At 50.9% G+C, this 133511-nt stretch overlaps 2 protein-coding genes and 1 non-coding gene across 3 annotated transcripts in view; all 3 read right to left on the reverse strand.

The window, feature by feature from the left end:
* Nucleotides 1-33848: 33848 nt before the first annotated feature.
* INTS1 (integrator complex subunit 1) lies at nt 33849-109258 on the reverse strand. Its single transcript, XM_015421145.1, is given in 49 exon segments — nt 33849-34403; nt 38563-38672; nt 39683-39774; nt 41302-41372; nt 41827-41940; nt 42311-42423; nt 43968-44095; nt 45805-45997; nt 48834-48967; nt 51579-51702; nt 54925-55154; nt 56450-56537; nt 58015-58145; nt 59567-59690; nt 60351-60531; nt 61476-61616; nt 61996-62155; nt 63763-64017; nt 65909-66033; nt 67109-67207; nt 69509-69655; nt 70951-71112; nt 72830-72941; nt 73039-73206; nt 76603-76707; nt 76828-77007; nt 78580-78729; nt 78817-78904; nt 78906-78985; nt 81552-81681; nt 81849-82046; nt 83533-83593; nt 84560-84651; nt 86296-86392; nt 87560-87717; nt 88189-88266; nt 89121-89241; nt 89662-89770; nt 92178-92354; nt 95275-95416; nt 95652-95685; nt 95688-95796; nt 97951-98137; nt 98720-98825; nt 100818-100980; nt 101962-102099; nt 104445-104641; nt 105953-106243; nt 109065-109258. Coding segments are annotated over 49 exon segments (6567 nt in total). The 5' UTR covers nt 109123-109258; the 3' UTR covers nt 33849-34287.
* On the reverse strand, nt 45063-45134 carry TRNAS-GGA. The gene has a single exon. It is a non-coding gene; the product is annotated as a tRNA-Ser (tRNA).
* A 10012-nt stretch (nt 109259-119270) lies between the features above and the next one.
* The window catches only part of LOC107118778 (lysosomal alpha-glucosidase-like), a 41397-nt gene continuing 27156 nt past the window's right edge, over nt 119271-133511 (reverse strand). The window contains 12 exon segments of the mRNA XM_015421141.1: nt 119271-120075; nt 122697-122843; nt 123465-123629; nt 125104-125202; nt 126751-126892; nt 127429-127577; nt 127920-128071; nt 128496-128629; nt 129611-129728; nt 130588-130672; nt 132845-132958; nt 133130-133240. Of these exon segments, the coding sequence (XP_015276627.1) occupies nt 120013-120075; nt 122697-122843; nt 123465-123629; nt 125104-125202; nt 126751-126892; nt 127429-127577; nt 127920-128071; nt 128496-128629; nt 129611-129728; nt 130588-130672; nt 132845-132958; nt 133130-133240 (1479 nt within the window). The 3' untranslated portion in view covers nt 119271-120012.

Consider the following 133511-nt stretch of genomic DNA (forward strand, 5'->3'; position numbering starts at 1 on the left):
CCCCCCCCCGAAAAAAAAATACTAAACTTCACGTGTGCAATCTTCGACACGTGAGCCAGTCGCGGGAGGGAGGAGACTAAACAGAACCGACCCCCGGACCAGATCCCGCTAGCCTGCACTGTCCTCCCAAACAAATGGACCCAAATCAGTGTTCCCTCTAAGCTGGGTTAGTGTGAGCTGGCTCACAGTTTTTTAGCCTCCGGAACACACATTTTTGTCTTAGCTCAGGAAGGACGGCTCCAGAGGAAAGTAATTTATGCAGTAGCCAAATCGCTCGCTCACAATTTTCATGCCAGTAGCTCACAAAGTAGAATGTTTGCTTACAAGACTCTGCAGCTTAGAGGGAGGATTGACCAGAATAGCTGTTCCTTATAAAAAGCCTTCCATTTAGTCTGAAGGCTTTTGGACAAAGTTTGAGTCCAGTGGAACTTTGTTGGTCTTAAAAGTGCCACTGGACTCGGACTTTTGTTCAAAACCTTCAAGTGTTGGTTTTCAAATGTTCACTGGTTGGATCTACTTAGAATCATAAGAGTTGGAAGGGAACTCCAGGGTCATCTAGTCCAACCCTCTGCAGGGAATTCATAACTACCTCCCTCCCAACACCCCCAGTGACCCCTGCTCCTTGCCCAGAAGATGGCAAAAAAAAAAAAAAACCCGTCCAAGATCCCCGGCCAAACTGACCTGGAGAAAATTCCTTCCAGACCCCAAAGTAGCGATGGGCATCTCCCTGGGCATGTAGGAAAGGGTTGCGAGAACTAAGCACTGAGGCAACCCTTCCTGCCCTCCCTCTCATGATCTGCCCAAGTTCACAGGATCAGCATGGCTATCGGATGGCCATCTAGTTTGAAAACCTCCGAAGAAGGAGAGCCCACCACTTCCCGAGGAAGCCTACTCCACTGAGGAACCACTGTGACCGTCAGGAAGTTCTTCCTAATGTTTAGACGAAAACTCTTCTGATTTAATTTCAACCTGTTGGTTCTGGTCTGACCTTCTGTGGCAACAGAAAACAACTCCGCGCCATCCTCTATATGACAATCCTTCAAGTACTTGAAGTTGTTTATCATATCATCTGTTAGGAAGTTCTTCCTAATGTTTAGACGAAAACTCTTCTGATTTAATTTCAACCTGTTGGTTCTGGTCTGACCTTCTGTGGCAACAGAAAACAACTCCGTACCATCCTCCATATGACAGCCCTTCAAGTACTTGAAGATGGTTATCATATCACCTCTCAATTATCTCCAGGCTAAACATACCCAGCTCCTTCAACCTTTCCTCATAGGACTTGGTCTCCAGACCCCTCACCATCTTCGTTGCCCTCCTCTGGACACATTCCAGCTTCTCTATATCCTTCTGAAATTGTGGTGCCCAAAACTGAACACGATACTCTAGGTGAGGTCTAACCAGAGCAGAGTAAAGTTATACCAAAGCAGAGTAAAGTGATACCAAAGCAGAGTAAAGCGATACTTGCAATGCAGATTTTTTTTTTCATTTTTAAAAATGCGTATCGTGTTTCGACCGCAGAGGAAGCCATTTCCCAAATAATGAAGTGTCATAAAACAGCAACAGCCATATAATGCCCATAGAACAGTAAGTGTTAAAACAAACACCACCAAAATACCTCCAGGGAACCAACAAAAAGAGTTCTGCAGGAGTTGGGGATTAATTTCCAAAGGCCTATTGGACTAGAATGGCCTTTGAGAAATTTCCTAAATCTAATCGTCCAATATGGGTTTGGAGTCTGAAGATCAGTTGTGATTCTACGAGCACTCCAGACCCTCCATGGAGGTTGGAAACCTTGTTCCTAAACTCTTCTTTAATTTACAAAAATAAAGACACAGGGAAAACATTGTAGAGCGTAAAATGCATTCTCAGATTATAGATACACAATCTCAATTTTTAAAAAGCAGCAGACTTCTGAACAAAATGAATCCACTGTTCACTAATCCTATCCAAGATTCAGGTGGGCCGCCGTGTTGGTCTGAAGCAACAGAACAAAGTTTGAGTCTGGTGGCACCTTTAAGACCAACAAAGTTTAGTCAAGTCAGTCGGTCAGTCAATGTTTACTACGGTCAAAAAACGGCATAAAATCAAAACATCTCTTAAAACCATCTAATAATCTGGCTATTTTGGATAGGGATAGAACAAAGTTTGGGTCCAGTGGCACCTTTAAGACCAACAAAGCTTAATTCCGGGTAAAAGCTTTCATGTGCATGCACACGTCTTCTGATATAGGAAGAGATGTTGCATGCAAACGAAAGCTTATACCCAGAATTAAACTTTGTTGGTCTTAAAGGTGCCACTGAACCCAAACTTTGTTCTAATCCTATCCAAAATAGCCAGATTATTAATTCTTCCCCATTTCCCCCCTTTATTCTGCTTGGATGTGAAAGTTGGACAGTGAAGAAAGCGGGCAGGAAGAAAGTTGGTTTGAAATGTGGCGTTGGGAGGAGAGTTTTACGGATACCGTGGGTGGCCAAAAAAGACCAATCCATGGGTTCTAGATCAAATCAAGTCTGACTTCTCTTTAGCTTTTGGCAGGTTTCCCAGTACCAGATTGTAACAATTTCATGTTTAACTGTGTGTGTGTGACTTTAAAAGTTTGGATGCATGGCTGTATGATAGTCTAGAGTAGTGGAAACAAGCAAGTGGTGTGATTGGTGAGTGACAGAGAGGGGGAGGGGTTTTGGAAATTATTCTGTGTGGATGAGCAGATATGTCAGTCAAGAGGGTCAGTTAGTGATGACAGTTGAAGAAGACAGAGAGTTAGTTAGTTCTGAAGTCTGAGAGAGAGACAAATCCCTGTGTGGGATAATTTGGTTCTGTGTAGTAAAAGAGTTAAGCAGTTTGTTCGTTTTAAGGTCTGAGAGAGAGAAGTCTTGTGTGTGTTATGAAAAGTTGAAGTATAAAGAAACAGTAACCGTATATGGCCTAAAGGGAAAAAAGTGTTACAGAGTTACATGCCTAGATCCCTGACAGTGGGAGAGAAAAGTGTGTGAAATATCAATAAATCTACTTTTATTTAAGATACCAGTTCTGAAAGAAATTCTTCCCAGGAAACACATAGACCCTCGTGAACGCCTAAACCCTCGACTTACCTACCCAGTGACAGAAATATTATATTATAGAGGTTTGGAAAGCCTTAAATTTCCTGGTGGCAGCCGGAATATCCAGTAGAATAAAATATAAAGAACACTTTTAAAGTAAAACCAGACCTCCCCAGATAAGGGGGCGTCACACAGATGCTCTGTCTTACAAAGGAAATATATTGTTTTGAGAACACTGAAAATCTGTTCACCACATAACTTCCAGTGTTAGGTGTTCTTGTAGTTTCCAAATATGCATTCCATTCTATTGCATCCTAATTCCATCCAGAGAGGCCCCTAATAATACTTCTGCTTAATATAACTTCTTATACAGAAAAATACAATCATAAAATACAGAGGTCGGTTCGGGGGGAACGCGGGGGATCGCTGTTCCCCCGGGTGAGGTGTGGGGCGGGGCATACGATGAAGCCCCGCCCCCTGCTTCTAGCCCTCATTCAGCCAGGAGGAGGCAGGAGAAGAGGGAGGGTAAGTTGCTTCCTCCCCACCTCTCCCCACCCTTGCCTGCCTGGGGCTAGGGAGGGCCTTGGCGGGGCTTCCTCGCACTCCCGCCGGCCTTGCAGGTCCACCGCCGGGCCCCCAACACTTCCGGTGATGTCAGGGGGTGTGGCCTTATGACACACTTCCAGTGATGTCAGGGGGTGTGGCATATGCTAATGAGCTATGCTAATAAGTTCCCCTAGCTCATTTTCTATTAAACGACCACTGATAAAATATATATGTTCTACTATAGATTTTTTCCATCTGGGCTAAATACCAAAATCTGAATATACTATGATTAAACTCTTATTAAGGCACGGTGACAGCTGTCAATATATGTCAAAGGAGATATCAGAAATCACGTTCATTTTTCCCTTGTCCTACAAAGCTAAAAATGACAAAACAGGCTATTGTACTTTAGTCACATTATGAGAAGACAAGAGTCACTGGAAAAGACAATAATTCTAGGAAAAGCTGAAGCCAGCAGGAAAAGAGGAAGACACAACGTGAGATAGATTGACTCAATACAGGAAGCCACGGCCCTCCGTCTGCAAGATATAAGGAAGGCTGTCAATGATAGGACATTTTGGAGGTCATCAATTCATTGGATCACCTTAAGTTGAAAGCGACTTCACGGCATTCGACACACATATTCATTCTTCCAAATTTCACACCAGTAAACAAATGGCTTTCGGCCTTTATGATAGTTAATTCTGCACAATCTAAAACTCATTTCCAATGGGAATCTAACTTAGTCACATCTTCATTATTTAGCAGAGCCGTTAACTCGCATTACAATACAGAAATCGCTTTTTGTAAAAAATGCTTTCCTACTAGGAATTTCCTTTTCTTTCCATAGTTTGGCAAAAGACTAATGGTTGCTGTCACAACAAATGACAGTCGCACAGAACTGTTTTGGAACAGATGCACCACAGTTTACTAAAAATAGTTCTGATGTAGGTACAAGCTTATATTCAGTGTGGGGGGAAATGCATTTTTTTTTCTTTGGAGGTTTGAAATGAACAAAACCTTCACTCTGAGTTTTTTTTAAAAAAAAATTTTGGGGCAGAGAACAGGCAGAAAGAGGAGGAAGTCAGTTCAATTGCTCTCCAGACTTACCTCAGTCCACCTACATAGAAAAGCTTATAGGTCTAGACAATGGGATGGCCAAGTTCTCCCTCCCCCTTTCAAGCAGGGAACAGAGATTTGAAGATGTTGAACACTAGAGAGACTTCAGGAAAGAAATTCTGGAGACTTCTGGAAAAGCTTCTCTGACCTGGCCTGATCTGGTCAGTGGGTGGGGAAAGGAGAAGTAATAAAACTCAGAGGAGCAAAGGGGAAGGTCTCTTTTGTATGAATTCCATCAGAACAGACAGAACTCTTAACTGAGATCTGGAGGAGGCATCCATTGACCATGTGTTGGCCTGGACAGCTGAAGGAAGCTTCAAGGTAGTGATCACGCTGTAGAGATCTAAAACTTCCTAAGCTAAGGAGCCTGTCCTATATTTCAACATCTGATAGGGCATGTATAGAGAGAGGAATTGCATTTCACCCATTTCTTTTGAATCCCTTGCTCAGTCTGGTGCTTTGCTAAATGTATGCTTGTGAACATTTTATTTTTAATAAATATTTTATAACTTTGGATGCTGGTAGTGGTTCTCTGTACCACATAGACTTCCACCATCTCAGTTACACCATTTTAAAAGGAGTGCCAGGGGCAAGTGGCTATTCCTCCAGGGGCGCTCAAGGCCGTAAATGGTCACCATGGCAACCAGGTGCTGGGCAGCAGGAGACACAGAGGCAAGGCCTCAGAACATGGAAGGGAAGCTGAGAGTCCTGCCCCACTCAGTGGGCAATTCCTACAAAGGTCGGGTGGTGGTGGTGGTGGTGGTGGGTTACCGGAGAGAGAGGAAAGACTCTCCAGCGGTTGGGAAAACCTTGGAGGGCACGATGGAACAGGACCTGCAGGCCCGTTCCACCACATTCTGTATAGGGTTGGCGACCACCATTTGGGTCTGGAGATCTCCCAGAATTTCAGTTGATCTCCCGATGTCAGAGGTCAGTTTCCCTGGAGAAAACGTAGAAAAGAGCAAGAGTGGAGAAGCACTTTTATCATTGTTGGTGGTCTTGTCCCCAGATAAAATCTTTTTGGTTGCAAGTAGTAAATGAAATCTCCAAAATCACATCCCAACAACTTCCATTAGATCCCGCAACAATCTTATTACATTTAGTGGATGAGGACTCTCAGGAAGCCATCCTATCCAATCTTACCTCTACCTTACTAGCAACAGCCAGATTGACGCTCGCAGCCTCCTGGAAATCTCCAACCCCACCTTCCATTCAGATGCGGAGAGAAAAGTGCTGGGAACACTTTGTAATGGAAAAGATTGCCAATACCTTTGAAGAACGTCAACGCAAAAAATCAAATACACACTCCAAATTCGTTAGAACATGGTTCCCTCTGATCCAGTATATGGCAGAACACAACCTGATACCTTCCAACCCTGCATATATTGAATGGCTTCGCTTTTAATTGCCTCTTTGGCTTAGTCTGAGCGCATACCACTCACCACACACATGATGCATGCTTAATATACACAGAGTAGTCCTTTAAGGTGATGAAATGTGTTTGATCTGAATGTCACTAGTTTTTATACAAGTGTAATATTACTTACTCCATAACTACACCATGTTATACCAAAAAAGTTGATAATTGTTGTATGAACTGTTTGTTTTATCATCAATAAAAAATTTACTTTAAAAAAAAAGGCTAACAAAAATTGTGGCAGGGCTTTCTTGAGTCACGGCTCACTTCAAATATGGGAGAAAATGGCCGCTTTGGAGGGCTCACTTCAGATATGGGAGAAAATGGCCGCTTTGGAGGGTGAACTCTGCGGCGCTATACCCCACTGAGGCCCCTCCCCAAACCCCACTGGCCCTAAGCTCCGCACCCAGATCTCCAGGACCTCCCCAACTCGGAGTCGGCAACCTTTGTCCAGTATCATGAGATGGTAGTATGACAACCATTTTCTGGAATTCCTCTGCTGTAGCACATTTCCACCACTGGCAACTCTGCTAGTTTTAGTGAATGGCCTCTGCTTGAGTGTAGACAAACTCTGTGCCACACTGTTCCTCTTACTGATCTTCAGGCTTCGTTTTAGTAGAGCATGCCATCGTGTCGAGGTGCCTGGAGGCAGAAGTAGGTATCCGGGGATGCGCGCTGAACTGGTTCCAATCATTCCTCACAGATCGGATCAACAGGTTGCTATTGGAAACCGGTGTGGGGCCTATCTTGTGGGGTTCCACAGGGTGCAGTTATATCCCCCATGCCTTTCAATCTCTACATGAAGCCGCCGCCACCAGCATTCGTAATTTGGGGGTTGGTGGTCATTCATAGGCTGATGATATTCATTTCTGTATATCCTTATCCAAATCTCCTGGTGGTGCGGCGGAGGTCCTGAATCACTGCCTGGCCACAGTGGTTAACGTCAGAAGAGCCCTCTTGGATCAGATCAGTGGTCCACCTAGTCCAGCATCTTGTCTCACAACTTACAGGTCACCAAAAGGAATGTTAAAAAGTGGCATTTACCATTGGGCGAGAAAGTTAATGTGGGACCTCCAGAAGAACTGGTTGCCCAACACTAACTTCCTAGCGCAATGGTTAATGCCATTTTTTAAAACATTCCTTTTGGTGACCCATAAGTTGTCTGCAACTATACGTTTTTGCCATAAAGTTGCAGCCAATGTATGGGGATCCCATAGGTTTTTCAAGGCAGGGAGATGTTCAGAGGTGGTTTGCCATTGCCCACCTCTGCGTAGCAACCCTGGACTTATTTCTCCCATCCAAACACTAACCAGGGCCAACCTAACTTAGCTCCCGAGATCTGATGAGATCAGGCTAGCCTGGGCCATCCAGGTCACGCCAGAGATGAACAGAAGTGGTTTGCCATTGCCTGCCTCTGCATAGCAACCCTGGATTACCTGGGCAGTCTCCCATCCAAGTTGAAGTGTAGTGGGTTAGACACATGTAGAAACTACTAATACAGATGTAGTTTCCAAGAGCTTCCGAGCATGGTTTACTGTGGTACACAATAAAGACAAAGACTACTGGCCAGCTGGCCAACTATATACACACCTGGGGACACTCCCCTAGGTCCCGTTGGTGGGTTTAAATCTCCCGCAATGGTCCTATTGGTTCCTCAGTGGAGAGACTAGGAGCCTAGTCCCCATTGTTCCTTCAGAGTCAAGCTCAGGGGTATTCCCTGGCCCCTGGTGGCAGTCAGCGGACATAACACAAGTCCTATCCAGGGCTGGCCCTGCTTACCTTCCAAGGTCTTATGAGATCAGGCTAGCCTGGGCCATCCAGCTCAGGACAGTCCTCAAGTTGGCAGTGCTGGAAAGTGTTGTCAAGTCACAGCCTACGTATGGTGATCTCGTAGGGTTTTCAAGGCCAGACTTCTTCTTCTTCACCTTCTTTTGAATCTTCTTCCGAGTCTTCTTCACTTTCTTCTGAGTCATCTTTTTCTAAGCCTTCTGAGTCTTCTTCTCCTGAGTCTTCCTCTTCTGTCTTCTTCTCCTGAGTCTTCCGAGTCTTCTTCTCCTGAGTCGTCTTCTTCTGAGTCTTCTTCTTCTGAGTCTTCTTTTTTCTTCTTCTGTCTTCTGAGTCTTTTTCTTCTTGAGTCTTCTTCTCCTGAGTCATCTTCTTCCAAGTTTCTTCTGAGTCTTCTTCTGTCTTCTTCTTTTTCTTCTTCTCTTCTTCTGAATCTCCCCATCAGAAACCCTAACTGACCTCTTTGAGCAGATTCACAGGCCTGTTTAACATTCCTTGTGGTGTTACTCTATATGTGAAAATGAAACGCCCCAGATGAATCACTCCAGGTGGAATTTACTTATCCCTCGACAGCAAGTCAGTGGAGATGAAGTAACACACTCAGATGAGAATTAGTGTTCAAGTAATCATCTCCCAAGAGAAGATATGATCTTGCCTCATGTTCAGCTGAGTGGGCCATGGCTCAGCAGCAGAGCCTCTGCTTGGCAAGCAAAAGGTTCCACGTTCCATCCCTGGCATCTCCAGATAAAAGGAGCAGATAAGAGGTGGACTTATGAAGCTGCCTAATACTGAATCAGACTTTTGGTCCATCAAGGTCAGTATTGTCTACTTAGAATGGTAGCCACTCTCTGGGGTCTCGGGGAGAGGTTTTTCCCATCAACTGCCGCCTGGACCTTTTTAACTGGGACTGAACCTGGGACCTTCTGCATGCCAAGCAGAAGCTCTTCCACTGAGCCACAGCCCCTCTTTACAGCTCTCCAGGGTCTCAAGCGGAGGTCTTTCCCATCACCTCCTGCCTGGTCCTTTTTAACTGGAGATGCCGCGGATTGAATCTGGGGCCTTCTGCATGCCAAGCAGAGGCTCTACCACTGAGCCACAGCCCCTCTTTACAGCTCTCCAGGGTCTCAGGCGGAGGTCTTTCCCATCACCTCCTACCTGGTCCTTTTAGCTGGAGATGCCAGGGATTGAACGTGGGACCTTCTGCATGCCAAGCAGAGGCTCTTCCACTGAGCCGCAGCCCCTCTTTACAGCTCTCCAGGGTCTCAGGCAGAGGTCTTTTCCATCACCTACTGGCTGGACCTTTTTAACTGGAGATGCCTCTGGGGACTGAACCTGAGGCCTTTCGCATGCGAAGCAGAGGCTCTACCCCCTGAGCCACATATATATGTGTGTGTGAACTTCCCTGATGTGACTGTGGCATTTTTAGCCACATGAAACTATCCACGGACAGATATCACGGACATGTTTTTATCCTCCCAGTGTGGCTTGAGCAGCAATGGCTGCTTTTACAAGACCATTTCACGGGGCCGGAAAATCCCGGTTTGCCCAATCTGCAGGGAACGGGATGCTAGGAATTGGAAATATGCTTCATTTCTGGCAGGACTTAAACTATTTCAAAAGAAATGCTGGCCTCCAGGATTTCGAAACAGCATCCTGACACTCTTTCGCTGTGAATTTAGACATGAGATGAGAATGTCGGGCCTAAAATCATGGAAGATCGTGTTTTAGGAGCCATAGGAATGGTTACCAGATTCAGTTTCGGTCCTTTCCGGATCCTCGTGTGGGAACCATCTGTGATCCTGTGATGTCCTCTTATTTTTTTTCCAGGAATCTCTTACTATGCTTGCCCATTTTAAAAATAATCTTGTCCATTGTTTTCTTTTACACTCTGAAAGACAAGCCCCCCCCCATGAACTCATGAAACTGCCTTATACTGAATCAGACCCTTCATCTATCAAGGACAGAAATGCCTACTCAGACTGGCAGCGGCTCTCCAGGGTCTCAGGCGGAGGTCTTTCCCATCACCTCCTGCCTGATCCTTTTTAACTGGAGATGCCAGGGATTGAATCTGGGACCTCCTGCATGCCAAGCAGATGCTCTTCCACTGGGCCACAGCCCCTCTTTCCAGCTCTCTAGGGTCTCAGGCAGAGGTCTTTCCCATCACCTACTGCCTGATCCTTTTAACTAGAGATGCCGGGGATTGAACCTGGAACTTTCTTCATGCCGAGCAGAGGCTCTTCCACTGAGCCACAGCCCCTCTTTGTGGCTCTCTGAAAAGTACTGAGACTTACTAGTGATTTCAGCTCTCATACTTTATTTCAGCTCAGAACAAGATGAGAGTACCCAGCTCGCAGGCTGGTTTATATGTGCACAAACCCCGCTCCCCAAACACACCCACACACAAGTGATTGGCTATTTACAGTGGCCGAGAGTTCCATAGGCTCTCGGCCAGGAGCCTAGCCTGCCGATAGGGGCCGGCTAGGATCTGCTTGTCCCATTGTTACTGAGAGCAAAGCTCGGTCGCTTTGCCTGACTGCGTGGTGAAATGGCCGCGCACGCGGTCTGAGATGGATACATTACACTCTCCAAGGTCTCAGGTGGAGGTTTTTCACATCGCCTCCTGCCTGGTGTTTTTTTAACTGGCGTTGCTGGGAATTGAATCTGGGACCTTCTGCATGCCAAGCAGATGCTCTCCTGCTGAGCCACGGCCCTTCTTTACAGCTCTCCAGGGTTTCAGGTTGAGGTCTTTCCCATCACCTCCTGCCTGGTCCTTTTTAGCTGGAGATGCCGGGGATTGAACCTGGGACCTTCTGGATGCCAAGCAGATGCTCTTCCACTGAGCCACAGCCCCTCTTTATAGTTCTCCGAGGTCTCAGGTGGAGGTCTTTCCCATCACCTCCTGCCTGGTCCTTTTTTAACTGGAGTTGCTGGGGATGTAACCTGGGGCCTTCTGCATGCCAAGCAGAGGCTCTCCTGCTGTGCTACAGACAGCTGCAGCTACGGACTTGTGCTTTGCTGAATCTCAACCCAGCCTCCAATGTTGCATCTTCCTCACCATCCGGGTGATCCGCCGATTAATTCCTAGCGCCGATCTAAAGAGAAGCAGATGTCCAAGCTGTGCGGCTTTCTCTGGAGAAAGCAAAGTTTCCACTGTGTAATATATTTCCCATCAGCAGCCAACATCCTATTTATTATCCCGGTTGTAGCACGACATATGCTAAACCCTTATTACAAGGGATTCCTATAAACAGCGTCTAGGATTAATAATGCATTTATCACACAACTTTGCTTTAGCATGAAATGATCTATAAATGTGTAATAAATGTTTTATAATGTTTTTGTAGCCTGTTATAAATGATGAATGGGGTGGGGAGGGGGGGCAGAGAGAGAAATGCTATAGATGCCGCATCAAATATTCATGCGGCATTGTTTGCGCCGTTACTGTTGGGGAGCGCATTAATAATCAATCGGACGGAGAGGTACAGTACGGCAGACATGGGCCGGCGAGCCCATTTGTAACGCCATCTATAATCCTTACCATAAAGTAAATACATTGGCCGGTGACCGCTGACGAGACAGCGAGAAAGGCGGTGAATTATTTGTAAGGGTGGTTATATATTAATGTATGTTATCCATATCGGGCCCGTACAACTGTCATTAATATATTATACGATATGTATTATTAATCCTTTCCACCCAATTTATAGGCCTCCGCGCTCGAAGGGGAAAAGCCTTACCTCGGCCGTTTTCCGTGAGCTCGGCCACTGGGGTTCCGTTTCCCATCGAGTGTGCCGGGCTTTCCTGTCGATTGGCACCGAGGGTCACCCCCTCTCTCTCCCATTTTGGCTTACGGTAGCTCCATTCAGATCACAGAGTGCCATTTGGCACACGCCGGCCCAACACATCAAACCTGCACCCCCCTCGCCCGGCCAGAATATTAACGTTTATAATTTATACGCAGCCATCAACGCCTTGGAACGTCACAGAGGAACATCAAATGTAGGGTGGTCGGGGGTTGGATAAGGTGTGGAAGTGTCTCTTTGTGCTCGGTTTTCGGATGCAAGCGTCGGCTTTTAAGATGTTTTAGTGTGGATACGGTGGTGTCCTTTGGAGGCTGCTTTGGAGGGTGGACTCTACGGCATTATACCTGGCTGAGGTCCCTTCCCCCAAAAAACCTCACCTTCCCCAGGCTCCACCCACCCAAATCTCCAGGAATTTCCCACCACAGAGCTGGCAGACTGACCACCACACCATGCTGGATATGAAAATCTGCTGCAGGAACCTGGGAGTTTGGAAACCAGTATGCAAAACAACTTGGGAATCAGCTGCTCACAGAGGAAGGCCCAACATCCCACTGGGAAAAAACACACCTCTACACGTGTTGGAGGTAGAAGAGAAGAAGAGAGAAGAGACTGGATTTATACTCCGCCCTTCACTACCCGAAGGAGTCTCAGAGCGGCTTACAAACTCCTTTCCCTTCCCCTCCCCACAACAGACACCCTGTGAGCAACGCTCCCTCTGAGATGTGGAGCCTCGTGAGCAAAAATTCCACTTTGTGAGCTACCGGCATTAAAGTTGTGAGCGAGCGATTTGGTTATTGCATAAATTACTTTGCTCCGGAGCCATCCTTTCTGAGCGAAGGAAAAACGTGTGAGTCGGAGGCTAAAAAAACCCTGTGAGCTAGCTCACACTAACTCAGCTTAGAGGGAACTCTGCCTGGGAGGTAGGCGGGGCTGAGAGAGCTCTCTCGAGGACTGCCCTTGAGAGGACAGCTCTGACAGAACTTGTGACTGACCCAAGGTCACACCAGCAGCTGCATGGGGAGGAGTGGGGGAATCAAACCCGGTTCTCTCAGATTAGAGCCCGTGCCCTTAACCACTACACCAAACTGGCTGCCAGTCTCCAGGGGTGGGCCTGGTGATCTCCTCAAATTACAACTGACCTCCAGGCTACGGAGATCCATCAGCCTTGATAAAATGGCAGCTCCAGAGGTGGACTCTATGGCATTAGGGCCCACTGAGGTCCTTTCCCTCCTCAAACTCTACCTTCCCCTGGCTCCATCCCCAAATCTCCGAACGTTTCCCAGAGCTGGCAGGAAGATGGAGGAGGAGGAGATTGGATTTATACCCCTACCTTCACTCGGAGTCTCAGAGCGCCTTACCATCTCCTTTCCCTTCCCCTCCCTGCAACAGACACCCAGTAAGGTAGGCGGGGTTGAGAGAGCTCTGACAGAACTGCCCTTGAGACAGCTCTGACAGAACTGTGGCTTGCCCAAGGTCACACTAGCAGCTGCAAGTGGAGGAGTGGGGAATCAAACCTGGTTCTCCCAGATTAGAGTCTGCACACTTAACCACTACACCAAACTGGACTTCAGCGGGGTATAATGCCACAGAGTCCACCCTCCAAAGTAGCCATTTTCTCCAGGGGGAACTGATCTCTGTTGTCTGGAGATGTTTTGTCATTCTGGCAGATGGTCAGGCCCCACTTGGAGGCTGGTAATCCACACGCAGCATGGCTCGCAAGGTCACGTTTACGTCGGGTTCTCTCCAAAAGCGAAACAACACCCGGGGACATATCTTTATTCCTATCAATTCCCAGAAGCAATTCGAGCCAAGCTCCGGTGATATCAGGGGACAGAGTCTGGATAAAACGAGATAACCCTGCCGTAGGGACGGGTCTCCCTCCCTGATTGACTCGGCTTCGGAAACAGAAATCAGGTTTTGCTGCGCCCACAATTAAGAGGGGGGAAAAAAGGATGATTAACGCCCCCTCCCCAGAAGCTGATAAGAGTTATTTAGCGATAACCGACAAATAGGTATTTAGCGGCCACGCTGGGCCGAATCCTCTCGCAAATGTGAACCAATTAACCTCCCCACCCTGGCGAGGACGGCAAATTAATACGACGAACGCGGGCCTAGTGGTTGGTGCTGTGTTACCAAAGGACGGGTGCATGTATGGTTGCCAATCTCCAGGTGGTGACTGGAGATCTCATGGGATTACAACTGATCTCCGGGCGACGGAGATAATTTCTCCTGGAGGGAATGGCTGCTTTGGAAGGTGGAGTCTATGGCATTGTGCCCCATTGAAGCCCCTCCCAGCCCCAAACCCTGCCCTCCTCAGGCCCCACTCCCAAAATCTCTAGGAATTTCCCACTCCAAAGCAGCTAATCCTAACCACAGGGAAATGAATGGGCCCTGTGGTTTTGTTCCTGGAAGGGCATCGCCATACAGGGCCAGGAGTTTGATTCACAGGCTATTATTACAAATGGAATTGTTTTTGTCGCTCCGCTGTGACCTCCCTGGCACAGCTAAGACAGTGAGTGAACTTCATGTCTTCTGGTCAGGTTATGGGTCATTTTAGTCTGCTCAGCCTAGAAGAAGTCAACATACTGCTCCTAACTGTATGCCCCACCATGTGTTACCTTGATCCGTGCCCTTCGTGGCTAATTAAAGCTGGCCGTGAAGAAGAAGAGAAGAAGAGATTGAATTTATACCCCGCCCTTCACTCAGAGTCTCAGAGCGGCTTTCAAATGCCTTTCCCTTCCCCTCCCCACAACAGACACCCTGTGAGGTAGGTGGGGCTGAGAGAGCTCTTGACAGGAGCTGCTCTTTTTCAAGGACAGCTCTGCCAGAACTATGGCTTGCCCAAGGTCATCCTGCAGGTGCAAGTGGAGGAGTGGGGAATCAAACCCGGTTCTCCCAGATTAGAGTCCGCGCACTTAACCACGACACTAAACTGGCTATCGTGATTCCAGCATAGCTCTTTTTATTCAGCTGCAACTTTATACACAAACCCCAGCCCCAAGACACACCCACAAATACAGTTGCACCAATAGAAACATAGGCGCTAGGAGCCCTCATTTGCATGGTCTCGTTTTACACTTCTGTTACCTGATTGGCCGGCTCGGCAAGGGCAGCCAATCTGAATGTAGCTGCAAGGAACCTCTCCAACAATGAGTGTTCACTTGGACATAAGAAGCAGTGTGATGTAGTGGTTAGAGCGTCAGACTAGAATCAGGGACACCCACGTTCGAATTCCATGACGTTTGTCATGGAAGCTCAACGGGCTGACTTGGACCATTCAGATATACTCAGCCCGGCCTCCCTTACAGGGTTGTTGGGAGGATAAAAATGGAGGAAGGAAGAACGGGGCCGTGAGCCACTCGGGGTCTCCATTGGAAAGAAAAGTTGACTATCGAGATCAGAATAAAGAAATAAAAAGTTTCTGGCCTTATTTCCCTCCCCCCCAAAAAACCTCCCCACTCTATGCTGTGGATGCTAGCCAGTCATAGCTATTGAAATATATGCAGGCTACCCCAATGCTCCCTCTAAGCTGTGGAGTCTCGTGAGCAGGGGTCATTTAGTAGAAAAAGAGGTGCAGGAGCTCATTAGCATAACTCATTAGCATAACTTATTTGCATATGCCACACCCCCTGACATCATCGGAAGTGTGTCAGAAGGCAACACCCACCGCTCAGGCTCCACTGGACTGTTTTGGATTGCTAGCTATTGGGGGGGGGGAACGTGTAGATCTGTCTTTGCAGAGGAGGGAGAGCTTGTACCTGAATAAAACCTGGTCTTAAAGGTGCCACTGGACTGTTTTGGATTGCTAGCTCTTGCTCCTCGTGGTCCGACTGAGGGTTGCTGTGAGCAGGGGCTGGGGCCTATTGCATGTGCCCACCCCCTGGGCTCCTTACTGCCGGAGCTCCGCTCCTATGTGCTCCCGCAGGAAATGACCCCTGCTCGTAAGCAAAAATTCTACATTGTGAGCCGCTGGCATTAAAGTTGTGAGCTACTGCAGTTTGGCTACTGCATAAATTAGTTTGCTCTGGAGCCATCCTTCCTGAGCTAAGAAAACAATGTGTGCGCCGGAAGCTAAAAAAACTGTGAGCTAGCTCACACTAACTCAGCTTAGAGGGAACACTGGGCTGTACATATTGCTGCTGGTAAACACAGAATCCTGGATCCCCCTCCCCAATTCATTTTTGCTCAAAGCCCCACTGCGAACTATGGCTGCCTCATCTACAGAGTTGCCAACCTCCAGGGAAGGCCTGAATATCTCCCTAAATTGCAACTGATCTCCAGACAAAGGAGTTACCCCAGGGAAAATGACAGCTTCGGAGGGTGTGTGGCCTTCTACCCCACCAAGCTCCCTCCTCTCCCCCAAACCTCACCCTCCCCAGGCTCCAGCCCCCAAATCTCTGGGATTTTCCCGATCCGGAGTTGAAAACCCTATGCCACCTACCCCAAAAGCATAGCTAAGGCATCATCTTATCGTAAGTCTAACAGTGGCTACTAGTCATGGTGACTGAGGGGAACCTCCACGTTCAGAGGCACTAAGCCTCTGAATCCCAGAGTCAGGAGGCAACATCGGAGAAGGCCTTGGCCTCTATGGCCAGTTGTTGGCCCTTCAGAGAGACTAGGGCTGCCAAGTGGGGGCGAGAGGCGGGTAAACCCCTGCTTTGGAGGCCCGATTTCCGCCACCACGGAATCGGGCCCCGGGGGGAACTCCACCCCCCGAAGCGCAGCGTGGCTGCGTCACCAGAGGTGACGCAACCACGTCGCTCACGTTGGGGGCGTGGCCCCGATCGACGGAGGGGAAACTATGGGGGCGTGGCCCCGATCGTCGGAGGGAAAACATAGAGTTTTCCCCTCAGGTGGCTGTGGCCCCGCCCCCAGCGTGCCCGGCGTCATCACGTCACCTCCGGCCTCCAAAGCGGGGGGTTACCTGCCCCCCGGGGGGACTTGGCAGCCCTAAGCCTCGGAACTGGATGGCCACTGTGTGAGACAGGATGCTAGACTAGATCGACCACTGGTCTGACCCAGCAGGGCTCTTCTGATGTTCTTGTGTTCTTATCTTACAGAGCCTGCTGGAAAGGTTCCCTTGAAGTTGTCAACCAGAATCACGCTGTTTCCTAGCAGGCCTTGGGATCAAAAAGGCAGACACACCCTCTTTTGCCTTGCTAAGCAGGGCGGGAGAGGAGACTCGAGAGCAAATTGATACAGGAAGGACACTTGAATCAGCAATGGGCCTTTGGCTCAGCCGGCGGCGGGAGGAATTAGGTCAGGCCATGCCACCCAAGCAACTGCAGGAGCTCAGCTAGGGTTACCAGCAGCGTTCCCTCTAAGCTGAGTTACTGTGAGCTAGCTCACGGTTTTTCAGCCTCCGGCTCACACATTTTTGTCTTCACCTCAGGAAGGATGGCTCCAGAGCAAACTAATTTCCGCAGCAGCCAAATGGCTCGCTCACCACTTTCATGGCAGTTGCTCACAAAGTAGAATTCTTGCTCACAAGACTCCACAGCTTCGAGGGAGAGCGTTGGTTACCAACCTCCAGGCAGGTCCTGGAATTCTGCCAGGATGACAACTGATCTCCACAGAACAGCGATCAGCTCCCCTGGAGAAAATGGCTGCTTTAGAAGGTGGACGGTTGGCGTTTTCTAGTACTCTGTTTACACTGGGCCACTCTGTGAGACAGGATGCTGGACTACGTCCAGAGGCAGTCAACCACTGAATACCAGTGTCAGGAGGCAACACAGTGGAAGGAAGGCCTTGGCCTCTATGCCCTGTTGTTGGCCCTCCAGAGAAGGACAAAATGCCATGGCAGGTGCTCCACAAGGGCCAAGCCAGCCACCCTAGAGCAGGAGTGTCAAACGTGTGGCCCGGGGGCCAGATCAGGCCCCCCAGAGGGATTCCATCAGGCCCGCAGTGGAACTGGCCCATCTCCTGCTTCCAGTTCTGCCGCTGCTGCTGCATCATAGCTTGCTTCTCCAGATTCTCTTGCTCAACCATTTCAGGTTTTAACCGGGGTCCCAGACTCAGAACTCTGAGCACAAGATGTATGTGGTGAATGTCGATAAATCAAAAGTAGGTTTGCAGCTTACAGAGCTAATATTTTAAAGCATGTTTTTATTTTAAGTTAAAAAAAACAACTTTGTGTTTGTGTCCTTTATAAAGTTTATATCTCCGCTACCTGGCATTACATTTTATGACACACATGATCCCAACAAGATCTCATAACAAATGAGTTCGACACCCCTGGGTTAGAGAATGCCCTGCAATGTCTAGGGTTGTCAGCTCCGAGCTGGGAAGTTCCTGGAGATTTTGGGGTGGAGCTGGACTGGGGTCGAATCCCCCCTACTCTGCTATGGCGGCTTGCTGTGTGACCTCGACCCAGTCCCATACTTTCAGTCTGACCCACCTTGCAGGGTTGTTGTGAGGATAAAAGAAAGGAAGAATGTTGTGAGCCATTTGGTGACCCTGTTGGGGGGAAAATGTGGGCTATAGCTGAAGGAAGAGGTTAACTCTCATCAAAGCCTAATAAATATTTTTGTTTGAATTGCCAAACAAAATTCTAGTTTGCCTCTTTTCTAGAATATACCTTTTGTCTCTCTTCCCATCGCGTCCGCTCTGCCCTCTGCTTCCCCTCCCTCGAACGTCTCCTTTACAGGAACCGGCGACTGAACTGGGGGGGGGGGGGACCCTAGCAACAATTAAGAATTTCATTATGATACAATAGGACAGTTATGGCAGCGGCGTAATTATTAAGCTATAATTGCTAATTGTCTTATTAGCATTTAACAATTATGCAAATAATGGCAAACAGCCTGTAATGGCAATAAAATTACTCTCTTTTATTTTTTACACTAATAAAGAGATTGCAGATTGCGAGGACGGCGATTTTCGTCTCCAGAGTTTATAGGGAATTGCGAGCCGAAAGGAGACCCCGTTAGTGCTGGCTTTTGTCTCTCTCTCTCTCTCTCTCTCTCTCTCTGTGCCCTCATGGGGAGGGGGAGAGGAAGAGATTGTCTTTGTTCAAATTGAACTAATGAATTTAGGTTAAAGGCCTAGTCTGGGCAGGTTATCCAGAGTCCCCCGTGCTAATTCCCGCGCAGGAAGTGATTGAAAGAGGCAATTGCCCGTGCAGCAGCCAAATCACCTGACCTCTAGCGGGATCAGAGCAGTATATCACGCAGAGAAACAGTGGGCAGCCTCCTTGGGGAGAGGGGGAACTTTGGGCTCGCCGGCACCATTCGTCGTTTAATTATTTTTGCGTGGCGCGACAGCAATTCTCTCCCGCTTAAGGAGGTGGGATTAGCTGTTCAGGCTTGGACCATGGGCTCATCGGGTCCTGTTACCTGTCGGTACCTTTCCAGAGGGAAGGAGTCTTCACTCAGTGTGACAACGGTTGCATTCACACATGCAAGGTCTCTGCTTCAGTCCCCAGCTTCTTTAGCTAGCCGGATATGAGGTAAAAAGGACAGGACTACAAGACCTGGGTCAAGACAGAGTGGATGACCATGGGGTAGATCAGTTGTCTTCATCCCACGGATTGTGGCCTTCAGGTGGGTAGCAGCTTCGCCTCAGTAAATACCAGGAGATTTCAGGGTGGTGCCAGGGGAGGTGGAGTTTAGGTAGGATGTGATGTCACTTCCAGGTGACCCCAGAGGAATTTCCCATAATCTTTATCGTATAAACGATAGAGACACGGATAACTTTCTGGAGTGTCACTATGGAGGCAATTTTCTGATCCTGCTCCAGCCAGTTTGGTGTCGGGGTTAAGTGCGTGGACTCTAATCTGGGAGAACCGGGTTTGATTCCCCACTCCTCCACTCACAGCTGCTGGATGACCTTGGGCAAGCCATAGTTCTCTCAGAGCTGTCCTTGAAAAAGAGCAGTTTGTGTCGGAGTTCTCTCAGCCCCGCCTACCTCACAGGGTGTCTGTTGTGGGGAGGGGAAGGGAAAGGAGATTGTGAGCCGCTCTGAGACTCTGAGTGAAGGGTGGGGTATAAATCCAATCTCTTCTTCCTCAGTTTCTCAAAGGCGGGGGGATTGGGGCTGAGATTGGGGGTTGACCTGCTATGGACTAGCGCAAACGGCAAAGGTAAATACAGCCCCCCATTTTTGTGTGTCACTTTTTAGAACGATGTGCACACGCGTAGGGAACAGGTTACACTACACCCATGGGTTTTTTAAAATGCTGTTAAATTACCTCCGTGCCTGAGAGGAGATGAATGGTGAGTCTCAGTTTACTTCCCAGGATTAGAAAAGATGCCTTTACACATTTATCCCCTATTTTGACATATTTATTGCTTTCTCCCCCCCTTAATTAAATCAAAACAACTGTTGACGTTATAACTTTAGCTTGTTATTCAGTTTTGGTTTTGCACAACTTGCTTGCACTCTTTGTTGCTTGCACAACTTAAAACATCTTCATCAGGGGTCATTTCCTGCGGGAGTGCACAGGAGCGGAGCTCCGGCAGTAAAGAGCCCAGGGGGCGGGCACATGCAACAAGCCCCGCCCCTGCTCTCAGCAGCCCTCAGTCAGAGCAAGAAGCAGCCAGGTAAGCTGCAGAGCCCCCCCCGGCCCCCCGATCCAAAACAGTCGAGTGGCACCTTTAAGACCAAGTTTTATTCAGGTACAAGCTCTCCCTCCTCTACGAGGACAGATCTGCACGTGTCCCCCCCCCCCATAGCTAGCAATCCAAAACAGTCCAGTGGAGCCTGAGTGGTGGGTGTTGCCTTCTGACACACTTCCGGTGATGTCAGAGGGTGTAGCATATGCAAATAAGTTATGTTAATGAGTTATGCTAATGAGCTCCTGCACCTCTTTTTCTACGAAATGACCCCTGATTCTTCATCATGTTACGTGCTCGTTTGCTGTTCAGCCTGTCTATAAGTTTGAACTGTACCTTCCATTCCAGGGTATTTGGAAAAGTGTGCCTGCATTCGAAAGCTCATACCTTGAATAGACAAAGGTCTCAAAGCTGCCACTGGACTCTAAATTTGTTCTTCAGGTACACAATAAGGTGAACTCATGGATTCCTCTTTAGTAGAGCCAGATGCAATAAACAGGTTTTGGTCAGTCATTTTGACAGTGGGAAACAAAATGTCCGTTTTGAATAGAATTATACCCACATTTGCTCAGCAACGGGGCACACGTCCTATTTCATTTTTGCAGAATGCATTTCTGCTACATGAAAAGCAGCGAGGGTCCACACCCAACCGTGTTCCTAGTCCCTACGAAGTACATCTCGTTTTCGTCTCCCTCACAAGGCGACTAAGGGGGAAGGAAGGAGCGGAATTTGCACAGTTCCTTTCCGCCAGGGCCGGGAATCCGCCACACAGCTACTTCGGGTCAAGTCGCTGATACAGCGAGAAGTAAAAACCATCCGCCGGGCCGGCGCGTTAGATTCATCATTCTTAAGCTGCCCGGGGAAACACCTCCAGAATTAGCCTCGAATTTCATTTTAGGCCCGCTGTGGGCACTAAAGCCGTATGCCGAAACGGCCACGGTCGAATATAAACGGTTAGCTTTTCTCCAGAGGTTGCAGCAATCTCTTGTTATCCCCCGCCGCGGCTTGGCAGCCCTAGTAGCCATGTTAGTCTGCCGGTAGCATCAGGAAAGAGCAAGAGTCCAGTAGCACCTTAAAGACTAACAAAATATGTGGCAGGGGAGGAGCTTTTGGGAGTCACTGCTCACTTCTTCTTCATGAGCAGTGACTTATGAAAGCTCAAACCCTTGGGAGGATTATATTAGTATTTAAGATGCTACTGGACTCTTGCTCTTTTCTACTGCACTGAAGACTTCCATAGCAAATTTTCTTGCTAATTCACTCTGTGTAACTGTCCATTGTTGACCATAGCACACTCTGCTAATTCACTCTGTGTAACTGTCATTGTTGACCATAGCACAAATATGTCCAAGGACACAGGGCTAAAATTGGTGGGTTGTGAGCTGTAAAAATTGGCCTCAGCAGTATCACTACAGTGGAGTTTCTCCCCACCTTTTCTTTTAAAGAACAGGAGCCTGGCGTACACAATATATCAGCTGTTCCTGAACCACGGTTAAATGACTGGGGGGGAAACACCATGGGATCGATCTCACGCTGTCTTTCCAGCATCTTCATTCTCACACATAATGTGAAATCATAATTAAAAGATGGAAATCTATACCTAGGATTAATCATGTTTTGCTAGTGTTTGAAAACAGGGACATTCCAGGGGTAGGGCTAACCACAGTTGACTTCACTGCAAATGAGATTCTGAAACATAGTTAATGAAGGCAAACAACAAGAAAGACCGGGGGTGGCTGGAGAAAAAGCACTCCCCTCCACGGAAAAGACAGGTAAGAACAAGGGCAAAGGAAGACATGCATGGCAAAAAGTGAATTGTGGGCCCCGCATTACAAGCAAGAAATAAATTAGGAAGTCTTGCAGTTTTTTTGGAAGGCTACGAGAGGAGCTAGTCCATAAGGCACTCTGAGGGTGCGTGCTGAGAGCGGGTTAAACTGCTCCGGTTCTAACCGGATTATATTTGATCTGGATAATCGCGATCACACTTACCTCCCTTATCCCACCTCACCGCGCACTCACATCGCTCCCCGGCATCTACCTTACTGACGTGCGAGAGTGTGTGTCGGCGGTTTTTTTTAAAAAATTCCTCAGTTTGCGCATGCGCATAGGTGCCCCTCTGTAGAAGGGGGGGGAAAGTATCATGGCGCATGTGCAGAACGTGTGAGGTAACTGCGCTAGATAATATTTCAATAATAATCACAAAATTGTACAAAAATGTGAGCAGAAAATTATATAAATATACAAGACAACAAATGATGTGTTGACGATGGTCTTCCTTGCCCTAGGAACATTCTGTCAGAGAAACTCTTGCCATTAAGTCATGATACATCGGTGAATATTATGGATTTTTGATACCTACTAGTTGAAAAGACAGACCAAGAGTCGCTGTTTTCATTCATTCTCGGAAGAAGAATAGTATCGAAACAATAGAGCATTCCGGAGACCATCGTCAACACATCATTTATTGTCTTGTATATTTATATAATTTTCTGCACACATTTTTGTACAATTTTGTGATTATTATTGAAATATTATCTAGCGCAGTTACCTCACAGTTTCTTTCTTCTTTTTGCGGTCTGTTCTATGACTGTGACCATCATTTTTGAGCCGCATGTGCAGAACCACCAGGGCGAATGAATCCAACCGCTCCAACAAAAGACTTCCCTTTAAACGTTTGACCCGAAAATGGCCTCCGTGAGATCCTGAACTCATCTAAACGCTAAAACAAGTGACCGTTTAAATGTCGGTTTTCTAAACGTGGTGGCAGAGCTCTGCCTATGCGCGCACCGCCAACGCATTAAAAAAAATGGTGGACATTGACCATCTCATTAGCCAAAAGCAGGCCCATAGTTCCCATTGAAATACTGGTAAATTTGTTGATTTAACTTTACTTGTTCTTCATTTTAAATATTGTATTTGTTCCCGTTTTGTTTTTTTGCTTCAAAATAAGATATGTGCAGTGTGCATAGGAATTTGTTCATAGTTTTTTAAAAAACTATAGTCCGGCCCTCCAACGGTCTGAGGGACAGTGAACTGGCCCCCTGTTTAAAAAGTTTGAGGACCCCTGCCATAGACGGACACAATGTTAATTTCTTGGAGGATAGATTTGACATGACCCCCAACTCTCCACGGCCAAACGGTTTCCCGAAGCAGCCAGCCTGATGGATCTGGAAGCTTTATGAAGAGAATGAAGTGCCGAGTTCGTCTTCTGTTGTTTGTCCCCACCACAGGGAGACTGCCACTGAACACGGAGGCTCTTCTGTGGCTCTCACAGCTACTACCGACAATTTCGAAGCCTGTTTTCTCTGGGATTCCTCCCCCATTTCAAAGCTGACATTTTGACCACCCCCACTTGGCTTTAAGCAAGTCCTGAAGCTTATACACCAGAACCTTGCATTGGACTCCCCAAAAGCACAGGTACACACAAACCTGGCTAGAGCTGCCTTCTACTCAGTAAGAACCTCGGTCCATCAAGGTCAGTATTGTCTACTCGGACCAGGAGTGACTCTCCAGGCTCTCAGGCAGAGGTCTTTCACACAACCTACTCCCTGATCCTTTCAACCGGAGATGCCGGGGACTGAACTCTGGATCTTTTGCACGCAAGACAGATGCTCTGCCGCTGAGCCACAGCCCTCATCTCCCTATATTCACTGGGGTGCGGGTTGCGACATTCTGCACTAGTTTTGTGGATGAATTATCTGCCCTCACAGAGGAGGGAGAGCTTGTACCTGAATAAACCTTGGCCTTAAAGGTGCCACTGGACTGTTTTGGATTGCTGTGGGGGGGCCCCTGCAACTTACCCGACTGCTTCTTGCTCTGACTGAGGGCTGCTGGGAGCAGGGGGCGGAGCTTGTTGCATGTGCCCGCCCCCTGGGCTCTTTACTGCCGGAGCTCCGTTCCCATGCACTCCTGCAGGAAATGACCCCTGGCTTTGAAAGCCTATGACAGAAAAGCAGAAAAACATTTTTGAACAATCAAAAGGTAAATTATACACAGTGCAAAGAAGCCCTTGCTTGGGTCTCTGGTTGCCAGCTCTGGAGTAGAAATTCCTGGAGATTTTGAGGGGCGGAGCTTGGGGAGGGTGGGGTTTGGGGAGCGGAGGGACATCAGACTCCACCGGAGCAGCCATTTTCTCTGGGGGAACTGATTCTGGGAGATCTCCAGGCCCCACCTGGAGGTTAGCAACAAAAGCAAGATACACAGATGAAGTGAATACAAAAAATAGGGAAAATCCTCCATATAATTAAACCTCCAAAAATACTCAAAGACACTGAATATAATGCTTACAAATCATTTACACCGTCAGCAATAACACACGAAACCATCTCAATAGAAATCTTTCAATTCACATAAATAAATTGTGCAAATAGGGCAAGATTGAGAGGGAAAGATTGAGGGAAAGAAAGGGCAGGTTTAGTTCCAGGTCAATGTAAAGATGGAGCTGACGTTTACAACCATTTGGAGGAACGCAGTGACCTGAAATGTTTCATTATGCAGCAATTCTGGTCCTTGGTCATGTTGTTACACTTCCATCTTGGATAAAGCTTTGGCGAAACGAGGTGCCGCAGCACCGGTTCGCCCCGTCAGCTGGAACTAAACTTGCAGGGCTACTATAGGAACAGAACTTTAACTCCTCGGGAACAGAGTATTTTACTCACCTGAAGTACTATTGGTGTATAGAGTGGACTTTTGAATTTGCAGTTTGCATTCGAATCCTCTGTTCAGTGACTCATGAACTTGCATCTTTTCCCCCTTTGCACAATTAGTTTATATAAATTTCAAGATTTGCACTGAGAATGTCTTGTGTGTTATTGCCAATGATGTAAATAATGTGTAAGCATGATCTTTAGTGTCTTTTGAGTATTTTTGGAGGTTTAATTATACAGAGGATTCTTCCTTTTTTTGTACCCACCTGGAGGTCAGCAACTCTACTTGGGTCACAGGAGGAGGAGGAGATTGGATGTATACCCTGCCCTTCACTACCCAAAGGAGAGTGGCTTACAAACTCCTTTCCCCTCCCCTCCCCCCAACAGACACCCTGGGAGGTGGGTGGGGCTGAGAGAGCACTTTCGAGGACTGTCCTTGAGAGAACAGCTCTGACAGAACTATGGCTTGTCCAAGGTCATCCAGCAGCTGCGAGTGGAGGAGTGGGGAATCAAACCCGGTTCTCCCAGATTAGAGTCCATGCACTTAACCATGACACCAAACTTAGGACCGAACATTTGGGACAGAACAATTGCCTGCCGATCCCCACAAAGCACAGGGCCGAATATCCAGTTTACTTCATGTATACCCTTCTTTTCTCCTGAATGGGGATCCAAAGCAACCGTCCCATATTCTCCTGTCCCCCAGTTTGTCCCCACAACAACCCTGAGAGGTAGGTCAGGCTGAGAGCACGTGACTGCCCCAAGGTCATGCGCTGAGTTTCCGTGGCAGGGTGGGGATTCAACCTTGGCTCTCCCTGATCTTAGTCCAGTGCTCTAACTCCTATGCAAAACCGTCTCCCTGTCTCTGTATAAATGAATCATCAGCTGTGCTTTTATCAATGTGGCAAAATTGACTTATTTTCTTTTGGATAACTTGGCAGATTCGTCTTTTTTTTCTCACTTTCCAGGGAAGCCCCCAAAGTACACATACTGCCCCAGCCTTCATCTGCATTTTGTGGTTTTTGTGACTGGCTGTAAGATGCAAGAATCCTGTTGATTTTACTGTGTATACTTGGATCTGTTTAGATCAGTTCAGCCAACCACGTTTGCAATGGATAGAATCATAGACTTGAAAGGGTCCTCCAGGGTCATCTAGTCCAACCCCCTGCACAATGCATGAAATTCACAAATACTTCCCACACACACACACACACAGCCAGTGACCAGTGTTCCCTTTAAGCAGAGTTAGTGTGAGCTAGCTCACAGTTTTTTAGCCTCTGGCTCACACATTTTTGTCTTAGCTCGGGAAGGAGGGCTCCAAAGCAAACTGATTCATGCAGCAGCCAAATCGCTCGCTCACAACTTTAATGCCAGTAGCTCGCAAAGTAGAATTTTTTCTCACAAGACTCCACAGCTTAGAGGGAGCATTGCCAGTGACCCCTGCTCCATGCCCAGAAGATGGAAAAAAACCTGCAGGATCCCCTGACTTCAAAGTGGCGATCAGCATTTCCCTAGGTGTAAATGCAGAACTTTACATTTATCCCTGTTAAAATTCATTCTGTTTGTTTTAGCCCAGTTTTCCAGCCTGTCAGGATCATCCTGTATCCTGACTCTGTCTTCTACTGTATTCGCTACCCCTCCCTCCCAATTTAGTATCATCTGCAAATAGACACAGTCCCATTTGGTAGCCCAGACCACAATTCTCCTCCCACACTGCTTTGCACTCACCACTTTTTAAAACATTATGCCAGGTCCTGTCCTACATTGGTGGTCGCCGCAAAAAAAAAAGAAAAAAAAAAGGGATTCTGCATTATCTCAAAAGGCCTGTAAAGAAGCTGAACTGCGGGAGTCACATGGATCTCGTGGTTTATTAATAAAATTGCCCAGCAATAGGAAATGTCACCAGGAGTTTAGCTTCCTGAAGAAAACATTCTGGATTTTTCAAAGTGATTTCAGTGCTGCGGCACTTGAAAAAGGCATGCAGAGGAAGCATAATTAGCATCATGAAATTATGGTGGCATGAGATTTGGACCCGGAAGATGGGAATTAAAAAAAAACAACCTCTCATAGTTTGGTGTAGTGTTTAGGAGCACGGACTCTAATCTGGGATAACCGGGTTTGGTTCCCCACTCCTCCTCTACATGCAGCTGCTGGTGTAACCTTGGGTCAGTCACAAGCAATGTTCCCTCTAAGCTGTGGAGCCTTGTGAGCAACAATCCTACTTTGTGAGCTACTGGCATTAAAGTTGTGAGCAAGCGATTTGGCTGCTGCATAAATTAGTCTGCTCTGGAGCCCTCCTTCCTGAGATAAGACAAAAATGTGTGAGCCGGGGGCTAAAAAACCGTGAGCTAGCTCACGCTAACTCATCTTAGAGGGAACACTGGTCACAAGTTGTCTTAGAGCTGTCCTCTCAGGAGCAGTCCTCAAAAGAGCTCTCTCAGCCCCCACCTACCTCACAGGGTGTCTGTTGTGGGGAGGGGAAGGGAAACGAAATTGTAAGCTGCTCTGAGACTCCGGGTGAAGGGTGGGGTATAAATCCAATCTCCTCCTCCTCCTCCTTCATAGTTATTTCCTCCAAGGCTCACTGGTAAGAGAACTGCCAGCACTTTGTGGAAAAACAAAGCTGCTCTTGAGCCCGCTTTCCACTCAAAAGAAGCTTCCTGCCACATCTCTGTATGACTCCCTGTTTGAGGATTCCTGATTTCCAATGAGTTCCTGACAGGGAGTGGGTGACTCTGTTGTCTCTCCACATTAGGTGCGGTTCATTCAGTCGTTTCTGATCCAGAGAAGCAGCAGGTTTACTAAGGCCCCTCCAAAGAGGCTGGCTGTCGGCCCTCTGCACGGCTTTGTTGTCAGCATGCCTTCGTACCAGAAAGAGGTGGGCTTTTTGTGGGATGGGTAAATCTTACTCCCGTACACTTGGAAGGTATACCTTTTTGGATGCGACATGGGCCTTTTGTTTTTAACAAAATAGCGTGCCGTGGCTACTAGATGTTTGGAAAGGTGGGCTGATTTTTTTAGAACCAAACCCCTGAATTTTGCACTCATAGAATCATAGAGTTGGAAGGGACCTCCAGGGCCATCTAGTCCAACCCCCTGCACAAGGCAGGAAATTCAAAAATCCCCCCCCCATGACCCCTGTTCCACCAGGGAATTCAAAACTACCCCCCCCCCATGACCCCTGTTCCAATCCCAGAAGATGACAAAAAACCTCCAGGATCCCTGGCCAAACTGGCCTGGAGAAAAACTGCTTCCTGACCCCAAAGTAGCAACCAGCATTTCCCTGGGCGTGTGAGAAAGGGCCACGAGAACTAAGCACTGAGGCAACCCTTCCTGCCCTCCCTGTGATGATCTGCCTAAGTTCACAGAATCCATATTGCTGTCCGATGGCCATCCAGCCTCTGGTTGAAAACCTCTAAAGGAGGAGAGCCCACCACCTCCTGAGGAAGCCTCTTCCACTGAGGAACTGCTCTAACTGTCAGGAAGTTCTTCCTAACGTTTAGCTGAAAACTCTTCTGATTTCATTTGAATCCGTTGGTTCTGGTCCGACCTTCTGGGGCAACAGAAAACAGCTCCTTTCCTTCTATGGAATGGTGGCGACAAGCACTTCTCTTTGTAGGCATCCCGTGTCTTTTAGATACCAGCTCTCTGGGTCCATCCATTTCCTCCGAACTGCCCCAAGGAGAATTGTACTTACAAGGCTGGGAGGATGCTGTTGGATTAGTGTGGACGGGTTGATCAAAAGCGGAAAGCAAACAGGCTTGTCTGGACGGAGACGAGATGCGGTGACGAAGACGGACCGCTGTCACTGCTTTAAGGAACACCTGCCGCTGTGAAGGATGACGGCTCTCCTTTCCCTGATGCTGAGAGACAGTAGATTGCCCCCGGCCACCCGGAACTGGCCTTCAGCCAGCTCAGATTCTCGGTCTATCAAGGGCCGCCTCGTCTCTTTGGACAGGCAGCGGCTTTCCGAGGTCTCGAGCGGAGGCCTTAAGAATCGCCTCGATCCGAATATCTTTCATTGGAGATGCTGAGGACTGAACTGGGGGTGTTCTGCATCAGGGGTCCCCAACGTGGTGCCTGCCGCAGGGCTCTTTTTGTAGCAGGAACTCGTTTGCATATTAGGCAACACACCCCTAATGCAGCCCATCCTCCAAGAGCTTACAGAGCTCTTCTTACAGGAGTGAATGTAAGCTCTTGGAGGACTGGCTACCTTAGGGGTGTGTCGCCTAATATGCAAAGGAGTTCCTGCTACAGAAAGAGCCTGCCGTGGATCCAGGTGGGGTTTTGGCCCAGTAAGGCTCCCGTATTGGCCATTGGAGATCTGATTAGCTGTGCAGAGTTTTAAGGCTGTTGCCTCAACAGCAGCTGCCACCACAATACAAGGTTCTCCGCTGTGCGAAGGACGGTAAGCAGCAGCAGCTATTTTGTGGCTGGCTCCACCTCCTCTGGAAGCCATTTTGTGGCTGCACCCATACTGGGTCAGAATTCCGCACCTGGATGCAGGCTCACAAAGTCTCACATGCTAAGCAGAGATGATGCTACTGAGATAAGGGGTACCAGGAACCTTCCTCGCTCTCTGGTCATCCTCTGAGCGACGGCGCAGAAAGACAAGGTGACCCAGACCACCTTCAAATCAATGTTTCCAGGCACATTAATTGTTGAGCCTGATCTTCTAGCTCAGTTGCATTTCTTGTGACTGGCTGCAGTACTTTTAAGGAGTCTATCCTAAAACCTGCCACTGGAGGGGGGGCATGGCTCAGTGGTAGAGCATCCACTTGGCATGCAGAAGGTCATAAGAACGTCAGAAGAGCCCTGCTGGATCAGACCAATAGTCCATCTAGTTATCCCATCTCACACAGAGGCCAACTAGTTCCTCTGGAGAGACAACAACAGGGCATAGAGGCTGAGGCCCTCCCCTGAGAAGAACATCAGAAGAGCCCTGCTGGATCAGACCAGGGAGGGTCCATCTAGTCCAGCATCCCCTCTCACACGGTGGCCAACCTGGAGGGGTCCAGCAACAGGGCAGAGAGGCTGAAGCCTTCCCCTGATGTCTTCTCCTGGCTCTGGGATTCAGAGGATTAGTGCCTCTGAATGTGGAAGTTCCCCTCAGTCACCATGGCTAGTAGCCATTGATCGAGTTATCCTCCATGAATCTGTCCAATCCCTGTTTAAAGCTGTTTATTCCCATGGCCATCACTACATCCTCTGGCACTGAATTCCACATTTTAATCGCTCTCTGTGTAAAGGAGTATTTCCTTTTGTCTGTCCTGAACCTACTGCCCACCAGCTTCATTGGATGCCCTTGGGTTCCAGTATTTGGAGAGAGGGAGAAAATTTGTCTTGGCATACTCTCTCCACCCCATGTATAATTTCACAAGCCTCCGGGTCCCAGGTTCAATCTCCATTTCAAAGGACCAGGTAGGAGGTGATGTGAAAGAACTCTGCCTGAGACCCTGGAGAACTATGAGGAGGGGCTGTGGCTCAGTGGTAGAGCATCTGCTTGGCATGCAGAAGGCCCCAGGTTCAGTCCCCGGCATCTCCAGCTAAAAAGACCAGGCAGGAGGTGATGGGAAAGACCTCCACCCAAGACCCTGGAGAGCTGTAAAGGGAGGCTGTGGTTCAGTGTTAGAGCATCTGTTTGGCATGCAGAAGGTCCCAGGTTCAGTCCCCGCCATCTCCAGGTAAAACGGACCAGGCAGTGGGTGATGGGAAAGACCTCCGCCTGAGACCCTGGAGAGCTGTCAAGAGGGGCTGTGGCTCAGTGGGAGAGCCTCTGCTTGGCATGCAGAAGGGCCCAGGTTCAATCCCCGGCATCTCGAGTTGAAAGGACCAGGTAGTAGACGATGGGAAAGACCTCTGCCTGAGACCCTGGAGAGATGCTGCCAGTCTGAGTAGACAAGACTGACCAGGATAGACCAACGACCTGATTTCAATATTTATTTGTTTCATTAAATTTTTACCCCGCCCTCCCAGCAAAGCCGGCTCAGCTTCGTGTGAGATCCTTTGAAAGCAGGCCCTTCCACCAACAATCTTCTGCTCCTAGAAACCCTGCTCACGGGTCTCCTTCTACATGAAGGACAGCCCGTTAAAATCTGAAGTGTAACTAAGAAGCACCGAAGGCCTCTGGCTGAACTGTATTCTAAGCCACGGACCTTCGTGCCGGACAAATGCTCCTCCCTGAGACGGGCCAAAGCAGAGAAGACAGGCGCTATCCGTCTCCCCTCAAAACAGCTCTGGAGACGATCAATCCCTGCCGCCCAATGCCTCGGGAGGGCTACCGTCTCGCCTCGCAACTCCTTCCTACTGGGTCTTCATTTATATCCGCTTGTCTCCTGCAGCCGCTCAGTCTCGCACGGGAAAACGGAAGAGGCTTCTCTGACTGCTCGCCATCTTTTAGGGAGAGGCACCTCGATGCATGAGGGCCGTTGGCTTCCAAACGGTCGGTGGGGCCTTCGGAAATCGCTAAGGCCTGTTCCTCCGGGTGGTTCTGCCTTCCATTTTTATCAGTTTCAAGCGGTGAGAAGGGGAAGGACACTTGTCCCCTGCTAGAGGTGCCAAGATGGGGTGTCCCCAGCCTTTTCGAGCCCATGGGACACCTCTGGAATTTTAACACAGTGTGGTGGGCGCAGCCACAAAATGGCTGCCGGAGGAGGCAGAACCGGCCACAAAATGGCTGCCAGAGGAGGCGGAACAAGCCACAAAATGGCTGCCGGAGGAGGCAGAACCAGCCACAAAATGGCTGCCACATTGAAGGTCCATCCACAGCGCTGGTAGCTACAGCCAAAGAAACGTTTTTTAAAGATCACCATGTCCAATCAAATCTCTGGTGGGCACTCTAATGTCTTGCTGGGCAAAAAGAAGAAGAGACTGGATTTATACCCCACCCTTCACTACCCAAGGGAGGCTCAGAGCGGCTTACAATCTTCTTTCCCTTCCCCTCCCCACAACAGACACCCTGCTGTGAGGTAGGTGGGGCTGAGAGAGCTCTGACAGAACCTGCTCTTTTTCAAGGACAGCTCTGACAGAACTGTGGTTTGCCCAAGGTCACACCAGCAGCTGCACGTGGAGAAGTGGGGAATCAAACCCGGTCCACGCACTTAACCACTACACCCACCTGGCTCTGCCCGCTTTCTAAAAACACTTGGCGGGGGCAGTGAAACGTGATCGGGGACCTGTCTGCTCAGAAGTGCCAAGATGAGCAGGAAAAGGGGCTTGAAATGCAGTCGTTATTTCCAGAATCCAAAGTGGAATCTATGCAGAACCCGCTGGTGCCAGATGGTAGAAATTTAGAAGCTATCTTGGTCCACATCAGCTGCTCCGACCGGCAATCTTTCTGAGTGGAGACTGTGGTGGTCTTCTGCCCGCAAAGCCCCCACAACCACTGGGCTATCCTTTCCCTTCCCGGATGCATGGGTAAGAAGGAAAAACAACGCACAAGGATCCAAGTGAACAGCAGAAGCCCTGTGGGATCAGGCCAATGGCTCATCCAGTCCAACACTCTGTGTCACACAGTGGCCAAAACCCAGGGGCCATCAGGAGGTCCACCAGCAGGGCCAGAACTCCTGAAGCCCTCCCACTGTTGCTCCCCAAAGTGCCAAGAATACAGAGCATCACTGCCCCAGACATAAGAACGTAAGAGAAGCCATGTCGGATCAGGCCAATGGCCTCTCCAGTCCTACTCTCTGTGTCACACAGGGGCCAAAACACAGGTGCCATCAGGAGGTCCACCAGTGTGGCCAGAACTCCAGAAGCCCTCCCACTGTTGCTCCCCTAAGCGCCAAGAATACAGAGCATCTCTGCCCTAGACAGTGTTCCATCAATACATTGTGACTAACAGCCACCGATGGACCTCTGCTCCAGATGTTTCTCCAATCCCCTCTTGTCTATGCTTGTAGCTGCCACCACTTCCTGCGGCTGTGAATTCCACGTGTGAATGACTCTTTGGGTGAAGGACTGCCTTTGATCTATTCAAAGCCAACTGCTCATTCAATTCCTTGAGTGCCCACGAGTTGTGCGAAAGAAGAAAGGAACATCTTTCTCTGCCTTCTTCTACCTACCCTGCTAGAATGTTTTGTCAAGTGTGCCTCCGTAACCACGGAAATGTGATAGATTTGCATGCAGACCCCGTGACACCCAACTATGGACCCTCTCGTTGTGCGGAGTCAAAAACCCTGGGCCACCCCTCCCCGAAGGCACCTAATATGCTCTACTGATGCTATGTTCCTTTAAATAAGAGGGGAAAAAATGAAAAAGCAATTTTTAATTTTTTAAAATGAGACTCCGTGTGGTGTAGTGGTTAAAGCGGGGAACTGGGAAGCCCAGGTTTGAATCCCCACTCGTGCCATGGAAGCTCTGCTGGGTGCTATACCTCGGGCAAGTCACACACTCTCAGCCTAACCTACCTCGCAGGGTTGTTGTGAGGATAAAACTGAGGAGAAAGTACAATGACATAAGTCACTTTGGATCTCCACTGGGGACAAGAAGAAGAGATTGGATTTCTACCCGGCCCTTCACTACCCGAAGGAGTCTCAGGGTGGCTTACAATCTCCTTTCCTTTCCCCTCCCCACAACAGACACCCTGGGAGGGAGGTGGGAGAGCTCTTTCGAGGACTGGTCTTGAGAGAACAGCTCTGAAAGAACTTGTAATGGACCCAAGGTCACACCAGCAGCTGCATGTGGAGGCGTGGGGAATCAAACCCGGTCCTCCCATATTGGAGTCCGCGCTCCTAACCGCTGCACCAAAGTTGTGATATAAATAAACTAAATAAAATTTAAAATTAAGAAAAGGATCGTACACCCCACCAGCGGCAACATGGACTCTGCGCGCAGCGTGAAAATAAAAAGGGAAATGGAACCGAGAGGTATAAATTAAACTATTAACAGAAGTAACTTGTTTTATTTTCTTTTTTAAAAAGGAACAAACGTTTTGGGGTTTTGTAAGATGCAGCACTGGCTGTGCTCCCGTTTCGGGAGAGGTGGTCGGGAACAGAAACATTCAGGGGAAGTCAACACACAACGCCAAAGAGGGGTGCCCCGCCTCGGTTACCATCTCAGCTCCCCCACTTGACAACAGGTTAAAAAAAATATATCAAAATCCTGTTTTCCGGCCTCCGAATCTGTCCGACTTCCACGTAAGGGACGTTCAGAGCAGGATGAGGGCCAGCATCCTCCACGTCCGCGCCGACGTTGCCTTCAGTCAACGCTTTCTCGTGGATTCGAGGTCTCCTTCGCCCCGCTTTGGAGCGTGAGACGGATCGCAAAGTGTTTTCTCTGAGGCTGTCCCTACCGGCAGCGTCGCGACGCTGGGGAGAGGGAGGCGGGCCTTGGCGTTGCCTCCTTCCGCGTTTTGGGTCCTCTGCTCTGATCCCTGCCTCATACCGTTGCTTCCATGTGCAGAATCTTCAAGGCCTCCGAAATTTGGGAGCTGGTGTCGATCTGCCCGTACATCCCAACCAGGAAGGCCCGGTGCAGCAACACGGCTGCGTGCTCTGGGAGGAGGGAAACCACACGTTAGGAACACAAGAGAGGCCAGTGTTGGATCAGGCCCATGGCCCATCCAGTCCAACACTCTGGGTCACACAGTGGCCAAAAATACCAGGTGCCATCAGGAGGTCCACCAGTGGGGCCACGACACTAGAAGCCCTCCCACTGTTGCCCCCCACCCCAGCACCAAGAATACAGAGCATCCCTTGCCCCAGCCTGAGAGTTCCTATCTATACCTGGTGGCTAATAGCCACCGATGGACCTCTGCTCCATATACTTATCTAATTCCCTCTTGAGGCGTCCGTGCTTGTAGCCGCCGCCACCTCCTGTGGCAGTAAATTCCATGTGTTCATCACTCTTTGGGTGAAGAAGGATTTCCTTTTATCCATTCTAACCCGACTGCTCAGCAATTTCAGCGCGTGCCCACAAGTTCTTGTATTGTAAGGGAGAAAAGTACTTCTTTCTTGACCTGCTCTTTCCCATGCATAATCTTATAAACCTCAATCATGTCACCCCTCAGCCGTCGTTTCTCCAAGCTAAAGAGCCCCAAGCGCTTGAACCTTTCTTCACTGGGAAAGTGTCCCAACCCTTTCATCATTCTAATTGCCCTTTTCTGCACTTTTCCCAATGCTATAATATCCTTTTTGAGGTGTGGTGACCAGAACTGTACACAGTACTGCAAATGAGGTCGCACCATTGATTTATACAAGGGCATTATGATACTGTATACAGAAGATCCCTCTGAAGTAGAATGCCCTGCCCTGCATGCTGCCCGGCATTCAGACAGACTGCCTCTGAACACGGAGTCTCTATTTAAGATCTCCTGGCTAACATTGACAGACCTTTCCTTGCTGAATTTGCCTAAACCACCAGTCCCGGCAGGGGTAGTGGGACGGGAGTTGTCAACATCAGAGAACGGCTCTCGGCTTCTTCCAGACTTTCCTGGGAATACCTGCCTGGCCGCACCGGGCAATTTTGGATTTTTCTGCCAGACCGTAACCTGAGCTGGCCCCAATCTGTGGATTTTTTTATCCGCCCAGAGGCCGGCCTTAGGCTATTAACTATAAGGGACATGGGGGGACAGGACTGAAGTATCTGAAGGGAGCTGTTCCTGTTGGCAGCAGAGGAGAGGACTCTCAATCAATGTTCCCACTAAGCTGAGTTAGTGTGAGCTAGCTCACAGTTTTTTAGCCTCCCGGCGACACGTTTTTGCCTTCGCTCAGGAAGGATATGGCTCCAGGACAAACTAATTTATGCAGTAGCCAAATCGCTTGCTCGCAACTTTGATGCGAGTAGCTCACAAAGCAGAATTTTTGCTCACAAGACTCCACACCTTAGAGGAAGCATTGCTCTCAATAATGGATTTAAATTAAGGGCGGGAAGGTATATGGTTGGTTAGGAGGAAAAACTCTTTGACAGTCAGAGTTGTGCCACAGTGGAATGGGCTGCCTCGGGAGGTGGTGAGTTCCCCCTCCCTGGCAGTCTTGAAGCTGTTGTACATATTCCCATTCATACTACAAGGCAGTGGCTGGACAAACACTGGCCAGTGATCCTCTAGGGCTGATCCTGCATTGAGCAGGGGGTTGGACCAGATGGCCTGTCTGGTCCCTCCCAACTCTGTGACTCTATGATTCTATAGTCATTCCATCACAACTGCCTCATTCACCAAAGGGATTCAGAGGGATATCAGAACTGGGCACATAGCTTTATTCCCTTCGCCCATTATTTACCCTGTTGTGGATTGTTTGTGTCTGACAGCAAGGGAGGAGTTCAAGGTCATCCAGTGAGATCTAACACCTGTGGGGGAACCCTAACCCTAACTCAGCCCCCCCCCCCCCCCCCACACAAATCAGCCCCGACGTTTTAGCCACTGCTACCCTGCTGGTTCTCCGGTGACCTGGATTCACCGATAAGTCACACTCAGCAGAGGCGCAATCTACTGAACAGACACCTTCTTTAATTTCTGGGGCTGCTCTCGTCCTGCTGGGGCGACGGCTGCGGAATTTCCCCTTGTACTGTTCAAAGGTTCATTTTTATTTTTATTTTAAATCTATCAGGAAGGACAGAGAACGAGTTGAGACACGCTCCACCGGGGCTGCCAAATATCAGAATCATCTCGGCCCGATGGGAACCTCTGCCAATATTTGCCAGGGATCAAAGGAAAGGTTGCCAGCTGACATTTGGACCAAAACACACAGCCTGTGATGCCCCTGCCCCCCTGCCAGGCACGCTCGGCAAGCATTTGTCAGGAAGGAGAGCTGCAAACCAGATTCAAAGTCCGCACCCAACCTCTGAAGCGCTGCGGGGAAAAGGCACTTCTGGCCCTCTGGGGCTTTTTGGCACCTAAATGTCACCTGCCTTTTAGAAAAAAACTTAGGACATCGGAAAAGCCAGTCTGTAAGAGCATTGGGGGGGGGGCCCCCACGGGGAAATCAAGCATGGAAAGTAAACTACAAGGTGGATCCACGTAGAAAACATAACAACATAGGAAGAGCCCTGCTGGATCAGACCAATAGTCCATCTACTCCAGCATCCTGTCTCCTCTGGAAGGCCAACGACAGGGCATGGAGGCTGAGGCCTTCCCAAGAAGAGCATCAGAAGAGCTCTGCTGGATCAGACCACTAAGGGTCCATCCAGTCCAGCATCCTGTCTCACGCAGGGGCCAACCAGTTCCTCTGGAGGGCCAACAACAGGGCAGATAGGCCGAGGCCTTCCCCTGATTAGAATATCAGAAGAGCCTTGCTGGATCAGAGCAGTGGTCCATCTAGTCCAGCATCCCGTCTCAAACAGGGGCAAACCAGTTCCTCTGGAGGTCCAGCAACAGGGCACAGAGGCTGAGGCCTTCTCCTGATAAGATCATCAGAAGAATCCTGCTGGATCATACCAGTGAGGGTCCATCTAGTCCAGCATCCCGTCTCACACAGTGGCCAGCCAGTTCCTCTAGAGGGCCAACAACAGGGCAGAGAGGCCGAGACCTCCCCCTGAAAGGAACCTCAGAAGAGTCCTGCTGGATCAGAGCAGTGGTCCATCTAGTCCAGCATCCTGTCTCACACAGGGGCCAACCAGTTCCTCTGTACAGTCAACAGCAGGGCACAGAGGCTGAGGCCTTCCCCGGATGTTGCCTCCTGGCACTGGGATTCAGAGGATTAGTGCCTCTGAATGTGGAGGTTCCCCTCAGCCACCATTGCTAGCAGCCATTGAGAGACTTATCCTCTATGAATCTATCTCATCCCCTTTTGAAGCTCTTTTATTCCTGTGGCCATCACTACATCCTCTGGCACTGAATTCCACATTTTAATCCCTCTCTGCGTAAAGTTGTATTTCCTTTTGTCCGTCCTGAACCTACTGCCCATCAACTTCATCGGATGCCCTTGAATTTTCTTCTTTTGGGAGAGGGAGAAAAAGTTCTCTTTGTCAACTCTCTCCACCCCGTGCCTAATTTTATAAACGTTTTAGATTTTCTTGGGGCAGAGAGGGGGGGAAAGAGGCTGACAAAAAGACAAAAGGAACCGGTTTAGCGACCAAGGGTGGCCCCAGAAAACATCTCGTAAAGCGCAATCAATCTGCAGGTGGTAGCGGATAGCAACACTCTGGGGGATGCCTCTGAGCGATGGGGGTGGGTGGGTGGGTTTGGTGTCAGCCAAGATCTCAATATACCGTGTCCAAAATTCAATAATACCATTGCTCTTATCCCCCCCCCCCTTAGCTGGCTCTTGAGTGCCAGCATCGCAGTCAGTGGGTTGGACTCAGATCTGGGAGACCGAGTTCGAATCCCCACTCATGCCATGGAACCTTGCTGGGTAACCCTGGGCCGGATATGCACTCACCCTAACCAATGCTCCCTCTAAGCTGCGGAGTCCTCTGAGCAAAAATTCTGCTTTGTGAGCTACTGGCATTAAAGTGGTGAGCGAGCAATTTGGCTTCTGCATAAATTAGTTTGCTCTGGAGCCCACCCTTCTTGAGCGGAGACAAAATGTGTGAGCCGGAGGCTAGAAAAACTGTGGGCTCGCTCACACTAACTTGGCTTAGAGGGAACACTGATCCCTAACCTACCTCACAGGGTTGTTGTGAGGATAACACGGAGGAAAGAATGACGTAAGGTGCTTTGGGTCCCTTTTGGGGAGGAAGGCAGGGTATAAATGAAGCGTTATCGGTCTAACTCACCTTGGCAAAGGAGGGTATATTCCGGCAGGTTCCTCAGGGCCGTCTGAACGACCTCGAAGTCACGGCAGCCGAGGCAGTACATGAAGGTGGGAAGGAAGTCGGCCGCGATGCTGGAAACCCAAAACGGACAAATGCTGAAAAGGCGTCTGGGAGGGACTTGACCTCACTGTCGTGGTCTCGGGCCAGACCGGAGCATTCCGGGACATAGGCAGGGGCCTGCAGTTCTGACAGGCTACGAGGCGGAGGCCTTCCTCACCGCCTCTGGGCTGGTTACAAGTTTATAAAAAGGGGCACCATCGTGGCTGGCGCTCCCTCCTCCTCCCCCCTCTCCAACTATGCTCCCACCTACCCTCCCCCATGAGAAGAGGACAAAGTTGAAATTAGATGCCCCAACGCCATCTGAATGCTGCTAGATGTGAAACTGTTTTAATTAGTTTTTAAACTGCTGGAATTGTTCTGAAGATACATTTTGTATTGTCGTTGCTCATCGCTCAGCGCCCTGAGTGCTCAGGGACCGAGCGATTTAGAAATCTAGATGATAAATGATATATGCTTAAAAGAACATCTGCACGAACTTTTATCATTTACTACATTGGTTCATTCAGCGCCTCATTTAAAATAATTTTTTTTAAACTGCAAAATGTCGTAAAACTACTCCGGAATAATAGGAGGGAGGGGCGGAAGGGATACAACTGTCAGACAATCAGCAGCGTGCACAGCCAGCCATCGACCAATCAGCGATGAGCACAGCCAGCTGTCGGCCAATCAGTGATGTGTGCAGACAGCCGCTGGCCAATCGGCAACGTGCGCAGCCCCTGTGTTCCTTGCTAAGGGGGCTAAAACAGGAGCACCAGTGATGCTTTCAACTCTCTCCAGGCACCAAGTTTCGTGTCTTACGAATGTGGGTCAAAGCTCCCCCCTCCCACTTTAGAAAGCAGAAATAGGGAAGAAACTTTGGAGGCATGTTTTCACCCAAGGAGATCCTCCGTGATGGCAGACGGGGAGGAATATACGGGCGGCACACTCTTCCTGAAAGAAGATTTCTAAATCCTCAAAGGGAGTATATTGTCACACCTGTTCTCATCCCTTTCCCGCCCACTGCGCCACCTTCGCCTCTTACCTGGGGTTGTTCTGGATGGAGCGGAGGGCGAGGCAAAAGGCCAGCTTCCGGCAGGTCTCCTCGGGAGAGCTCATCAGCCTTTGCAGGTGAGTCTGGGGGGGGGGGTAGGTGGCAGGAGAAACAGAGGCACTTAGAGAGGACCTTCCCGAAACACAAAATGTGGCACCACTTGGGGTGGTGTAGCGGGTAGAGGAACGGACTAGGATCCGGGAGACCCGGGTTCGAATCCTTACGCTGCCACGGAGGCTCACTGGGTAACCTTTGGCCGGTCAGTCTTTCCCAACCGAACTGACCTCACGTGACTCCAGGAGGACCAATAAGGTCCCAATTGGTTCAATGAACATTTCCAGTTGCGGTTCCTAACTGAGAGCAGACTGAGGTGTTCTTTGCTCCCCTCCGGGCATGCAGATCCTCCCAGAGTCTCACATTCCCAAATGTTATCAAAACCATTCGCTTCCTGCTACATGCATCCCTCTCCGCTAGAGATCGATCTCGGGCCCTTCTGCGTAGGGCTGCTGTTCTCAGCCTAACCTACCACATAGAGAAGAAGAAGAGGAGATTGGATTTATAGCCCACCCTTCACTCGCAGTCTCAGAGTGGTTTACAATCTCCTTCCCCTTCCCCTCCCCACAACAGGCACCCTGTGAGGTAGGTGGGGCTGAGAGAGCTCTCTCGAGGACTGCCCTTGAGAGAACAGCTCTGAGAGAACTTGTCACTGACCCAAGGTCACACCAATAGCTGCATGTGGAGGAGTAGGGAATCAAACACGGTTCTCCCAGATTAGAGTCCGCGCACTTAACCACTACATCAAACTGGCTCTCCTAAAAGTTGTTGTGGGGATAAATAGGAGAAGACGGGAACGATGTAAGCCCCCGGGGGTCCCCACTGGGGGAAAAGGCAGGGTATAAATCAGTAAATAAAACAAAATAAATCTTCCTAGAAGGTGGGCTTGTGTGTCTCTCAGTTTATCTACTTGAAGAAGAAGAGATTGGATTTATACCCCGCCCCTCACTACCCGAAGGAGTCTCAGAGTGGCTCACAATCTCTTTTCCCTTTCCCTCCCCACAACAGACACCCTGTGAGGTAGGTGGGGCTGAGAGAGCGCTCTTTCGAGGACTGTTCCTGAGAGAACAGCTCGGAGAGAACTTGTGACTGACCCAACATCACACCAGCAGCAGCATGTGGAGGAGGAGTGGGGACTCAAACCCGGTTCACCACACCAAACTTGGCTCTCTTGCAGGGACACGTCAGGTGCCCTGCACTCCTAGCAGCTACCAGGCAAGAAAAGCGGGAAAATAAGCTGACCGCTGAGAGCAGTCTACTAAAGTTCCCAGCCCACAAAACATGACTAGTCTGTACCCCAACCTGTCTATGTCACACAATGGAAGAAGCAGCCAGCCAAATCTCTTCCCCCGCTGAAAAAGCTTCCCTAATCGCTTATGGGAAAACCTTTGTTCGCCACAGGCGATCTATTGTTTTGGTCAAAGGGGTTAGCAGCGTGGTAAACCCTCCCCCTAAAAGACTGCCAAAATGCCCCAGCCCGGGGAGATCCAAAGGGAGGGATGTAAATCAGATTCAAACATGAAAAAAGCCATGCACAGGGAACAGCGACTACGTACGGGAAAGAAGGAGAGGATTTCAGGCCTCCGCCGGGACATCTCGTCGATGTCGGTCAGCACCTCCAGGATATCTGGGACGCGGGAGAAAAAAGGAGGAAACCAGACAGCTGTCAATTTCGTCTGCAAAACCTGGAGAAACTGATAGACCTCCTCGGAATTTCGGCCCGTTCCGACTTCTACGAAACCGGACTGGTTCGCTGCAAGACTACGGGAAGTCCTGAAATCGGTGCTCGTGGGTGCCGCTCAGAACGGAGCCGATTGGCAGGTTAAATAGTGGCTGGGAGATTCCTCCAAAGCAACCTCCCCCATGCAAGAATCCCCCGTGTGTGTGTGTGTTTGTGTGTGTGTGTGTGAAGGAGTAAATAATCCAATGCTTCTACCAGGGGCATCGGTCTGAACTGCTATCAGGTGTGCAAACATCAGCATTTGGAACATTTATCGCTCCCCTCAACTGCCATTGTGCAGGGCGGCTTGAAGCAGAACCTTCCCTGCGTGCAAAAAGAGACGGCGGCCCGTTGCCCGTACCTTCCACGGTCTGCCCTCTGGAGAGCCTCTTCATATAGGGGGCCATTTCTGCCGGGGTGAGCAGGGTGAACAGCGAGACGCTGACCAGGGGCAGAGATCCCGCTGCGGCCTCATCTAGACAACGAAAGGAAGGTTATTTTTGTCGGGGCGCACGACTGCACTCTAGCGCCACCTCCGCAGGTGGCCGAAAGGCGGGACTGCAGCCACCGACTTGGCAGGTGTCACGTGACCCCAGGAGGGCCAATAGGGTTCCGCCTGGCCCGATAAACGTTCCCACTTGTGGTTCCTAAGTGTGAGCCAGACAGAGGGGGTTCTCTGTGCCCCTATGGGTGCTCAGACCCTCCTGAAGTCCCACACTCCCAAATGTTATTAAAACCATTTGCTGCCTGCTACATGGGTCACTCTCCGCTAGAGATCGATCTCGGGCCCTTCTGCACGGAGCTACCCCCTGAACCCGAACTCAGCCAGCGACCACGAGACTCACCGTCTTTTTCACTGTCGGCTCCCCGGTCGGCAGCGCCGTTCGTGGTGGGCAGGCTCAGCCCCGCCAGGAGGGACTTCAGCATCGCAAGATCGTTGTTATCCGATGAGAGGTCACTGGGGAGAAAGGGCATGACGGAATAAGAACAGAAGTTCCAAGCGTCGCGCAGAAATCCTAAGTCAGCGTTCTTATCTCCGTATTGCAGATGGGGGGGGGGGGAAGAGGGGGTTGAGAAACCGTAGCATGGCCGATCCTCTCCGCCCCAGAGTTCACTGGCAGGCTGCACATTCGAACCCATAACTTCCCGGCTCACAGTCCACTCTCTTCACACTCATTTGCTTCATTTATACCCCACTGTCTCTCCCCACAGTGGTGACCCAAATCGCCTTACATAGTCCTCCCCCCCTCTGTTTCACCCCCACAACAACCCTGTGAGGTAGGTCAGGTCAAGATTATCTGTTACCAGATTCATCCTGCACTCTGAGCTTGAGGGGCCCTTCTTTCTCAAAGGCACAAACAAAAACGGGTACTATTCGATTTCAGCAGCGGTGAGTCACGTTACCTATAAGCTGCGGGGAGCGTTGCGATCAGTGTTCCCTCTAAGCTGAGTTAGCGTGAGCCAGCTCACAGTTTTTTAGCCTCCGGCTCACACGTTTTCGCCTTCGCTCAGGAAGGAGGGCTCCACAGCAAACTAACTGATGCAGAAGCAAAACTGCTCGCTCATAACTTTAATGCCAGCAACTCACAAAGTTGAATTCTTGCTTGCAAGAAGAACAGGAGGAGGAGGAGATTGGATTTATACCCCGCCCTTCACTACCCAAAGGTGTCTCAAAACAGTTTACAAACTCCCTTCCCCTCCCCACAACAGTCGCTCTGAGACTCTGAGTGAAGGGCGGGGTATAAATCCAATCTCTCCTCTTCTTCAGGGAAATGCCAATTGCCACTTTGGGGTCAGGAAGCAATTTTTCTCCAGGCCAGTTTGGCTGGGGATCCTAGAGGTTTTTTCCCCATCTTCTGGGCATGGAGCAGGGGTCACTGAAGGTGTGTGTTTGTGAATTTCCTGCATGGTGCAGGGGGTTGGACTAGATGACCCTGGAGGTCCCTTCCAACTCTATGATTCCACGATTCTAAAACCAGACAGCCCAAACAGCTGTCCTAGCTCTCTAGGAACAGTCCTGACTTCTCCTCGGGAGAGCCAGCATCATCATCGCTGGAGAGGATGAATGTGAGAGGTCTGTGTTCAAATCCTATCACCAGGTTTTTGGGGTCAGGGGCAAGAAGTTCTGGACTTTCTCTCCCAGCCGAGGTTACTGGGAGGTCGAAAGAACCATCCGACTTCTGAAATTTGGTTCTATTACCCACCCTAAGACCACTGGCAGGAGTCAAGACCCTCCCTGCGTTCGGCAACACAACTGCAGAACGGAATTCCAACAGTGCCGTTTGTGGAACAGAAAAGGGGTCCCGGGTTGGGGGAAGACCAGAAGGGCCCCCCCGAATCCGAAACGTTTGCGGACTGCTGGATTCGCCACTCAACCGGGGCATTCCACTTCCGCAGCCTCCCGATGTCCTTCGGCACCCTCCCGCCCCCGATTTCCAAATTGCACACCCGAAAGCAGAGTTGGGGTACCGACAAAGAGGGCCCCCCGGACGGGGTACGTACTGGAGAGGGTCCGAATGCTTCTGCAGGAACAAGATGGCTGCCTGGGCGTTGGAGGTGACGTACTTGTGGATGAACTGCACGAACTTGGAGATGAAGGCTGCCAGATGGCGGGAGGATTTCCGGTAGCTCTGGAACGGAACGGGGAAGGGAGGGATTCCAGAAGCTCCCCAGTCTTCCCCCCCCCCCCCCCCCCCTCCCCCCCCCCCCCACGCCTCCCAAACGCACATGGAAATCGGGCTAGCTCACTGCGAGCTACGCTCTCCCAAACTGCAGCTGTGAGGCTGGGGAGGTGCAGACTGCTCGCATACTCCCTACACAAGCTACCAGCCTTCTAATGCCGCCGTACCGTACGAATTGGCAAGATTTGAACTCAGGGCACCCCCCCACCGATGTGTTCGTCCCCTCCACAGCAATGGCACGGTCCCCCCTGCTCTTCCCTCGCCCACTCTCCAAGCCAGACGGGAAGAGAAGCGTTTTTCTGGGTGGGTTGGGAGGCGCTTTGGCATTAAGCAGATGAGATGGGAAAGACGGATCAGGGAATCCCTGCTTCAGTCTGGAGGTTGCATAATTTGCTGTTCTTCCGTACCAAAAAATAAATAAATAAAATTCGTCTGCAGAGAGGAAGGCAGGGGCAAGGGTTCAAATTCTGCCCCCCTTGAAAACACGACGTTTCCACATGCAGGGGAATTTAAACCCATTGCATTCCACAAACCAACCCTCGGGGGGGGGGGTGTCTGGATACACAGGCGCATGGGCACAAAGTCCCAGCCGGTTACCAGAGGTCTGCTTCCCCTGCCTGATGTCTGCTATAGGGCATCCGTCATGCTTTGGGAACCTAGGGCCGCCAAGGAGCAGCTAAGGCTCAGTGCATCTGCTTCGCATGTGGATGATCCCAGGTTCGATCCCCGGCATCTCCAGTTAAAAGGACCAGATGAGAGTTGATGGGAAAGACCCCGTTGATCTCAGACCTTACATATGAACATATGACGCTGCTTTGGTCCATCTAGGTCAGTACTGTCAACTTAGACTGGCATCTGCTCTCCAGGGTCTCAGGCGGAGGTCTTTCCCATCACCTCCTGCCTGGTCCTTTTTAACTGGAGATGCCGGGGACTGAACCTGGGACCCTCTGCATTCCAAGCAGAAGCTCTTCCACTGAGCCACAGCCCCTCTTTACAGCTCTCCAGGGTCTCAGGCGGAGGTCTTTCCCATCACCTCCTGCCTGGTCCTTTTAACTGGAGATGCCGGGGATTGAACCTGGGACCTTCTGCATGCCAAGCAGACGCTCTACCACGGAGCCACAGCCCCTCTTCACAGCTCTCCAGACTCACAGGTGGAAGTATTTTCCCATTATCTCCTGCCTGGTCCTTTTAACTGGAGATGCTGGGGATTGAATTTGGGACCTCCTGCCTGCCAAGCAGAGACTCTTCCACTGAGCCACAGCCCCTCTTTACAGCTCTCCAGGGTCTCAGGCGGAGGTCTTTCCCATCACCTACTGCCTGGATTTTTTTAACTGGAGATGCTGGGGATTGAACCTGGCACCTTCTGCATGCCAAGCAGAGGCTCTTCCATTGAGCCACAGCCCCTCTTTACAGCTCTCCAGGGTCTCAGGCGGAGGTCTTTCCCATCACCTACTGCCTGGACCTTTTTAAACGGAAGATGCTGGGGACTGAACCTGGGACCTCCTGCATGCCAAGCAGAGGCTCTACCGCTGAGCCACTGAGCCCTCCCCTTGGAAAGCTACTGCCCGTCTGAGTAGGCAATACCGGCGGTGATGGACCCAGGGTCTGACCCAAGAGGAGGCAGCCTCCTGCGCGTTCCAGAGAGCGCTCTTTCTCACCAGAAGCAGGTGGATGAAGGAGAGCAGACAGTCCCACAGCGCCCCCTGGTGCTCGCTCTGGAAGACCTGCGGCTGGAGGAGCTCCAGGATCCCCAGGACGTGGCTGAAGAAGGCGAGGTGGTTCTGCTGGCGGAACTCCTGGAAGTTGAGGTGGACCCGGCCGTGGAGGAGGGCCGCGATCATCGGCAAGTGCCTGGGAAGACGGACGGGAGAAGAAAACGAACATCTAAACAAAGATCCTCCTCGGGACGCCCCAGCGACAGGTAAATGGCCACAGCTAGGATCCCCCAGCCCTTTTGAGCCTCCAGGCGCCTTTGGAATTCTGACACAGCGTGGTGGGCTCCGGCACAAAATGGCCGCCACAGGAGGCGGGGCCAGTCGCAAGATGGCCACCACAGGAGGCGGGGCCAGCTTGCCTTCAGTCTATTTTGCCTTCTGCTTTCATGTTTATTATTTGTGATTTTAATTAGAACATAGAACATAAGAGACGCCAATGTTGGATCAGGCCAAAGGCCCATCCAGTCCAACACTCTGTCACGCAGTGTCCAAAAATACCAGTGGGGCCAGGACACCAGAAGCCCTCCCACTGTTGCCCCCCCAGGCACCAAGATGACAGAGCATCACCTGCCCCAGAGTCCCTATCTATACCTTGTGGCGAATAGCTACTGATGGACCTCTGCTCCATATGCTTATCTAATTCCCTTTTGAAGTGGATCAACTGTGAATATATCAACTGTATTTATTACTGTTTATAGTGTTGTAAATCACCCAGCGCTTGCCCTGCGGGGTGGGCTATTCATAAGTTTAATAAAATGAAATAAAAATAAATAAGTCACGCAGTGAACATCCTTGTGCTGTGGTGGCGGCTGCTGTCAAAGCAACCTTTTCAAAAACCTGCGCCGCCAATCAGCTCTCCAGTAGCCAATCAGAAGACTTGCGGAGCAAAAGTCCCACCTGGCCCTACCCACTTGGGCACCAGGAAAGGTGTCGGCGGGCACCAGGGTGCCCACGGGGACCATCCCCAGGCATTGACCGAGGCAGCAGGCGCAGACACGGGTCAAGCTTCTGCCCATGGTGCTGGTTCTCCGGAGCCGGATATTAGGGGGAACGGGAAGCATGAGACGGCCGCTCTGCCCCCCAGTCCCCATGCCAGTCCTTGCCGTGTGATGCAACATCTTCTGGAACTGGGGGAGGGGGACCAGGGGGCCCTTCCAACACAAGGAGTATCCTCAAATGACAAGTAACCGAGTAAGTGAGGATTAACCCTGACGGTGCTGTGAGCCTTAAGAGGCCCGACAAAACTGAGACTCTCTGGGCATCTTGGAAAATAACACAGCTCCTGTAAGCTTTGGCAGGCTAGAGTCTACTCTGTTAGGTTAAGGAAGAGGTAGCTGGAATGGGCCTGTACATTTAAATGTGGGTGGAAAAGGGGGAAGAGAACGATACATGGTTAAGGATAGGATAAAATTGTTTAACAGAACCCCTAGGTTGGTGTAGTGGTTAAGTGCGCGGACACGATCTGGGAGAACCGTGTTTGATTCCCCATTCCACCATGTGCAGCTGCTGGTGTGACCTTGGGCCAGTCACAAGTTCTCTCAGAGTGGTTCTCTCAAGCGCAGTCCTCAAAAGAGCTCTCTCAGCCCCACCCACCTCACAGGGTGCCTGTTGTGGGAAGGGGAAGGGAAAGGAGATTGCAAGCCGCTCTGAGACCGCGAGGGAAGGGCGGGGTATAAATCCAATCTCATCTTCTTCTTCTCCGTGGTTGGGGCGGCAAGGGAAAGCAACGAGGAGTGGGGAGCGCCGCATCCTTCCAGTTCCTGGAAACCAGGAGGCCGGATTAGGATAAACCCATCTTCATTCGTTTGTGTTCCTCTTACCGATGCTTCTAAAGACTGCAGGGGTGGAGAGGACTTCGGTGTGTTTCTTTTCCCTTCTCCATACCCACTCAGTGCCTCTCACTGTCCAAGTCTCTTCCCCCTCCCCCACAAAAATTCTAATACCAAACAAGTGTTCAAATCAAGCAAGGCACAGCCCCGCCCCAAATGGAGAGTTTTGTTCCACAACTCATTCTTTGCAGCCGATTCTAGACAGATATCTTTTCTAGAAGAGGATGAACTAAAAATGATGGAAGGGTCGGGAAGCGCTTATTCATTAAGAAGAAGAAGAGGAGGAGGAGAAGGAGATTGGATTTATACCCCGCCCTTCACTGGGAGTCTTAGAGTGGCTTACAAACTCCTTTCCCTTCCCCTCCCCACAACAGACACCCTGTGGGGTAGGTGGGGCTGAGAGAGCTCTCTCGAGAACTGGCCTTGACAGAACAGCTCTGAGAGAACTTGTGACTGACCCAAGGTCACTCAGCTGGCTGCATGTGGAGGAGTGGGGAATCAGAAGAAGAGATTGGATTTATACCCCGCCCTTCATTCAGAGTGGCTTACAAACTCCTTTCCCTTCCCCTCCCCACAACAGACACCCTTTGAGGTAGGTGGTGCTGAGAGAGCTCTCTCGAGAACTGGCCTTGACAGAACAGCTCTGAGAGAACTTGTGACTGACCCAAGGTTACTCAGCTGGCTGCATGTGGAGGAGTGGGGAATCAGAAGAAGAGATTGGATTTATACCCCGCCCTTCATTCAGAGTGGCTTACAAACTCCTTTCTCTTCCCCTCCCCACAACAGACACCCTGTGAGGTCGGTGGTGCTGAGAGAGCTCTGAGAGAACTGTGACTGACCCAAGGTCACACCAGCAGCTGCATGTGGACGAGATTAGAGTCCCAGGTTAGAGTCCATGCTCCTAACCACTACCCCAAACTGGCGCTAAGTGCAGGAAGGGATCATGTGCAGGAGGAAAGAGCGAGGAAGAGGGGTCGGTGAAGGTTTTTGGAATCCCAGAAGTGTGTCATTTTCAAAGGAAAGGGAGGAGATTCTCCCATTTCTGTTGGGCCTCGCTGCTTGGGCTTGCCTTTCTTTGGGCTCTTGAGAGCGCCTCAAATGAACGTGAAGAGGATCCCAAAGGGAGTCGAGAGAGAGACGAACCTGAGCAGGAGGATGGGGTGCGCCACGGCCAGTTTCCGGCAGGCCATGTTGGCATCCCACAGGCGGCTCTCGCTGGCTTTCGAATCGGTGGAATCGGAGAGGAGGGCGATGAACCGGTGGATGAGGGCATCCAGCTGCGGGGAGAATTGCAACAAGGTAAGAGAAAAAGAAGAAGAAGAAGAAGAGATTGGATTTATACCCCGCCCTTCACTCGGAGTCTCAGAGCAGCTTACAAACTCCTTTCCCTTCCCCTCCCCACAACAGATACCCTGTGAGGTAGGTGGGGCTGAGAGAGCTCTTTTGAGAACTGCCCTTGAGAGAACAGCTCTGAGAGAACTACGGCTTGCCCGAGGTCATCCAGGAGCTGCAAGTGGAGGAGTGGGGAATCAAACCCGGTTCTCCCAGATTAGAGTCCGCACACTTAACCACGACACCATACTGGCAGTAGGGGATGGACCCTGCCTCGCTTAATAAACCTTCGCAGTCCTGGCCCTGATCTGGTGGAACTCCCTGCGGAACACCGTCAGGGTCCTGTGGGATTTAATGCAATTCCGCAGGGCCTGTAAGGCAGAGATGTTCCACCGGGATTTGGTTGAGGACGGGGATGGTGTGACCATCGCTGGCACCCTCCCTCCTTCTCCTTGCTTTCATCTGTTTTCCTCCTCCTGTCCTGCCCACAGAGCGGTGGCGCACTCCCGTATGGGAATAAGATTTATTAGAAGAAGAAGCAGAGAAGAGATTGGATTGGATTTATACCCTGCCGTTCACTACCCAAAGGAGTCTCAGAGCGGCTTACAAACTCCTTTCCCTTCCCCTCCCCACAACAGACACCCTGTGAGGTAGGCGGGGCTGGGAGAGCTCTGACAGAAACTGCTCTTTTTCAAGAATCAGACCTATGGCTTGCCCAAGGCCATCCAGCAGCTGAAAGTGGAGGAGTGGGGGAATCAAACCCGGTTCTCCCAGATTAGAGTCCGCGCACTTAACCACTACACAAAACTGGCTATTGTACTTTGGTCACACTATGTGAAGGCAAGCGTCACTGGAACAGTGGACAAGGTGGACCACTGTTAAAGTTGCTGACTCCATGCTGGGAAATTCCTGGAGATTTTGGAGTTGGGGGCAAGGGAAGGTGGGGCTTGGGGAATGGACTCAGCCAGGCATAATGCCGCAGAGTCCACCCTCCAAAGCAGCCATTTTCTCCAGGGGACCTGGTTTTGGTAGCCTGGAGATCAATTGTGATTGTGTGCGATCTCCAGGTGCCACCTGGAGGGTGGCAACCCTAGCCTCTGGTCTGACCCAACAGGCCTCTTCTGATGTTCTTATCCACAGCACTGCACAGAGAAGCAATGAGTGTGCTCGCTTCGGCAGCACATATACTAAAATTCCAGAAGCAATGAGCTTGTGAACTGGGAGTCGAGAAGGCGGTGGTGTACAGCCACAGAACGCCACGCCACCGACACTTGGGAGGACTGCCATTCTAAGCAGAATTACCCCCTTCCAAATCCACTTGAAACCAAGAGTTTCCAAAGGTGCAAGAACCTCTGCTTAAGACGGCACTGTGAGGCCGGTTGCATCTTGGGGAGCGGCCCCAGCTTGGTGGTAAGAATGTACTGGAGGTTCCCGGCGTCTGGACCCAGGACCTCTGATTATTTTACCATTTCAGCTTTGTGGACCAGTGCACCAAAAAGCACAGGAGATGGAAATCCTTTGCCCTGATACGGATGGCCCAGGCTAGCCAGATCTCACCAGATCTCAGGATCAGGAGAGAATAAATAGTTTTTCTACACCTTGTTTTTCTTTTCTGCTCCTTCGATGAGTGACCACCATCGAGGAAGTCCAAGGTTGCTACGCAGAGGCAGGCAATGGCCAACCCACCTGTGAACATCTCTTGCCCTGACCCGGATGGCCCAGGCTAGCCCGGATCTCGGAAACTAAGCAGGGTCAGCCCTGGTTAGTACTTGGATGGGAGACCACCAAGGAAGCCCAGGGTCGCTACGCAGAGGCAGGCGATGGCAAAACCACCTATGAACGTCTCTTGCATTGACCTGGACAGACCAGGGTACCCCGATCTCATCCGATCATGGAAGCTAAGCAGGGTCGGCCCTGGTCAGTCAGTACCGCCAAGGGAGCCCAGGGCTGCTACGCAGAGGCAGGCCATAGCAAGCCACCTCTGTCCATCTCTTTCCTTGAAAACCCTACAGGGTCAGGACTTGGATGGAGGACCACCAAGGAAGACTCTGCGGAGGCAGGCAATGGCAAGAAAGAGAGGAGATTGCATTTATACCCCGCCCTTCAGTTGGAGTCTCAAAGGGGCTTACAATCTCCTTTCCCTTCCCCTCCCCACAACAGACACCCTATGAGGTCGGTGGGGCGGAGAGAGCTCTGAGAGAACTTGTGACTGACCCAAGGTCACGCCAGCAGCTGCATGTGGAGGAGGAGTGGGGAATCGAACTCGGTTCTCCCAGATTACAGTCTGCACTCCTCAACCACTACACCTAACTGGCTCATCTCTGTCCGTCTCTTGATTTGACAACCCCACCGGGTCGCCACAACTTGCGACTTGACGGCACGCTTTCCACTGCCATTGATTCCTTGGTTGTTGGACGTCAGCAAGAGAAACAGCTCTGGGATTCTTAAGATTCGAGGTCCGTGAGCACACTGAACTAAAACCCAAAGGCTTCTGCAGTGCGGACGTGCAGCCCCGGACTCTAATGCCACTCCCCCCAAATCGGCCCCGAGCCTTACTTTGCAGGTGCTGCTATCGGTGGCCCCTTCGCTGGACAGCAGAGTCTCCGGCACGGGCACGAGGATCTCGGGCAATTGGAGGTAGATCTGAAGCAGAAGATCCTGGCAGTGTCTTCCCGTCGAGCTAAAACCCAAAAAGAGGACGGGATGTGAAACTGCCCAGCAGACACGTGTGTGTGTGTGGGGAGCCGGGTAGCAAGTCCGCCTCAACCCTGCTGATGAGACTGCTTTTGTTTCTCTTTATCTGAAAATCCAAGGTGCTAGTCCTCATTGGTACGAGGCACAAACAAGACAGCAGCATCAACCCACTGGGGAGGGAGATGTTAACTGGTGCCACACAGTGTTCCCTCTAAACTGAGTGAGTGTGAGCTAGCTCACAGCTTTTTAGCTTCTGGCTCACTCCTTTTTTGTCTTAGCTCAGGGAGAATGGCTCCAGAGCAAACTGATTTATGCAGTAGCCTAATTGCTGGGTCACAACTTTAATGCCAGCAGCTCACAAAGTAAAATCGTTGCTCACAGGAAGACACAAAGCTGCCCAATACTGAATCAGACCTTTTGGTCCGTGAAGTTCAGTATTGTCTACTCAGACTGGCAGTGGCTCTCTAGGGTCCATCCCATCAACTACTGCCTAGTCCTATTTAACTGCAGATGCTGGGGATTGAACCTGGGACCTTCTGCATGCCAAGGAGAGGCTCTTCCACTGAGCCACAGCCCCTCTTTACAGCTCTCCAGGGACTCAGGCGGAGGTCTTCCCCGTCACCTCCTGCCTGGTCCTTTTTAGCTGGAGATGCCGGGGATTGAACCGGGGACCTTCTGCATGCCAAGCAGAGGCTCTTCCACTGAGCCACGGCCCCTCTTGACAGCTCTCCAGGGTCTCAAGCGGAGGTCTTTCCCATCACCTCCTGCCTGGTCCTTTTAACTGGAGATGCCGGGGATTGAACCTGGGAAACTTCTTAATACAAAGCTCTTCAACTGAGCCAGAGCCCCTCCGCATAAAATTCAACCATTGTGTTTGAAGCCTATCAATGGTACTAAAAATTAATTTTTAAAACATTGTTTAATATGACATAAGCAATCATACACAGATGGAGTAATTTATCTGCTTGTTACCAGAAATAATATCTCCTTTCTATATTATAACGTTCAGTATAGACAGCCAAGGGACAGAACTCAGAGCCTCGAATTTCATGATGTACGTAGGATGTATCCAAAATCAGAGAAAAGCATTTCTTAACTCAACTAAATATGGTTTCAATAAATACACAGGTTGGATCAAAATCACAGAAGAAGAGGAGGAGGAGGAGGAGGAGGAGGAGGAGATGATTGGATTTATACCCCGCCCTTCACTCGGAGTCTCAGAGTGGCTTGCAAACTCCTTTCCCTTCCCCTCCCCACAACAGATGGTGGGGCTGAGAGGGCTCTGAGAGAAACTGCTCTTTTTTAAGAACAGCTCTGACAGAACTATGGCTTGCCCAAGGTCATCCAGCAGCTGCAGGTGGAGGAGTGGGGAATCAAACCCGGTTCTCCCAGATTAGAGTCCGCGCACTCAACCACTACATCAAACTGGCTCTACAGGTAGAACGAGGATTAGCAAGTGGGGCATCTTCTCACTTCTCTCCAGTTGATACCCCCAAGTCCTCCCAAATTCTATCACTGGGTCCTCAGGGACAGGGTGGGGGGCAAAGTTGGGGGTCAAAAGCGGGGAGAGGAATCAGCAAAAACCGGCTTTCCCTCCATCCTGCCGCTAGAAGGGCTATCCTCACAGGGAAACAGCATCTTTGGATTCGGACCAATATTATTTATTAGATCAAAGATATATGATTATTAACAAAAGTTGTTTCTCGAAAGAGAGAGGATTTAAATTTTTCTTTTTAAGCAGGCTACATCCTCACAGAAAGTGCCAGTTCGAGATTACAACTAAACATCAAGAGGCCAAGAGAAATGACTACTGGAGAATCACACAGCTTTAAGGCTGACAGTGAAGAAACTGTTCAAGGTGTTCTGCTCCTTGACTCCGCCATCAACCGAGAGGGAGACGGCAACCAAGAAGTCAGAAGGCGACTGAGACTGGGAAGAGCAGCTACGATGGAGCCAGAAGAGATTCTTAAGGGTCAGGAAGTCAATGCTCCCTCTAAGATGTGGAGTCTTGTGAACAAAAATTCTACTTTGTGAGCTACGGGCATTCAAGTTGTGAGCGAGTGATTTGGCTACTGCATAAAGTAGTTTGCTCCGGAGCCATCCTCCCCGAGCTGAGACAAAAATGGGTGAGCCGGAGGCTAAAAAACTGTGAGCTAGCTCATAGTAACTCAATTCTACTGCTTCAGGCCAACACAATTGACCATCTGGATCCATCCGCTTAGAGGGAACACTGGTAAGGTTGTGTCTCTGGTGACCAAGATCAACATAATTCATGCCACGGTATTCCCTGTTACTATCTATGGGTGTGGAAGTTGGACAAAAAAAGACGGCTGATGGGAAGAAGGTTGATTAATTTGAAATGTGGTGTTGAAGGAGAGTTTCACGGATGCCCTGGACTGCCAAAAAGACAGATCAGTGGGTTCTAGACTTCCTCTAAGCTGTGGAGTCTTGTGAACAAAAATTCTACACTGCGAGCGACTAGCATTAAAGTTGTGAGCGAGCGATTTGGCTGCTGCATAAATTGGTTTGCTCTGGAGCCATCCTTCCTGAGCGGAGACAAAAATGTGTGAGCCGAAGGCTAAAAAACTGTGAGCTGACTCACACTCACTCAGCGGGAATACTGGTTCTAGATCAAATCCAGCCCAAACTCTCCCTAGAAGCTAAAAGGACTCAACTGAAGAAGAGGAGATTGGATTTATACCCCGCCCTTCACTCGGAGTCTCAGAGCGGCTTACAAACTCCTTTCCCTTCCCCTCCCCACACCCTGTGAGGTAGGTGGGGCTGAGAGAGCTCTGACAGAAACTGCTCTTTTTCAAGGACAGCTCTTGTCAGAACTATGGCTTGCCCAAGGTCATCCAGCGGCTGCGAGTGGAGGAGTGGGGGAATCAAACCCGGTTCTCCCAGATTAGAGTCCGTGCACTTAACCACTACACCAAACTGGCTATCGTACTTTGGTCACACTATGTGAAGGCAAGCGTCATCGGAAAAGACAATAATGCTAGGAAAAGTGGAAGGCGGCAGGAACAGAGGAAGACCCAAGAGGAGGTTGGGCTGACTTGATCAAGGAAGCCACAAGGGCCCTCTGTTCGCAAGACAGAGGCTGTGAATGGCGGGGCGTTTTGGAAGTCATGAATTCATAGGGGTGCCACAACTCAGAAGCGACTCGACACGACTCGACAGCTCTCAACAGACCCCTACACATCCTCACCTGCTCCCCCACTGCTGGGTGCAGCCCGTCAAGTACTCCACGACTTTCTTGATGCTGTCGACGTCTCCGTGGCAGCAGCTCAGCAATAGCGGCAGCCGGGACTGGGTCACCGAGCAGGCCGCCTCCTCGGGCGTCGTCAGGCTCCTGGTCTCCGACTCCGCCAGGATCAGCTCCACCAGGCTGATCAGCTCGGGCGCCTTCAGACGGAGCACGAACTCCTCCCGCCGTTTCTGGAAGGAACGTTCCGGAGACGGTTGGAAAGGGATAACAAAATTGAGGGATGCAAGACGAGAGAGAATGGGGTTTATCGGAGGGTCTTCTCATACTGGGCCGTTAATGTGAGGAGGAGGAGGAAGAGGAGGAGGAGGAGATTGGATTTATACCCCGCCCTTCACTCTGAGTTTCAGAGCGGCTTGCAATCTCCTTTCCCTTCCCCTCCCCACAACAGACACCCTGTGAGGTAGGTAGGGCTGAGAGAGCTCTTTCAAGGACTGCTCTTTTGAGGACGGCTCTGAAAGAGCTTGTAACTGACCCAAGGTTACACCAGCTGCCACACATGAAGGAATGGGGAATCGACCCCGGTTCTCCCAGATCAGAGTCCGTGCTCCTAACCACTACAAAAAACTGGTGTTGTGGGGTATAAAGGTAAAATAAATGAATAAAGCTAACTGTGAGATCTCCTCCACACCAGACCTAGCTACCATATTGCTCAGAATATAACTCTTGGAAACATTTTAGTGGGCTTCCAGCTCTTAATCTTTTATACACCGTGACTGGGCTCCCAGAATCTTCTTCTTTTTCTTTTTTTTTTAACCCCCGAAGGGATATTTTTTATTGCATTTTCTAAAAACTACAAAGAAACAAGGGGGGGGGGTGTCCTTACAAACTATGGGAGAAAGGAAAGAAAACATGCGGATAAACAAATGAGGAACCCCTTCTTGAAGGATTTGGGCCTGTCCACTGACGGAAGCGGGATACTAGGCTTGATGGTGTGGTCCAGCTGGGCTCTTCTTACGCTCTAGCCCAGAGGTGTCGAACTCAGTTGTTACGAGGGCCGGATGTGACACAAAGTGCCACTTTGTCGGGCCAGGCCATGCGTGCCATAAAACGTTATGCCAGGTACCGGAGATAGAAACTGTACAAAGGACGGCAGCTGGTAAGCTCCGGGTTGGTGTGTCCTCGTTGCAAGGCCTCACGGGCTGGGAGGGGGGTGCAAAGGACTGGGCGGACTGGAAAGGCAGCGGTGCAGCACTGGGCAGACGCTCCCACGCTGCTTGACTGCTGCAGACGAGGTTGTTCCGCCGTGCTGAAGCCACAATCGGGGTGGCTTCGCCCACTCCCCCCGAGCGGTCTCCTATTCCTTCCCTTGCACTAGTTGTTCGCGGGCCATATAAGAGCCCTGGACGGGCTGCTTCCGGCCCCCGGGCCTTAGGTTTGACACCCCTGCTCTGCCCCTTCAAATGGGTGACATAACAAATGCTGCCCCCTCCCTCCCAAGCCGCGTGGCGGAGGTCAAGCCCATTACCTGGGGTACCCGCTGGTCTCTGCCTTGCCAAATCCGAGGGATATGAATACAGGCCCACAGAAAATCGAGGGATGCCGCTGGGTCAAACCTGGCAGGAGATTACAGAAATTGGTTTGTGGGTGTATGTGTGTGTGGAAAGCCTAAATTAGTTAGAAGGTCGAATCCCCTCAAACTGCAGACGCCCCTCCCCAGAGGCCTCATCTGCAACTTGTCACCCAATCTTTCCATTTTATCTGGCAAAAATCAGTGTCGCCAAATTCCTCTTCCTGACAACCAACACCTACTGCAGATAATTCCTTTTTCTGGAATACATAATTAGTGAGGCTACAAAGGAGAGAAGGAGGGCTTGGCGGGGGGGATAAACACTACCAAAGTGCGTTTCCTGATGCCTGCCTGCCAGCCCACACATTTCCTGACGCCTGTCTGACGGTCCATGCATTTCCTGATGCCTGCCTGCCGGTCTGTGTGCGCAAACACTCCTCGGCCTGCCCAAACACGTGCCTGGGCTTTAAATACCAGAACCAGGAGCGTCCTTTCAACCTTTAAGCCATTTGTAGCTCTGCTGGCAACAAAAAGGTTAAGAATGGAGATCTGAAAGAGACCGACTGTCGTGGGCCAGCCTGACCAGTATGGCTGAAGACTCTTCAGGAGTGGAGGAGCCACATGCAGCCAGCTCTGAACCACCTAAAATTAGTGAATTAGAGATCCAGGAGCCTCAAGATTCATTTGCCGGCAGCTGACCCTGACCCACCCAGGCACAGCTCTGAAGAAGCCATCCAAGCACAGCTGCAGGCTCCCCAGCTCCCTGTTAATTGAACACTGAAGGGAAAAGCTCCGGTAAGACTTAAGGACATGCAGACGGAGTGCTCGCCTCTTGGCTGTTTATTGATAGCAGTTCTGAGAAAGCGCAGGAGCACGTCCAAGCAGATGGCTGCAAATCAGGCTTGTTAAGGAATGCCCATATAAATCAGACCTGGAGAACGGCAGATGGTGGAAGCAACATGTCACAACCCTGTGAACTTCGTGACTACAGCTGCAGACTCTGCCCGCCTCCTGCAACCTTCGGACTGACCCTCAACTTTGCGTTTTGGACCTGCTTGGCCCTTGCTGATCAACGACCTCAGGCTGCCTTGACTCTGCTTTCCTGAACAACACACGGACTCCGACTGCCGCTAAACCGGTATCTGATCTCTGGACTGGACTCTTGACCATGATCTAGCTTGGTGGCCTCGCTCTGCGGCCTAGTTCTGTTGCCTTGCTCTGCCTGTATTCCAGGACACCAACGTTCGATACCCCAAACTTCCAAGTCTGTGATGGCTTTGCGAGAGCTGTGCGGCTCTTGGCAGTGAAACGCCCAATTCTCTGCTTTTGTTTTTTAAAGCACTTCAGGTTTAGTCCCAAAGTAGCACTTGCAAGGCCACGGATTCCCCTCCCCTTGCTCTCTGCCAGAAAGCTTTTCCAAGGTCCTTCCGCTGGCAGTAACTGCCCGTACACGCAAGCGGATTTTTCGCTCGCGCATCAGAGAGTCTTTGTGAACCCTTGCAACTGGCTCGGAGAAGGCGTACCTTTGCTCTCGGTGTTTGCACAGGAGGATCTGGATGCAACGGTGGAGGGTGGTCCAGCTGGACTGGTGCGTCAGGAGCGCCAGAAGGTACGGGCGGAAAGAGGGCAGCTCCGATTCCAATGAACTTTTATCCTGGCAAGGGTGTGGGGGGAAGAAAGGCATGGATTATTATGGAGAATTGGCAGTGGGGACAGGAATGTCTCATCACGAGACGCCAACCAGGGGAAAGGCAGGGAAGGCGAGGATTCTAGGATTTCCCCGGAGGGATCGTGCCGCCCGCCAACTGATGGAGCCAAAGTATCCCCTTGGAAGGGTGAAACGAGGGAGGAAGCTTGAGCCCCCCACAGCTCCACATCCTAGGCTAACGGGGGAGACTGTATACCTGGAAGCCACAGCGCCCTACAGCAGTCAAAAGACACAAGTCAGAAAATGTAGATGCTTTTGCTTCTAATGTTGGAGTGAGCGACGCAGCATGCCTGGACACTGGGGGGCGCTACATCACTCTTAAGTGTGTATAGGTCTTAGCTCCTTGAATGGGATAACTCTCTTTGTCAGCTTGGTGTAGTGGTTAGGAGCGCAGAATCTAATCTGGGAGAACCGGGCTTGATTCCCCACTTCTCCACATGCAGCTGCTGGGTGACCTTGGACAAGCCACGGTTCTTTCAGAGCTGTTCTCTCAAGAGCAGTTCTCTCAGAGCTCTCTCGGCCCCACCTACCTCGCAGGGTGTCTGTTGTGGGGAGGGGAAGGGAAAGGGAAAGGAGACTCTGAGTGAAGGGCGGGGTATAAATTCAATCTCTTATTCTTCTTCTTAACCTGGGAGCTGCCTTCCGACCCCTCCTCTCTCTGTGCGTACTTTGTTCTTTCCCATCATCCACATGGCTTTTCAGGGAGTCACACATCTCTACAGTTTCTCCTGTAGAAACAATGCCCTCCTACTTCCACACACATGATGCTGGATTTAGGTGACCACTTGTGATAGGGAAAGTACTCTTTAGATAAAGCTTCTTTTGACTGCAACCTGAACTGGATCTACTTGAATAAATATAAGTTATTACTTTTTGGGAAATTTCTTCTTGGGAACTTCTTGGGAAATTTATTTACTGTGCTCAGTATCAGGCTTCTACGACTGGGCAAACACTGCTATATTAACCAAATGTCCCAATATCCTCAACCAAAAGTTACCATTTCAGCTTTGCCTGGGTGCTCGCCACCAGTGTTCCCTCTAAGCTGAGTTAGTGTGAGCCAGTTCACAGCTTTTTAGCCTCCGGCTCACACGTTTTTGTTTTCGCTCAGGAAGGAGGGCTCCACAGCAAACTTATTTATGCCGCAGCCAAATCGCTCGCTCACAACTTTAATGCCAGTAAGCTCACAAAGCAGAATTCTTGCTCACAAGACTCCACAGCTTAGAGGGAGCATTGCTCTCCACACCGCCTTCTGGAGCCAGGTAGCTTCATGTGAAGCTTCCGCTTGCTAGTTTCAGCACCGGAGCGAAGGACACCACCCGATTTCCAGCTCCTGTCGTTGTCCCATTTCACGAACCGCCCCCCCTCACCTTGTTCCACGAGAAGAGCAGCCGTTGTTGGAGATCCGGGCAACTGCTTATCACCTCAGGATCCAGCATCTCCAGCCAGTCAATGAAAAGGCCGAAGGAGGGGCCCAGCCGGGCCATTTCGGCGCTGCAGGGATGAAATCAGTCATGTGGGGGTAAACCAAAGTGTTATACAAATAAATTCCCAATCAAGGAGGAGGAAGGTCTTAGTGTTTAATGGCAATCAATCACTAGGAAACAGTTAGGCCAAACCAGCCTATCAAAAATTGACTGCTTTCTGAGCACAATCAGGAAATACATGAAGTTTTATACTTTAAATGACATCATCATGAAAATAACATCCAAAAAGCATAATTGGTTACAAAGAGTTATACATCATTTGAATAAAAAAATCCCTTATTGGTCAAATGTAATGAAAGATGGGGTTACATAACATCTAAATGTTTACTTAAACTAACCTGAATAATATTTGCCGAGGATTCTCTATACCCCAAACAAAGGTGTTTCCCCCCCCCCCCCCCCGATACAAAGCTAAAGTTCTTCTTGACCCAGACACGGCAAAGTTTCCCCCTAAACAATTGAAAACCATGAACTTTATACCAAAAGAATTGTTATCGTCTTGTCTGCGAACATTAGCTAGAAAATTAATCTAACCTACAAAAGGAAGGTCTGAAATTTAATAGGCCTTCATTACATCCTTAGAAAAATCTTACTGAGGAGAAAAATCTATAAAACCAGGAAAATATGAATAATCAGAAGAGAGAAAAACCACCCCCTCCCGGCCCACCTGCATGCCTCTGCTTCTTTCTTCATGGCGGTCTCATTTTGGTCTTGGAGCAGCAGTGAGCTCACCACAGCGATGGGGCCCGTGGCAGGAAAGCGGGACGAGGTCTCGTTAGTGACCGAGAAGAGGGCGGCCAGGAGCTCCTCCAGGTAGGGTGAACGTGTTTCCGTCAGGCCCTGAAGGACTAGGGGGAAGAGAGACGGGGGGGCAGGGGAGAAAAGAAAGGATCCTGAGGCACTTCACGAGAACGCAAAATTCACCGTAGCTCTTGCCGAAAGTGCCAAAATTAACCATGACGCAAAGGAAACCGCAGAGCGGGATACCTGAAGGTTGTGGTCAAGTGACTATTGCGAAACAGTAGGCTTACTGGACAAATTTATCTATTTGTTGTCGAAGGCCTTCATGGCCGGAGTTCATTAGTTGTTGTAGATTTTCCAGGCTGTATGGCTGTGGTCTTGGCATTGTAGGACCTGACGTCCTACAATGGTCTACATCTTACAACAGCACTACAGATAAGATTAGAATTTCAACAGCCAATCCATATGCAAAAGAACCTCCTCAGGAAAGCTCCTCCATTAGCATGTTCACAGCCTGGGGAACTCCTATAAGATAATGACTCAGCCCTACCCCACCTTCCTGGGCAGATATCAATTACCTCTACAATGCCAAGACCACAGCCATACAGCCCGGAAAATCTACAACTAAATTTATCTATTTGTTTTTATTTACAGAATTTACGTCCCACCTTTCTGCTCTCACGAGGCCGCCCAGGACGCTAATGATTTAAAACATACATGAATAAAATTTCACTGTGAGTTCTTCAAGGCTCTACGCAGAGTGATTCCTTTTTCACATATCGAGAGAGTCATCGTAATTACTCCGGGTAACAGAGGGTAAGAAACGAGAGAGCCCAAAGCCTGCACCTTGCGCTAGAGGGACCGATAAAAATGACTCGGGTATATCACAATGCAGCTTAAACTCGCTAGTTTCACCAGGCCAAACTTGCTCTTGTTCAGAAAAAGGCTACTCCCGGCAAGGGGGCTCGTACTCCCTGAGCAGTCAGCCCATCACAGGGAACGAACTTATCCTGCTTCCCCCCCCGATACTGATACCTTAGCAGGCCCCCACCTTTGCTGACGAGCTCAGGTTCCACGTTGTATTTTTCACTAGACTTCAGGGTAGCTACGATGGCCTGCACGGTGGAGCCGATCATGTCAGTGTCGCGGCGGAAAGCCAGCGCGTCCGCCAGGTGGAGGAACCCCCCTCGAACTGTGGGGGAAAAACGGGAGGGAAGGAATGAAGTGTGACTCACAAACTCACACTTGGTTTTGCCAGCCTTGGTCCTTCTTGTTTGATTCAAGGCCTGGAACTCCCAGCAAGGACGCAAAACAGGCCACACAGAAAGGTTTTGTGGTTATGGGGGGGGGGGGGGTGTCTTCAAGAGAGGACATTCAATATATGTGGGTAAAAAGGTTTTTGACAGAGACGGGAGGAAGGGGTTTGGGAGCCTGGTGTGAAAATGGGATTTTGGGACTGCTTGACGGTATGCTCACAACCCCAATTAAAAAAATACAATCAGCCAAAACACCTTTAAGCAAAAGTTTGACTGTTCAATGACATTCCCCACATGGGACAGCGCCCGCTTTACCATCGTTGATCCTGTGCTTGGATGAATACTGGACGGCGAAGGACTTGAGCTGCGTCCGGAGAGGTCCTTCTTCCACAGCTGGATTCTCCAGCCACTTCAACATCTGCATGAGGACTTTGAAGAACAGTGAGGAGAAGGTCGTGTCCTGGGGGACGAGGCGCTGAAAAGAGGGGGGGTGGTTTAACAAAGAGAAAAGTTACCTATGCGGTTTCCTCCAAAGGCTGGATAACAACAGCATCGCAGTACGGCCCCAAAGCCCACGGAACCGAAAGAGTGAGTGAAATTCTGGATACCAGAGCAGACTTTAATTTTGCACCCCCTGGTATGAGCAGAGATGGGAAGCCACTGAATAACATATTTGCCAAGGTAGATCCAGGTGGGTTGCTGTGTTGTTTTGAAGCAGTAGAACAAAGTTCGAGTCCAGCGGCACCTTTAAGACCAGCAAAGTTTTATTCGAGGTACAAGCTTTCATGTTCAGGCACACTTCTCTCCAGCGTGATAGCAGGGTCTCGGTTGATTGCTCTTAGCACTCCACAACGACGAAGGTTACATTTACACATCTATCTCCAATTGTGGCATATTTATTTGCCTCACTGTTTTTCCTCGGAATTCAATCCAAACAGTGATGACCTGACAAACTTAGCTTGTTATTCCTGTTTCCCTCTGTTAAAACATTTCATTATATAGTTATAAGCTCCTCTATTAGCATGTTTCACAGCCTGGGGAACTCCTACAAGATAATGACTCAGCCCTGCCCCACCTTCCTGAGTAGATATAAATTACCTGCCTACCCTTTTTCTTCTCACCTTGACACAGAGAGTACTCCATCTTTCTGTGTTATACCTCTGAGGATTCCAGTCGCAGCTCCTGGCGAAACGTCAGGTTCTACAATGCCAAGACCATGGCCACACAACCCGGAAAATCTACAGCAACTAACTTATGATGACTCCAACAAGAGGCTCTCAAGGCAAGTGAGAAGCAGAGGTGGTTGGCCATGACCTTCCTCTGCAGAGTCTTCCTTGGTGGTCTCCCTTCCAAGTACCGACCCCACTTAGCTTCCAAGATCTGATCAGAGGTCTATAGCAAACCCAGCAACGGGTCATTTTATTCTCAGTCCCTTTCGTAAGAATCCCTAACATAGGAAAGAAGAAAGTTTAAAAATAAATAGGGCATGGTTTCCTGTCCTGAAAAACACAAAATGTTCTACATCTTACAACAGCACTACAGATAAGATTAGAATTTCAACAGCCAATCCACATACAAAAGAACCTCCTCAGGAAAGCTCCTCCATTAGCGTGTTTCACAGCCTAGGGAACTCCTGCAAGATAATGACTCAGCCTTACCCCAACTTCCTGAGTAGATATAAATTACCTGTCTACCATTTTTCTTCTCACCTTGACACAAGAGAACACTCCATCTTTCTGTGTTATACCTCTGAGGATGCCAGTCACAGCTGCTGGCGAAATGTCAGGTCCTACAACGCCAAGACCACGGCCATACAGCCCGGAAAATCTAAAACAGCTAATTTCATTATATTGTGTACTAATTGTTCACGGGATGGGCGGGATATAAATGCGAAAAACAAACAAATAAATAAATAAGTTGCTGTTCAACCTCTGCCTTATATGTACGGACTGGTAAGTTCCATTTCACTGTGTCTGATAAAGTGTGCCTTGCACACGAAAGCTCCTACCTTGAATAAAACTTTGTGGGTCTTAAAGGCGCCCCCACTGGACTCGACATTTGCCGAGACGGAAACCTCCTCACCTGGTACTGGTAGAGCAAGCGCATCAGTGGGCAGGACACGGCGTGGTTTCTATGCATCATCACCACCAGCGCCCGGCCGTGGGGGGAGTTCAACAGTGCTCCCAACGCCTGGAGGAGACGCGCCGCTGTTCCCGGGGCCGGGGGGCTCCCCTGGCGAAGCTGAGCCAGCTCTTGGCCCAGGGCTTGCTGCAGAGCCAGGGAAAGGGGACGGGGGTTCAAGTTCTGCCAGCGGGGATCTGGGTTCAGTGGAAACAGCTGGGAAAGATGGAAAAGATGTACTGTTAGTAACTCTGTGTTAAAATTTAAAAAACAACAACAACCCAATTAAGAACACCAGAAGAGCCCTGCTGGACCAGAGCAGTGGTCCATCTAGTCCAGCATCCTGTCTCACGCAGTGGCCAACCAGTTCCTCTGGAGGTCCAACAAGAGGGCATAGAGGCCGAGGCCTTCCCTTGAAAAGAACACCAGAAGAGCCCTGCTGGACTAGAGCAGTGGTCCATCTAGTCCAGCATCCTGTCTCACGCAGTGGCCAACCAGTTCCTCTGGAGGTCCAACAAATAGGACATGGAGGTCTTGTCATGAGGCTGCCTCCTGGCACTGGGATTCAGCGGCCAACTGCCTCTGAACACAGAGGTCCCCTTTTTCACTACAGTTAGTAGCCCCTGATAGATCTACCTTCACAAGTCTGCCTAATCTCTTTTTAAAACCGCCTATGCCTGTGGTCATCACCACGTCCTCTGGCAGCAAACTGAATGTTGTAATCATTTGGTGCGAAAAGAGTTATTTCCTTTCGTCCGTCCCAAATCTACTGCCCATCGTCTTTGTTGGATGTACTCAAGGTCTAGGACTTTGGGATGGGGCGAAACAGTTGTCTCTATCCACTCTTTCTACCCTGCGCATAATTTATAAACATCTATCGCAGGGGTGTCAAACTCATTAGAGAGCCAGTTTGGTGTAGGGGTTAAGTGCGCAGACTCTAATCTGGGAGAACCGGGTTTGATTCCCCACTCCTCCACTTGCATCTGCCTGGATGACCTTGGGCAAGCCACAGTTCTGGCACAGCTGTCCTTAAAAAAGAGCAGTTTCTGTCAAGAGCTCTCTCAGCCCCACTGACCTCACAGGGTGTCTGTTGTGGGCAGGGGAAGGGAAAGGATTTTGTAAGGTGCTTTGAGACACCTTTGTGTAGTGAAGGGCGGGGTATCAATCCAATCTCTTCTTCTTCTTCATTTATTATGAGGGCTGGATCTGACATAAATGACACCTTGTTGGGCCGGGCCATGTGTGTCCTAAAAGTGTAATGCCAGGTAGTGGAGATATAAACTTTATAAAGAACACAAGCACAAGGTTTATTTTACTTAAAATAAAAACATGCTTAAAACATCAGCACTCTTGCAATATTTTGTTTATTTAACAGAGTCTGATAACGGACACCTCTTGCTCTGAATTACTGCATCAAAATGTCTGTGCTGTTGCAATCCTGAGTATGCTGTTCAGGTGTGTATCTGCAAGCTGCAAACCTACGATGACGCAGCAGCAGCAGAACTGGAAGAAGAAGCAGAAGACAGCCAGTTCCACTGTGGGCCTGATAGAAGTCCTCCGGGGGCCTTATCCAGCCCCCGGGACGCATCTTTGACACCCCTGTTCTATCATGTTCCCCTGCCCTCGGACCTCAGTTGTCTCTTTTCTAAAATGAAAGCCCCAGACTCAAAATAACAACACAAAGCATTGAGGAATTTTCCTACAGGGACAATGGGATCCAGGTGTTTGTGAATACGATGAGAGACGGCAAAGGGGGGAGGGGCTACACCCTCTCCATACAACCCTCTGCCACAAGATGTACCAACCGTCACTAGCTCAGATAGCTTTAAAAATTTAGACGGCAGACGGAATCTGTGGCCTATCAAGCTATGACTGATAATGGCTGAATTGAACCTCCATGTTCAGAGACAGTCTATACTCGAACCACTCAGTTGGCTGGAGAGCAGACCATACCCGACTTCTTTGCAGCCCAAAGCCAGCTGGCCACACCTCGCTGGAAATGGGACGTCGGGCCGGATGAGCCGACCCAGCAGGGCTTTTCTGAGGTCCGGCTCGCAAGGGAAGCTCAGCACGGGGCCACTTCCCCACTCGGTCGGTGGGGGGTTACCTGAAGGATAATGGTTGCCAGGTCATCTTCGGGACCCAGGACTCGGATCTGGGCCAGAGCTCGGATTCTTCCCTGCCCTTGTGGAGCCTCGAGATTAATTTTTGGCCGGGAAGCTTCATCACTGTCTGCGGAGAGATTACAACCGAGTATTAAGAATCTCATGGTTAAAAAGCCAAGGAGACACACGCCTGAACACAGGAAGCTGCCTACTGAATCAGACCCTTGGCCCATTGAGGTCAGTCTTGTCTGCTCAGACCAGCAGCGGCTCTTTGGTCTCTCAGGCAGAGGGTCTTTCACATCACCTCCTGCCTGGTCCTTTTAACTGGAGATGCCAGGGATTGAACCTGGGACCTTCTGCATGCCAAGCAGATGCTCTTCCACTGAGCCACGGCCCCTCTTTACAGCTCTCCGGGGTCTCAGGCAGAGGTCTTTCCCATCACCTCCTGCCTGGTCCTTTTTAACTGGAGAGGCCAGGGATTGAACCTGGGACCTTCTGCATGCCAAGCAGATGCTCTTCCACTGAGCCACGGCCCTCTTTACAGCTCTCCGGGGTCTCAGGCGGAGGTCTTTCCCATCACCTCCTGCATGGTCCTTTTTAACTGGAGATGCCAGGGATTGAACCTGGGACCTTCTGCACGCCAAGCAGAGGCTCTGCCACTGAGCCACGGCCCTCTTTACAGCTCTCCGGGGTCTCAGGCGGAGGTCTTTCCCATCACCTCCTGCCTGGTCCTTTTTAACTGGAGATGCCAGGGATTGAACCTGGGACCTTCTGCACGCCAAGCAGAGGCTCTGCCACTGAGCCACGGCCCCTCTTTACAGCTCTCCAGGGTCTCAGGCGGAGGTCTTTCTCATCACCTCCTGCCCGGTCCCTTTAACCGAAGATGCCAGGGATTGACCCTGGGACCTTCTTCAAACGAAACAGATTCTCTTCCACGGAGCCATGCCCCCCCTCGATACAGATGAGAGATTACATATTTAAATGTTCCTCACTGCACATAACCCCCCCCCCCAACATCCTTTTCCTGCGAAACACCAGCAAGTCATGAAAAAAGCTCATAGCCCGAGCTTCTCCCCTGGCACACTCGCTTTCTATGCACAGAGAAGTCTGAGTCGGTGGCGCCAAGACTGGAAAGCCACCAAGGAGGAAGGCCCAGCCCAATCTATTTCCAGGGCGAGAAGCAAAGGACCCGATTACCGTACCTCGGCGTGGGGGCAAGGAGGTGGTGAGAAGCGAGTGGAAGGTCTGTCCCCCCGTCGCTCCCCTCTCATGCTGGACCTCGACGAGGTGAGCCATGTAGTCTGAAAGAGAACAATCGGGTCAGCACCAGTGTTCCCTCTAAGCTGAGCTAGTGCGAGCCAGCTCACCGTTTTTTTAGCCTCCGGCTCACACATTTTTGTCTCAGCTCGGGGCAGACGGCTCCGGAGCGAGCTAATTCATGCAGCAGCCGAATCGCTCGCTCACCACTTTAATGCCAGGAGCTCACAGAGTAGAGGTTTTCTCATGAGACTCCACAGCTTGGAGGGAGCACATCGGACGCTCTCTTCTGTCTCCTAGCAGCTCAGCTGAGCTGCGCTCAAAACCACCCTGCTCTAGAAGTCCGGCCGTTGGCTGTTGACCTACACTGGGAACTCCAGCCTCAGGATTCTCTTTCTCTATTGTTTGTAGCCTGTCCTCACTCAAGGCGGATTACACAGGGCAAGTCCCATGCAACCAACGTGCCCCAGGGATAAGAACCCCTTCCCGTGCAGTGTCCCCGCATCTAGACCCCTGGCTGGTGAAAAGCCGGGAGAATGGAGAATTCTGCTTTCTCCTCTCCTTTTAAAGTGTTCGCCAGACAGTGGCTATGGAAAATTCTCGGACTCTGCAGGACTCCGATCGTGGCCGGAGCTAGTGACCGCCTGTGGGAGGAGGCTGAAGGGGGGCAATCAGTCCAAACTAGGCCCATTATGCTTGCTTTATTATTATTTATTTCATTTATAACCTCACTTTTCTCCCCAATGAACCAATGAAGCTGCCTTCATGGACCCCTGGTCCATCAAGGTCAGTATTGTCCACGCAGACTGGCAGCCCAGCTCCCCAAGGGTCTTGGGAGGAGGTCTTTCCCATCACCTCCTGCCTGGTCCATTTAAACTGGAGATGCTGGGGATGGAACCTGGGACCTTCTGCATGCCAAGCAGATGCTCTTCCACTGAGCCACAGCCCCTCTTGACAGCTCTCCAGGGTCTCAGGCAGAGGGTCTTTCACATCACCTCCTGCCTGCTCCTTTTAAACTGGAGGTGCCAGAGACTGAACCTGGGACCTTATACATGCCAAGCTGGATGCAAATTGCTTTCTGTCCCCATGGTTCAGTGGCAGAGCTTTGGGGACAGAAAGTGATCTTCATCCTTTTCTTCTCCTCCATCTATTTGCAGAACAAGGCTGCCTATCTGTGGACAGAAATCACTGTCGAAATTGAAACATATAGAATCCTGCTCTTTGATTTGGAAAGATTGCAGTTCATGGCCGGGCCAGGATGGAAGGCACCAAACGCAAGAACAGGCCTAGCTAAAAAAAACCCAGAGCTATATTCAAGTCCACTAGCACCGTCGAGACCAAATAGAATTCGGGGATACAAGCTTTCAAGAGTCAGAGCCCCCTTCGGTCTTCTTCAACGAGAGCCGTAATGAGAGGGATTTGTACAATCCATCGGAAAAATTGTCACTTTTTTTTTGAGAGAAAAGACCTCTTGATATAAAGTTAAAAAGCAGTTAACATTCTTTTCATAGTCAAAGATTGGCACTTAGTCAGCTCAGTCCTTTTCTTTGAATTGCCTCCCGATACAAAATATCTATGTAATTAGCACTACTCAACTAAATACTATAAGGGCACATTAAAATGTATTATTGAACTGTTTTTTAAAAAGAATGCTTTTCTTAATGTAGCTCACCAAGTTGACAATGTTTGTATTACTCTGTTAAACATTTGACAATTTTAATAAAAATAATTAAAAAAATTTCTGAAAGTTTTATACCCTGAAAATCCTGCTGGTCTCTAAGGCGGCAGTGAATTCGAATCCCGCTGTTTCACTGTAGACCAACATGGCTACCCCCAAGACACAAAAATGTAGAGTCGGGGGGGGGGGGGGGGCGAAAGTAGCATCCAGATAGTCCAAAGGTATGTATCGAAGCTGGGAATTCCGCAACACGTGGAAATTATTTGCATGTTGCTTTGACATTTATTCCACAAAATTTGTTGCGTCTGTGGTTTCATAAAGTGACCTCTCTTTTGCTGTTCCCAGGGAAGGCCTCCCCCCCCCACCCCCCGCAGCCCAGTTCCCGGAAAACCAACCCTCCCCACTATCCGAACAACCACGAGGGCTAGGAACTTGGGGGAGTTCTTGCGAATAAAAAGGCTGCAATTTTCGGGAAGCCGAAACGCCGCCCCACGAACGAACATCCTGCTCTTTTCAACGGAGCTCCCGCGGAAACCACAACAGATGCAGAGCCCCGATGCCCCCGTGCTGCCGACTCAACACAAGGCGGATTTTGCAGAGACACTGGGAAGGGCTGGGTTTCAGAGCACGCCCCCCCCCAATAAAAAACGGCAAACGCCTCCCTTACTCTTGTCCATGATGTTCTGCTCCAGGGTCTGAGGATCGTGGGAGACGGCCTGATCCAGGTACTGCAGGAGTTTACTCATGCTGGAGACGGGGATGCCGAAGGACTGGACAAAGAGGAGGAGCTGCTGGGGCTCCAGGTCCTGGAGGGCTGAAGCAGACCACCCCCCAGAGTGTGGGGTTAAAAATTCCCTGTGCGCAGCGGAGTCCCTGATTTTGCCACCCCCGGGGGATTTGGGGGCATGAACGCCAAGATCACAAGCTCCCAAAAGTTCACTCCATCCCCCTTCCCTGCCAGTTTGGTGTCGAGGTTAGGAGCCGTGGACTCTAATCTGGAGAACAGGGTTTGATTCCCCACTCCTCCTCCATATGCAGCCAGCTGGTTGACCTTGGGTCAGTCACAGTTCTCTCAGAGCTGTTCTCTCAAGAACAGTTCTCGACAGAGCTCTCTCAGCTGCACCTACCTCACAGGGTGTCTGTTGTGGGGAGGGGATTGTAAGCAGCCCTGAGACTCCGAGTGAAGGGCAGGGTACATATCCAACTACTACTACTACAACCACTACTTCTTTTTCTTCTTCTTCATCTACATGCAACTGAACTCCCCCTTGTGTGACCCTCATACCCATCTTCCGCCTTGTCTCCCTTCAATCACTTTCCCCTGTCCAGTTTTAGACTGTAGCCTCTTCGGGGCAGGAACCTATCTGCTAGCTGTTACAAGAAGGGGAGAGAGACAGGAGCAAGCAGGGTCCCTTCCACTGCACCTAGACCAAGACCGTACCGAGGACTCACGCCATGAAAGCCAGCTAAAAACGTATTGTTTTAATCAATGCGCATGTGGGGTTCTTTAATTGCCTCAATTTGCCACGGAAGAGGTTTTTTTGTTGGCTGAAAAGCATGCAATTAATAACTTTTCAATTTGTACCAGGGCATTAAAAACCACCATCATGCCAGTCAACATATGGGATTTGTGTTAATTCCCACGCGGAACAGCCCGCAACTGGAATCTGGAACCTCATTCTAAAATTTATTAATTTACTTTCCCTTTTCCCCGCCTTTCTCCCCAATAAGTAACCAAAATGGCCAACATAGTTCTCCTCTCCTCCATTTTATTCTCACAACAACCCTGTGAGGTAGGTTAGGCTGAGAGGGAGTGACTGGCCCAAGTGTACCCAGCAAGCTTCTGTGGCGAAGCAGAGATTCAAACTGGGACTTGTCTACCTGTCCTACTGCAGACCAACACAGCTTCCATGGCAAAGTGAGATTCGAACCTGGGTCTCTCAGATCCTAATCTGACCCTTTAACCACTACGCCACGCCAGCTCCCGTGGTGTAGAACCCACATCTCTTCCTCCTCCTGCTGAGCTGCGCAGCATGCTGCATTCCCAGAAGTGCACAGGAAAGTACGAGCAGAGAAGCCCCCCGTGACTTTCCTCTGAGGCCTTCTTACCGGCGTCCACCAACCGTGGAACCTCCGAGCGGATCATCCGCAGCTTTAGCCAATCCGGGAGAAGCAGGGCCTCTTCCGAAGTGTCCACCAGGAACGCCGTGGGGATGGGCTTCTTCTCTGGGAACCAGATGTTCAGCAGCGTGTAGAAATCACCGTCCCCAGCTTTATAAGTGAACGATCGAGGGAAGAGAATTATTCGGTTTACCTCTTGCTCAGACATGATAACCGAAAATTCGGCAGGCAGCCCAAGGTAAGGAGAAACACAAAAACTATCCAAGTGGATATGACCGAGCCCAGCCGCTCCAGACGTCTCGGGAGGGCCTGCTTCAGTTGCCCCCACAACCTGAAACTAGATGGGCGGCATCCCAAGAAAGGGCCGCCTTGGTGGTGGCACCAAAACTTTGGAACTCCCCTCCCCAGGGAGATTCGTCCATCTCCCTCTATCGGTGTCTTTTGCCAGCAGGTGAGGACTTTTTTTGTTTTGTCTGGCATACCCCCAATAACGGTTACCGGCCCTCCTTCTAATGCTGCTTATTTGGGGTTCTAATTGAATTATTTTATACTATAACTATATTTCAATAAAACCTTTTAATTTTTTTTTGGTTTGCTGCCTTGTGGGCCCTGATCAGGTGGAAAAGCAGCATAGAAACATTTCAGACAAATAAATAATTTTGCTGTTTTCAGAGCCATGGGTACATTCTCCACGGAGCGTCAAAAATCCCCCCATTGCCCAAAATTCTGCGCCAAGAAATGCGCAATCTTGCCCCCCCTCTCTCTCGTTTATAAAACTCAACGACGTCTGTGCATTTCGTTCCACTCTGCCATTCCCAAGGGGTGGTGTGTAGAAACCTAAAATCTTGGCCAAGGATTTCTAGAAACCGTACCCAGCCATTACTTTTGCTTTCTGAACAGGCCTCCGTTTTGCATCAGTGAGGTCTAGAAACTCTGGGATCTTTTACAAAAAAGGCAGCCGAAATATTCAACAGAGCACCGGTATTTGTTTTCTGCATTCTTGCCAATAAGTGCAGCCCTGTTATTAGAAATTCCCCATGGATTCTTTTGCACGAGCCCTTCCAAGATTCCCTCAAACTGAGCTCGATGAGACAGGCAACTAAGACCCAACCGCGTATCATCTCCAGGGCCCCCAGGTGGGAGACCCCGAATCCATGACCCACAGAAACCCAATTCTAATTAGTTGTTGTAGATTTTCCGGGCTCTATGGCCGTGGTCTTGGCATTGTCGGACCTGACATTTCGCCAGCAGCTGTGACTGGCATCCTCAGAGGTGTAACACAGAAATATGGAGTACTCTCTGTGTCAATGTGAGAAGAAAAATGGTCGGCAGGTAATTTATATCTACTCAGGAAGGTGGGGTAGGGCTGAGTCATTATCCTGTAGGAGTTCCCCAGGCTGTGACATGCTAATGGAGGAGTTTTCCTGAGGAGGTTCTTTTGCATATGGGTTAGCTGTTGAAATTCTAATCTTATCTGTAGTGCTGTTGTAAGACGTAGGGCATTTTGTGTTTTTCAGGACAGGAAACCATGCTCTATTTATTTTTAAACTCAAGAGATTTCTTGTTTAAACTCAACAATTTCCTGTTGAAATGTATGTTTATGAATTTCAATGGCTTCCCTGTGTAATCTGACAAGGGGATTGGATGTGTTGTCCAGCCTTTCAGTGTCTTGGAATAAGATACTGTGTCCTGTTTCAATTAGGCTATGTTCAGCCACTGCTGATTTTTCAGGCTGGCCAAGTCTGCCGTGTCTTTCATGTTCTTTTTTTCTTGTCTTGATGCTACGCTGCGTGGTCCCGATGTAAATCTGTCCACAACTGCAGAGTATGTAATTCTAATTGCTTACATTGCACAGAAAGACAATCACCTCGAGGAGGCCCCAGTGTCAGCAGAATCACCATGGCATGGACTACGAGGATATGCATCGTTGCCGTTTCCCCGCTGATCCAGCGGAGGAAAACCTGATCCTGGGAGTCCGACTGCAAAAAAAAGGCATGGAAGGAGAAGGAAGCGAGTGACTAAAAGGAAGGCAGGTTCCAAGAAAAGCGAGCGAATGGAGAGAAAAGGAGCACCCACCCAGCTGTACAACTCCTCGCCCTCCTTGCTCTGGCGCATGCGCTGCACGTAGCGGGAGAAGACGGAGAGCAGAGCCACCAGGACGGCGTCCGACTCCGAGCAGTAGGAGAGCTTCGAGAAGAGGTGAGACATAATGGTGGAGCGCTCCACGATCAGCCGGGCCACATCCTGCAAGGGAGAGAGCCGGGAGGAGCGGGGTGAACGAGCGAAGTTGGACTGACTATGAAGATTCCGTACTTCTCGTTGGTAGGAAAGTGTCAGGCTCACTATGCATTTCATGATCCACCAGCCATAGAGGAAGGAGGAGGGGGAGATGGCTGTGAAAAACCGAAATGCTTTCGCTTTCCTAAAGGCTCTGATGTGCTTTATTTCTGTAGAGGGGTACGTGATTAGTGTGTGTGGGGGTAGTCTACTGTTATTTCTGGCAGACAAATGCCGTGGGGTGATTGGGTCCTGATCTTTAGAGCCTTTGCTTGAACACCATATATTTACAACCTTCGCGCTTTCAACTTCAGTCCTAACAAAGCTCATGTTCAGTATGGTATCCATCAACGTCTCAATAAACTTAACTTTCTTTGAAGTGAATGGTGCTTGGTGTTGAGTACTGATTTAACCAGGATTCTGACAGAAAGCTGGCAGAAAATGCATTCATTTATTGACTTAAAAAAAAAAAGATTTCTATCCCACTTTTCTGTCCCACCGATGGCAAAAAACAAAGCAAAATATAACAAACCAAGCATTATAAAAATCACACAGCTAATCTGGGATAGTGGTTCACAGCGCTGGGCTAAGGGGACTTGGGTTCAAGCTCCCCTTCCACCAGAAGCTCACAGCATGGCCATTGGCCACTCAAACTTTCTCAGCCTAAATTACCTCACGGAGTTGTCTCGAGGATAAAATGGGGAACGGGAGGACCTCAGTGGGTGACCCTGGGCTAGTCACTCTTTCTCCAGGCCTCGCCTACCTCATGGGGTTGTTGCGAGGATAAAATGGGGGGGGGGTGAGGGAAAAGCCTGTGTTCCTTGGAGGAAGGGTGGTGTAAAAAAGTAACTCTCAGAATAATTTTTTTTAAAAATCCAAAAAAAAAAGGATTTTTAAAAAGTAATAAAAACTTTTTACCAGCAGGGGAAGAAAAAGAAATGGGGAAAAAACCCAGCAACAACAGAATCTATGGAATTTATGGGATAAAACAGCTTCAAGGCATTTAAAAAAAACAAAAAAAAAACACCCAGCATCTCTCCTTATATATAATTGAGTAGTGGGTGCCAAAGTTCCAAAATGCACTCTTTTAGTGTATGGACGCTTGAACTGTCAGTCAGAAGACGCTGGCTGGGTTGACTGGCTGCTTTGTGCAGTCCCGCCCAGTGTTTCAAGGTCTTTTGCATATGGAAGCTGATTGGACTTCACTGCATTCCACACCTCAAACTCACCCCCCTCCCCGCAAGGCAGTTGGAATGTCAGTTGCATATGGAACCTTCAAGGTCTTTTGCATATGGAAGCTGATTGGACTTCACTCCATTCCACACCTCATACTCCCCCCCCAGGCAGTTGGAATGTCTGGTGGTGTGTAGGTCCCAGGATCATGTTTTAAAAGCTGCCTGGGGAGATGGGGACCTCAGACAGGTTACAGTGCCATAGACTCCACCCTCCAACCCAGCTATTTGCTCCTGGGGAACTATTGTTGCCAATCTTGGCCCAGCACCCATCAAACCATTCTCTTCAACCCCCTGCTGTGCAGCACACTTTCCCCTAGGGTTGCCAAACTCCAGGTGGGACCTGGAGATCTCCCACTGCTACAATTGATTTCCAGATGACAGAGATCAGTTTCCCCTGGAGAAAATGGCTGCTTTGGAGGGTAGACCCTATGACATTATACCTGCTGAGTCCTTCCGCCCCCCCACCCCGCCCAATGCTGCCCACTACAGAATCCACCCCCCAAAACTCCAGGTATTTCCCTCCTTAGAGCTGGCAACCCTACATTCCCCTCAATGCCTGTTGGTAGGCAACTAAGCTTGGTCCTGTCACCTACTTTGGCCTTTGGGAGAAAACACATTGGGGCCAGTCCTGATAGGGTTGCCAACTCCAGATGGGAAATTCCTGGAGATTTGAGGGATGGAGCCTGAAGAGGGTGAGGTTTGAGGAGGGGTGGGACCTCAGACAGGTACACTGCCATAGACTCCACCCTCCAAACCAGTCAGTCCCACATAGGGAACCATTGTTGCCAATCTCCAGGTGAGGGCTGGAGAGCACTCAGAATTACAACTGCTCTGCAGAAGGGAGGGCAGAAATCAGCTGAAGTCAAAGGGGCAGATAATGGTAGGTTGATGGTTAGCTGGGAAGGAGATGGGGTTGCCAACTACATGCTGACAAATACCTGGGGATTTGAGGGGTGGAGCCTGGAGAGGGTGGGGTTTGCAGAGGGGTGGGACCTCAGACAGGTAGAATGCCATAGACTACACCCTCCAAACCAGCCACTTTGTCCTGGGTAACAATTGCTGCCAATCTCCAGGTGAGGGCTACAGATCACTCACAATTACAACTGCTCTTCAGGTAGCAGAGATCAGTTCCTCTGGAGAAAACAGTGGACTCTGTCATTATACCCTGCTGAGGTCACCACAGCAAATTGACACTGTTTGCCCAAAGCCAGAGCACTCCCCCAGAGCCTTTTTCTAGATCCCGTTGTATTGCTTTCACAACGGGCTTTACTGCTAGTCCCCTGGGATAAAACAGTTGTCACATGTTTCTGGGAAGCCAAAAGGGAAGGGCACCTGACAGACTGGAAAGTCATTTTATTTCATTTATGCCCCGCTTTTCTCCCCAGTGGGGACCTGAAGCAGCTGGCATCGTTCTCTTCTCCATTTTAATCCTTACAACAACCCTGTGAGGTAGGCTAGGGCTGAGAGGGTGTGCCTGGGCCCAAGGTCCTCCAGGGCACTTCCAAGACAGAGCAGGGGAATCAAACCTAGACCTCCCAGATCCCAGTCCAACACTCTGACCACTACCCCATATTGTCTCTCATTATGGGGGCCACAGCTGAAAAAGCACTGCTGGAACAGACCATGCCAAGCTCAAAAGAAGAGAAAGAAGAAGAGGAGACGGAGGAGGAACAGGAAGAAGAAGAGGACGAAGAGGAGGAGGAGAGTTGGATTAATACCCCGCCCTTCACTTGGAGTCTCAGAGCGGCTTACAATCTCCTTTCCCTTCCCCTCCCCATGACAGACACCCTGTCAGGTAGGTGGGGCTTCTTCCGAGGACTGCTCCTGAGAGAACAGCTCTGAGAGAACTTGTGACTGACCCAAAATCACACCTACGACTGCATGTGGAGGCGTGGGGAATCAAACCCGGTTCTCCCAGATTAGACTCTGTGCTCTTAACCACGACACCAAACTGACCCAAGGTCTGACTGTAAGAGGGATTTTGTGAGGGCACAATGCAAGGGAGGCCAGTGGTATTTGGCAGAAGGGGGACATATTAATAGAAAACCACCAAACAAAACGACCCCACGAGAGACCACGGCCGCTACTATCTCAGTGTGCGGCCCTAGATTCGCTCCCCCCCTCTCACCAGGGCGAGGTCGTTGTGGTGCCCTTGTTCCTCCACCGGGGCATGCTGGGAAAGGTACATCAAGTAAGCGCTGATGGTCTGAGGTTCGGTCTCCATGTGGATGGCCTGGAACGAGATGGCACCGGCTGAATGGCGGGGGAGTGCGAACAACAGACCTCCTGGCCTGCCAGGGGGACAGCCCTGCCCCGAGAAGCCCAGTCCTCCCTGCTGCCCAGGATGGCTCACCTGCTGCAGGGCCACTGCCGTGGTGGCCCGCACGCTGTCAAAAAGCGGCAGCTTGGGCAGGTCCCGGAGCAGCCACTGGTAGCCTTGCAGGAGCTCCGAGTCCCCCGAGTCCTCCTCCATCGGGTGCTCCTTTTCCTCTCTGTCGCGGAGGCCCCCTTCCGAGAGCACCAAGGATAGTCCCTGTTAACAGCAGAAGAAGAGATTGGTCGGTGGGGCTGAGAGAGCTCTTTCGAGGACTGCTCCTGAGAGAACGGCTCGGAGACAGCTTGTGACTGACCCAAGGTCACCCAGCTGGCTGCATGTGCAGGGGGAGGAAGAAGAGATTGGATTTATACCCCGCCCTTCACTACCCACAGGAGCCTCAGAGCGGTTTACAAATGCCTTTCCCGTCCCCTCCCCACAAAAGACACCCTGTGAGGTCGGTGGGGCCGAGAGAGCTCTTTCGAGGCCCACCCTTGAGAGAACGGCTCCAGGAGAGCTTGTGACTGACCCAAGGTCACACCAGCAGCTGCATGTGGAGGAGTGGGGAACCAAACCCACTTCTCCCAGATTAGAGTCCGCGCATTTCACCACTACACCAAACAAAGAGGGGGAGAGAAACATGGCGGCGGAGCCCTTAAGAGGTGAGGCTGAAGCAGCCCCTCTGTTCTCAGTCTGAGCATCTTGAGTGTTTGAACATTCAAGCAGTTCTGGCACTCTCAGCCCCACGCCATCCGGGGCAGAATCTTCCTCTTTTGCTGCTCTTCCCCGGGTGGCTCCTCCTCCAGATAGTCCTGGGCCCTTCTCTGTTCCCAGCTAGGCCCTTCCCTTCACGGGACCCTTTCTTCCTAAAGCTGGGAAGCTCCCCATCCCAGCTAGGCTCCTCCACTGGGTTCTTCCCTTTGATTGACCCTTTCCTCCCCCGGATAGCCCCTTTTCCCTTCCCCATTCCAGCTAGAGCCTTCCACTGGCCCCTTCCACCCTAGACCCGTTCATCCTGCGGCTAGATCCTTATCCGTTCCCCATGGCGCTTCTACTGGAGCTTTCCCCATTCCAGCTAGACTCTTTCACGGGGCCCGTCCCTTCACTGGACCCAATCCTCCTCCGGCTAGACCCTTGACCCTTTGGCTGGGCCCTTCCTTCTGCCAGGGAGACACTTCCACTAGACCCTTCCCTTCCCTAGCTAGACACGTCTAGGGCTTTCCCCATTCCACCTAGACTCTCCACTGGACACTTTCCTCCTCCAGCTGGAATCTTGACCCTTCCACTGGGCCCCTTCTTCCTTCAGCTAGATGTCTGACTCTTCTCCAAGAGCTTCCCCCTTTTCAGTTAGACCCTTCCCTTCTCCAGCTAGACCCCACTACTAGGGCTTTCCCCCCTTCCAGCTAGACCATTCTACTGGGCCCTTTCTTCCTGCAGTGAGATCCTTCTTGCTAGACCCATCCCTTCTCTAGCTAGACCCTCTAGCTTTCCCCATTCCAGTTAGATTCTTCACTGGACCCTTTCCTCCTCCAGCTAGACCCTTGACTCTTCGCCTAGAACTTTCCCCATTCGGGCTAGACCCTTCCCTTCTCCGGCTAGACCCTGCTACTAGGGCTTTCCCCCTTCTGGCTAGACCCTTCCACTGGACCGTATCTTCCTTCAGCTAGACCATTGACTGTTCCCCCATTCCAGCCAGACCCTTCTACTAGAGCTTTCCCCATTCCAGTCAGACCCTTCTATAACTAAAGCTTTCCCCATTCCAGCTAGACCCTTCCCCCCTCCCCACCTCACCTTCATGGCCAGAACTCGCGAAGCCACCTGCGAGGAACTCAGTCGCCTCAGGAAATAGTCGAGCACTTCGCAGGTCGTCTGCTCGTCCGCCTTGGGCCCCAGCAGCAGGTCCTGGAGGCGCCCAAGCAGCTGCCTCTGCTTCTGTTGCCTCTGCGGGAAAAGGACTGGTTGTTTCCGGCCGCCCCGCCGGCAACCAGAGGGCCGACGGGACAGAGTGCCGAGGTGGGGCCGCCTCACCTGCCGCTTCTTGGCCCGCTGCTCTTTGCTTTCGCCCTCTTCCTCCTCCTCGCCGGAGGCCGACTCGTCGGCCGCGTCGTGAAAAAAAACACTGCACCGGCAGGACATCCAAAGATCCCTCGCTGGACTGGACCAGGTCCGCCAGCCAGGGCATGGATTGGGAAGAAGCCTGAGGAAGACATGAAAGAGGGATGGAAGGAGAACCAGGAAGTGAAGGCTCCTGGAGACAGAGACACCACACGACACTCCACCAAGTTTTCTCACCGGTGCCGATGCCAGCTTCTGGGGTCTCTCTCAACAGCCAGAACAGGCAGGCCTGAGGAAAATAAGGCCCACCCTGACATTTCCCCTCCCTCCTCTCCCAGATTTCTCAAACTCCATTGGCAGCCGGGATCCCTTTTAAGAAAGCTGATGGTGGGACGCCAAACATCACGGCTGGAATGCCCGTTTCTTTTGCTTCGCTGTCCGTTTCCTATTGGAAACACAGGCTTCTTGGGTTTTCAGAGGCCCTGCCGAAAAACCTGCAAAGCCTGTTTTGCCAAAGACAATGGGGGGGGGATGAGCATGCGTGCTGCAGGTTGAAAGAAGAAGCCCAGTGGATTAGGATAAAAGGGTTGTTCTAATCCAGCATCCATTTCCAATAACGGTTACCTGGATGCTCTGGGCATCTCTCCAGAAGGAGGGCAACAAATTAAGTAAATTAAATATTAAATAAATAATAACAAAAACAATAATAGTAGTAAAAAGATGATATTGGATTTATACCCTGCCCTTCACTCAGAGTCTCAGTGCGGTTTACAATCTCCTTTCCCTTCCCCTCCTTTCTTCACCCAAAAAGTGATGAACACATGGGATTCACTGCCACAGGAGGTGGCGGCGGCTACAAGCACGGATGGCTTCAAGAGCGAATTAGATAAGCATATGGAGCAGAAGTCCATCAGTGGCTATTAGCCACAAGGCATAGATAGGAACTCTCAGGCTGGGGCAAAGGATGCTCTCTCTTCTTGGTGCTTGGGGGGGAAGGCAACAGTGGGAGGGCTCCTAGTGTCCTGGCCCCACTGCTGGACCTCCTGGTGGCACCTGGTATTTTTGGCCACTGTGTGACCCAGAGTGTTGGACTGGATAGGCCATGGGCCTGATCCAACGTTGACTTCTCTTATGTTCTTAACAGACACCCTGTGAGGTAGGTGGGGCTGAGAGAGCTCTTTCGAGGACTGCTCTTGAGAGAACTGCTCTGAGGGAACTTGTGACTGACCCAAGGCCACCCAGCCGGCTGCATGTGGAGGAGTGGGGGAATCAAACCCGGTTCTCTCAGATTAGAGTCCGCCGCTCTTAACCACTACGCCAAACTGGCTCTCACACAGTGCTTCTATTGTATCGCCTGTGACTCAAGGCATCCGTCCCCTCCCCTCTCTCCTTTTAGGTCAGCTCTAATATCCTTTCCGAAATTCCCAGCCCGCATCCACGCACGCTTGATGTTTCCAGAGGAGCAGCCTCTCTTGCGGCCAACTTAAATAGGAGCCCAGCAGTACCTCTGCACACTTCTCATGCCAACGGATTTGGTTTTATTTATTCATGTTATCCAGGGTCCGCCTTTCTCACCGGGAGTCAAGGCGGATGACGCACAGTGAATCAGTAAAAGCAACAAAATGGGACATTCGGTAACCAATGAACCAAAATTTTACAAATCTGGAACAGCATCTGCCTAATAAGAGCATAAGAGAAGCCATGTTGGATCAGGCCAACAGTCGCAAGCTTCAAGAGGAGATTGGATAAACATATTGAACAGATGACCATCAGTGGCCACTGCTGACAAGGTACAGATGGAACACTCTGTCTGGGGCAGGGATGCTCTGTCTTCTTGGTGCTGGGGGGAGGGGCAACAGTGGGAGGGCTTTTGGAGTTCTGGCCCTGCTGGTGGACCTCCTGGTGGCACCTGGGTTTGGACCACTGTGTGACACAGAATGTTGGATCGGATGGGTCATTGGCCTGATCCAACATGGCTTTTCTTACGTTCATATGTCCAAAACAGTGATGCTCTGTGTTCTTGGTGCTTGGGGAGCAACAGTGGGAGGGCTTCTGGGGTTCTGGCCCCACTGGTGGACCTCCTGATGGCACCTGGGTTTTGGCCACTGTGTGCCACAGAGTGTTGGACAGGATGGGCCATTGGCCTGATCCAACATGGCTTCTCTTATGTTCTTATGTCTGGGGCAGTGATGCTCTGTGTTCTTGGTGCTTGGGGGGGGGCAACAGTGGGAGGGCTTCTGGAGTTCTGGCCCCGCTGGTGGACCTCCTGATGGCACCTGGGTTTTGGCCACTGTGTGACACCGAGTGTTGGACTGGATGAGCCATTGGCCTGATCCAACATGGCTCCTCTTATGTTCTTATGACTGGGGCAGTGATGCTCTGTATTCTTGGTGCTTGGGGGGGTAACCGTGGGAGGGCTTCTGGAGTTCTGGCTCCACTGGTGGACCTCCTGATGGCACCTGGGTTTTGGCCACTGTGTGACACAGAATGTCGGACTGGATGGGCCATTGGCCTGATCCGACATGGCTCCTCTTATGTTCTTATGACTGGGGCCGTGATGCTCTGTATTCTTGGTGCTTGGGGGGGGCAACCGTGGGAGGCCTTCCGGAGTTCTGGGTCCACTGGTGGACTTCCTGGGTTTTGGCCACTGAGTGACACAGAGTGTTGGACCAGATGGGCCATTGGCCGGATCCCTCGGGTGACCCTACCTGTCTCTGGATGATGTTGAGCAGGAAGTCGGGGTTCCGGCTGCGGCAGAGGAGGTGTCCCAGGCGGAGGGACTGATTCAGGCTCTTCACCTGATCCAGGACAGGCTGGGGAGGCCTGCGGGGAGGGCCCCTGCCGGAGACACAGAAAGGGGGGGATTTACACACCCCACCTACCCAAACCACCCCTTTGGTAGAAAGCGGATCAAAGCTCCCCCTCCCCCGCTACGATCTCGTTTCCCTCGGTCTCCCTCCCTCCGCTCTTTGCACATGACCCAAGGAACTGCGACGGCTGCTCACTGTGGGTCCAGGCTGGTGAGCTGCGACAACAAGAGGCTGCTGCTCTCCGTGATGGTCTGCTTGGTCGAGGCGGCGGCCAGGTGGCCCTCGAAGGCCAAGATCTCCTGCTTCTCCCGCTGCGAGATCTGCAGCTCCCGGTTGATCATCTCCGTGCGGGTCTCCTCGTCCGTCAAGGTGCAAGGCGGGTAGGAGTAGTTGCTGCAAAGGAACAGGAGAAAGGGGATGTTCAGGTGCACTCGTTTGGTTGGTTTTAACATCCTCGCATGCCAAAATTAAAAAAAAAAAAGACACTGAGGCAACGCCAGATGAAGAAAACCTGGGAACATTACATGCAAATCTCAAGTCTATTTTCGCGCAACCAGTTAGTTGCGTGCGCTCAGGATTCATTCTATTAAGCTGAGTTTGCAGGGGACCTCTCTCAGTCCTACACCATGCTCTCCCTTTGTGCTGCCATTCCTAACTAAGGTCATGCACTTGGATACATGAACCTGCCTTACGCGGAATTAGAACTCTGGTCCATCAAATTCAGTCTTGTCTACTCAGACTGGCAGCAGCTCTCCAAGGTCTCAGGCAAAGGTGCTTCACCTCCTACATGGTCCTTTTAACTGGAGGTGCCGGGGATTGAACCTGGGACCTTCTGTATGCCAAGCAGAGGCTCTACCACTGAGCCATGGCCCCTCTTTACAGCTCTCCAGGGTCTCAGGCGGAGGTCTTTCCCATCACCGCCTGCCTGGTCCTTTTTAACTGGAGATGGCGGGGATTGAACCTGGGACCTTCTGTATGCCAAGCAGAGGCTCTACCACTGAGCCATGGCCCCTCTTTACAGCTCTCCAGGGTCTCAGGCGGAGGTCTTTCCCATCACCGCCTGCCTGGTCCTTTTTAACTGGAGATGGCGGGGATTGAACCTGGGACCTTCTGTATGCCAAGCAGAGGCTCTACCACTGAGCCATGGCCCCTCTTTACAGCTCTCCAGGGTCTCAGGCGGAGGTCTTTCCCATCACCGCCTGCCTGGTCCTTTTTAACTGGAGATGGCGGGGATTGAACCTGGGACCTTCTGTATGCCAAGCAGAGGCTCTACCACTGAGCCATGGCCCCTCTTTACAGCTCTCCAGGGTCTCAGGCGGAGGTCTTTCCCATCACCGCCTGCCTGGTCCTTTTTAACTGGAGATGGCGGGGATTGAACCTGGGACCTTCTGTATGCCAAGCAGAGGCATTACCAATGATCCACAGCCCCTCTTTACAGCTCTCCAGGGTCTCAGGCGGAGGTCTTTCCCATCACCTACTGCCTGGCCGTTTTCAACTGGAGATGCCGGGAATTGAACCTGGGACCTCCTGCATGCCAAGCAGATGCTCTACCGCTGAGCCATGGCCCTTCGCCTCTGCTGCATGCAGCAGAATTGCCCGGGAAAATGGACTGTTCTGTTTCCGATCATGCAGGGTGAGGAAGATATTTTCCAGTGCTCCCCCCCCCCCCAGCCAGCCGTTTTTAATCTGCTCTTCCTTGCAATCAGAGCACAGCAATTTGAAAGGTTCGGGTCGGGTCTGCTCCGGGCCCGGCTAGCTTCCCATCAGCAAGGAGATTTTCTTTTGCTTTGCAAAGGGAGCCTTTACAAACCAGATTCCCCGCCACCAACTGAAATCCCCGGATCCACCGCACGGTTCCCTCTTGGCCCCCTCGGCTTACTTGGTCATGACCATTTCCATGAGCATCTTCAGCGTGGGGTACTCCTCCCAGGCAGCAAGACCTACGAGACAGAGCGGGGGGACGGGGGGCGTGGGGCGGGGGGAGAGGGAGAAGAGCAGAGGGAAATGTCACAGACCAAACACGCATCTGAGTATCTTGGCAATGCACTCAGCAAAGACACCCTTCCCCAAGGGGTTACGTATTCTTACTGTTGAAGAATACTGGAGTGCAAAGTCTAGGAGGCAACGCTGATGAGGTGATGCTTGGGTGCCCCCTTCAGCCCCGCCCCTTTCTGCTTTAGCCCCGCCCACTGGGAACCACCACAGTCAGTCAACTGGGAACTATAAGTATAATATCGCCCTGGCCTGGACGGCTGAGACGATCCAATCTCGTCAGACCTCGGAAGCTAAGCAGAGTCGGCCCTGGTTAGTACTTGAATGGGAGAACCCCGAGGAAGTCCAGGGTTGCTACGCAGAGGCAGGAAATGGCACAGCACCTCTGTTATCTCTTGCCCTGATGTGGACAGCCCAGTTAGTCCAATCTCGGCAGATTTCAGAAGCTAAGCAGGGTCGGCCTTGGTTGGTACTTGCTTAGGAAGACCACCAAGGAAGTCCAGGGTCGCTACGCAGAGGCAGGCAATGGCAAAATCACTTCTGTCTCTCGCCCTGACCTGGATGGCCCAGGCTAGCCCGATCTCATCAAACCTCGGAAGCTAAGCAGGGTCGGCCCTGGTCAGTACTTGGATGGGAGACAATTACGGAAGTCTGGGTTGCTATGCAGAGGCAAGCAATGGCAAACCACCTCTGCTATCTCTTGCTCTGACCTAAAGTCCCCAGGCTAGCCTGATCTGGTCAGATCTCGGAAGCTAACCAGGGTGGGTCCTGGTTAGTATTTGAAGGGGAGGTAATTAAGGAAGCCCAGGGTCGCTACGCAGAGGCAGGCAAGGGCAAACCACCTCTGCTCGTCTCTTGCCTTGAAAGCCCTACCGGGTCGCCCTAAGTCGGCTGCGACTTCCTTCTGGACTCACCGATGTTCTCAGGATTGAAGGCAGCCACCACCAGCAAAAGAGGCCAGGCCTTCCAGTAGAGGGTGGAGATGGCCAGATTCGGTGGCTGGTACCTTAAAATAATAATCACAAAAAAAGGTTGCAGCAGCAGAAGTCCAGTGGCACCTTAGAGACGGGCGAGATTTTCGGGGGGGTGGGGGGGTGAGCTTCCGAGAGGAACAGACGGTGTTTCACTTTAAAGGTTCGACAACAATGAAGAAACAAACTGGTGCAGAGGGAAACAGACGCTTTAATCATGATACAACCCCTACGCTTTTCACATGCAACTTCTTCAGGGGGAATCTAAGGAAATAAAAAATAGGGACATATTCGATACATAGTTTTAAAGAGCTGATAAAACCCAGGGCAATTTCACAGAGCACGTGCAGAGTGCAATTCATAATTAGTTGCTGATGTTCAGAAAACCAAACCAACATTGACATATACTACACATATGTATGTGTGTGTGTGTGTGTATATAAATAAAATGTAATACGTAATGCATATATATATATATATATATATATATATATATATACAGATAGATATATATATAATATGTAGAAAATCTCCTTCCCCTTCCCACAACAGACATCCTGTGAGGTAGGGTGGGGCTGAGAGAGCTCTTGACAGAAACGGCTCTTTTTCAAGAACAGTTGTGCCAGAACTATGGCTTGCCCAAGGTCATCCAGCAGCTGCGAGTGGAGTCCGCGCACTTAACCACTACACCAACCTGGTATATGTCAACGTTGGTTCGGTCTTAACATCAGCAACTAATTATGAATTGCACTCTGTACGTGCCCTGTGAAACTGCCCTGGGTTTTATCAGTTTTTTAAAACTATGAATCGAATATGTCCAGTTTTTTATTCTCCCCTTAGATCCCCCAACAGAAGAAGCTGCCCGTGAAACGCAGAGGGGTTGTGTCATCGTTAAAGCTCCTGTTTCCCTCTGCACTACTTGGTCTCTTCATCTTCGTTTTGCCTTGGGAGCGGCTCCCTTTTTCTTCACTTTCAAGGTTCCGTTAAAAACAAAAAAGTTTTCTTAATGCCCACATGTACACTCTGTATGCCATAGTGTCATAGATGCAACGAACATGAAACTGAGCAAACTTCAGAGGACGGCGGAAGACCGGAAGGCCTGGCGTGACCTGGTCCGTGGGGCCGCGAAGAGTCGGACTCGACTGTGCGACTGAACAACAACAACAACAGTACTCTGTATGACAAAGCAATTCAGCAGTGGTTGGGGGGGGGGGGGAAATGCTGAAATATAGTTTCCTGATATTCAGCTTGCCTTGACCTGGATAATGCATCCCTTCTGATCTCGGAAGCTAAGCAGAGTCGGCCTTAGTTAGTTCTTGGAAGGGAGAACACCCAGGGAATCCCGGGTTGCTTTGCAGAGGCTGGCAACAGCAGACCACCTCTGAACGTCTCTCACCCTGACCTGGATGGCCCAGGCGAGCCCACTCTCCCCAGATCTCAGAAGCTAAGCAGGGTCAGCCCCGGTTAGGACTCAGATGGGAGACCACCCAGGGAGTCTGGGGTTGCTACGCAGAGGCAGGCGGTGGCGAACTACATTTGTCTGTCTTGAAAACCCCAGGAGGGATTGCGGTAAATTAAGTTAGCTTAACTTGACAGCACATTACACACACACACACACACACACACTATCGAACTTAAAATCTTTTTCTCTCTCCCCACTGAATGTCCGAAAACTGTACCCGGGGGGCAGTTGGATGTTCTCCGGGTGGTGGTAGGTGCAGAGGTTCAGGACCGCGTCGATCAGCTGGATCCTTTCCACTCTCAAGACTTCAAGATCTGAAAGCCACAAAAACCCGTTAAAAAGCAAGGCGGACTCTCTGCGGGCACCGACAGAACTCTGCAGCCAGGAAACTAAAAGCACCTTAAAAGGTAAAGGTAAAGGTTCCCTTGCTCGAAAGCCAGTCGAATCCGACTCTAGGGTTGCGGTGCTCATCTCCATTTCAAAGCCGAAGAGCCAGCACTGTCCGAAGACGTTTCCGTGGTCATGTGGCCGGCATGACTAAACACCAAGGTGCACGGAACGCTGTTACCTTCCCACCGAAATGGTACCTATTTATCTACTTGCAATTTCTTGCTTTCGAACTGCTAGGTTGGCAGGAGCTGGAACTAGAGACGGGAGTTCACTCCGTCATGCGGCACCCGGGTCTCGAACTGCTGAACTACCGACCTTCAGTGTCTTAACCACCTGAGCCACCGCAGCTCCAAAAGCACCTTAAAGACTAACAAAATTTGTGCTACAGTATGAACTTTCATGAGGCACTACTCACTTCTTCAGATATCACTGCTTCACATCTTCAGGTATCTTAAATCAAATCGATTTAAATCACGATTTAAGTCACTAGTCAGTCAGACTAGATTTAAATCATGCTTTTTAAATCATTCTTGCTGGTACAATCTTAATATTTACCACCAGATAATTTTTTTTGAAATTTAGCACTTAAGAGTTGATTCTGTGTACATAGATTTGCAAAGGAACAATGGGATTAAGGTCTTTTTCTCAACTCTGTATGTTTATTTTTTGGTTGTGAAGAAGAGGCATGTGATGATCTCTGCAGACACAAATGCATAGTTTCGAGAACAGTAAAACCGAGCATCTGTGATAATACCTTCTAGACAGAAAAACTGCCCAATAATCTTACAGAAACCTCTGGAAGAGCATGACATTGTGAATGGATTCATTGAACTCATTTACCAAAAAATATAAACATTGCATGAATACACAGCCTCATGCTACATAATACAAAACTACTCCTCATTTCATGATGAATAACCTTTGGATTATAATGCATCTTAAACAGAAAACTATCTTTAGATAGGTTTTTCCTCAAAAAGCATTTTATTTTTAAAAATCCAATTTAAATTTTAAAAATCTGATTGGGGGGGGTTCTTTAAAAAATCATGGATTTTTTAGAAGCACGAACACTTGAGCGAGGAGAGCCCTACCGTCGGCCTGCACGGCAGCTGCCCGTTTCACCAAGTGGTCGGCCAGCTCCATGGCGTCGGCGGGGCCGAGGGGGAGGTCGCGCGACAAGCCGATGACGAGGATCCGCATGAGCGTGTCTTCGAGGATGGGCACTTCGGAGCAGAGGCGGAGAAAGAAGCTGGGGAGGGAAAAGGGGGAGCCGTTGACTGCGGGGGGACCTCTTTTGGTTGGCCAGGCAAGGAAAGCGACATGCGGCTGATCGGCATGACGGCCAGGAAGGATCTTTTCCCTCTAAGGCGGGGCTGCTGCTATCCCGCAGACTATGAGGGAATGCACATGGCATGCATAGCCCAGGAGCGGATAGAGAATTTGGGGTCCTAATTTGGGGCAGGGAAGTTTGGGGTGTAGTCCAACTGCTTTGAGGCTGTGGGTCACCAAAACAGGGAAAAGGCTGGAAGACCATCTATTGAGGGCGCTCGGACAGAGAGCGGCTGTCCCCAGCTCTGCTACCCATGAGGCTTTTAACTCAGGGGCAGAGATCGAACCTGGGATCTTCTTCACATAAGGCCAGCTGGCACTGGGCACCAGGCGACCGCATTTCTCCCTGGGACAGTTGGGTGCAGAGCGTCAAGTCAGGGCTCACACTCACTTGCGGTCGCTCTCGGGGGGCCAGTTGTCCCATTTGTAGTAGGTCTCCGGTTGCTCCGTGAACAGCACTTTGTGGAGGCTATAGTTTAAAAAAATAATAAAAGGAACCACGAAATCATCAGAGCCTGTTGGGATCAGACGTGAAACGTTCGAAGGTTACCATTCTTCACCAAACTGTTGGGCGTCAGGGAGCCCAGCCAATGGGGAGACACTCAGGGAGCCCAGCTGGTGGGGGCCGGACACCCAGGGAGCCCGGCTGGCAGGGGACCCCGTGAATAACCTGCAGAGGTCCCACGGCCGCCTCAGCAGAAAGAAGCAGGCTGGAGTGGGCTGTGCTGAAGGCGATTTCGCAGGGAGTTTTGAAACATAAGAACATAAGAGAATCCAGTGGCCCCTCCAGTCCAACACTCTGTGTCACACAGTGGCCAAAAATACCAGGTGCCATCAGGAGGTCCAGCAGTGGGGCCAGGACACTAGGAGCCCTCCCACAATTGACCCCCCACCCCCAAGCACCAAGAATACAACAGCCCACCAGATGGCCTGAAGGCTGAGGGAGCAGTCCTGTCGAAAGAGAAGCAGGTCTGATCCTGTGAGCCTGGACATTACGAGCAAGTCTCAATGGCCTCTTCAGGGGAAAAGCAGAAAGGATGTGCAATAAACAAATGAAAGCATACAGGGTGCACAGCTGCCATCGACAGAACCATCCCCCCCTGCCAACAGGGGAATCCCGCACAAGCGTTACTAATCATCAGCAACGGAGACCGCCAGAGCAGTAAGATTCTCCTCCCGAGAGCAGGATTCCTTTAAGGCCAGGACAGGCAAATATTGTGCCACCCACGGAGCACTTTTCATGTTCAGCTGGACAAAGGAAAGGGAGCAACACGCCTAAGCCCCCGCTTCCACCCCCCGCCCCCGCTCAGCTCTGTTGCCTACCAGTGCACGTAGTCTTTGGGAGCCAGTTTGGTGATCGAGGGGACGACTGTGTGCAGCCACCACACGGCGTCCCGCTGAATAGCCGCGATCTGGTTCTGGAACGCCCGCAGGACCTCCAAGTCTGGGCAGAGACGACAAGACCAAAGCCGGACAGAATTAAAATTGGGAAATGCTTATTTTTAAAACAATTTTTATTAGGATATATCAATAAGTCAAGTTATACATCACCTTACAAAATATATCCTTTTCTCCTAATTACCCACCCCTTCTGACTTCCCACAGTGCTCCAACCTCCAGCCCAAATCTTGTGTTCCCCTCTTTCCCACTTATTCATTCATCAAATTCTACAGGTAACATATCTTTTAACTAGACTCCTCTTTTCCAGACTGAACCTTCCCAAGTCCCTCAGCCTTTCCTCGTAGGGCTTTTTGGTCTCCAGGCCCCCGATCGTCCTCGTCGCTCTCCTCTGCACCCGTTCCATTCTGTCCACATCCTTTTGGAAGGGAGGCCTCCGGAACTGCGGCCTGACATTTGAGCTTACTCTTTTTCTCTCCCTTGTCCCACGCGATCCCGGCTTCCTTCACCTGGGCGGTGATGCTGAGCATCATGGAGACGGCCAGCAGGTCGGTGATGTGGATGACAAACCGGTCCTGTCGGGAGGAGAGAGAACCAGGGGGTGTCAACGCGCTGGCCGCATCCCACAACCTCTTACACCAAAATCGCAGGAAGCTCGTTTTGCCAGCCAGAAGCCAATCTGGTGCCGGGAGGGCGAGCGGCGTCAAATCCGACAATGAGCCCAAGCCGATTTTGAAACACGGCCGCATGGAAAATCAACGAGGCACGGGCACCAGTATTAAACTTCAGGTCAACACATGTTGAATCCAATAAAATCTACTGGCGAATATACTGAATTTACAATGATACGGCTACTGATCTTATCTAATTTCGTTTCTCAAGGAACAATACCAGAGATATTGTGGTAAATGTTGATGTCAGCACTAAGCTTACGAAAAATGCTTTCTTTTATGCTGTTAAGTTTATATATACTTATCCTGTAAACTATTATTACTTGTTATTGGAATTTTGAAAATTGAATACATTATTCAATTAAAAAAAAGAAAACTTCAGGTCAACACATGATCTGCTCCCTTCAAACCCTCTATATCGCAAATGGTTATTCTTACAAAACGTCAAAAACAAGCTACAAATACATAAGACATTTCTAACGTCCAAAATATATTCAGATCTAAAAGCACGCTGCCAACAATATTTAAAGGCTTTACAGCCAGGTGGCAAGTGGAGGAGAGGGGAATCAAACCCGGTTCTCCCAGATTAGAGTCCGTGCACTTCACCACGACACCAAACTGAAGAAGAGATTGGATTTATACCCCGCCCTTCACTACCCGAAGAAGTCTCAGAGTGGCTTGCAAACTCCTCTCCCTTCCCCTCCCCACAACAGACACCCTGTGAGGTAGATGGGGCTGAGAGAGCTCTGACAGAAATGACTCTTTTTTTTCAAGAACAGCTCTTATCAGAGCTACGGCTTGCCCAAGGTCATCCAGCCAGGTGCAAGTGGAGGAGTGGGGAATCAAACCTGGTTCTCCCAGATTAGAGTCCGCGCACTTAACCACCACACCAAACTGGCTCTCAACAAACAAGAAAAATCAACAAGCATGGCACGGGTCTTAAATGAGGGGAGTGCCGGACAGCTTTCTGCTGCGTCACCCCTCAAAGCAAACAAATAAAGAAGGAAGACGTGCCGATCCGCCAATTCGCGCCCAAGTAGCACCTTAGAGACTAACATCATTTGTAGGGTATGAGTTTTGAAAAGCCAGTGCGCTCTTTGTCAGACAAGAGAGCTCCCACTCTCAAAAGCTTCTCCCCTGAACTCTTGCTGGTTTCTAAGGCGCTGCTGGACTTGAGTTCTTGATACAGAGAGGGATTAAGAAACGGAATTCTTGGTCAGACGTTGCAGTGAGGGCCACAGGAACAGACAGCTTTAAAAGGGGATTAGACAGAATCATGGAAGAAAGGTCTATCAGTGGCTCCTAGCCATGGTGACCGAGGGGAACCTCCACATTCAGAAGCACTAAGCCTCTGAATCCCAGAGCCAGTAGGCAATATGCCGTTTGCTGGTCTTCCAGAGGAACTGGTTGGCCACTGTGTGAGACGGGATGCTGGATTAGATGGGCCCTCACTGGTCTGATCCAGCAGGGCTCTTCTGATATTCTTCCTAGGGGGAGGCCTCGGCCTCTGTGCCCTGTTGTTGGCCCAACAAAGGAACTGCTCAGCCACTGTGTGAGACAGGATGCTGGACTGGATGGACCCTCACTGGTCTGATCCAGCAGGGCTCTTCTAAGGTTCTCATAAGGGGAAGGCCTCGGCCTCTCTGCCCTGTTGTTGGCCCTCCAGAGGAACCGGTTGGCCACTGTGTGAGACAGGATGCTGGGCTTGATGGACCGCTGGTCTGATCCAGCAGGGCTCTTCTGATGTTCTTACTGCAAACCAACACACCTTCCCTCTGAGACTATGTTGACCCATAGGGCAAAAACCATCCTTTCCCCCCACCTTCAGTCTAGGATATAAGGGCTGTGGGATCTCCATTCCCACTTGTATCTGATGAAGAGACCTCTGACTCTCAAAAGCTCATCCCCCCCAAAATCTCGCTAGTCTTGAAGGCGCTACGGGACTCGAATCGAGCTCTTATACTGCAGACCAACACCCAGGGTTCCCTCTAAGCCAAGTTAGTATGAGCTAGCTCACAGTTTTTTAGCCTTCGGCTCACACATTTTTTCTCTTAGCTCCGGAAATATGGCTCCAGAGCAAACTAATTGATGCAGTAGCCAAATTGCTCGCTCACAAAGTTATTGCCAGTAGCTCACAAAGTAGAATTTTTGCTCACAGGACTCCACAGCTTAGAGAGAGCATTCAACACAATTCCCCTCTGAAACTCTCTTCAAGGAGAAAAGGAAGCCCCAAAGGCATTCCATACAGAAGGGAAAGGCCAAAGCGAGGCCTCGGCGGGAGGCAGAAAGAGAGGCAGACGGGCACCCTCACCTTGAACTCCATCTCACCGTACTGGGACTCCTTCCGCTCCTGCATGAGGCCCAGGCAGAAGGCCTGGAAGTTGATCTCGTGCTTCATCTGCTTGATGATCTCCCGCAGCAACGCCCGCGAGGCCCGCAGGTAGTCGTCTTTGTTGGTCAGCAGGTCCTGGAACACCATCGCCAGGAACTGGCGAAAAGAGACCGGGGGAGAGAGGTGGGACGGGGCCAAACTGGGATACTGGCAAAGCCCCTCCACAACTGCAGAATTAAAACTGAACCAGTAGCAGCAACCAGGTGGGAGGGCGGGCAAGGTGGCAGGGAGGAAGGCGGGGAATGTCTTTCAGCCAGCTGAACGGGACACAGGCGGAGTTTCTCTTCCTCCTCTTGATTGACCTGGAAGGCCCAGGCTAGCCCGACCCTGTCAGATCTCAGCAGCTAAGCAGGGCTGGCCCTGGCTAGTATTTGGAAGGGTGACCTCCAAGGAATATCAGGGTTGTGACACAAAGGCAGGAAACGGCAAACCACCTGTAAAAATGTCTCTTGCCTCAAAAACAAGTCTAGCTCGCCACCTAGTGGTGCATAATGCTAAAAGAGCTAGAACTTCTCGCTGCCGGACAACTTTAGGATTTCCTGGCTATATGACACACACTGCCATACGATAATAATTTTATTATTTGCAGGTATTTAACTTAGAGGCATTTCTACCATGCAGGAATGGTGGGAGTTTCATTGCCAGCTCTTCTGGTTGCAGGTATTAAACTTAAAGGTATTTCTATCATCGGGGTGGGGGGTGGTGGAAATCTCCTTGTCAGCTGAATGGGAGGCATTCCTACCATGCAGGAAGGGAGGAAACACTGCATTGCCAAGTCTCTGGGATCTGCCTGATCTGGGGGGATACAATCAGGGGTCATTTCCTGCGGGAGCGTACAGGAGCGGAGCTCCAGCAGTAAGGAGCCCAGGGGGTGGGCACATGCAACAAGCCCCGCCCCCTGCTCCCAGCAGCCCTCAGTCGGGCCACGAGGAGCAAGAAGCAGCCAGGTAAGTTGCAGAGCCCCCCCCCCCTCCTTTCACGTAGAAGCTCTCCTTCCCCTGTGAGGGCAGATCTGTGCATTCCCCCCCCCCAATAGCTAGCAATCCAAAACAGTCCAGTGGCACCTTTTAGACTAAGTGTTATTCAGGCACAAGCTCTCCCTCCTCTGTGAGGGCAGATCTCCCTCCTCTGTGAGGGCAGGTCTGCATGTCCCCTCCCCCAAAAGCTAGCAATCCAAAACAGTCCAGTGGAGCCTGAGTGGTGGGTGTTGCCTTCTGACACACTTCCGGTGATCTCAGGGGGCGTGGCATATGCAAATAAGTTATACTAATACATTATGCTAATGAGCTCCTGCACCTCTTTTTCTACGAAATGACCCCTGGATACAATAGAGGTTTATAAAATTATGGATGGGGTGGAGAGAGTCGTCAAAGAAACTTTTTCTCCCTCTCCCAAAGTACTAGGACTTGAGGGCGTCCAATGAACCTTATGGGCAGTAAGTTCAGGAAGGACAAAAGGAAATACATCTTTACACAGAGCGTGATCGAAACGTGGAATTCGCTGCCAGAGAATGTAGTGGTGGCCAAAAGAATAAGCAGCTGTAAAGGGGGATTAGACAGATCCATGGAGGAATAAGTCTATCAATGGCTACCAGCCATGGTGGCTAAGGGGAACCTCCACATTTCAGAGGCACTAATCCTCTGAATCCCAGAGCCAGGAGGCAACATCAAGCGAAGGCCTCGGCCTCTCTGCCCTGTGGCTGGCCCTCCGGAGGAACTGGGTGGCCACCATGTGAGACGGGATGCTGGACTAGATGGACCCTCACTGGTCTGATCCAGCAGGGCTCTTCTGATGTTATCCTGTCTCTTATCCTTTCTTATCCTGTCTCTGACCTGTTGTTGGCCCTCTCCAGAGGAACTGGCTGGCCCCTGTGTGAGACAGGATGCTGGACGAGATGGCATCTCACTGGTCTGACCCAGCAGGGCTCTTCTGATGTTTTCTGCTTGTGGGTATTAAACTTAGAGGCATTTCTAACAGGGTGTGGTGGAGGGGGACAGGAAAGTCTTTCTGCCTGCAGAATGGGATGTGGGCTGAGCAGCTGTTCCTCCTCTGCCTGGAGGTATTCAGCCTGGACGTGGCCCGAGGTGTGGCCCTTTGGCCAGAGCTCCAGACCCTCAGCTCGTAGCCTGTAGCCCTGTGAGAGCCAGCCCGGTAGATCCCAGACTATCCACGGAGATACGCTGTATAGATCTGTTTTCCTTTGCTTGTCTAGATTATATTTTTCTATTATTTTCGCAAGGGGAGGGCCGGGGGGGGGGGGGGGGAAATGTGGGAGAGGAATACCAAAATAAAAACAAAGAGGGCTATGTGTATTTTTTCAAGTAAACCTCATAAATACGGAAAAGAGCTGAGTCAAGGATTAAGTCAATTCGAACACACGGGCGGAGGTGGCTGCTGTGTTTGGCAGCACCCCAGAAGCCTTTCGGCTGCCGTCTGTCTCAAAGGCAACAAGATCAGAAAATGGGATTTATCGTTTGCTAAGGAGAAGATGCCAGAGACCCAGCCAACTGACTCGGTCACCGGCGAAAGAGATCTGGGTGAGGTTTGGGTGCCAAGGGCAGGAATGAAGGAGCGGATAGAAATACTCAAGCGACCCACGCAGCACTCGGTTTCCAGTTTGATTTGGGAACTCTGTCTACCTTTGCCTGGTAGGCCTGCTGGATGGAACCAACCCTGCTCAGCAGAGGCAAAAAAAACCCACTGTGGATAATACGTTGAGTGAGTTCGATCCTAACTGGTTGTGCGAACCACAAAACCAGACAGCACAAGGAGGACTCCTATGCTCTACAAATTTTCCAACTGTGGTTCGAGCTAGTTCCTCAAGTTCTCCGGCATTCCAGGCTAGCCCGCCAGCCTTTCTCGAATCCCCCTACCTTTGAATTCCCAAATCCCCCTACCATCAAATCCTCAAATCCCCCACCATCGAATCCCCAAATCCCCCTACCATCGAATCCCCGAATCCCCCTACCATCGAATCCCCGAATCCCCCTACCTTTGAATCCCCGAATCCCCCTACCTTCGGTGCCAGCTCCGGGCTGTGCTGGAGGACCGTATACAAAATCTGCATGTTGTTGGGGTTCCTTGCATTGGACAACTCGTTGAAGATCACAGACTTGACTACGGTCCCCAGGTTGTCCCGGTGGGCATTCAGCAGCTCCCTGAGGGACGGGAAAAAATGGCGCTGATCAGCGATGTACATACCACAAATACTCCTATGGTGGGATCTACGACTATCCCAAACACCCGACACGACTGGGCCAGAGGAATCCCTCTCGATTTGCAACTACGCAGGTCGACCGGTCTCTTTCCCCATCGCTGACACCCTGGCTCCTTCCAAACCGGCCTCCCAGTGGGATTTCTGAAGGGGAAACGAGCCCCGTTCTCCCCACCTACCTGACGCACAGCATGTAGTGGTTCAGCAAAAAAAAGGCTTCAGGCGGATCTTGATTAGGTTGGAGACGACCTCCACGTCCTCGGAGCTGTGGGTGTTGCAGTTCATGCAGACCGACATGAGCAAGTCCTGGGCCGGTCTGGTGAGCTGAGGATCGGAAAGGGGGAGGCGGTTTACTCTCATCAATGTAAAAACCTCTTCCCCGTTTCAACAGGGATTAGAAAAATCAGTGGAGGAGAGATCTATCAGTGGCTGCTGGCCACGGTGACTAAAGGGAACCTCTACATTCAGAGGCGGTCAAGCTCTGAAACCCAGTGCCAGGAGGCACTAAGCAGGGGAAGGCCTCGGCCCCTGTGCCCCATTGTTGGCCCTTCAGAGGAACTGGTCAGCCACTCTGTGAGATGGGAGGCTGGTCTAGATGGGCCACTGGTCTGATCCAGCCGGGCTGTTCTGAGGTTCTTATCAGGGGAAGGCCTCTATGCCCTGTTGCTGGCGCTCTGGTTGGCCATTGTGTGAGAAAAGATTCTGGACTAGATGGACCCTCACTGGTCTGATCCAACGGGGCTCTTCTGATGTTCTTATTGGGTAATGCCTCAGCCTCTCTGCCCTGTTGTTGGCCATCCAGAAGAACTGGGTGGCCACTGTGTGAGACAGAATGCTGAACTAGATGGACCCTCACTGGTCTGATCCAACGGGGCTCTTCTGATGTTCTTATTGGGTAATGCCTCAGCCTCTCTGCCCTGTTGTTGGCCATCCAGAAGAACTGGGTGGCCACTGTGTGAGACAGAATGCTGAACTAGATGGACCCTCACTGGTCTGATCCAACGGGGCTCTTCTGATGTTCTTATTGGGTAATGCCTCAGCCTCTCTGCCCTGTTGTTGGCCATCCAGAAGAACTGGGTGGCCACTGTGTGAGACAGAATGCTGAACTAGATGGACCCTCACTGGTCTGATCCAGCAGGGCTCTTCTTATCTGGGGAAGGCTTCGGCCTCTATGCCCTGCTGCTGGCCCTCCAGAGGAATCGGTTGGCCACTGCGTGAGAGAGGATGCCGGACTAGATACGACATTGCCTGCGGGAGCCTTTGGAAGTCTGACACAGTATGGTCCTCAGTCACAAAATGGCTGCCACAGGAAGCCAAGCCAGCCGCAAAATGGCTACCACAGCTTGTCTTCAGAAAAACATACCGTAGACTCCGAACAATAATAAAACGTTAATATATAGTATATATATTCAAACAATTCACTAGAGATTCTATAAAGAAATATACAATGTTACCTGATAATAATTGCTAGTATTCATCTTCAACAGACTATGGAGAAATTTACATGAATTGGTAAAGAGAGAGCGGCGTTCCATTTAAGCCTGGCAGTGTTGATGGTGTGACTTTGGGAAGTTTTGACTGCTTCTGGGCAATTCTTGAGAAAGACTGTGAAATGGTCTGCTTACTGGTGCTCGGTTGGACCTGGCCCTCATCACCGCCCAAGCTGAATACTACCAATTATTATCAGACAATACTATATATTTCTCTAGTGAATCTCTACTGAATCGCTTGAATATATACATACATTTTATTATTGTTTGGGGTCTACTTTAGGGTACGTTTTCCTTTTATTTGCCTGCCTGGTCAGTTACTGTCAGGGGTCATTTCCAGGAGTGCAAAGGAGCGGAGCTCTGGCAGTAAAGAGCCCAGGGGGCGGGCACATGCAACAAGCCCCACCCCCTGCTCCCAGCAGCCCTCAGTCAGAGCAAGAAGCAGCCAGGTAAGTTGCAGAGCTCCTCCGGCCCCCCGAGGGACAGTCCAGTGGCACCTTTAAGACCAGGTTTTATTCAGGTACAAGCTCTCCTGCGAGGACAGATCTGCACGTCCCCCCCCAATAGCTAGCCATCCAAAACAGTCCAGTAGAGCCTGAGCAGTGGGTGTTGCCTTCTGACACACTTCCGGTGATGTCAGGGGGTGTGGCATATGCAAATAAATTATGCTAATGAGCTCCTGCACCTCTTTTTCTACGAAATGACCCCTGGTTACCATGGTCTGTTTTTGTCTTGCTTACAGCGTGTGTTCAGTTGCACAGTAAATAGCCTTGTGTTCTTGGGGCAGCTGCTGCAGAAACAATGCTTTTGAAAATCTGTACAGCCAATGAAATCTCCAGCGGCCAATCGGAAGCCCCGCTGGGGAAAAGATCCTTCTGGCTACACCCCCTTTCTCAGAACTCTTGACGGGCACCAGAAAAGGTGTCGGTGGGTGTGACGGCGCCCATAGGCACCCTGTCGGGGATCCCGGATGGGTCAAGCCTCTCACCTTGGGGTTCTGCAGCCACATCTCCAGCCTCTGCACGGCCATCTGGCGAATCTCCTTGTAGCCACATGTGGCCGTCAGGAGGCGCAGGAGGTTCCGGGAGACGCTGTCCATCGGCTGGCGCCGGTTGAGCTGGTCCCGCAGCATGTCCAGGACGTACTCCTCCACGCTCTCCGCAAGGTCGTCGTACCTGGGCCAAGACGAGCCGGGTTTTGCTTTTATTAAGGACGGCCCTATATGGATTGGGACCGAGGGAATCTGAAGGACCATCTTCCCCCCCACATTCCTGCCTGGGAATTCAGATCACAGGGAGAGGCCCTCCTGACTGTCCCACCAATCAATGAAGCTCGTCTGGTGGACACAGGAAACAGGGCCTTTTTGGTGGCAGCCCCACGATTAAGGAACGACCTCCCCAAGGAGGCACGCCGGACCCCCTCACTTCCGATCTTTAGGAGGCAGCGGAAGGAGGCTTCATTTAGGATTGTGTTTGATTAAAACAGTCCTAAATGGTGATTTTTCCAATTTTGGTTTAATGCATTTTTTATGTGCTCTGTTTTCTTTATATTGTAAGCTGCCTTGAGCTCCACAAGGGGGAGGGGGGGGCAATGAATGTTTCAAAACAATAAATAAATTAGATTGAACATTTTAAAGAACCCCTTCCTGAAAAATAGAGGACTCTCCAAGCAGATAGTAAACGAGCCTTCAGGCTCCCGCGGTTAAGCGAGATCCGGTAGTTCCTGAACCGCACCTGGGGCAGAAAAGGACTTCATACCTGGGCATGAGCTGGCCCTCCTGCTCCGGGCTCATCTTGTCTTCTGCAATCAGCAGCTCGCTCTGGCTGTCCTCTTCGTCGGGCACCGAGGGGTGCGGGCTGTTTCCTAAAAGCGGGCCCAGAATACACATACATCACATCACATGCCCACAGGGAGCGGCCTTAAACTGAATCAGACCATCGGTCCATCCAAGTCGGTGTTGTCTACTCAGGCAGGTAGCGGCTCTCCAGAGTCTCCGGTTGAGGTCTTTCTCATCACCTCCTACCCAATACTTTTTAACTGGAGATGCTGGGGATTGAACCTGGGACCTTCTGCATGCCAAGCAGAGGCTCTACCACTGAGCCACAGCCCCTCTTGACAGCTCTCCAGGGTCTCAGGCGAAGGTCTTTCCCATCACCTCCTGCCTGGTCCTTTTAGCTGGAGATGCCAGGGATTGAACCTGGGACTTTCTGCATGCCAAGCAGAGGCTCTACCACTGAGCCACAGCCCCTCTTGACAGCTCTCCAGGGTCTCAGGCGAAGGTCTTTCCCATCACCTCCTGCCTGGTCCTTTTAGCTGGAGATGCCAGGGATTGAACCTGGGACTTTCTGCATGCCAAGCAGAGGCTCTACCACTGAGCCACAGCCCCTCTTGACAGCTCTCCAGGGTCTCAGGCGAAGGTCTTTCCCATCACCTCCTGCCTGGTCCTTTTAGCTGGAGATGCCAGGGATTGAACCTGGGACTTTCTGCATGCCAAGCAGAGGCTCTACCACTGAGCCACAGCCCCTCTTGACAGCTCTCCAGGGTCTCAGGCGAAGGTCTTTCCCATCACCTCCTGCCTGGTCCTTTTAGCTGGAGATGCCAGGGATTGAACCTGGGACTTTCTGCATGCCAAGCAGAGGCTCTACCACTGAGCCACAGCCCCTCTTGACAGCTCTCCAGGGTCTCAGGCGAAGGTCTTTCCCATCACCTCCTGCCTGGTCCTTTTAGCTGGAGATGCCGGGGACTGAACCTGGGGCCTTCTGCATGTCAAGCAGAGGCTCTGCCACTGAGAAGGGGGAACACACCTTTACCACAGCTTCACGTGAGATCTCAGCTGAGCTTCTGTTCCTCCTCCGTTTGCAGGTAAGAAAAGCCCGACCATGACTAAAGGCACTTCTGCAAATAATAAAGGGCTCTGGGCTCTTACCCCACGGCTCTCAGACAGAAACCATAAAGCCAGCCAACAAAGTGGATTCAGGGCTCGCCTGGTATTGTTTGTACGTGCCTATTTAAATGGTATTTTCATATTTGTAAGCCACTTTGGGTCCTCTTTGGGGGAAAGTGGGAGGAAAAAAAATACCAACATAAACTTTGCTCAATGGACAGGCCACTCCCCCCCCCCTTTACCATAAGCACATCGGAGGAGCCCTGCTGGATCAGAACGGTGAGGGCCCATCCAGCCCAGCCTCCTGTCTCACACAGTGGTCGACCAGTTCCTATGGAGGGCCAACAACAGGGCACAGAGGCCGAGGCCTTCCCCTGATCAGAACATCAGAACAGCCCTGCCAGATCAGCCTCTCTTCTTCCCAATGGAGGCCCAAATCGGCTTATAACATTCTCTCTTCTGCTTTACATGCACAACGACCCTGTGATGTAGCAGTAGAAAACAGAAAGAGTCCAGTAATGAGACAGGAAACGTGGGTCTTGTTTCAGTCCAGGAGAGTGCACGGACCGAATTGAGACCTCGGTTTCTTGTCTCATTACCAAGGCTGATTTCTCCATGCCTACCACCCGTCTGCAGATCACACCTAATCCAATCACACCTGCTATTGTCATTCAGCAACTGAAACCACTCCACTCTCCAAGATATAAGGACAGATGTTCTCACGTTCTAGCTGTATCTGAAGAAGTGAACAGTGACTCATGGAAGCTCCTCCCCTGCCACGAATTTTGTCAGTCTTTAAGGTGCTCCTGGACCCTTGCTCTTTTCTACTGCTACGGACAGACAAACATCTTGTGATTTGGTTTGGCTGAGAGTGACCAGCAAAGTGGGGATTTGAACCCAGATCCTAGCTGACACTCCTAACCACTACACCTAACTGGTTCTTGTCTACTCTTCGCCCAGGACTGCCTTACCGGCGCTGAGGTCACCTCCGCTGCCACGCCCCACCTCCCCGTGGAGCAAAATATTCTTGGGAGGGATCTTGGTGCTGAACGCCGTCTGAATGTTGTCCACGAAGGTCTTGCAGTGCGGGCTGTCTACCCAGATACGCTCCCCCAGGGAGTCCTCAATGTAGACCTGCGAGGAAGAGAAAAGCCAAGCCACCTTAAGTGGTCGCGTCCAATAAGATTCAGGCCCATCTCAGTTTTTCCGATTGGGGGGACCTGCACATTCCAAGAGAGCCAGCACACGAACACCAGCACAGGTAAGGGGAAAAGCCAAAGGCCGACAGTGTCTACCTAGACAAATGTCGATTGACATAAAGGGCATCCACGCTTTTGGACCTGGAGGAGACTTTTGGACAAAGCCAGCCACTGACAAAGAATGCAGCGAGAACCAGAAAATCGACAATCCACACACAACGGCTGAATCCCCCAGTTTTATAAAGTAGTAATCTCTGGGTCAATACTCGCACATATACACACACTTATGCAAGCAAGTTAAGCATTCTATAAACATTGGGGAAGGGTTCTGGCTCAGTGGTAGAGCCTCTGCTTGGCGTGCAGAAGGTCCCAGGTTCAGTCCTTGGCATCTCCAGTTAAAAAGGACCAGGCAGCAGGTGATGGGGAAAGACCGCCACCTGAGACCCTGGAGAGCTGTAAAGAGGGGCTGTGGCTCAGTGGCAGAGCATCTGCTTGGCATGCAGGAGGTCCCAGGTTCAATCCCTGGCATCTCCAGTTAAACACAACCAGGCAGGAGGTGATGGGAAAGACCTCCACCTGAGACCCTGGAGAGCTGTAAAGAGGGGCCGTGGCTCAGTGGAAGAGCCTCTGCTTGGCATGCAGAAGGTCCCAGGTTCAATCCCCGGCATATCCAGTTAAAAGGACCAGGAAGAGGTGATGGGAAAGACCTCCGCCTGAGACCCCGGAGAGCTGCTGCCAGTCAGAGTAGATAATATCGACGTTGTCACACCAAGGGTCTGATTCAGGATAAAGTAGTTTCACGTGTGTACAGACGTCTCCTTCCTTGGCTGTACACCCCCTTCCTTCCCCACCCTCTCTTTCCTTGGCCGCACGCGGCTTGACTGCCCCCTCTCGCCCCCCCCCAATCCCGCCGCACCTTGACGAAGATCTCGGGCCAGTTTTCGTCCTCTTCGTAGGCCGCCATGAGGAGGTTGCAGGCCAAGACGGAGACCAGGCTGTTCCCCTTGGCCTTGAAGTTGATGGAGGCGTCTCGGCGAAGGAGGCTGCACAAGGCCTGCGGGGACAGAAGGGCCCCGTCAGGGAGAAAGAGCCCTCCGAGGTTAGCGGACAGCGCGGCATTTCAGCGGTTATCCTAAGCAGAAGCACTTGCGACTCTGCATGGGGAAGCAGTACGGTTCCCGGGAAGTTACTTTCCTTTACTGAGTGAAGGCAGAGAGAAACGGAGAACCCTGTCTGACGAAGCGTGCCTGCACTCGAAAGCTCACATCTTGAATACAAACTTGTTGGACTTAAAGGTGCCACTGGACTCTAACTTTGTTGGAGAACCCTGTTGGTCAGGGAAGGATGAGGTTATGAGCGACGATCAATTTCTTTTTCTTTTCAGGGAAACGATCCCTGAAATTGCTTCTAAGTCCTCGGCCTCTTATCTTTCAGTAATTCAGCAAAAAATAACAAAAAAAAAATTATAATTAGGGAGAGCTTAAAAGGAGGCACTAAAAGAGACTCCCTGGCTGAGACCAGACAGAGTGAACAGCCCTTAGCTATGCAGGCCATTGGTTTGGATTGATGTAGGGCAACTGCACATCTTTAAAGCATGAACGTGTAGATTCTTCTCCAGACGCTTTGTATTCTGTTATATGAGTAGCAACCCTCCAACGAGTCTACGGCCAATACGAAGGGAGAGGGAGAGGGGAGGCCTGCTACATTAGATCCAACAGAATTTCCACTTGGGGGGAGGAAAATTTTCACTGATCCACCCCCCTCCTGCTGTGGACCATTAGATCCCCACTCAGTGTGTTCCCCCCTCCCCACAAGAGCCATTTGGGTGGTGGCAAGAGGGGGAATGCACAGATGTTCCGCTCCACTGATGGAAATTTCTTCTGTGGGTGCACATTTTCCACAGGATCCAAGACACTGAACTCAGAGGATCATACTTCTAAGTAAATATTGAGTTGCCCATTCTGTTTCTGCCTGGGGAGGGGGCCATGGTACAGTGGCAGAGCCTCAGCTTGGCATGCAGAAGGTCCCAGGTTCAATCCCTGGCATCTCCAGTTAAACACAACCAGGCAGGAGGTGATGGGAAAGACCTCCGCCTGAGACCCGGGAAAACTGTAAAGAGGGGCTGTGGCTCAGTGGTAGAGCCTCTGCTTGGCATGCAGGAGGCCCCAGGTTCAATCCCCGGCATCTCCAGTTAAAAGGACCAGACAGTAGGTGATGGGAAAGACCTCCGCCTGAGACCCTGGAGAGCTGTAAAGAGGGGCCGTGGCTCAGTGGAAGAGCCTCTGCTTGGCATGCAGGCAGTCCCAGGTTCAATCCCCGGCGTCTCCAGGTAAAAGGACCAGGCAGGAGGTAATTGGAAAGACCTCCGCCGGAGACCCTGGAGAGCTGTAGAGGGGCCTGTGGCTCATGGTAGAGCATCAGGTTTGCATGCAGGAGGTCCCAGGTTCAGTCTAGTCGAAAGGACCAAGTCGTGAGTGATGCCAAAGACCTCCGCCTGAGACCCCGGAGAGCCGCTGCCAGTCTGAGTAGACAATACTGACTTTGATGGATTAAGGGTCGGATTCAGTATTAAGGCAGCTTCATGTTTGTTCAAAAATGTAATATTTCTGGAAAATGTGAAATTAAAGGTGGGGAAGACTATCGTTTTGAGGTTTGGAGTTTGGGACAAACTGCCTTGAAATGCAGGCTTAGAAACAGCAGATAAATTTTGGCCATTGTCATACAGTTGGTGTTTCTTTGGGGGGGGGGGAATCCCTTAAAAAAAACCACCACAAAATGCAATGCATATAACTTCACTGACCGTTTGACAAATGAAAATATTCTGTGGAAGTTTTTGTTTTAACATCTATACTTGGCTCATTAGGCTTGGGGAGGAGAAACAGGGAAAATATGACCCCACCTCATGAACCTTCTCATTTCTCATACGAACCTCAGAAGAGCCCTGCTGGGTCAGACCAGTGAGGGTCCACCTAGTCCAGCCTCCCGTCTCACACAGTGGCTGACCAGTTCCTCTGGAGGGACAAGAACAGGGCAGAGAGGCTGAGGCCTTCCCCTGATAAGAACACCAGAAGAGCCCTGCTGGATCAGACCAGTGAGGGTCCATCCAGTCCAGCATCCGGTCTCACACAGGGGCCGACCAGTTCCTCTGGAGGGCCAACAACCAGGGCAGAGAGGCCGAGGCCTTCCCCTGAGAAGATCCTCAGAAGAGCCCTGCTGGGTCAGACCAGGGAGGGTCCATCCAGTCCAGCATCCTGCCTCACACAGTGGCCAGCCAGTTCCTCTGGAGGGCCAACAACAGGGCAAGAGAGGCCAAGACCTTCCCCTGAGGCTGCCTCCTGGCTCTGGGATTCAGAGGCCGCCTGCCTCTGAATGGAAAACAAGTTTCCATCTTCCCCTCACCTCAATCACTCCCTCTGTGGCGAAGATGTTCGGCTTGATCTTGGCCAGGTACATCAGGCTCAGGTACAGGGTGGTGTCCGGTTTGGCCCGGTTCATCTTCAGCTGCTTCACGGCCCCGCACAACACCCCTTCGATCCGGTCATCGTTGCCCTCGGCTTCCGCGGCCTCGATCTCGTCCAGTAGAATGGTGGGGGCCACTGGGGAGGGAAGCAAATCGCGATAGGCTTCAAGGACCCTGGCGAGTGTGTGAACTCTCTGGCTCTTAAGGTTCGGTGGCCGTTTAGGAGGACACGGGCGCTTGACTCAAGCAGAGACAGGGAGACCGTTGTGAGAGATGCACCTCAAATATGGTCGAAGGGTTGCATGTACATTACACCAGAAAGCACATAGGTTATTTCACACAGTGCTTCATATCCACCTTGTGGATCCAGTAATGACTGACAGCACAAGGTGGTGGGAGAACCAGGTTCGGATCCTCCTTTTACCAAGCAAACTAGTTGGGTGTTCATAGGCCAGTCAGTCTCTCTCTCGACCTAGCCTACCTCGCAAGGTGGTTGTTTGTGAGGATGAAATGGAGGGGGAGAGAATGACGTTGTAGGCCACTTTGGGTCCCCTCCAGGGAGAAAAGGAGGAGAGGAGGAGGAGATTGGACTTATACCCTGCCCTTCACGACCCAAAGGTGTCTCAGACCTTACAAACTCCTTTCCCTTCCCCTCCCCACAACAGGCACCCTGTGAGGTAGGCGGGCCTGAGAGAGCTCTGACAGAAACTGCTCTTTTTCAAGAACAGCTGTGCCAGAGCTTGTGACTGACCCAAGGTCACATCAGCAGGTGCAAGTGGAGGAGGTGCGAATCAAACCCAGTGCTCCCAGATTAGAGTCCGCACACTTTACACCAAACTGGCTCTGTTGGGTACAAATATCGAAATACGTAAAAATGGATTAGGATAGAAAAAGAAGAAGACGAGACTGGATTCATACCCCAGCCTTCACTCGGAGTCTCAGAGCGGCTTACAAACTCCTTTCCCTCAACAGACACCCTGTGAGGTAGGCGGGGCTGAGAGAGCTCTCTCGAGGACGGCTGCTGAGAGAACAGCTCCGAGAGAACGTGTGACTGACACAAGGTCACATCAGCAGCTGCATATGGAGGAGTGGGGAATCAAACCCTGTTCTCCCAGATGAGAGTCCGCGCTCCTAGCCGCTACAACCAAAATGACTTGGGCAAAGAAAGCCAGCGTGGCGTACCAGTTAAAGAGTGTCAGGCTAGGATCTGGGAGACTCAGGTTCGGATCCCCACTCTGCCACGAAAGCTTTGCGGGTGACCTTGGACCGGTCACCCCCTCTCAGGCCTAACCTACTTCACAGGGTTGTTGTGAAGAGACAATGGAGGAGGGGAGAACGATGTAAGTTGCTTTGGTTCCCCGTTTGGGGGAAAAGTGTGGTCTAAATGAAGCAGATTCCTAAAGAGGGAGTAAAAAAATGACGCCGATGGCTTCTCCTTCCTCCTTACCTTCGATGGGGATCACAGACGGCTCCTTGATGGAGGGCGAAATGGCCCGCTTCTCGGCCACGGCGGCCTCGGCCAAGCGTCCCAGGGCACTGAGCGGGGGCGTGGAGGAAAGCTTGGGCCGCTTGGCCAGGCCGGTCAGCCCGGAAGGTCCGGCCAAGCTGGCCGCGCCGTCTCTCTTGCGCTCGGAGGGCAGCCCTGCCGAAGCCGGTTTGAGCAGAGCGGCGGCCACTTTCGACTCCCCGGCTTGGCCTTTGGAGCCCAGGGCAATGAAATCACCGGGCGGCGGGTGGCCTGGAGGGAGAAGGAGAAACAGAGAGGCGTCAGCGGAAGTGAGAAGTCTGGGGGATGCCTTTCGCCACCTTCCACGGGGAAAAGGGAAAATATACGTGTCCCTCAAAGACCTGCCTTTTAGATTACATTGTATTAATTTGGTGTTGATTGTTATGCACTTTGTTGTTACCCGCCCTAAGCCTGTTTGGCAGGGTAAATGTAAAGGTTTCCCTTGCTCGAAAGCCAGTTGAATCTGACTCTAGGGATGCGGTGCACATCTCCGTTTCCAAGCCGAAGAGCCAGCGCTGTCCAAAGACGTTTCCGTGGTCATGCGGCCGGCATGATTAGACGCCGAGGTGCACGGAACGCTGTTGCCTTCCCACCAAAGTGGTTCATGTTTATCTACTTGCAATATCTTGCTTTCGAACTGCTAGGTCGGCAGGAGCTGGAACTAGAGACGGGAGCTCACTCTGTCATGCGGCACTCAAACTGCCGATCTACCGACCTACCGGTCTGCAGTTCAGCGTCTTAACCCCTTGAGCCACCATAGTTTGGAAGGGCGGGATATAAATTTAACAAACAAACAAATAAACCTCAGTAAGAATTTCCTGACTATCAGAGTGGTTCCTCAGTGGGACAGGCTTCCTCGGGAGTTGGTGGGCTCTCCTCCTTTGGAGGTTTTCATAAGAACATAAGAGACGCCAATGTTGGATCAGGCCAAAGGCCCATCTAGTCCAACACTCTGTCACACGGTGGCCAAAAATACCAGGGGCCATCAGGAGGTCCACCAGTGGGGCCAGGACATTAGAAGCCCTCCCACTGTTGCCCCCCCCCAAGCACCAAGAAGACAGAGCATCACTTGCTCCAGAGCCCCTTTTGAAGCTGTCCATGCTTGTAGCTGCCACTTCCTGTGGCAGTGAATTCCATGTGTTAATCACTCTTTGGGTGAAGAAGTACTTCCTTTTATCCGTTCTAACCTGACCGCTCAGCAATTTCATGGGGTGCCCACGAGTTCTTGTATTGTGAGAAAGGGAGAAAAGTACCTCTTTCTCTACATGCTCTATTCCCTGCATAATCTTATAAACCTCAATCATGTCTCCCCTCAGTGACCCGTGAAGCAGTACAGAAATGCCATAATAGGATCCTACTTGCCATAAGTTGTGTGCGGCAGCATGGATCACAGTCCCTAGCCATTTATCCAAGCAAAATTTGTGGCTCACTTCAGAAGTGAGCACTGCAGGGACTCACGAAAGCTCCTCCCCTGCCACAAATTCTGCTGCTGGAGTCTGGCTCTTTTCTACAGCTACAGACAGACTCACACGCCTACCCAACCTGTCCTGTCTTCATTGATCCAAGCAAGTTTGTAAGACCTTTTTGAGCAGAGGAACCCTGTTGCCTGTGCTGAAAAGCACTCTCGGATTGTTCAGCCTTGCACAGCTTGCATAAAGCCCATTTACAGAAACCGCCCAAGGAAATAGAAGCTCCAGGGCCCCAGACCCTCAAAGTAGCCAAGTGTACAACCCTGGAGCCCCATTGGTAGAGCTATGGCCTTCTTGGGGCACCCTACAGGATTAGTAATAATGCTGTGTAGCCTTGGGCATCGAGCCCCCAGCCTATACCTGACCAGGGATGCCAACCTCCAGGTGGCACCTGGAGATCTCCCGCTGTTACAGTTGATCTTCAGGTCCCCTAGATCAGTTCCCCTGGAGAACAGGGCTGCTTTGGAGAGGGGACTCTGTGGCAATGTGCCCCACTGCAGTACGTCCCCTCCTCAAACCCCACCCTCCCCAGGGTCCACCCCCACCCCCCAAATCTCCAGGTATTTCCTTTCCCAGAACTGGCAACCCTGTACCTGCCTAGGCTTCGTAGCAAATCAAATAAATGGGGAACACAGTGTAAAAGCCGAACAACAGAAAAACCACTGTGTAAAAAGGCTTGTAATAACCATGCGATGCATTAAAATCGCCAACTATTTATTCAATGCAACTATCAAATATATAGACCACCCACATTAATCAATACGATGCGAAAATATTCTTCAGACAAAACATACGTTTTTAAAGTTAAATTATTTATTTAACACCATGTCTATATCATGTTAACATTCAGAATACCGATGAGAGCTTCTCAAGATTAACAATTAGTTGTACATCCAAAGCAAGCCATTACATTCAAGTATCATTAACTTAACAATAACGCAAATTCTTTGGTGCTAAACTTTTTCCTAGCCAAGTATTCTACTACTGGGAACCAGATAGCTTGAAATGGTTTTTTGGTAGCTTTCCAAGTTGGGCATGAAGGACTGGCTTGTAATGTTACCCAGTGTTCCCTCTAAGCTGAGTTAGTGTGAGCTAGCTCAGTTTTTTAGCCTCTGGCTCACACAGTTTTGTCTCAGCTCAGGAAGAGTGGCTCCAGAGCAAACTAATTTATGCAGGAGCCAAATCGCTCGCTCACAACTTCAATGCCAGTAGCTCACAAGGTAGAATTTCTGCTCACAAAACTCCACAACTTAGAGGCAGCAGTACATAAAAATACACACACACACAATTTTTTTTTGCATTGCATTGGTTAATGCGGGTGGTCTCTATGATTGATTGTTGAACTGTAACGAGCAGTAGATCATTTTAATGCATCAAGTGGTTATTAACCGCTGCAAAAACTGTTATTAGGTTCTCTGTGACAGTTTTTTTCGCACAGTGGTTCCCCTATCGTTAGGCTGTGGAGCAGCCTACCTTGCAAAGCTGTTGTGAGGCTTTGCAAAAAAGAAAATGGACCACGTGCACGCGCCTCCCCCTTTCTCCCTTGCGCGTCCACGCGCACGCCCCCTCCCCCGCCCACTCACCGGAGGGTTTGGCGACGGCGCTGGGGCGGCGCGCGGCCGCGGGCTTCGGCCGGTTCATCCTGCAACCGGGCTGGAGGTTGGTCCCAGTCGGGGGGCGCGCTTGGTGGGCGGGGCTACGAGTGTGACGTCAAGGGAAGAGGGGGTGGGATAAAAAATCCCACCCCCCCGACTCCCGTTCTACATTCGGCCGCCGGTTTTGTTAACCGGTTTCGAGAAAAGTAAAATATTCAGACCCCGGAAACGGAAGTAGAGCTTGCCCCTCCCCTTCAACCCGGAAGCCAAAAGAGCAAAGACGCGGCCGCGCCTGGTCGCGCTCTGCGCTGCGGTTGGCGCCACCTTTCGGCCGGAAGGTGGAACTTCGTCACGTCGGCGGCGAGGGAAGGGGAAAGCGAAGCGCCGCACTGCCACCCAGAGGCCAGAGAGGGTATCGTAGTGTTGTTGTGTTTTTTTAAAAAAAGGATTCCCGCAAGTTTTTATTCCAACAAAGTGTAATTCTGGGTATTAGCTTTCCTGGGCATGCAGTCTGCGTGCATGCACACGGAAGCTTACACCCAGAATCAAACTTTGTTGGGCTTCAGGTGCCGCCGGACTCCAACTTTTGTTCTGCCTCTTCAGACCGACAGCACCGCTACCCACCTGGAAATTTTATTTGTGAGAGTCATCAGATTGCACGTCATTAGATGCATCGTGTACAAACTCATTGCAGGCGTCTAGGTGTGGTGGAGGGATGCCGGTCTCCAGGTGGGGCCTGGGGGATCCCCCCTGAATTCCAACTCATCTTCAAACTGCAGAGATCAGTTTCCCCTGGAGAAAATGCATACTTTGGAGGGTGGACTCTATGGCCTTGTACCCCCACTGAGGTCCCTGTCCTCCCCAGGATCCACCCCCCAAATCTCCAGGAGTTTCCCCAACCTGAAGTTGGTAACCCTACGTGTTGTGTCCCAACAGACCGATCACACTGTCTCCAGAACAACCAGAGCTTTGCTCCCAGAAACAATAGGGACTCAGGATCCTAGAAACAGCTTATCGGCTAATCCGAATCCTCCAGGGAACCTATCTAAGGAGGTTAATGTAAATAAGCCAATCACGGGTGTGTGGGTGTGGGTGTGTTTGTGTGGGTGCGTCAGTCTCAGTGCTTTTCAGGATCTGACCCGCATTTCCCTGTCTCCCCCCCCCCCTTTCCTTTTTTCAGGTTCCCTTCCACAAAAACTACGATTCGCTCACGATGTGTGATGTCCGCCGGAACAGATGCCTGAATAAAAGCTCGGTAACCTTTAATGTACCACAAGCTGCCACCACCCGTTACCCTTGTAGGGTCGCCAACCTCCAGGTGGCGGCTGGAGATCTCCCGCTATTACAACCAATGTTCCCTCTAAGCTCTGGAGCCTTGTGAGCATAAATTCTGCTTTGTGAGCTACTGGCATTAAAGTTGTGAGTGAGCGATTTGGCTCCTGCATAAATTAGTTTGTTCTGGAGCCCTCCTTCCTGAGCTGAGACAAAAATGTGTGAGCTGGAGTCTAAAAACTGTGAGCTGGCTCACACTAACTCAGCTTAGAGGGAACACTGATTACAACTGATCTCCAGGCGACAAGAGATACTCCCCCTGGAGAAAATGGCCACTTTGGGAGGTGGACTCTGTGGCCGTAGACCCCACGGAAGCCCCTCCCCTCCCCAAACCCCACCCTCCACAGGGTCCACCCCCAAAAAATCTCCAGGAATTTCCCAACCAGCAGCTGGTAACCCTGCTTTTCAAAAGCTGTCAGACTCCCAGTGAGATCTAGAGAGCCCCTCGGATTGCAAGGGGTCGCTATCTAGTTAGGCTTGCCAGCCTCCAGGTGGGGCCTGGAGACCTCCCAGAATCACAACTGATCTCCAGAGGACAGAGATCAGCTCCCTTAAAGAAAACGACCACTCTGGCGGGAGGACTCTATGGCATTGTAGCCCGCTGAGCTCCCTGCCTTCCCTGAACCCGGCCCTCCTTAGGCTCCGCCCCCAAATCCCTAGGAATTTCCCCACCCAGGGCTGGCAACCATATCTCCAGACAACGGAGGTCCCTGGAGAAAATGGCTGCTTTGGCGGGTGGACTCCCTGGCATTCTACCCCGCTGAGGTCCCTCCCCTCTTTGGGGTGCTGGTTTGGCGTAGTGGTTAAGAGCGCAGACTCTAGTTTGGGAGAACCGGGTTTGATTCCCCACTCCTCCTCCACTTGCAGCCGCTGGATGACCTTGGGCAAGCCATAGTTCTCTCAGAGCTGTTCTCTCGAGGGCAGATCTCTCAAGAGCTCTCTCAGCCCCACCTCCCTCACAGGGTGTCTGTTGTAGGGAAGGGAAAAGAGCTTGTAAGCCACTCTGAGACTCCGAGTGAAGGGCAGAGTATAAATCCAATCTCTTCTCTCCTCCTCCTCTTCTTCTTCACCTGCTCTCCTCAGGCTCCAACCCCAAATCTCCAGGTACTTCCCAACCTGGAGTTGGCAAGCTTATTTTCAGGAGTCACTTGGGGTTCTTTGTAGCCACATGAGAAACAGAAATGCGTTAGCTCATTTGGCCAAATGTGTGATTTAGAGGGGCAGATTTAGAGGGGGCGAGTGAGGGTTGACAACCTCCAGGCGGGGCCTGGGGATCTCCTGGAATTACCACTGACCTCCAGACACCACCAATCAGTCCCCCCGGCTGAGAGAGTGACTGGCCCAAGGTGTCGGCCTGGTATGCGACCACAATAAAAAAAGGCAGATGCTCTACTGGGGATTATTAGGAAGGGGATTAAAAACATATCAGCCAGTATCATAATAGGTAAAGGTTTCCCTTGCTTGAAAGCTAGTCGAATCCGACTCTAGGGGGTGGTGCTCATCTCCGTTTCCAAGCCGAAGAGCCAGCGCTGTCCGAAGACGTTTCCGTGGGCATGTGGGCAGCATGACTAGACGCCGAGGCGCACGGAATGCTGTTGCCTTCCCACTGAAGCGGTCCCTATTTATCTACTTGCAGTTTCTTGCTTTCGAACTGCTAGGTTGGCAGGAGCTGAGGCCAGAGACGGGAGCTCACTCCGTCATGCGGCACCCAGGTCTCAAACTGCTGAACTACCGACCTTCCGGCCTGCAGCTCAGCGTCTTCACCTCTGAGCCGCCACAGCTCATAATACACCTGATTAAAACTAGGGTGCAGCTTCGTTTGGAATACTGTGTACAGTTCTCATCACGGCACCTCAAAAAAGATATTATAGCACCAGAAACGGACAACTGAAATGATTAAGGGAATGGGACACCTTTCCTATGAAGAAAGGTGAAAGAGGTCGGGGCTCTTTGGCTTGGAGAAAGGACGATTGAGGGGTGACACGATCGAGGTTTACAAAGTTATGCATGGGATGGAGAAGGTAGACCAAGACGTCCTTTCTTCCCTTTCTCACAATCCAAGAACTTGTGGGCATGAAAGGAATGAGCAGTAGGCTGAGAATGGATAAAAGGAAGTTCTTCATCATCCAGAGTCATTAATACGTGGAATTCACTGCCACAGGAGGTGGCAGCAGCTACAAGCCTGGACGGCTTCAAGAGGGGATTGGATAAACATCTGGAGCAGAGGTCCATCAGTGGCTATGAGCCACAAGGTATAGATAGGAACTCTTGGTCTGGGGCAAGGGATGCTCTGTATTCTTGGTGCGGTGGGGAGGCAACAGTGGGAGGGCTTATGGTGTTCTGGCCCCGTTGGTGGACCTCCTGATGGCCCCTGGGTTTTGCCCACTGTGTGACACAGAGTGCTGGACTGGATGGGCCATTGGCCTGATCCAACATGGCTTCTCTTATGCTCTTATGTCCTGGGCAGTGATGCTCTGTATTCTTGGTGCGGTGGGGAGGCAACAGTGGGAGGGCTTATGGTGTTCTGGCCCCGTTGGTGGACCTCCTGATGGCACCTGGGTGTTGGCCACGTGACACAGAGTGTTGGACTGGATGGGCCATTGGCCTGATCCAGCAGGGCTTCTCTTGTGTTCTTATGTCTGGGGCAGTGATGCTCTGTATTCTTGGTGCTGGGGGGGGGTAGAGTGAGGGAGCTTCTGGAGTTCTGGCCCCACTGGTGGACGTCCTGATGGCCCCTGGTATTTTCAGCCAGTGTGTGACACAGAGTGTTGGACTGGATGGGCCACTGGCCTGATCCAAAAGGGCTTCTCTAACGTTCTTATGTCTCTCTCCCCCCACCCCGTTGCAGTGTCTGTCCATATAGTACAGTCTTTGGTTTTTCTCATTCTCGAGGGGTTATCAGAATGAAAACTCTGGGTCTCCCACCAATAGCTCCTCAAAATGATGGTTTCCAAGGCATTCTGGGTAAGAGGTTCCCCGGTGCTTCGAAAGAATCCCCCAATGCAAAGAGCAGTCATGACAGACAAGATTGGATTTACACCCTGCTGTTCACTACCCAAAGGTGTCTCAGAGCGGCTTACAAACTCCTTTCCCATCCACTCCCCACAACAGACACTCTGTGAGGTAGGTGGGGCTGAGAGAGCTCTTGACAGAAACTGCTCTTTTTCAAGGACAGCTCTTGTCAGAACTGTGGCTTGCCCAAGGTCCTCCAGCAGGTGCGAGTGGGGAATCAAACCCGGTTCTCCCAGATTAGAGTCCACACACTTAACCACTACACACAAACGTGCCTTCCGCTACCCCTGCAGGGTGGCGCATCGGGGAAGCTTTGGCGTGTTCTTGACTGGACTGTTAAGTCGCAGCAAGTCACGCCAACACCTGGGTGGAACTCAATCGATTCCCCCTGAATCCTCTGTGGCACACAGGGGTCCCACTACAGACACGCAGGGGGTTCTCTGACAGATGGGTCGATGTGGGGCTCTGCAGGTCAAAGAAAATTGAAAATCTGCTGCCGGGGGAAAATCAGCTCCGTGGGACGGCCCTCGCCCTTCTCCAAAGAACCACGCCTCGCCGTCTCAGTTTTATCTCTCATACTTTATTTATCGACACAGAATCCATATAGGAAAGAACAAATCTAGCAAAGGCATTTTGATAAAAACAAACACCAAACATTCCCAAACCCGCCCCCCCAAACACCCCTCTTCCACTTTTATGGTTGCCAACCTCCAGGTGGCGGCTGGAGATCCCCTCAGATTACGACGGACCTCCAGGCAACAGAGATCAGTTCCCTTGGACAAAGGGGGCCACTTTGGAAGGTGGACTTTACAGCATCATACTCCACTGAGCTCCCTCCTCTCCCCAAACCCCGCCCTCCTCAGGCTTCCGCCCCCCACATCTCCAGGTATTTCCCAACCCCGGAGCTGGCAACCCCAGGGGTCATTTCCTGGAGGAGCGCACAGGAGCGGAGCTCTAGCAGTAAGGAGCCCAGGGGGCGGGCACATGCAACAAGCCCCGCCCCTGCTCCCAGCAGCCCTCAGTTGGGCCAGGTAAGTTGCAGAGCCCCCCCCCCCGGCCCGCCTTCAAGTACAAGCTCTCCCTCCTCTGTGAGGGCAGATCTGCGCGTCCCCCTTCTGCCCCATAGCTAACAATCCAAAAGAGTCCAGTGGAGCCTGAGCGGTGGGTGTTGCCTTCGGACACGCTTCCGGTGATGTCAGGGGGTGTGGCATATGCAAAGAAGTTATGCTAATGAGCTCCTGCACCTCTTCCTCTGCCAATGGCCCCTGGGCAACCCGATTCATGCCACTGAAAGGCTGTCTTTGTCGAGAGTCCCCAGATGCCAAGGGGATCCACAGGATCTCTTCTGTGTCCATTTCACACCTTTTTTGTCATTTGTTTTTTGCAAATTTAACTGTCCGGGTCGCTTTAGCGAGGAGGAGAGGTGCACTGGGAGGGGGGCTTTAACCCTTTACTTCCCTGCAGTTTTCTCATTGGGGAAAAAAAAGCTTATTCTCTTTGCAGGGGGAAATCTACAGGGAAACACTCCCCCCCCCCACAGCATTGGGTAAAAGCAGCTCAAGGGTGGCTTCTTCCAGTGAGAAAACAGGGATGGACTGTGCCCCCTCTGGAGCACTCTAAAGCAGTTGTCCCAGGGGGCTACCACAAGAGGCGGGGGGGGGGAGGAACTCCTAGATTCCTTGTTGTTTTCCCAGTGTATGGAGGTGTTGGTATTCAGACCCACCTTGGCCTCCCAGCTACAGATGTGAAAGTGGGAAGACTGGAGACTCCAGCCTAAACGTAGCTGGTGTTGTGACAGAGACAAAAAAGGGGGTGTGATGGAGAGGCCCAAGGTCATCCAGCCAGGTGCAAGTGGAGGAGTGGGGAATCAAACCCGGTTCTCCCAGATTAGAGTCCGCGCACTTAACCACCACACCAAAGGAAGCGCTCTAGAGAAGGCATCGTTCACTGGTGGCATTCGTAGAACAAAGTTGGAGTCCAGTGGCACCTTTAAGACCAACGAAGTTGACCAATTACTGCTGTGCCACACTGGTTTTTGCCAGGTATTGGGAACAAAATAATACCCCCAGTCTACAAGATTGGTTGCTGAAAGTAAAGGAATTTGCTACTTTGGCGAAATGAACCACTTACCAGAGTAATAGAGATGTTCATAGATTAGATAATTTATGGTCAAGAGCTATACAAAAAATAGAGTTGCTAATTGTAAAACTAGATTTAACAGTAATGTCAACAATTTCTGGGAAAGGATTCCCTATGTGCACATGATAGGGTGGATTGTGATTTTCTTTGACAATGTGTTTTATGCATATTCTGTGTCTCTTTGTATTTTGTAATTTTTATAATTGTCGTGTTAAAATTTTATTTTATTTTCAAAGACCAACAAAGTTAAATTCTGGGTATAAGCTTTTAAGTGCATGCAAAAAACTTTATGCCCAGAATTAAACTTTGTTGGTCTTAAAGGTAGAAAGAGGAGGAGGAGGAGGAGGAAATTATGCCCCGCCCTTCACCACCCAAAGGAGTCTCAGAATGGCTTACAATCTCCTTTCCCGTCCCTTCCCTTCCCTTCCCCTCCCCACAACACACACCCTGTGAGGTAGGTGGGGGTGAGGTAGGTGGGGGTGAAACAGGCTCTCACACCAAAATGGAACAAGAAGAGATTAGATTTATAGTCTGCCCTTCACTCAGAGTCTCAGAGCGGCTTACGATCTCCTTTCCCTTCCCCTCCCTACAACAGACACCCTGTGAGGTAGGTAGGGCTGAGAGAGCTCGCTCAAGAACTGCCCTTGAGAGAACAGCTCTGAAAAAACTGGTGACTGGCCCAAGGTCACACCAGCAGCAGCATGTGGGGAATCAAACCCGGTTCTCACAGCTTAGAGTCCGTGCTCTTAACCACTACACCAAACTGGCTCTTGGGTGCCACTGGACTCAAACGTCGTTCTACTGCTTCAGACCAACACAGCTATCCAAAAAAGCCAGAGAAGGGGTCACACAGTGTGGAGATTCATGCCAACAAACAAAAAGTCACTGTGATAAAATTAACAATGACACATTTAATAATTCTGTGAGCATATATTTGTGAAGCTATTAATCTGACAATCTAGTTAGAGAATTCTGACATAAGCAAAGCAAAGTCCAACACAATCATATCCTCGAAGAACACACCGTTTTTTGCACAGAAAGTAAGTCTAAAATTATTCTATTTAAAAATGATAACAAAACTATTCCATTCAGCTTCATGTCTTTTTCCACTCCTTATACTATGCTTTTTACAGGATAATTTGACAAAGAAGAAAATATTGTTTAAAAAAAGAAACTAAGCTGAACCTAGAGGTTGACGCCTTCCAACTTTATAAGACTACGCATGAGGAAGATGGGTGAAATGAGTGCAAAAAACCGGTGTGCTCATCGAGGATATGATTGTGTTGGACTTTGCTTTGCTTATGTCAGAATTCTCTGACTATATTGTCAGATTAATAGCTTCACAAACTGATGCTCACATAATTATTAAATGGGTCATTGTTAATTTTATCACAGTGGTTTTTTGTTTGTCAACACAGCTACCCACCTGAATCTATCTTGGTGGCATTCGTGTCTACACATTTGTGTGTGTGTGGGGGAGTGAATGGCCATTAGCTGCGGTGGCTTGGAACTGAGAGGGCTATGATAAACCCAGGGAGGAGGGCGGTTATCATTAACCTTGAGAGCTACATGGATCCTCCATGGACAGAGGCAGTATACCTCCGAATACCAGTGGCTACGGAAAGCAAATAGGGAGAAGTCAGGTGAACCTGGGAAGTTGTCTAATGCCGAGTTAAGACCATCAGTCCGTGTGGTTGGTGACAGAGCATCGGCTCAGCATGGAAAAGGCCCCAGGTTCAATCCCCGGCATCCCCAGTTCAAAGGCTCGGGTGACGGGAAAGGCCTTCTCGTGAGACCCTAGAGAGCCGCTGCCGGGCTGAGTAGACAAGACTGACTTTGATGGACCAGCAGTCGGATTCAGTCGAAGGCAGCTTCAGAGGGGTTCAGATCTCCGGGAATTTCCAAATCCAGCTCTGGCAACGCTCATCTGACCGTTTACCGTTTTTATTTGCTTTCTGAATCCACGCATTGCCGAGAATTTACTCCCCCCCCGCCCACATCAAGAAGTGGAGGGTTCTCCTGATGGACGACGTTAAAGGAAGGTTTGCCTCAGTGCTGAGTTCTCATGGCCCTTTCTTAACACGCCCAAGGAAATGCTGATTGCCACTTTGGGGTCAGGAAGGGATTTTTCTCCCCAGGCCAATTTGGCTGGAGATCCTGGAGGGTTTTTTTGTCACCTTCTGGGCATGGAGCAGGCGTCACTGGAGGGGTGTGTGTGGAGGAGGAGGCATTTGTGAATTTCCTGCACTGTGCAGGGGGTTGGACTAGATGACCCTGGAGATCTCTTCCAACTCTATGATTCTAAGCGGGGAGGATTTTGGTTCGCATATAAAGGGAACAAGGCCTCTGTATGAAAATAGTGCAAACGAGGGTTTCTTCTTCTTTCCCCTAAGCATTTTAGTGTGCTGCAGACATTCACGCTGAGGGTGAGCTCAGGGCCGATCCGGATCGCCTTGGGCGACCCAACGGCACTCCGCACCCTGCATGCTGCCTGAGAGGTACAGACCAATACGCTGCACGGTTAGTTCCAGGAGACTGGCGTCCCAGCATCCCCTGCGGCGTTGCAAGGGACCCCAGGGTGAACCCGACTCCAAGCACAGGCTTCCCGGTTGGCCAAATGCCCTGGATGCGTTCATGTGTCGTGTTTCAAACATGGTAGCGGCACTGTCTTGTTGCATGACAGACCGGAGGGCGCGGATCGGCGGCAGACACGGACCTCTGCCCTTATTCAGCCGAAGCCAGGTTACCGATTTTGGCCTCGCCGAGCAGGACTTTTGAGCACAACCTGAGATCCCCCCCCAGAAGGACTCAAGTGAGATCACTGGAGGGTACGAACCCCCTTTAGCCCGGGGGGCTTTTCCACAGATACTGGCAAGACTGACGGTTGAAGACTGGGCTGGTCAAAAGCTGTCTGCAGCCTGCCCAGGACTTTGGGGTGTGAACCAGGAACTGTAGGACGGGATTACACTTAGGGGCTGTTTCTGCTCTTCAGGTATAGATGGGGGGGAGATAAAGGGTGCTATACCGGTCCCTTTGATTGGCAACCAGTACATAAGAGGCCCAGATTGGTCGGGTAGGGCACAGACCAGGGATCCCCAACGTGGTGCCCTGGGGGTGCCATGGTGCCTCTCCACACCTTTCCTGGCTTTTGCCCAGCAAGGCTTCTGACTGGTCGCGGGAGACCTGATTGGCCGTGCGGTTCTTTTTTAAAAAACATTCTTTTGGCAGCAGGTGCCGCCCCAGCATGGAAATCTTCAGTGTGCGACTGAAGGTAAGCTGCATGCATGCGAGGAAAATATTCTTAAACAATATCTTTGTTTAAAAAGGCATCCTGTTAAACCGATTCTGTCTGAAGTTTTGCATAACGTTTTGCATAACGTCGCTCCCTGACTTTTGGCGGTTGGCTCCGCCTCCCGAGGCAGCCATTTTGTGGCTGGCTCTGCCTCCCGAGGCAGCCGTTTTGGGGAGCCGCGCCCACCCGCCCATAACAGAATTCCAAAAGTGCCCGCAGGCTCAACAAGGATAGGTTTAACAATGCTCCCTCTAAGCTGTGGGAGTCCTGTGAGCAAAAGTTCTACTTTGTGAGCTCCTGGCATTAAAGTTGTGAGTGAGCGGCTTGGCTGCTGCATGAATTAAGTTTGCTCTGGAGCCATCCTTCCTGAGCCGAGACAAAAATGTGTGAGCCGGAGGCTAAAAAACTGTGAGCTAGCTCACACTCACTCAGCTTAGAGGGAACACTGGATGGGGGGTACCTCTGGCCAAAGAGACTATGACTTTGGCCTGGTTGGATTCTCTGCTTCTCTCCAACTAAAGCCCAGTCTTCCCAGCTGAGTCCCTGAACAAACCACTGGAAACGGAAGGGTTGAGTTACAGCAATAAACCGTCTTGCCCCAAACTCAACGGGAAATACATTCCGCTGTCTCTTTCTTCCAGCTCTATTACCTGAGATCCCTTAAACTGGAACTACCTACATCTGTTTGCATCCGGGCCTTCGAATGGACGCCAAGTGCTCTTTCCCCTCTGAGAAACCGGCAGAGTCAAGATTATAGAAAGCACCGGTACCTTGTGGTCGAGGGTTACCGTACGAAAAATCTTACATCCCAAGGACTCTAACTTGGCGAACGCGACCAAATCTTCTCCCTTCCGGACAAAACCGCGAAGCCCCCGTCCGACAACTGGGCGGACCACGGGATGACTGGCGACGTGCAAAGGAGGCGGGTGGAGTTAAAGCGCAGAAGCAAGACGGGAGACTCGTGGCAGGAGATGCACAAGTGTGGCAGCGATGAGAGCCGGGGGTGTGTGTGTGTGTCCCTTCGAAGGCAGACGCAGGGAGGGGAAGCCACAGAGGTCTTCTCAGGGTGCCCCCCCCCCGGACCAGAAGATCCTTGCAGGCACAGACAGAGTGAGAGACCCTGCTTGTTCACAACAGTACGTTCGCACAACCGGGGCGACCTCACATCCATCGTATGGAGAATCCGTGGCTGAGGTTCAGCTGCAGGTTGCCCACAGAGAGAACCTGTGAAGAAAGGACGGGAAGCAGAGGTTGGTGGCAGAACCAGGCCATTCAGAGGCCTCTGTTCTTCCACCAAGAAGTCTCTATGGTAATTTGGGGGCAGTTACTCTGAGCCCCGACCTGCCCTGGCTGGTCGGGCAACGGCAAACTGTTCATTCCTTGCCCTGATGCGGATAGCCCAGACTAGCCCCATCTCATCATATCTCAGAAGCTAAACAGGGTTGGCCCTGGTTAATACTTGAACGGGAGACCTCCAAGGAAGTCCAGGGTTGTTACGCAGAGGCAGGCAATGGCAAACCACATTTGCTAATCTCTTGCCCTGATGCGGATATCCCAGGCTAGCCCCATCTAATCATATCTCAGAAGCTAAACAGGGTCGGTCGTGGTTAATACTTGGACGGGAGACCACCAAGGAAGTCCAGGGTTGTTACGCAGAGGCAGGCAATGGCAAACCACCTTTGCTCATCTCTTACCCTGACTAGCCCAATCACATCAAATCTCAAAAGCTAAACAGGGTCGGTCCTGGTTAATACTTGGACGGGTGACCACCAAGGAAGTCCAGGGTGGTCACGCAGAGGAAGGCAATGGCAAACCATCTCTGTTCATCTCTTGCCTTGAAAACTCTATGGGGTCACTGTAAATTGGCTGGGACTTGAGGGTACTTTCTACCACCACTCTGAGCACTGTGACCACCAAGACCTCCCTGTGAGGTCTTTGCTTATGGGAAAAATGGGTTCACCTTTAAACACTCTCTGTGTATATAAACTTGGTAGATTTCTGTTGCCTCCAGGAATTAAAAATTCCAAATCTCTCTCTTTTGGTAGAATGACCCAGGGTCTGGGCACTTCAGAGGACTATGTGGCCCTAAGGAAGGACTGTTCTTATTTCTGGGATAAGTTTAAAGAAAAAATTATTTCTTTAATAAAGAACAAAATAGGTTTCTGGTTATTTTGAACTGTTGGTGATGAAAGGAACTTGTAAATATAACTTACAAAGCTTGGTGTCACAGTCTCTCAAACTCCCGAAACTCCACTCTGACAGGCGTAGACACTCAGTCTAATCCCTGTCACTCATCTATATAGCCACACAGGCTGAACTGTTTGTCTTATTCACACAGAATACACTCAAAAACTATGCTCTCTTCAAACTTCACATACAGAATCACCTCATAGACACCCCTCTTCCCACACTCTCAGTCAGCAGCCAATCACTTGTCATTTGTCACCCTCTCACTCTTCTCATATTACTGCATTCAAACTAAACTTTTAAAGGAACACACACACCAAAACATGGAATCATTACACTCCCGATGACAGGTCACTTCACATTATACTACGTTATGCTATCACATTACATAGAATCTTTGCAGATAAATAAAGCCAGCTTCCAGGCCAATCTCTCCATCACATATCTGAGTGACCTCTGCAGCACTCGGTGGTGCGTGACACGGTTCCTTCCTTTCTGCACCCCCCTCCCCCGTTCGACCCCCTCTTTGGGGGGCAGCCAAGTTGGTGAATGAACCACAGTCTGGTTGGAGCAATCAGTGTTGTACGCACGGGCCCTAGTCCGGGAAACGTGGAAACAGCTCCCATGTGTTCCGATAATCTATGCCTATGTGTTTTTAATTGACCTCTTTTATAATGTTAAGTGTTTTTTAATTGTTCTAATGTTTTAATGTTTTCAGATTCACGGCCTTCAGGACCCTGATCAGGGAGAAAGGTGGCATTAAAAACTGTTTTCAATAAATAAATCGATGGGAGATTTTTCCTTCACAACAACCTACCAAACAGAAGAAGAAGAAGAGAAGAGATTGGTTTTATACCCCACCCTTCACTACCCGAAGGAGTCTCAGAGCGGCTCACAATCTCCTTTCCCTTCCCCTCCCCATAACAGACACCTGTGGGGCAGGTGGGGCTGAGAGAGCTCTCTCCAGAACTGCCCTTGAGAGAACAGCTCTGAAAGAACTTGTGACTGGCCCAAAGTCACACCAGCAGCTGCATGTGGAGGAGTGGGGAATTAAACTGGGTTCTCCCAGATTAGAGTCCGCGCTCCTAATCACTATACCTAACTGGCTCAAACAGTATGGGCGGTGCCAAGTGGGGCTTTTGCCCAACAAGGCTTCTGATTGGAGGTGCCAATGTTTAACAGTTGCTCTGGCGGCAGCTGCCAGCACAGCACAAGAATCTCCACTGTGTGACTGGAGGTCAGTGGCGGCAGCCATTTTGTGACTGGCTCTGCCTACTGCAGCAGCCATTTTGTGGCTGTGCCCAACACGCTGTATCAGAATTCTTGAATGGCGACTGTATGATTATGATCTATGCCAATAAAGGTTTTGAACTTGTATCAGAATTCCAAAGGCTCAAAAAAGTTGTGGACCCCTGAAATAGTTTAACTGAGAAGCTCTCTCTGGCTCAAGGTCACCCCATCCCGAAGAAGATCTGAACCTCAGTTGATCTAAATCTGGCCATACTCGGGGATCCTACCTGTCCAACTACTGGCTTCTAAGATCCTGTGGCCGAATGGCAGCTGATCACAGAAATCCACGTACGGGCTATAAAGCTGAAAGCCTGAAAAACCAACCAGGGTCTCCCATGGGGGAAAATGACACCTCGATGGTGGATCACCTGGTTTTCCAAATAGGAGAAGGGTGTCTCCTTCCCGTTGACGGTCACGCTCTTTGGCTCATTCTGGACCCCGTAGACTGTCAACTCCTCCACGGTGATGTAAGTCGCTTCCACGTTGGAATGCAGGACAGTGGAAAGGAAGGTGTTCTAGACAAACAGGAGTTCACAGGAACACATTAATCTGCTTTATACTGAATCAGACCTCCTTTCCCTTCCCCTCCCCACAACACACACCCTTTGAGTCAGGTGGGGGCTGAGAGAGCTCTTTTGAGGACTGCTCCTGAGAGAACAACTCTGAGAGAACTTGTGACTGACCCAAGGTCACACCAGCAGCTGCATGTGGAGGAGTGGGGAATCAAACCGGTTCTCCCAGATTAGAGTCCATGCTCCTAACCACTACAGCAAACACGAAGATCATGTTCTATGCCCCAAATGCAAATTGCATGGGAGGTTCCTGGAGCCTCAATTTTCCCCAGGGCTGTGCAGGGAAAGGACAGAACGTTGAACTCTTTAACCTCCAACTCAGAACCGGGCTCCGGGCTTCATTACTGCCTTTTCAAAGCGGGGGGGGGGGAATCATTTTTCTCTTTTCAAAGCTGGGAGCCCAGTTTCAAACAGCAGAAATGGAGTAGAGATTAAATGGGTAAACGCTCTCTTCGGACCACACGTGGCCCTGCGGCAAACTGAAGCTCGACAAATCCGCCTGTGGACTTTTTATCGACGGAACGGATCACCTCGTCTCTCTGAGCCCAAAGAGGGTTCTCTTACCTGCGTGACGTTGAACACCAGGTAGGAATAGTCGCCCTTCTCAAAGGTGTCCAGGCTCTCGCCGTCATCCCAGTACAGGTCTCCCCAGGCGTTGGCGTTGGGCGACAGGGCTGCGATCAGGCGCAGGGGGTTCCTGCGGCTCGCCGAAGTGCTGGTGGCTGGTTTCTGGGAGATTATTATTCGTTTTTATGGATCATATGGCAGAGTGACACACAGGAAGCGTATGATTATATAAGATACAGAACCAAGTTGATACAACGGGATTTGCAGACCAATTGGGCAGTCCCACTAAATACTAATATAAACGCCCATCCTCGGTGGATTAGGCACAAAAAAGGAGAGTGCTGTTCTCACGGGGTGATAGGAGGAGGGGCGGAGATAGTAGGCCAAGCGGTCTGGCACCAACGAGGCATCTTTGCGCCACAGGATTAGCGGAATGTTTCACGGTGCACCACCAACGCCAACAGTTGCCCAGGACACTAAGCAAGAGGGTCGACATCTGGTGGGCACCTGCAATGAGGGACCCCTCTGAGGTTTGCAGGAGAGCTCAAGACCCCCCTTCCCCCCCAGTGAACCCCAATGAACCCACAGAAGACCCCTCAGGGGATAGAAAAGAGCCAGAATCCAGCAGCACCAGAAAGACCAACAAAAGACCAACAGGCTAGGAATTTTCATAAGTCACTGCTCACTTAGAATCATAGAATGTTAGAGTTGGAATGGACCTTACAGGTCATCTAGTCCAACCCCCTGCACTCTGCAGGAGCACAGCCGAAAGACAGCCTTACAGCATACCCAAAAGATGGTCGTCCAGCCCCCGCTTGAAAGCGTCCAGCGGAGCATCCACCACCTCCCGAGGCAGTCTGTTCCACTGCTCAAACTACTGTGACTGTCAGGAAGTTTCTCCCGATATTTAGCCAGTAACGACTCCCTTGTAATTTCCACCCATCAGATCTAGTCTTGCAATCCAGAGCAAGAGAGAATAGATCTGCTCCACCTTCTACATGACAGCCCTTCAGATATTTGAAGACTGCAGTCATGTCCCCTCTAAGCCTTCTCTTTCCCAGGCTAAACATACCCAAGTCTTTCAGCCTTTCCTCGTGAGACTTGGATTCCAACCCTCTCACCATCCTGGTTGCCCTCTTCTGGACACGCTCGAGCTTGTCAACGTCCTTCCTAAAATGTGGTGCGGGCAGGGCTCTTTTTGTAGCAGGAGCTCTTTTGCATATTAGGCGACACACCCCTATAATGTAGCCAATCCTTCACAAGCTTACAGTAGCCTCTGTAAGAAGAGCTCTGTAAGCTCTTGGAGGATTAGCTACATTAGGGGTGTGTCGCCTAATATGCAAAGGAGTTCCTGCTACAAAAAGAGCCCTGTCAGCAGCCCAAAACTGGACACAGCACTCCAGGTGAGGCCTGACCAGAGCAGAATAGAGCGGAAGTACCACCACTTCTTCAGATACTCTTCAGACTCCTCCTCTTTCCTACAGACTCTTGCGCCTTTCTTTTCTATGGACAGGCTAACCCGGCTGCCCGTCTTGGCCTGACCCCCCGGGGGGGGGGGTGGAGGGTTGTCTAGCAAGTCTGTTCAGGAGCCAAGCCTCCCGCTGGCAGGAATGGGGAGGTGGCGGATTCATCTCACCTGAGTGGGCAGGATGGTCCCCTCGCGGAGGTGTACGTTGATGCGGTCCAGCGGTGCCTCCATTTTGAGGTTCTCCCCGCTGCTGTTCACTGGGGAGCCCTGCGGGGGGACAGCAAGGGCCCGAGCGGTCAAATTGGTCCCAAGAGGTTAAGAACATAAGAGGCCTGCAGGATGTGACCCGTGAGGGTCCATCTAGTCCAGCATCCTCTCTCACACAGAGGCCAACCAGTTCCTCTGGAGGGCCAACAACAGGGCATTGAAGCCAAGGCCTTCATAAGAACCTGCTGGATCAGACCAGGGAGGGTCCATCTAGTCCAGCAACCTCTCCAGTTTGGTGTAGTGGTTAAGTGCATGGACTCTAATCTGGGAGAACCGGGTTTGATTCCCCACTCCTCCACCTGCACCTGGCTGGATGACCTTGGGCAAGCCATAATTCTGGCATAGCTGTTCTTGAAAAAGAGCAGTTTCTGTCAGAGTTCTCTCAACCCCATGTACCTCACAGGGTGTCTGTTTTGGGGAGGGGGAGGGAAAGGAGTTTGTAAACCGCTCTGAGAACACCTTTGGGTAGTGAAGGGCGGGGTATAAATCCAATCTCTTCTTCTTCTTCTCTCTGCTCTGTTGTTGGCTGTCCAAAGGAACTGGTTGGCCACTGTGCGAGGTGGGATGCGTGAACCGAAGGCAGGGGGCGCCGGAATCACCACTGGGTTTTGCCCAAAGCAGATCCGTAGCTAACGCGGGGCCCACGGGGCCCTGCCTTCTCGTATTTCTTCTGGGCCACCTCCCTTCCGGCTGCTTCCCTCCTGGCTTCTCGAGGTCCGGATCAGCCCAGCTGTAGAGCGGATCAGTTTCATTCCTCCCAGCCCCTTAAGCGACGCATGCGCTTTGGGACTTCGTGATTTAAAAAGCGGCAGAGCGAGAGGCGTGACCGGCTGCCCCGCTCCTGGTAGATACGGACGGCCCCCCTCCCCCAAGCCCACCTCAAACGCATGCGGTGCGGCCTGACGATAGGGGACGTTGCTTGGAAATAAGACCTCGGGCGATTCTGCATCTAACATTCCCTCCACATTTTCTCAGCGGGGAGGTAAAAGTGCTGGCGGAGTCAACAGCAGCGGACCCGGCGGGGGCAAGGCGTCCCGGGGGAGCCGTCCATCTGGGGAGCCACCTCCTGTCTGTCCATGTCAGTCCACCCCAACAGGGAGGGAGGCGGGGAAGCTCAGCAGGGCGCTCGCAGGTTTCCAGTCGCCCAGGGAGGCGGAGGGAGAGCGCCCCGGCGCGCCCGCAAGACCCGAGGGTTCATCTGCGGTGCGAGGGCTGTCCCTGCAGTTGGCGGCGGTGCTCTCCTCCCCCCTCAGTTGCAGCCAGTTCCACCAATTAAATCAAAGTTAATTGAATTAACTTCTGATTTAATTGGCTGGTGGGGCCCCCCGGCCCCCTCCCCCAAAACTCCTTAGCTACGGAGCTGGGGCCCCAACATGAAATCCGACATCCATTTGGAAGGCCTCTCTCAAGCAAGGCTTCTGCTGGATTTTGAGGGACATTCAGAAGCATTTCAGGAAGACATCGAGGGGAGAGCCAAACGTCTCTCGGCAAAGCCCACCCACACGGCCAAGCAGAGAAGTCAGGCCAGTGCAGTCGAGCCGTCCTTACCGTGTAGTAATCGTACCAGACGCCTCTCGGGAAGTAGCCGATCACGGAGTCCACGCCGGGATCCAGCACTGGGGTCACCAACAGGCCCCTCCCCCACAGAAACTGCTTGTCTACTGAGTAGGTGGCCATGTCTTTTGGGAATCTGGAATGGGGAAAGAAGAAGAAGAAGAAAAAGAAGAGATTGGATTTATACCCCGCCCTTCACTTCCCAAAGGTGTCTCAGAGCGGCTTACAAACTCCTGTCCCTTCCCCTCCCCACAACAGACACCCCCTGTGAGGTGGGTAGGGCTGAGAGAGCTCTTAAGAGAACTGCCCTTGAGAGAACAGCTCTGTGAGAACTTGTGAAAGACCCAAGGTCCCCAAGCTGGCTGCATGTGGAGAAGGAGCGGGGAATCAAACCCAGTTCTCCCAGATCACAGTCCGCTGCTCTTAACCACTACACCAAAATGGGAAGAGACATCCCAAAGGACTAGGCAGTGGGTGATGGGAGAGACCTGTGGCGCTGGGCTGTTGCTGCCAGTCTGAGTGCTGCCAGTCGATGGACCGAGGGTCCGATTCAGAATAAGGCAGCTTCATGGGTGTGCTTGTGTCCCTTTCTACCACCTGTCATGGCTTTTACTTCGGCCTGAGTTCCTCTCACCTGTGCACGAGCTGCCCCACACAGGTACCCCCACTTACTCAAAAAACAATGGTCGGGCGACGGTGTCACCTTGCAGGTGTGCCCGGTGGAAGAGGGAATAGAGGAACGGCAAGAGGGTGTAACGGGTCTCCAGGGCCTCCTTCATGGCGGTCCGTGCTGCAGGGCTGAACACAGTGGGGTCCTGGGCCTGAACATTAGAGAAAACGATTCAGTCCGAAAGAGGGAACCGTATGCATGGCATATCTGAGGCAGAATCCTTCTCGCAAACAACTGTGCCGCACATCGTAGAGCCCTGAATCCAGCCCGCTTTTCCAGACATAACGTTTAGCCCTGCTATCGAGGGGTGGAGGCGGGGAAACAGCCACAGTATTATTAAGGCCGTGCCGAACTTCCCATTCGTGCTGGAATTTGCACAAAAAATTCGCACACCGAAAGGCATGCCTGAGCGATCTGGTGTCTGGGGGGGGGAATGACCTCCTACAGGTGGTGGAGAAGGAAGAAACATGGGCGTGCACCTTTCGGCCCTTACCTTCCCGCCCATGGTGTTGTGGTTTCGTGAGAACGGATAGAAGGCGCCGAGCTGCATCCAGCGAACGCACAGCTCCTCGGAGGGAGAGCCCCAGAAGCCGCAGATATCAGCCCCGATTAGCGGGACTCCAAAGAGACCAAAACTCAGTAAACCTGCAGGAGGAAGTCCAGGGAGGAAATGAGGAAAGCAGGTAGTCGTGGTGTCCTAGCGAGACACTCGACTCCAACGTCTGTCTACAAAATTCTATCTTAGAGACCAACGAGATTTTCGGGGAAGAGCGCTCGAGAATCAGAGCTCCGAGCGTTTGTCTCTCGAAAGCTCATACACCGAAAATCTCTTTGGTCCCTAAGGAGCTACTGGATTCGAATCTAGCTATTCTAATACAGACCAACACAGCCACCCTCTGAAACTATTTGCAGAATTCTAGGTTGTCTGCCCCGGACCCATCATCTCACTTCTGGTTGGAATCCCAGCATAAAACGATAGGAGAATGAGTTACCGCTGGCCTGTCTTTCTGGAGAGCTACGCTGCCGTGTTTGAGGAAGACTGAAATATATGCACGACATACGTACAGACCTGGGATAGACCAGAACATGTCCTTCCACTCGCTTCGGTTGTCTCCGAGCCAGTGTCCCGAATACTTCCCTTGGCTTGGGAAGGTGGAGCGCGAGATGACGAAGGGCCGTTTCCCTCGGATTTTGATTAAAGCGCTTGAAAGATACAAGCAGAGAGAGCATGTGGATGAAGACCCTCAACCGGAGGTCTATCAGAATAAGGTTCTCCAACTGAAGAGTGCTGCTTGTCTACCGAAACAAAGAATCACCGAGGGATAGACCCTTCCATGGAAGAAAGCTTTAGGGAGCATTGTAAGAACCAAGCCAGACCAGGTCTCGCCTCTGATAGGCCCTCCAGGGACAGGAAGTGAGCAAATCATCCCCTGTGGGTGCAACATCTCCCCTCTGGTAGGCCTCCGAGAACAGGAAGCTTCCCTTATGGGGACAACATCTCCTCATTAATAGGACTCCAGGGACAGGATGTGACCAATCCATCCCTTGTGGGGGCAACATCTTCCCTTTGGTAGGCCCTCCAGGGAAAGGAAGTGAGCAAACCATCCCTTTTAGAGGCAACATCTCCTATCCGGTAGGACCTCCAGGGACAGAAAGTGACTAGACCATCCTTTATGGGGCAACGTTTCTCTGGAAAGGCCTCCAGGGACAGGAAGTAACCCAACGATCCCTTGTGGGGGCAACATCTCCCATCTGGTAGGACCTCCAGGGACAGGAAATGACTAAACCATCCCTTATGGGGCAACGTTTCTCTGGAAAGGCCTCCAGGGACAGGAAGTAGCCCAATGATCCCTTGTGGGGGCAACATCTCCCACCTGGTAGGCCCTCCAATGACAGGAAGTGAGCAAAACAGTAGCATGGCAAAGGAAGTGACCCAACCGTCCCTTGTGGGGGCAACATCTCCCTTCTGGTAGGACCTCCAGGAACAGGAAATGACTAAACCATCCCTTATGGCACAACAGCTCTCTGGAAAGGCCTTCAGGGACAGGAAGTGACCCAACTGTCCCTTGTGGGGGCAACATCTCCCACCTGGCAGGCCCTCCAATGACAGGAAGTGAGCAAGATGGTAGCATAGCAAAGAAACGAGAGGTCTGCTGCCGATAGGTGCGGGCACGGGCCATTCACCTGGCGGTGGCTTTGGCTTCCATCAATCCGTAGAGGCTGTGGAGGTTGTAGTGAATGGAGGTGCTTTGCCTGGCCGAGGCACAGATTGTTCTGGAGAAAAGGGAGCCTCCCGTTACGGCTACAGGAGACAGAGGAAAGCTGATCAGGAGAGGAGGATGCAGCAGAGGACCGGCGCCATTCTCCTGAAACACACTCTCCCACTGTTGCCCCCCAAGCACCAAGAAGACAGAGCATCACTGCCCCAGACATAAGAACGTAAGAGAAGCCATGTTGGATCAGGCCAGTGGCCCATCCACTCCCACACACTCTATCACAGTGGCCAAAACTCAGGTGCTGTTGGGAGGTCCACCAGCGGAGCCAGGATTCCAGAAGCCCTCCCACTGTGGCCCCCCAAGCACCAAGAAGACAGAGCATCACTGCCCCAGACAGAAGAACATAAGAGGAGCCAATGATGGATCAGGCCAATGTCCCATCCAGTCTAACACTCTGTGTCATACAGTGGCCAAAACCCAGCAGAGCCAGAACTCCAGAAGCCCTCTCACTGTGGTCCCACCAAGCACCTATAATACAAAGCATCACTGCCCCAGACAGAGTGTTCCATCTATACCTTGTGGCTAATAGCCACTGATGGACCTCTGCTCCATATGCTTATCCAGCTCTTCTGCAAGCTGTCTATGCTTGTAGCTGCCACTACTTCCTGCAGCAGTGAATTCCATGTGTTAAATTACTACCATGACAAATTATCCTATTCAGGGACTGCACTTTGAGGAGTGATCCTAAGGAAGTCTACTCAGAATCCAGTTCAGGGCCTTACTCCCAGGAAAGTGTACTGAGGATGGTGCTTTCTGTGCAAACAAAGGCTTTTGAATAACTCGCTGGCTAAACCCATCGACAACATTAACGTCTGAAGTTGTTTGCAAATTCGGCGCGAAGCACAAAAACGGCAGCTGCAGAGTTTACGGGATCTCCTGTTTTACCAGGCACGTAGGGGGGTCTGTCCAGTTCTCCCTGGGAACAACCTTCCTGGGATCCGTCCAGAAAGTTGGATGGCTCGTTCATGTCCTGAGTAAAGAGACAGAGAGGGATTAAAATGACAGCCATTGAAAGCAACTCTTTCCTTAAGCGGAGGTCACGTGGTGTCACGGGCTGGGGTGCCAGTCAAAGGGAGTCCAGAACAGGCCAAGGTCAGGAGCCAAGAAGACAGTGCAAAGTCCAAAGCCAAGCCAGGGTCAGGAGCGAGGATCACAGAGCCAAGTCCAAAGCCAGGGGGGCCGAAGGTCTAGGTGCAAGAGCCGAGCCGAAGTGGATGCAAGCAGCATGAAGCTGACTCGTTGCTTCCACGAAGAGTACTGCCCAGAGTGTGGAGTTAAATGCTGCTACCAGTTAGCCAGCTGCACGATTGCCCAGGCTCCTGTTAGAACTCTGGGCTGGCCGAGTGTCTCCCCTGTAGCCTGGCCTCTCTTCGCCTGCTTGCTAAGTTTTGTCGCAGTCGCTCCCTTAAACGAGTCACACGTGGGGGTGAGTCAGGAGGACTTTCAGCTTGCAATTCTTCCCCCTTATCTGGGCCCGGTGTGAAAAATGCTGTTACAGGCTGTGGAGAAACGCCATTTTATGTATACATTTAAGTTGGTGTGGGCCAGATAGGAGGGGACCATCAAACCTGAGGTAGGCCTTGGCCTAGCCGCCTCCTCATTCCCCCCCCCCTCCTGTCTCCAGCCAGCAGTCAGAGGGCAGCTCCCTAGAGAGGACAGGAAGTCCATCAAGGCTGTGAGGAGATCTGCCCCAGAATGCTGCAGGAGGGAGAGGGACTTCCTGGGCGGGAAGGGCTGTTTGATATAGTGGAGCTTTTGGGCGGGAAACCGGTCTGTGAGAATTGAGGTCAGTCTGCCTGAAGTCTGGAGCCAGTCAGGCTGTCGGCTGGAGACTGCAGGAGGCAGAGGCCATGTTGAGAGTTGTGTTAATCTAACTTCCTCCAGTGAAAACAAGTCATGTGCCTGCCCTGCAGACCATCTAGACAGGGTATGTGTAGTGAAGGGAGAGATGGAGCGATTTATTATCCACCTTTATTTTGATTCTTCAGTTCACTCTTAATATGCCTGTATATAGTTGAGTGCAGGGGTCGTTTCGTAGAAAAAGAGCTAGGGGAACTCATTAGCATAACTCATTAGCATATGTCACACCCCCTGACATCACCGGAAGTGTGTCATAAGGCCACACACCCTGCCCCTTACCTCACCCGGGGGAACTGTGTTCCCCCGCGTTCCCCCCCGAAATGACCTCTGGTTGAGTGTTTTCAAAATAAATTCTTTTACTGTTGACCCTGAGAAGTCCCTCTGTACCACATAGTTCCCCCAGCCGCTTGGACACGCTAAGAGTGGGTTGGGGACTCCCTGAGGAGAACAAGGGCAAAATGGTCAGTTGCCAACTCTCCAGGGGAGCCCCAAAGATTACCAGGAAGCCCCGAGGTGGGTTCCTAGCAACAGCAGAGGGAGGTTAGGAGGCTGTCCCGCCTAACCAGAGCCCAAGACAGGGACAGTGGTGGCAGCAATACCCGGAGGCAGTGGTGAAAAACTGCCCCTTCAGGTGCCAGGTCAGACAAAGGAGGGGTGGGCAGAGCGGGGTCTGCCAGCTGATGCGGGCCTGTTCCGCCACACAGGCAACTGCCAGCTACCCTCCTCTGCTGCTCCAGAGGGGCCAACTGTGGTTTCTTCAGGCTCTGTCAGCTCTCCCTCATCCACACCCATGACAAGTGGCGAACACTGGATTCTGTCCCTCAGCTAGCAGGATCCTCCCCGGCACAACATTTCGAATTCCCAGAGGGCTTCCGGAGCGCCTTCCCTAAAAGGAAGCGCAAAAGCGTCTGGGGCTTTTCAGCTCAAAAACTCAGCAGGGTTAAAGGCGTGGGGGGGGAATGACAGAGCAGGGGGTCCCCATTCTCCATGATCCTGCAGGAGCCTTTGGAAACCTGACACAGGGCGGTGGGCTCCACCCACAAAATGGCTGCCACAGGAGGCACAGCCAGCCACAAAATGGCCGCTGCAGGCCCAGACCTGGATAGCTCAGGCAAGCCTAATCTTGTCACAACTCAAAAGCTAAGTAGGGCCGGCCCTAGCAAGTATTTGGATGGGAGACTTCCAGAGAATACCAGGACTGGGAGACCAGAGGCATCTTGCGCCACTCAGACCCCCCCCCCCCCCCCCCCCCCCCCCCCAGGAAAACCTGAATGAGACTTACAATCCAAACGCCATCAAAGGGAACTTGGGCGTGGAAATTGTTCAGGTTCTCCAACCACCACTGATGAGTGTTCGGGTTCGAGAAATCGGGGAAAGCAGTGAGGCCAGGCCAGACCTAGGAGAATGTTAGAAAACAGTGTGTTGGTCAGGCCAGAATGCAACACCCATTTGCCTCAGTAGAATTACCTGGTGTTTGTTTTTTTTAAAAAAAAAATCCCTTAAAAGGGCTGAAAATATCCGCCAGCTAAAAACCCCAAGTAAAGGTGCCCTATGGCTTCCCTCTCACCTGCCCTATCAGAGGTTTCCCTTCGGTAGTGTTGATGAATATTCCACGCTTCAAGCCTTCATCATACGGCCAATAAGAGCCTGGGGGATACGTGCTACTAATCCCCGGATCCTAGAAAAGGGGAAGATTTAGAACTGCGTCAAAGAGAGCACACCCAACAGGTTTTTTAGAAGGTCGAGACAGAAGAAATCTAAGATCTGGTTTGGTGCACCTCACAGGGCTTTGGTCAGCTATTCCAAGGGGGGGGAAAGGAAAAACAAAGAACTGACTAGGTTATCACAAGCCTCTTGGGTAAACCTCGCAGCTCAATGCTGTTTGCTTGGGAGCAAGTCTTGTGTTACTCGGGGGGGGGGGGAGTGCTTTGAAGGGGTAAGAGAGGAAA

This window comes from Gekko japonicus, unplaced genomic scaffold (genome assembly GCF_001447785.1).
Source record: "Gekko japonicus isolate JY-2015 unplaced genomic scaffold, Gekko_japonicus_V1.1 scaffold13, whole genome shotgun sequence".
Classification (NCBI taxonomy): Eukaryota; Metazoa; Chordata; class Lepidosauria; order Squamata; family Gekkonidae; genus Gekko; species Gekko japonicus.